Below are 144,179 nucleotides of genomic sequence, written 5' to 3' on the forward strand. Positions count from 1 at the left end.
TAGGTAGATTCACTTTTAGAGGCAACAGCTATCCCCCCACCCCCGTGTAGTTCCTCACCAGCAGGGATGCCCAGTAACGATCACAGCATACAGCAGCAGCTGCTGGGGGGGTGTAGTTTATGTAGAGTTTCTTGTCTGTATTGTGGTGCGGTGCTGGACCCCGGCGCCAATTCCAGTGGCTGCTGCTGCTGCATTCTTTGATCATTAATGGGCATCCCTGCTGTTGAGGAACTACACGGAGATGGGGGGATAGCTGTTGCCTCTAAAAGTGAATCTACCTAAAAGTGCTGCCTTTAATAGTAAAATCAATATGGGGGCATATGTGTGTCTGGCACTGTGGGGGCATATGTGTTTCTGGCACTGTGGGGGCATACGTGTATCTGACACTGTGGGGGCATACGTGTATCTGGCACTGTGGGGGCATTTGAGTGTCCGGCACTGTGGGGGCATACGAGTGTCCGGCACTGTGGGGGCATACGAGTGTCCGGCACTGTGGGGGCATACAAGTGTCCGGCACTGTGGGGGCATACGAGTGTATGGCACTGTGGGGGCATATTTGTATCTGGCACTGTGGGGGCATATTTGTATCTGGCACTTTGGAGGCATATGTGTATCTGGCACTATACTCGGAGGCATTATGTGTATCTGGCACTGCACTACTGGGGTCATTATGTGTAACTGGCACTATACTGGGGGACATTATGAGCATCTGACACTATACTGGGGACATTATGTGTAAGGAGAACTACTGTGGGTATTGTGTGTAAGGCTGCTAATTGTGTGTGTGTGCATGTGTAGGGGGTGTGATTATATATTTATAGTTTGATATCATAATATAAAATTGTGAGGCCACATTATTTTTCCCAGGAGCGTGCACGCCTTCCCATATATATATATATATATATATATATATATATATACAGTATATATGGGCACTACTGTGTGGCATAATATGTATAAGGGGTACTACTGTACATTACTGTGCTGTGTAATGTGAGTGAGGCACACTACTGTTGTGTAATTTGAATTGGGGTACTATTGAGTGGCCACGCCCCTTTTTTGTCACATGTGCCTTCCCTATTTCAAATATGGGGGAGGGGGGGGCACCAGTCCTTTACTTTGCCAGGGGCGCTCGGACACCTAAATACACCCCTGATTCTACGATTGACTTCACTAAAGTGAAATGATCCTTATTGTTCAATTTATGAGAGAGGGAAGTTAAGGCTTCCTTTATTGGAGTATCAATTAGACATCTATACATTGTCTGGACACCCTGAGTAACTGGGCACTGTGACGTCTGAAATTGCTGGGCCACCATTGTACAGAACAACTGTTTGTTAATGACCTTTCCTGGGTGCAGCCTTTATCTGATCTGATGTTTGTTACTGATTGCATTTTGTAACTGATACTCTACCTCTGTGAACTTGAAGGGTTCTCTAACACAGATTGACATATTATAGTCTCCTGTTTTCTATGCTACTGTTTGGCATCCAGGTATGGCCACTAGGGGGCACCTGGGGCTTAAGACTTGTGGACATCAGAGTAATGAAGGGCATTGTCCTTTAGGGAAAGGGGCTGCTAAATGAGAAGAAGGTAAAAGGTTATGCTCCAAGCTATTACATTCTTAACAGTACTTTTATTATTATTTTTATTGTAAAATAGTTTCTTTAATTACATCTCCAGTTAAAATATATATTTATTTTTCATAGAAACCATTTCCCTCATACAGACTAGCAACAGGGCCATCTTAATGTATGGGCTCACTGGGCAGCTGTCCAGTGCCCCAAGATTCTAGGGGCCTTCAAGCAGGGGAGGGTTGGTGCATCCGGAGCTTCAGGTAGATAATGCTGCCTGGACGCTCTGATTGTGAATTACACCCAATCAGAGCAGCCAGGGAGCATTTTCTACCTCCGAGCCTGCAGTCATTGTGAATAGCTGTCAGAATGCTGACTGGTGGATTGCTGGAGCTATCCACCAATCAGAGTGCTGACAGCCATTCACTGTGTGGAAGCCTGTGGAGAGAATACGCGGGACCACAGGAGGGGAAAGTTATGATTTTCGTTTTGTTTAGTCCTGTGAATTGGTGGGTAGGGGCCCCGCTGCATTGCTTTGCCCAGGGACTACAATGCTGTCAGGATGGCCCTGGCTAGCAACACTAGAAGGGCCCCACCCATTGGGAAGATACTTATCCTTATTTATTTCTGTACAGCCCTATGATCATTTCTATAGATATAAAAACCACTAAGTAATAATAATAATTAAAAAAAAAAAGCAATTAGCTCACTATCATCACCTGCTGGTCAGAGGTGTAATGGCAGCAGCTGTGTTTTTATGTTGGCATGGTGTGTTTGGCAGGAATCTGAGAACTTTATTGCAATTTCATCTCCATCTCATGCATATGTATAACGCTTATTAAATGTCATATTATCAGAATGATCGCAGCAGCAAGAGAGGAGTGTGAGTATGTAATACAGTATATACATGATAGATGTAAGAAAATCAGCACTGGCTGAATCTGTACCCCAGCTGATGGGCGCAGCAGGTAGGTGCATAGTTACTGATAGCAAAAGGGGAAGGAGATTGTGGCGAATGTAAAGGAAGAAAGAGTATAGGAGGTGTTGTACAAGAGATCTTACAAGCTATACGTAAATTAAATAAGTATTTATACATACGGTAAGTGTCAGAAAAATAAGTTGCAAATCCATTGTATTCCATTTTGTATCTTCACATTCCAAAGATACAAACGGCATTGACAGTGCCGTAACTAGACATTTTAGCGCTGTGTGCCAGAAACAGCATCGGCGCCTCCCCCCCACCATAAAATAGGGGCGAGGTTTCATGGGAAAGGGGCATGGCCACAAAATAATACCAATTCATACAGTATTATGCAGCACAGTAGTCTCCATTATTCAAATTACGCCGCACAATAGCGCCACTTATACACATTACACCAGGTAGAGCCCCTGTCACACATTACGCCAGGTAGAGCCCCATTTTACACATTACGCCAGGTTGGGCCCCATTTTACACATTACGCCAGGTAGAGTCCCTTTCACACATTTCTCCAGGGAGAGTCCCCTGTTACAACACACCACAGCAGGTAGAGTCGCCTTTTACACATAACGGCAGGTAGAGTTCTCTTTTACACACTACATACACCAGATACACCAATACACATACAGATACACCAATACACGTATACATCAATACACATACAGATACATCAATACACATATAAATACACCAATTCATATATACACATACAAATACACCTATACACATTCAAATACACCAATACACATACAAAAGCTTCTACAATAGTCAGGGAGCAGGACAGGAAGGAAGAGAACTGCAGGATGCTGTATAGGATGGACCACCTGCTACTGCTAATACAGGCTGGAACCTCGGTTGCAGCAAGCACAACCAGACCTCCCCCACCTACCCTCCCCGGCTGCAAATCACCATCTTAAGTCCACTGGCCGACCGCTGCACGCCTTCATCACCCGGACAGGAGACAGAGTGCTGGAGAGGAGACAGAGCAGACACCCGGTGAGGAGACCGTGCGGGCACCCGGAGAGGAGACAAAGCGCCGGAGAGGAGACAGAGCGGTACCCGGTGAGGAGACAGAGCGGACACCCAGCGAGGAGACTGTGCGGGCACCTGGAGAGGAGACAGAGCGGCACCCGGAGAGGAGACAGAGCACTGGAGAGGAGACAGAGCGGACACTAAGGCAAGGCAGCACCTCACAGCGACCCACCGTCCGCTTTGGCCACATAGCGATAAATCCGCTACAGCCAAGACGGCCGCCTCTGTCACACCACCAATATTCCGGCCCTGCCTGCGGGTGTTGCCGGCGGTTCTGCGCCCTCAGTGCACTTGTGCTGTGTGCCAGGCACCGCTGGCACACACCTAGTTAAGGCCCTGGGCATTGATGTACCTATTATATACGAGTGCTAATTGTCTTTATTTCTATGTTTTAATTCGGTGACTTAAGTTTAAATATTTAATGCGAAAAAATGTGGTTGTACACTTAGAGGCCCATTTATGAACATTACTTTTACTAAAATAATGTGAAAAAGGTTGTTTTTACACCCTTTTCACATTATTGTAGTATCACCTGAATGTATTAAGGGGCATTTGGAGCAGTTTTCATGAAAAACTGCTCCAAACCCTTTAATTCACCTTTAATTAGTAACCCACATCCGCATTCCCCATACTGCGCATGTCGGCAGGGGCGGCACATGCGCAGCAGAACATTGGGGTATTTTTTACGAAAAATACCCCGACGATGCTGCGGCGTGTCATCGCAGGGACAAGCTCTGTCCCCTGCATGCAATAATTGATACATCCCTGCGATGTAATCAATTATCTCAGTGCGAGTTGGGGCGATTTTATCACCTGTCATCCGCATCCTGGATGTGGATGGTGATAAATAGGCCCCTTAAAATGTTAATTTGTGCTTATGTCAATCATCTCTGTATTGTACGTATTGTGTTTATTTTCACAATCTCACACATTCGCACGCAGGTAGGTGCTACATAAACACAATGAATTCCAGGGTGCTAAAAAGTAGGTTTCCTGGTATAAAAGAATAATTCTCAGAATTCATTCTGCCGCTTACAAATTACATAACTGACAATTTTGCATATTCAGACGCACACATGCCAAGAAATGCACCTTTCATGTTTCAAACATAAGATAAGAAATAGAAACAAGTTGTCAGACACACTATTTGATGTAACACCTTTTTTATTTTTGAATAACCTGGCCACTTACTGTAGTAGCTGTGTGGTGAGCTGACCCCAGGGGAACTTGTAACATGTTTTCAGATTCCTTTTAAAAAGAAATTTAATTTGTCTTTCTCTTTACTCTAATTTAGTCATCACAAAGCTGAAATAGGGATTGTGGACCCATAATCAAATGTAAGGAGACTATGCTTTGTGGTTCAATTTTTATTGTAATTTATTATTAAGATTATGGTAATGTGTGTGCATATCTCCAAAACCTTTAATGTTTATAATAATGGGAATAACACACTAACAAGTGTATTCATACTTTGACATAATTTTACTTTTTTTCTTCTTATTGTAATATTTTTCTCCAAGAATTTTGTTTACATTTTAAAATTTAGAAGCAGGTGCAAGAAATGTTTGAATTATGTCTCTGTCACTGAAGCGGGGATGTGCTGCTGTCAGTGAGGCAGGGATGTGCTGCTGTCAGTGAGGCAGGGATGTGCTGCTGTCAGTGAGGCAGGGATGTGCTGCTGTCAGTGAGGCGGGGATGTGCTGCTGTCAGTGAGGCAGGGATGTATTGCTGTAAGTGAGGCAGGGATGTGCTGCTGTCAGTGAGGCGGGGATGTGCTGCTGTCAGTGAGGCAGGGATGGGCTGCTGTCAGTGAGGAAGAGATGTGCTGCTGTCAGTGAGGAAGGGATGTGCTGCTGTCAGTGAGGAGATAATGTGCTGTTGTCAGTGGGGCAGGAATGTGCTGCTGTCAGTGAGGAAGGGATGTGCTGCTGTCAGTGAGGCGGGGATGTGCTGCTGTCAGTGAGTCAGGGATGTGCTGCTGTCAGTGAGGCAGGGATGTGCTGCTGTCAGTGAGGCAGGGATGGGCTGCTGTCAGTGAGGCAGGGATGTGCTGCTGTCAGTGAGTCAGGGATGTGCTGCTGTCAGTGAGTCAGGGATATGCTGCTGTCAGTGAGGAAGGGATGTGCTGCTGTCAGTGAGGCGGGGATGTGCTGCTGTTCGTGAGTCGGGGATGTGCTGCTGTCAGTGAGTCGGGGATGTGCTGCTGTCAGTGAGGCGGGGATGTGCTGCTGTCAGTGAGGCCGGGATGTGCTGCTGTCAGTGAGGCCGGGATGGGTTGCTGTCAGTGAGGAAGCGATGTGCTGCTGTCAGTGAGGAAGGGATGTGCCACTGTCAGTGAGTCAGGGATGTGCCGCTGTCAGTGAGGCAGGGATGTGCTGCTGCCAGAGAGGCAGGGATGTGCTGCTGTCAGTGAGACAGGGATGCGCTGCTGTCAGTGAGACAGGGATGCGCTGCTGTCAGTGAAGCAGGGATGTGCTGCTGTCAGTGAGGCAGGGATGGGCTGCTGTCAGTGAGGAGGGATTGTGCTGCTGTCAGTGAGGCCAGGATGTGCTGCTGTCAGTGAGGTGGGGATGTGCTGCTGTCAGAGAGGCAGGGATGTGCTGCTGTCAGTGAGGCAGGGATGCGCTGCTGTCAGTGAGGCAGGGATGTGCTTCTGTCAGCGAGGCGGGGATGTGCTGCCGTCAGTGAGGCGGGGAGTGATGTGCTGCTGTCAGTGAGGCAGGGAGTGATGTGCTGCTGTCAGTGAGGCTGGGAAGTGTTGCTGTCAGTGAGGCAGGGATGTGCTCCTGTCAGTAAGATGTTGATGTTCTGCTGTCAGTGAGGCAGATATGTGCTGCTGTCAGTGAGGCGGGGATATGCTGATGTCAGTGAGGCAGTGATGTACTGACATTGGGAAATAACGCACGTTCATGTGATCTAATGGGTCTAATGATGTTACTGAGATTTCTGTCATTATAAAACATACATTTTATAAATATCAATAAATATATATATATATATATATATATATATACACACACACACAAATAAATATATATATATATATATATATATATATATTATTTAGGGTTATTTCAGTCAGTTATTTTAGGTAATTGAATTGTGGTTATTTCTGTTAGTTATTACAGTTCATTAAAGTTTTCATCCAAGTCCAGTGGAAGGCTCAGAACAGGCTCCCTGGGTCAAACTTCTGCCCAGCGTATACCAACGGGAGGTCTGACTGGGACCCTAACCCCTTAGCATGTCTTCTGGGATCCCCTGTTACCAATCTGAAGTTTTCTTCTGAATCCATCCAGTGAACAGTACAGAACAGGCTCCCTGGGTCAAAGTTCTGCCCAGCGTACACCAACCTGTCGAAGTAAAAAAAAAAAAAAAAATTACATAGAAAGAACATACAGACTCTACACATATAAGTCACTATACTTGCAAATACGCGCAGCGAGCACAGCAATATATGGTAACACACGCATTTACATGGACATGCCACAGAGATGGATTCGACACTTATTTCATACAGCACATAATTATAATAATATCAAGCGCCAGACATCATAATGATTTAACATTATATAATGGAGTAATGTCATGTATGTGTATTATTGGAACGAAGCAAGATAGGCCTGTCATATTTGGTATTAAAGCAAGCAGATTAATGTGTAGATTCATTTGATACTTGTTATTAAGTTGTAGGACATTGCAACAAATAGTTATGATTAAATGTATGAAAGCTAAAATCACTCTTATTAGGACAATGGACAGGAAACTCAGGCCAGCCCCTTTTGATGTCTTCAAGGCTGAACCTGTTTAGCATACGAACAGACCAGTGACTCATCATGAATGAGAAAGTTCCCTCCCCAAAACTAGATAACACATTGCTGATCACATAGTTGCTAGTTGCTGTTTTTGTGCCAGACGATGATGGAGGTGCTTCTAGATCAGTTCCTGTATTTATTTGCTGAGAGAGAGATATATTAAGAGGAAGATGCATTGAGGGAATGGTATGGTATGCTGGCCTGTAACTATGTATTAACTGCTTACTGTATGAATTGTAACATGTAACTATATGTATACTGTACATTGTAATATATTGAATCTATATCCTTTTAATAACAAATATATACATCAATGAGCTTTGGAACTCAGATAATGTGTGGGTGTATTGTTTTCTCTTATGGGATGCAGTGTTTTGCGATGTATAGCGCACATTCATGGCACATGGTAATAAGATGTGCAGGCGTCTACAATATATATTAGAGCGGGCATTTTAAATATTTGTTAGAAAGCAATTTGGAATTTACAAACCGGTGGTCTGACCGGGAACCCCAACCCTCTAGTGTGTCTTGTAGAATCCAGTGTTACCACTTTGTGAAGTTTTCATCCAAATCCATCCAGTAGCAGGCCTAGAACAGGCTCTCGGGTAAAAGTTCTGTCCAGCGTACACCAACAAGAGGCCTGACAGGGACTCCAACCACCTAGAATGTCTTCTGGAATTCAGTGTTACCACTCTGTGAAGTTTTCTTCAAAATCCTTCCAATGGAAGGGCCAGAACAGGCTCCTTGGGGCAAAGTTCTGACTGGCGCATTCTGCTGTGAGGTTCGACCAACCCCATCTCCCTAGTACAGGCATTCCCAACCCCGGTCCTCAAGGCACACCAACAGTGCAGGTTTTAGGGATATCCAGGCTGCAGTACAGATGGTTAAATTAAAATAACTGAGCTACTAATTAAGTCACCTGTGCTGAAGCCTGGATATCACTAAAACCTGCACTGTTGGTGTGCCTTGAGGACCGTGGTTGGGAATGCCTGCCCTAGTATGTCTTCTGGGATCCAGTGTTACTACTCTGAAGTTTTCTTCCAAATCCATCCAGTGGAAGGCCCAGAATAGGCTCCCTGGGTCAAAGTTCTTCCCGACGCGTTTCACCGTGAGGTCCAACTGGGATCCTAACCCTCCTAAAACCTGGCCAGGCTACAACTAGACCACCTCGCATTAATTTCATCCTTATCGGTGCAGGGGTGTCTGAATGCATAATCAACAAACAAACAAACAGATCAATGAAGTTTATATATTTCAGATATATGGCCCTGGCCCCGAAATAGATATATATTTTTTAGTTTAAACCCTGGCAGTATTTTAAGTTGGATAATGAAGGGTATGTTTACCAAGTTTGGTCCAGATCCATCAAGCCATGTAGGAGCCTATGCAGAACAAACATACATGCATACATAAATTTCACTTTCATAAAAAAAAATGAAAATAAAAATTGTCCCAGGTTTCTGGCCTATGTATTTTATACCTCCAGGAAATGTCTTGATTTGATGAGAGTTTGGGCTTTTAGTAAAAGCCGAATATGGGTCCTGGGGGTGTGGATATGAGATGGAAGGGAGGGCTCCATCCACAAAGCACATTTCGGGTCTTTAGGCCTTCAGCCTGAGAGTAGGCTAATTAGTAGGCCCCCTGCCCCTGTAGTAGGCTCTATCAAGGCTTGGCTCAGAGCTCACTACTTGGGGAAAAAGGCACAAAGTTTATTGTGAGACACTAATTTACTGACTGTAAGTACTGTGCACATGTCTATGTTTGTAGTCGGGGCATCAGGTCCTACCACTCTGTGAGAGAGAATCTAGTATATTCAGTTAGTGCCCAGACGGGCTAGGATTTATTTGTATGTTTGTGTTATATTGCACAATAAAACTTGCCACGGCTAGATTGCATAAAAATACTGGACTGGTCTGCTATTTTCCATGTGTGTGTGTATATATATATATATATATATATATATATATATATGTTGAAAGATAAGCCCGGCACTCTGTTCGTAGTCCAAATTTTGCCCCGGTGCCTCCAGTATCGAAATCAATAGTAAATAAAGGAGTCTGCGGCACTCAAGGTCTTATCAAAAAGCTGATTATTATTGAAACATCAAAACAGGGACATCGACGTTTCGGGGATTTCAACCCCTTTTTCAAGATGTGTGGAAGCGTCCACACATCTTGAAAAAGGGGTTGAAAGCCCCGAAACGTCGATGTCCCTGTTTTGATGTTTCAATAATAATCAGCTTTTTGATAAGACCTTGAGTGCCGCAGACTCCTTTATTTACTATATATATATATATATATTAAACAATACACCAAATAGTAAAAGGGCACTGGGGAGAGGAAACACTTATAAAGAATCATTTATTCATTTTCTTTGGGGTGGTGGGTCACCTAATTGTCACCACTCGTCAAGGTCAAGTCAATTTCTCAGCCTATGAAAACACCCAGGGATTAGGGGATGTTCCTATATTTGCAGCTAATCCAAATGATACATTCACATCTTAAAATAATCAAAAGAGCAAGCTGACATTGGACTCTATTTACTAAGCCTTGGAGAGGGATAAAGTGGACAGAGCTAAAGTACCAGCCAATCAGCGCCTGTAATTTTTTGAATACAGCCTGTAACATGGCAGTTAGGAGCTGATTGGCTGGTACTTTATCTCCTTCCACTTTATCTCTCTCCAAGGCTTAGTAAATATACCCTGTTGTTACTGTTCTTATACTGTCTGCATAGATAACAAATAAAAAAAAAATTCACTCTAGATTTTCTTTATTTTGCATTGTTTATTTTTGTGTTGGGAATCCAAGAACTGACCTACTGATGTCACACATGGCTTCCCAAAATGCAGGTACAGGTTGAATATCCCTTATCCAAAATTGAGATAATGACACATACTGTATATGTGTATGTATATTATATTATATATGTGTCATTATCTCAGTAGGGGACCCAAAAATGTCGGATTTTGAATTCTGGATAAGGGATACTCAACCTGTAATGTAAAAAGTGCATATGTAGATTTGCTAATACCCCTTTCACACTGCCAATGCCGGATCCCACCAGGGAATTAGAAACGGGTCCTCCCCGGGTGGGATCCGGCATTGGACGCTGCTGCTGGCTTCCCCGACCCGGAACTATGCCATAGCGGCGGGCGCAGAGCCGGCAGTGGGGGCGGCGCTGGGAGATGAGATCATCTCAGCGCCGCCTCTCCCTGCTGTAGTAAACGGGTCCCGAGTCGCATCGACCCGGTAGCCCGTTTACGCTGCCACTGACCCGGTATTCAACCCGGGAATAACACTGCTTTATTCCCGGGTTGAATTGCCGGGTCAGGCGTCCCGGGATTTCAGCTATGGCGCTTTCACACCGCACGCTGACTCGGTGTAGTAGTTTGTATTGCATTCCCATGTAGGATGCAGATACTAAAGTCTTATTAAGACGTGTAAAAGCATCAAGAAGCGTCACAATGGGAACATCAGCTAGATCAACGACCCATTTTGCCATTCCCGTCGATAGATATTTTTTTATTTATTTCAATAAATAAAACTAAGAGGATAAATTATATTCACTGTCTTACACTACATCAGTTATTACAAAATGTCTGTTTTTCCTCGTGAATGCCTGCCTTCAACTTATGGAAACGTATGCAATGGAAAATAACTCATGCAACTAGGGTTATTTACTAAGCTACAAATCTGCACCTAAGTATAGCAGCTAATTAGATATTTTCTTCCATATACTGACCTGCAAAAGACCCTTGCTGATTGGTTGCATTGTTTTTAGGACAAATTTGCTACAATCTAATATCTAGTATATAGCCTGTGATTCAGGACATAGAAGTTTATTACTGAGTGTAATATTGTGATGTTGACGCAGTATAATGGTTAAACTAAATAAAAACTCTCATAAATGTGATGTGAATTTTGTACGTGAAGCAGTGATTCAGATTTTGGCTTCATATAAAGACACTTAATCCTACTATATAATTACATTTACTTATTATTACTGTGATAATATGTTATATAGCTTTGCATTTAACGTGAACGTAGAGTGGTAACATGATAAACTCCATATTTCAATGCTTTACTTTGAGCGATCACTGGCTACAAACAACAGACCATCCATCTGAAAACAGACATATTTACGCATATGTACAACTTGGCCCGTAATTCCTTCTGCACACCCTCAGTGATGCCCCACTACGGCCCAGTTACACCTCCTGAACCATAAGTATAGACATGATTGCAATGCATATGACTCTACATCACTCATACACACATACATACATACATACATACATACATACGCTCGGGTCTCGATCATGTGAAGTGAGAAAACATGCAAATTAGAGATGAGCGGGTTCGGTTCCTCGGAATCCGAACCCCCCCGAACTTCAGCCTTTTTACACGGGTCCGAGGCAGACTCGGATCTTCCCGCCTTGCTCGGCTAACCCGAGCGCGCCCCGAGCGTCATCATCCCGCTGTCGGATTCTCGCGAGGCTCGTATTCTATCGCGAGACTCGGATTCTATATAAGGAGCCGCGCGTCGCCGCCATTTTCTCACACGTGCATTGAGATTGATAGGGGTCCTCTCCGTTAGAATAGAGACACTTGAGTTGATTACTTAGTAATTTTGGGGAGCATTAGGAGTACTCAGAGTGCAGAGTTTTGCTGATAGTTACTAGTGACTGACCACCACCAGTTTTATTTATTATTTAATATAATCCGTTCTCTGCCTGAAAAAAAACGATACACAGTCACATACCATATCTGTGCTCAGCCTCAGTGTGCTGCATGATAATATCATCTATGTATATCTGACTGTGCTGAGTGCTCACTGCTCACACAGCTGAATTGTGGGGGAGACTGGGGTGCAGTTATAGCAGGAGTACAGTGCACACTTTTGCTGCCAGTGTGACTGACCAGTGACCACCAGTATATTGTCTGCCTGAAAAAGTTAAACACTCCTGTGGTGTTTTTTTTTTTTATTCTATAAACGCATTCTGCTGACAGTGTCCAGCAGGTCCGTCATTCATTATATTATATAAATATTTACCTGCAGTAGTGTTATATTTTTTTTGTTCATCTCTATCATCTTTATCATCTCTATATTAGCAGACGCAGTACGGTAGTCCACGGCTGTGGCTACCTCTGTGTCGTCAGTGCTCGTCCATAATTGTATACCTACCTGTGGTGGTTTTTTTTTTCTATCTTCTTCATACTAGTAGTTTAGGAGTCTGCTGACAGTGTCCAGCAGGTCCGTCATTATATTATATATACCTGCAGTAGTGATATATATATATTTTTTATATCATTATCATCTCTATACTAGCAGACGCAGTACGGTAGTCCACGGCTGTAGCTACCTCTGTGTCGTCAGTGCTCGTCCATAATTGTATACCTACCTGTGGTGGGGGTTTTTTTTCTATCTTCTTCATACTAGTAGTTTAGGAGTCTGCTGACAGTGTCCAGCAGGTCCGTCATTATATTATATATACCTGCAGTAGTGATATATATATATTTTTTATATCATTATCATCTCTATACTAGCAGACGCAGTACGGTAGTCCACGGCTGTAGCTACCTCTGTGTCGTCAGTGCTCGTCCATAATTGTATACCTACCTGTGGTGGGGTTTTTTTTTCTATCTTCTTCATACTACGTAGTTTAGGAGTCTGCTGACAGTGTCCAGCAGGTCCGTCATTATATTATATATACCTGCAGTAGTGATATATATATATATTTTATATCATTATCATCTCTATACTAGCAGACGCAGTACGGTAGTCCACGGCTGTAGCTACCTCTGTGTCGTCAGTGCTCGTCCATAATTGTATACCTACCTGTGGTGGGGTTTTTTTTTCTATCTTCTTCATACTAGTAGTTTAGGAGTCTGCTGACAGTGTCCAGCAGGTCCGTCATTATATTATATATACCTGCAGTAGTGATATATATATATTTTTTATATCATTATCATCTCTATACTAGCAGACGCAGTACGGTAGTCCACGGCTGTAGCTACCTCTGTGTCATCAGTGCTCGTCCATAATTGTATACCTACCTGTGGTGGTTTTTTTTTTTCTATCTTCTTCATACTAGTAGTTTAGGAGTCTGCTGACAGTGTCCAGCAGGTCCGTCATTATATTATATATACCTGCAGTAGTGATATATATATATTTTTTATATCATTATCATCTCTATACTAGCAGACGCAGTACGGTAGTCCACGGCTGTAGCTACCTCTGTGTCGTCAGTGCTCGTCCATAATTGTATACCTACCTGTGGTGGGGGTTTTTTTTTCTATCTTCTTCATACTAGTAGTTTAGGAGTCTGCTGACAGTGTCCAGCAGGTCCGTCATTATATTATATATACCTGCAGTAGTGATATATATATATTTTTTATATCATTATCATCTCTATACTAGCAGACGCAGTACGGTAGTCCACGGCTGTAGCTACCTCTGTGTCGTCAGTGCTCGTCCATAATTGTATACCTACCTGTGGTGGTTTTTTTTTTTCTATCTTCTTCATACTAGTAGTTTAGGAGTCTGCTGACAGTGTCCAGCAGGTCCGTCATTATATTATATATACCTGCAGTAGTGATATATATATATATTTTTTATATCATTATCATCTCTATACTAGCAGATGCAGTACGGTAGTCCATGGCTGTAGCTACCTCTGTGTCATCAGTGCTCGTCCATAATTGTATACCTACCTGTGGTGGGTTTTTTTTTCTATCTTCTTCATACTAGTAGTTTAGGAGTCTGCTGACAGTGTCCAGCAGGTCCGTCATTATATTATATATACCTGCAGTAGTGATATATATATATTTTTTATATCATTATCATCTCTATACTAGCAGACGCAGTACGGTAGTCCACGGCTGTAGCTACCTCTGTGTCGTCAGTGCTCGTCCATAATTGTATACCTACCTGTGGTGGGGTTTTTTTTTCTATCTTCTTCATACTAGTAGTTTAGGAGTCTGCTGACAGTGTCCAGCAGGTCCGTCATTATATTATATATACCTGCAGTAGTGATATATATATATTTCTTATATCATTATCATCTCTATACTAGCAGACGCAGTACGGTAGTCCACGGCTGTAGCTACCTCTGTGTCGTCAGTGCTCGTCCATAATTGTATACCTACCTGTGGTGGGGTTTTTTTTTCTATCTTCTTCATACTAGTAGTTTAGGAGTCTGCTGACAGTGTCCAGCAGGTCCGTCATTATATTATATATACCTGCAGTAGTGATATATATATATTTTTTATATCATTATCATCTCTATACTAGCAGACGCAGTACGGTAGTCCACGGCTGTAGCTACCTCTGTGTCGTCAGTCACTCGTCATCCATAAGTATACTAGTATCCATCCATCTCCATTGTTTACCTGAGGTGCCTTTCAGTTGTGCCTATTAAAATATGGAGAACAAAAATGTTGAGGTTCCAAAAATAGGGAAAGATCAAGATCCACTTCCACCTCGTGCTGAAACTGCTGCCACTAGTCATGGCCGAGACGATGAAATTCCATCAACGTCGTCTGTCAAGGCCGATGCCCAATGTCATAGTACAGAGCATGTAAAATCCAAAACACAAAATATCAGTAAAAAAAGGACTCAAAAATCTAAAATAAAATCGTCGGAGAAGCGTAAACTTGCCAATATGCCATTTACCACACGGAGTGGCAAGGAACGGCTGAGGCCCTGGCCTATGTTCATGGCTAGTGGTTCAGCTTCACATGAGGATGGAAGCACTCAGCCTCTCGCTAGAAAAATGAAAAGACTTAAGCTGGCAAAAGCACAGCAAAGAACTGTGCGTTCTTCGAAATCACAAATCCACAAGGAGAGTCCAATTGTGTCGGTTGCGATGCCTGACCTTCCCAACACTGGACGTGAAGAGCATGCGCCTTCCACCATTTGCACGCCCCCTGCAAGTGCTGGAAGGAGCACCTGCAGTCCAGTTCCTGATAGTCAGATTGAAGATGTCAGTGTTGAAGTACACCAGGATGAGGAGGATATGGGTGTTGCTGGCGCTGGGGAGGAAATTGAAAAGGAGGATTCTGATGGTGAGGTGGTTTGTTTAAGTCAGGCACCCGGGGAGACACCTGTTGTCCGTGGGAGGAATATGGCCATTGACATGCCTGGTGAAAATACCAAAAAAATCAGCTCTTCGGTGTGGAAGTATTTCAACAGAAATGCGGACAACAGGTGTCAAGCCGTGTGTTGCCTTTGTCAAGCTGTAATAAGTAGGGGTAAGGACGTTAACCACCTCGGAACATCCTCCCTTATACGTCACCTGCAGAGCATTCATCATAAGTCAGTGACAAGTTCAAAAACTTTGGGCGACAGCGGAAGCAGTCCACTGACCAGTAAATCCCTTCCTCTTGTAACCAATCTCACGCAAACCACCCCACCAACTCCCTCAGTGTCAATTTCCTCCTTCCCCAGGAATGCCAATAGTCCTGCAGGCCATGTCACTGGCAATTCTGACGAGTCCTCTCCTGCCTGGGATTCCTCCGATGCATCCTTGCGTGTAACGCCTACTGCTGCTGGCGCTGCTGTTGTTGCTGCTGGGAGTCGATGGTCATCCCAGAGGGGAAGTCGTAAGACCACTTTTACTACTTCCACCAAGCAATTGACTGTCCAACAGTCCTTTGCGAGGAAGATGAAATATCACAGCAGTCATCCTGCTGCAAAGCGGATAACTGAGGCCTTGGCATCCTGGGCGGTGAGAAACGTGGTTCCGGTATCCATCATTACTGCAGAGCCAACTATAGACTTGACTGAGGTACTGTGTCCCCGGTACCAAATACCATCTAGGTTCCATTTCTCTAGGCAGGCGACACCGAAAATGTACACAGACCTCAGAAAAAGACTCACCAGTGTCCTAAAAAATGCAGTTGTACCCAATGTCCACTTAACCACGGACATGTGGACAAGTGGAGCAGGGCAGACTCAGGACTATATGACTGTGACAGCCCACTGGGTAGATGTATTGACTCCCGCCGCAAGAACAGCAGCGGCGGCACCAGTAGCAGCATCTCGCAAACGCCAACTCTTTCCTAGGCAGGCTACGCTTTGTATCACCGCTTTCCAGAATACGCACACAGCTGAAAACCTCTTACGGCAACTGAGGAAGATCATCGCAGAATGGCTTACCCCAATTGGACTCTCCTGTGGATTTGTGGCATCGGACAACGCCAGCAATATTGTGTGTGCATTAAATATGGGCAAATTCCAGCACGTCCCATGTTTTGCACATACCTTGAATTTGGTGGTGCAGAATTATTTAAAAAACGAGAGGGGCGTGCAAGAGATGCTGTCGGTGGCCAGAAGAATTGCGGGACACTTTCGGCGTACAGGCACCACGTACAGAAGACTGGAGCAACACCAAAAACGCCTGAACCTGCCCTGCCATCATCTGAAGCAAGAAGTGGTAACGAGGTGGAATTCAACCCTCTATATGCTTCAGAGGTTGGAGGAGCAGCAAAAGGCCATTCAAGCCTATACAACTGACCATGATATAGGAGGTGGAATGCACCTGTCTCAAGCGCAGTGGAGAATGATTTCAACGTTGTGCAAGGTTCTGCAACCTTTTGAACTTGCCACACGTGAAGTCAGTTCAGACACTGCCAGCCTGAGTCAGGTCATTCCCCTCATCAGGCTTTTGCAGAAGAAGCTGGAGACATTGAAGGAGGAGCTAACACTGAGCGATTCCGCTAGGCATGTGGGACTTGTGGATGGAGCCCTTAATTCGCTTAACAAGGATTCACGGGTGGTCAATCTGTTGAAATCAGAGCACTACATTTTGGCCACCGTGCTCGATCCTAGATTTAAAACCTACGTTGTATCTCTCTTTCCGGCAGACACAAGTCTGCAGGGGTTCAAAGAACTGCTGGTGAGAAAATTGTCAAGTCAAGCGGAACGCAACCTGTCAACATCTCCTCCTTCACATTCTCCCGCAACTGGGGGTGCGAGGAAAAGGCTCAGAATTCCGAGCCCACCCGCTGGCGGTGATGCAGGGCAGTCTGGAGCGACTGCTGATGCTGACATCTGGTCCGGACTGAAGGACCTGACAACGATTACGGACATTTATTTATTTATTTATTACCAGTTATTTATATAGCGCACACATATATTCCGCAGCGCTTTCCAGAGAATATTTGGCCATTCACATCAGTCCCTGCCCCAGTGAGCTTACAATCTATATTCCCTACCACATGTACACGCACACACATTCATGCTAGGGTTAATTTTGTTGGGATCCAATTAACCTACCAGTATATTTTTGGATTGTGGGAGGAAACCGGAGTACCCGGAGGAAACCCACGCAAGTACGGGGAGAATATACAAACTCCACACAGTTGGGCCATTGTGGGACATGTCGTCTACTGTCACTGCATATGATTCTCTCCCCATTGAAAGAATGGTGGAGGATTATATGAGTGACCGCATCCAAGTAGGCACGTCAGACAGTCCGTACGTATACTGGCAGGAAAAAGAGGCAATTTGGAGGCCCTTGCACAAACTGGCTTTATTCTACCTAAGTTGCCCTCCCACAAGTGTGTACTCCGAAAGAGTGTTTAGTGCCGTCGCTCACCTTGTCAGCAATCGGCGTACGAGGTTACTTCCAGAAAATGTGGAGAAGATGATGTTCATTAAAATGAATTATAATCAATTCCTCCATGGAGACATTCACCAGCAGCAATTGCCTCCACAAAGTACACAGGGAGCTGTGATGGTGGATTCCAGTGGGGACGAATTGATAATCTGTGAGGAGGGGGATGTACACGGTGATGAATCGGAGGATGATGATGAGGTGGACATCTTGCCTCTGTAGAGCCAGTTTGTGCAAGGAGAGATTAATTGCTTCTTTTTTGGTGGGGGTCCAAACCAACCCGTCATTTCAGTCAAAGTCGTGTGGCAGACCCTGTCACTGAAATGATGGGTTGGTTAAAGTGTGCATGTCCTGTTTATACAACATAAGGGTGGGTGGGAGGGCCCAAGGACAATTCCATCTTGCACCTCTTTTTTCTTTCATTTTTCTTTGCGTCATGTGCTGTTTGGGGAGTGTTTTTTGGAAGGGCCATCCTGCGTGACACTGCAGTGCCACTCCTAGATGGGCCAGGTGTTTGTGTCGGCCACTAGGGTCACTTATCTTAGTCACACAGCTACCTCATTGCGCCTCTTTTTTTTCTTCTTTGCGTCATGTGCTGTTTGGGGAGTATTTTTTGGAAGGGCCATCCGGCCTGACACTGCAGTGCCACTCCTAGATGGGCCAGGTGTTTGTGTCGGCCACTAGGGTCGCTTAGCTTACTCACACAGCTACCTCATTGCGCCTCTTTTTTTCTTTGCGTCATGTGCTGTTTGGGGAGTGTTTTTTGGAAGGGCCATCCTGCGTGACACTGCAGTGCCACTCCTAGATGGGCCAGGTTTTTGTGTCGGCCACTAGGGTCACTTATCTTAGTCACACAGCTACCTCATTGCGCCTCTTTTTTTTCTTCTTTGCGTCATGTGCTGTTTGGGGAGTATTTTTTGGAAGGGCCATCCGGCCTGACACTGCAGTGCCACTCCTAGATGGGCCAGGTGTTTGTGTCGGCCACTAGGGTCGCTTAGCTTACTCACACAGCTACCTCATTGCGCCTCTTTTTTTCTTTGCGTCATGTGCTGTTTGGGGCGTGTTTTTTGGAAGGGCCATCCTGCGTGACACTGCAGTGCCACTCCTAGATGGGCCAGGTGTTTGTGTCGGCCACTTGGGTCGCTGAGCTTAGTCACACAGCTACCTCATTGCGTCTCTTTTTTTCTTTGCGTCATGTGCTGTTTGGGGAGTGTTTTTTGGAAGGGCCATCCTGCGTGACACTGCAGTGACACTCCTAGATGGGCCAGGTGTTTGTGTCGGCCACTTGGGTCGCTGAGCTTAGTCATCCAGCGACCTCGGTGCAAATTTTAGGACTAAAAATAATATTGTGAGGTGTTCAGAATAGACTGAAAATGAGTGGAAATTATGGTTATTGAGGTTAATAATACTTTGGGATCAAAATGACCCCCAAATTCTATGATTTAAGCTGTTTTTTAGGGTTTTTTGAAAAAAACACCCGAATCCAAAACACACCCGAATCCGCCAAAAAAAATTTGGTGAGGTTTTGCCAAAACGCGTTCGAACCCAAAACACGGCCACGGAACCGAACCCAAAACCAAAACACAAAACCCGAAAAATTTCCGGTGCACATCTCTACGCTCTGCAAACGGACGTACATTCCCACTCAGCATCAGGCTCAATGCATAGTTGCCTACTATCCCGGATCATGCGGGAGAGTCCCACATGAAGCTCTTATTTCCCACTGCCCTTCATTATAAATCAAATCTCCTGATTCTTTGGATTCTCCACTGCAGTCAGGGTTACACCAAGGAATTTCTGGGCAAGGACAGTGATTTGCTGCAGTCACTAGAATGACTTCGGTCCAGGCTCATCAGCCCCTTGTAGGACCCTGGCAGCAGAGAAAACAGTTTTCCTGACACCTGTGATCTGTGTCTTCTTATCTCAGTAACTTCTGCTACTGCTGCTGCGTGTGTGTGTGTGTGTGTGTGTGTGTGTGTGTGTGTGTGTGTGTGTGTGTGTGTGTGAGCTGTGGAATGTTTTATAATTAGTAATCAGTAGGTAAACACACAAAAAGGACAACACAAAAACAAAATTACAATTCTTTTTTTACCAAGAGATGATCATTAAAGAATTCACACAAGGTTAAATTGCATTTAGAATTTATTGCAGGCATCACACTCTTTATGAATATTGTGCTTTTGGTTAGGTACTTGTACTTACATATTGTGGCAAATAGTCAACGTTAAGGGGGATATTTATCAAAGCTTGGAGAGAGACCGAGTGGAGAGAGGTAAAGTACCAACCAATTAGGTTTTCACATTTTGTATGCTGTATTTGAAAAATTACAATTACAGTAAGAGCTGATTGGTCAGTACTTTATCTCTCTCCACTTTATCTCTCTCCAAGCTTTGAAAATTGTCCCCCTAAATTCCACCCATATATCCCATCAGACCGCCTGAGGCGGGTCGCATCCGGGAGCCTGACACGGGGACCTTCAGGGGTGCGACCCGCCTCAGGCACCTCGCCGCCGCTGTAAGCAACCCGGCAAAACCCTTGTGTGGCCCAATTGGGGGGCTATTTGTGAATTAACTTACTGTTATAGGAAAATAGCAATAAGCTAAACTCTGCCGGTATTGTTATACCACAGATTAACATTGTCTCACCTCTATGTAATTAAGATTATTTCATTTTATAGCACTGTGGCGGTGATATAGTGACCACAGACACATCTCAGCAGCGCAATTCTCTGTGAAGAAAAATATGGGCCACTCGTGATCCTAGGTGAATAGGAAGAGGTGATAGCCCTTAGATACGGGCTATCTAATGGGAAAAGGTTAAAATATAACACAATTTTAGAGGGTTATGAGTGTATCCCCAATATATCAGAAAAAGTGGAGGATTCCAAGCAGTGTAATTTGGGTATTATCCTAGGGTTTATCAGCGATTTGTGTGCTAAGATTAACCCACGTGAACAGGATCCCCATGAGTGGCTGTGCCAGGTGACAACTTTAGACCCGGGTGTATTAAGCCGCCAATCACTTGCCCCATAAGATGTAAAGACATATGCTAAGCATGTATTGTCAGCATCAGGAATCACATTGCTCTTATTTAAAAAAAAAAAGGGAAAAAAAGAAAAAAAGTAAAATAATTGTTGACATAAAGGGAGACAGCGACATTCACTGAATATAAGTGACAATCACTTCAGTGTTTTGTTGTACATACTTTGATCGTTCTCCTTTCTGTTTTATGTATAGTAGACAGGTAAGAAATAAAAGTTAAGTTTTAATATTATTCATCACTTCTTTTTATAATATACCTTCACTTATTTCAAAAGAGTGCTCCAAAAAGGAATTTTCTTTGGGGCTAGTCCCCATAACATTTATGTATGTGAGTTTCTCAGAATTCCAGGAGCACCTCCAGCCTTGTTTATGACCGCATAGGATTGTCCCTTGGATAATAATAGCTGGTTTTCACTAAATGATTTATATTGGATATCAAATATCAAGTATCTGGTGCAGGATAACAATTTCAGCTTCGTAAATTGGCAGGTTGGTAACGTCAGCGGTGACAAAGCGGGACGGCGCTTGGAGATCACATGATCTCCAAGTGCCGCCTGTCCACACACATCGTCCCGGCTCCTGTTCACACCGCACAGCGAGCCGGGTTGAAAACGTGTTCAACGCTGCTCGCTATCTGAGTTGGAAAACCGGTATTTCAACCCTGGCACCTTTCAGACCGCACATGAACATGGGTTATGCATGTCCATGTGCCAATAACCCGTGTTCAAGCTGGCGGTCTGAAAGGAGTATCAGCCAAGTGAAACAGAAAGGAGCAGTGAGGCTTTTTGCCCCATGAGAGGCTTATATTTTAAAAACTGACAATGCTATACAGACTCCGCCCATATTTGTAAAGCGGCAATCATTTAAATGGAAAAACCAGGTTAGTTTCGTGTTTTAAATGATTGCGGCTTTAATAATACAGGTAGACTCGCCAGCATCTCGACAGAGCCCGCATCTCACAACCTATTACATAAGCCCCTCAGTCTTATCAGAGATTATCCATCTTTAGTTATCTACTACATTAAACTAAAATTGATGGGTTTGTCATTTTTTTGTCCCCTATCAATAAAGTTGTGGTATTTGATTTTGTAAGGTGTTTATATGGGTGGTCTTCAGTATGCCGGCTGTCGGGATCCCGGCGCACAGTATACCGGCGCGGGGATCCCGACAGCCGGCATACCGACACTTATTCTCCCACGACCCCCCTGGAGGGAGAATAAAATCGTGTGGGGCGCGTAGCGCGCCACCGTGCCTGTAGCGTGGCGAGCGCAGCGAGCCCGCAAGGGGCTCATTTGCGCTCGCCACACTGTCGTTAAGCCGGCGGTCGGGCTCCCGGCGCCGGTATGCTGGGCGCCGGGAGTCCGACCGCCGGCATATCGTAGTGAACCCGTTTATATTCCCAGTTTTGCCCTGGTATACACCACATTTTTGTATACACTAAACTCACGAAAACCACTTGGATAAAACAAAAAGGGATACAGTTACTAAAGCTTCTAAAACAGAGCATTGCTGATGGTGCCCATAGCAACCAATCATTTCTCTATTGCAGAGGTTCCCAAACTGTGTGCCGTGGCTCCCTGGGGTGCCTCGGGACACTTGCAGGGGTGCCCTGGGTTGGTGGTCCAGGACCATTTCAAATTATTCATGGTCAATATAATAGGCAAAACCAGTGCTGGTGGCTGCCAGTCATAAAATATGTGGCCAAACAGAAGCAAATCTTGTCCCTCACCACACAACTGACCCTAAGCATGACATATAAACGCGATCTACTTAATGTAATATTTCTTTCTAAATTTCTCAATAAGAAATTTTTGGCCTAGGGGTGCTGTGAAAAAAATTCTAATATTCTAGGGCGCCGTGATTCAAAAAAGTTTGGAAACCACTGCTCTATTGCATTTTAGAAAATGATAGACAGCATCTGATTGGTTGCTATGGGCATCTGATTGGTTGCTATGGGCAACATCAACAATTTTAGAAGCTTTAGTAAATTTACCCCAAAGTTTGAATACACAACAATGCTTTGATTTGTTTTTAGTTTACAATTATTATTTTTTTTTTATGGCATTGTATAAAACCACTCTAGAAAGATTTACTATTGATATTAATATTCTTTAATGTGTTGCCCCAGTATATTTCGCGACGCTGAAAACTTTAGTCAGGCACTGCGCCAGCCACAGGGAAGCCAGCAATCTAATATATCTACCTGTACCACAGGAATACCCTATAAAAACACCAAGGCCGATTTAGTGACGTCAGTGAACCCTATGGAGTTGCTGCAGAGCTGTCTGTTGACGGAACCTATCTTTCATGTTTTTGCTCTGCACAATTCTCTGGAACCAAGCGCATGCGACTAACAGGTCACCTCTCTACTTGTGACTGAGGGGACGTAACTGGGTGGTAATGTGGCGTTGTAGGCTAAGATCCAAGGGGGTTCATCGATGGAATTGCAAGCTATGCAGACTTGTACACATATAATGTAATTGCGCCATTTTCATACAGATAAAAGGGGATGGGGCTAGTTCAAGTGGCGCATTGATAATGATTACTGCTATGAAGCCTACCATACCGACAGAGGGGGTCTGCTTGCAGAGATACAAATACAGTCTGTGTGATTGCAAACTCCGGAACTTTTATTATAATGTATGCCAGGTAACACCACGGAATCGCTGGCTAATGTTTACACTTTGATGCATAGATGAAAACACAAGATGAAAGAGAGTAAGATGTTTGTGATAGATCTAAAGTTCTTGTGGTACAAAGACCCCAAAATGCATTAGAACACGTGTCATACGTGATATTACCTTTAACTATCTCAGCCACCTTGTACATGTTTGAAGTGGTATCATGTAGCTCGTGAAGGTAAATAGAGTTTCTGGTGCAGTTACAGATGCAGCCATGGCAATAATCACCGGGAAAATAGCCACCGTGCTTGCACAATAGTAATTGGTTACCAGAACATGGCCATCCCAGGCACATGCAGATACTGTGGGGCAGCGATGGTACTGCCCCCAGGGCCCTGCACCCTGTGCGATGGCAACTCTTGTGCACCCTTTGATCCTAAGTTCCGAGGACACTATATGAAAAATGTGTGTGTGGCTACGATGCAAAAAAGTCCATCATTTCAGGAATCGCTACCTGTGCGAGGAGCATCGAAGTTGACCACACATCTTGCGCCATGTGGCGCAAAAAGGACACACACAGCTGCATTGTTATTTTCCACTGGTCAAAGCCGTGCTGTAGCTCATTATCTGCCAGCTGTCTCAACAGCTCCATCATTATCTTCTTTACCTCAGTAAGTGATGCAAAATGGGTTCCCCTGAGTAAAGATTTGTACTTTAGGGAAAAGAAAGAAGTCATGCGGTGCTAGGTCTGGCCAGTATGGAGGGTGTTCTAGCACTGCTATCTGTTTCTCGGCCAAAAACTACTTCACAGGGAGAGTTGTGTGGGCTGGTGCGTTGTCCGAATGGGGGATGAAACAGTTTTTCCACAACTCCAGCCTATTTCTTCCTATTCTTTCCCGTGAAATTTCTAGAACATTTCTGTAGTAAAGTTGGTTCACTGTTGCGCCTTCTGGTATCCAGTCTTCCAAAATAACATCCTTTGTAGCAAAGAAAACAATTAACATGACTTTAAATCTAGATTTGCTTTGATGTGCTTTCTTCATTCTTGGTGATGATGTTGTTTTCCAGTCCACGGGACAGGCGTTTTGTCTCAGGATCGTACTGAAGACAGTATCGGACTTGGACATGAAGGGCCCACCGGGAAATGTCGTGGTAGGAGCCCAAGCTTAGGTGTTTGGTCAGCTCCTTAGATGCTTGGCCAATCATCAGTGCATCAGTGCATGGTCTGAGCCCCTGAAGATCCATGTTTCATTACAGGTAATAACTTTATCTAAAATATGTGAATCCGCTTGAATTTGTTCCAAAATGTCTGTACAAATTTGCTTTTGATTTTCTTTCTGCTCGGCTTTAAGAAGCTTGGGAACCAAATTAGCACAAACTTTTGTCATGTTAAGATCTTGATGCAAAACTTGCCTAGCACTTTCGTTTTCAATGCTTAACATTTCTGCTATCATTCGGAGTTGATGGTAAATTTTAACAATTATCTCCAGTTTTTCCACATTTTAATTTATTTTGGTGTGCAAGGCCTTCCAGGAATTTCATTGTGACATCCTCACATCCATCACTAAATCTTTTGTGCCACTCAAACACATGTGCACAATCTGCCCCATAAGCTTCGGTTAGCATATGGAAAGATATTCGGTGGGCATTTTGTTTAAGTTAACTAAAACTTAAATTGACATTAACACGTTGCTCTACTGTTGAAATCTGCTGTGCGTTTTCGCTGCTGTGCGTTTTCGCACAGCGGGCGATCAGCCATTAACCGCGCATGCATATGCACTGCAATGCGCACGCTCGTCGGCAAACAACAGCAGGCATCGTCGGTCAGCGACAGGCTGGTGCGAAAATTCTAATCGCACATCCATTTGCATGATGATTGACAGGAGGAAGCCGTTTGACCATTTTCTGGGAGTATCAGGGAAAACACAGGTGTGCCCAAGCGTTTTCAGGGAAGGTGTGTGACATCAGCTCCGGCACCGATCAGCCCGTTCTCATCGCACTGTAGGAGTAAGTCCTGGGCTGCGCACACACTGCACACACTGGCAAAAACCATCCACTGGTGAGTGAGGTGCGAACGGATTTGCAGCTGTCCGGTGACTGAGGGATTTTTTAGCAGCTTGGTGTACACATGTGATCGCACACTTGCACAGCGAGTATACACTCAACTTGGGCGGCGACTATCTGATCGCAGGACTACAATTTTAGCAGCCCAGTGATCAAGTCTGATTCACCCCCTAAGCATTTTTAGGACGCACAGGAAAAACACGACTTGTTTGAATGCTGTGCAACTGCAAACTATCTTTGCGAGAAGGCTGAAACTTGCAGAACCATTTTGGGATAGTCCAAGGTTAGTGTTCCGCCCCCCCCCCTTTCTTTTACCTCACGCAGTATGGTTTATTTTTTACAAGTACGGTCTCATTATTTAATAGCCACACCTTGTACTGTAGGTTTTAAAAATGTAGCTCTATAGATTTATGATTTCTCTACATTTATGGGAATTTCTACAGCAAAAGAAATCAGGTCAGACGCTTAGCAACCACAGCTGCCGTGACGGCTTCTCTATAGGTTATAGCGTCCCAATATATTATATGGCAGCTGCTTTCAAGCTGTAGAAGCATCGAACAGTGAAAAGTTGACATTAAAGGGGAAAGGAGAGAGAAAAAAACCCTCTTGTTTCCTGTATGAACTCTGACGGTACTGGAAGATGTGACTAACCGTAACAACAAATCTTGGTATGCCCAAAAGGTAGCGTGTGGTTTGTTATGCTCAGCGTTTTGCACAAGCCTCATGTAAGATCCTTATCAGAGTGCAGTTGTGAGAGGTATACAGATGAAAATAGGATGAAGAACATAAAGAAGAATAAACATTTTGATGTGGCTTTTACACATGCTGTAAATGCATTAGGTGTTCAACTACCTGCATAAAACACATGAAAGGAGGAAGAGTTCCTCAGAACAAAGAAAAAGTACTGTATAATGTAGCAAACAGATTCTATTGTACTCAGGGCCTGATAATGAGTTGGATACAGAGGCGGCTGATTCTTATGCAAATGCAGCGGACGATTTTCACACAACTGAGGCTTGCAGCGTCTTGAGAAAGTGCATCTCTGTCTCTGTGTGTCTTTAGACATGCCATCGGTGTACCATCGATCACACCATCGAAATTCGTACCAGTCCTATGGTTGCTGCAGTTCATACTTGCCAACACTCCCTGAATGGCCGGGAGGCTCCTGAAAATTGGGTGGTGCTCCCGGCCTCCTGGAGAAGTGGAAAAGTCACCCGGACACTGGAGCCACCCGGCTGCCTGCTGCTTTTGGTAAACTCAGTGTGACTGTTACATTGCTGGCAGCTTCATGACTCCTAGATGCCCAGGCCTCCAGCATCATTCTGATTAGTGGCCTATCTCCGTCACTTACTTTATGAAACCACTCATTGGCTGCTTGAAGCTCCCGCCTCCTGTCTACCATTTCACTTGCAGGAAACCTGCTGAGGAGGCTGATTCCATGCGCAGCATTGTTCTTACTAAATGCTCATAGCGGAACACAGCGTGTAAGCTGCTCAGTCCCCAATGCCACAATATGTTGCAATCATGACATTGCATAGTGGGGCGGGGCTACGGCATACTTACCTACTTTGCTGCCTCCTCCTCCGGGAGGAGGCAGCGTTGTAGGTGTATGGGGGCTTGGCCGGCAGCAGGACGGGCGGTACGGAGGCGTGGCCGGCAGCAGGATGGGCGGTCCGGGGGTGTTTCATCATGGTCGCGTCATCGTGACTCCACCCCCCGCTGTGCTGTGCCGAGAAACGAGGCGCTGCATAGCGGGGGCGGAGCTACGATGACGAGATTCAGCGCGAAATGCGTCATCGGACCCCCTCGGGCCGCCCACTTGTTCTCTGCTGTGGGCGGCCGAGGGGGGAAAGCGGGAGACTTGCCCACCTTTCCGGGGGGCCAGGAGGGTCACCCGATTTTCGGGAGCCTCCCGGCCATTCCGGGAGGGTAGGCAAGTATGGCTACGGTGATGGCATTATGTTGTCACACCACAGACCCTTCCACCCCCCATTATGCCATGCCCATCATAGTGCCAACCTCCCAGAAGGGGCAGCCAAAAAGTCAGCAAGCACGGTGCAGTTTCTTCGTCTAAGTATGGCCTCCTGTGTGAGCCACTGTGCGTCTTTGGATGCAGCCTCTTTCAGTGACACACCTGCGACACTCCCATGCCAGCTAAGCCACCCCGTTACCTCCCAGGGAAGCCCACTGACCCTACGTCACAGACCCTACGTCCGATTGTGCTCTGCGTTTCTGAGCGTTGACAATCAAGACGCATACACTGTGCAACTCAGGTCCATATGCAGACTTAAACCATCGCCTGACCGCGTGCGGCAATGACACTGCGTCGGACTGGCCCTGAATTTATGTCATCTGTCCCACATATGGGGGTCTATTTACTAAGCCGTGGATGGAGGTAAAGTGGAGAGTTTCAGTGGCAAACGCAGGATTTCTAGAGGGGGGTTTCCAAATGCAATCCACAATCTCCCACTCTGCAGAACATTGGAGCAAGTGCGGGAATCTGGTAGAAGAACCTTGTAACGACCCTGACATTAATGTACACATTGGTCTTTTTATATACTGGACACTGTGTTAAATACAGTATTAATACTTAAAACTATAGATTGTCTATAGTATAGGCTGTATCGAACATTTTGAAATCATATAAATAAGATAAGTGGTCAGGAAAAGGTTAAGCATACCAATACACAAACATAATACAACCAGTACTGCACTAGTAATCGTATTATATACCATTGATATGTTGTCATAATCTTAGCCACTTGCCAAGAGAATGGGGGTTTCCGTGCAACCAGAACCCCCCCTGCGTTTGGCTATGAGTTTTGGATGAGCCCTCTGTGACGTTCACTGTACAGTACATGTCGTACTGTACAGTACATGTCGTTAACTTGAAAATGGCACGGATCATTATCAGCTGTGGCACATGCATGCTGTTTAATTGATAGAAACAGCCTTTTGTATTTCGTATTAAAAAGAAAATGTAATGACTGGAATGAACCTTTATCTGCAGCACAGAGTACTTTAGCAGGGCCAATCCAGCCTATTTAAGTGGAGACAAGTTTTAAGTTGGAGGAGATAATTCAGTATGTTGCCATGTTAAAGGGTTCTTCCAATGGGGATGGGATCGCGTGACCGGTGGCCGGGATCCTGGCAGTCAGCATCCCGACGCCGTGATCCCGGCTCGCTTTGCTCACCACAGGTTCTTTTCCCACTCTATGGGTGTCATGGACACCCACAAGTGGGAATAGCCTCTGTGTGTCGGCATCCTGACAGTCTGCATTTGAAGCGGTCGGGATCCCGGCGTCGGTATACTGACTGCCGGGATCCCGACTGCTGGTAACGTGACTGCATCCCTTCCAATGTATAGATAGACATTGTCAAGATAGACAGTCAATAGGTAGAGCCCATATGGTCAACATGCAATAGATCGGCATGGTCAAAAGGTCGATAGGTAAAAGGTCAACAGGTACAAAAGTAGACAGGTTCAATATGTCGCCATGACAATAGTCGACACACAAATAGTCAACACACTTTTTGTTTTCACTTCATCAACCTTTGCTTCATTTACCATCCACGTGGACCACGAATGGGGCCTGCATTTGCACTAATTGTGATCATAGATTATGAAATGGACAAATTTTGGCCAAACAACATGAAAAAACTTGTGTTGACCTGATTCGTGTCGACCATTTCCAAGTCGACCTTTTAACCCTGTCAACCTTTTGTACCTGTCAACCTTAGACACAGTCAACCTTTTCACTGGCAAACTTTTGACCCTGTCGACCATCTGCGGTTGACCTATTGACTGTCTATCTAATTTGTGTAGATCCATGTAGATACCACCATGTTAAAGGCCACTGAAGAGCAGAGTAGGTGACAAACTAGTGTCAACGTTGTGGAGTGAAAAGTTCTCAAGTACCCCATGAGTTAACAAATTCCCTACATTTCGCTGCCCGAAATGCTGCACCCCGAGATGTCTGGCTCAGTGTGTCTTCCAATGGGCACACCAGTTTGTAGCAGTGCTAGGAAAGTGAATTAAATGTGCTCAATGACGTATCTAGCAGCGGGCGGTTCTAGCGGCAGGCGTCATTCCATGGAGTTTCGCAGAATGACGCGGTTGCGGTTTTTTATGTCTAGGTGGGGGGGGGGGGGGGGCATTTGTTAATGCTCGCACTGGGAGCCAAATTGTCTAGAAACAGCCCTGAATGAGCTTTACATGCAACTGTGCCTAGAATTCTGTTTGGGACATTTGTTACACAAAGACAGATGTTTGCCATTATACATTATTGTTCTGTGCCTATTGTTATGTTCTTGTATTTTCATCACCATTTGCAAATGTTAAAATGACTACTCCTAGTAATTGTTTTAGAGCTGACGAATTTGTGCAGATTGTGACATCAAAGAGTTTGTCTGATATGGGAATTGAGGGAGAGTTACCAAACCTTCTAGGGAAGACAAGTGAGGGTGTTTCCCATAGCAACCAATCACATTCTTGCCACCAGTTTTTAGAATACACTAGAGGCACAGTTATTATCAGTATTTTTACTAAATTTTTTTAGAAAAAGAGTGTTTTCACACCCTTGTCACATTTTTGTTAGTATCACCTGAATGTATTAAAGGGCATTTGGAGCAGTTTTCATCAAAACTGCTCCAAACCCTTTAATTGTCATTTTTTTAGTAACCCAGATCACATGTCCCATACTTATAATGGAGAATGTGATGTGGCTGAATTTACTAAAAAAAATTAAAAATTAAAAACATACCGCAGTGTGCCCTGTGATAATTTCGCCAGCTCAGGCTGGCAGGTTCACAGGGCAGCACTGCGATCTTCAGCTTTTGCCCAGCTTTCTCTGCCCCTTGAAGAAAGTTGTGTGGAGACCGGTCTCCAGTGATCAGCTCTTTGTGTCCGATGAGCACACAAGCTGATCACTGTTTAAAACAAAAAAAACAAAGTACAAAAAAAAAAAACATACTTACCCATCCAGGCCCAGGGAGCCGGTGATCAGTGCTCTGCTGCGGGCTGCCGGGCGCCAGGTCCCCCATGTGCTACGCTGTGAACCCCGGTGCAGTAAAGTGATGCTGCAAAGTGGCAGCGCACTTTACAGCACCGGGAGTCACAGAAGCGCACAGGATCCGGCACACGGCAGTCCTGCAGAAGCAGTGATGACTGGCTCCCTGGACTGGTGAGTATATTGACCTACGGGAGGGGTTCGCGGCACGCGAGGGGGGGTAGTTGCTATGGGGAGGGTTTGACTCGGTGGCGGTAGTAGCGCCAATGTCTGCGATGGCGGCGCATGCGCAGCAGGACATCGGGGTATTTTTCCCAAAAAATACCCCAATGATGCTGCAGAGTGTCATCGCAAGCAAGCTCTGTCCCTGCGTGCAACCATTGATACATCCCTGCAATGTAATCAATTATGGCAGTGCGAGTTTGGGCGATTTTATCACCTCACATCCGCATCCTTGGATGTGGATGGTAATAAATAAGCCCCTTAATCAGTGATGGACAATCTGATATACTTCAGGGCCCTCTAGCTTTCTAAAGGGCCGTACATTACTCTGAATCTCAGTAGTAAATTAAATGAATACATTTACGGTAGTCAATAAAAACAACGTATCAAAGGGCCTTTTAAACAAGTGCTACAATCATGGGCGTAGCCAGAACTTTGTGGGCCCCACAGCAACATTTTGTGGGGCCCCTGCTTCTAGGGAGACACCTCTCCGCAGCAGTTGTTAATTTTATGTTCTATATTAGTGCACTAGTTCATTTTATGCCCCATAGTAGTGCTTTATTTTATTTTATGAATCATGGTAGTGCCCTAGTTCACATTATGCCCCACACTGTAGGGCCACAAGTACACATTACACAATACAGAACCTAATACACATTAGGACATGATAATGCCACACTATAGTGCCTCCACTGCATACTGTGCCACATTACAGTGCCCCAGCTCATATTATGTAACATTATAATACCCTCCTGTTAATTTTATACCACATTACATTGAGCAGGTCCAGGGGCATAACTAGATATACTGTAGGCATCATGGCAAAAGTTTGTAAGGGCCCTTATGTACCACCCAATGGTGAAAAATGTATAGAACATATGTAACTTTGACAAGGAAGATGGGCCCCTCTCAGCTCTGGGCCCCATAGCAGCTGCACTGCCTGCACCTATGGTAGCTACGCCCTTGGCTACAATATACTGTACGAGTAACAAACAAATATGACAGCAAAGCAGTTAAGAGCTGGTGGCTGCAAGAGAAGGTTTGGAGGGCCGCAGGGGACCCAGGGCTGTTTTCTGCAAACCACTGTACTAGATAAATGACAGCTAGAATCTGATTCTCCACTTATATCCATTTTGGGAGGAAAAATTGGGACATCGATGTGATCTGAAGTTTGCTCATCTTTTAGGTCTCAAATAAGTTGCAGAAATCTGGACCTAATTCATGTTTAAATGCAAATGCACAGTTCTAGGCTATGGAGCTGCTAATGTTAGCAAGTGAGGATGCCACCATGAAATGAAAAGAGACTCACACCGGAGCCATCACAAACTCATACCCCTTTTCCACTAGCTCTTTTTTCCCTAGTGGAAACGGGTCCCCCGGCAAATTCCCGGATCAAGTGATCTGGGAATCCTACCCCGGTAGCTAGCCGGGTTGAACACGTGTTCAACCCGGCTAGCTGTCTAGTGTGAACGGGAGCCGTGTCGAGGCGACACGGCTCCCATTCACAGTGCATAGGGTGGGCGGCGCTGGGAGATCACTAGCGCGTCACCAACCCGGCAATTGCCGGGTTGGTGAGCGATGTCTGCAGGGGGCTGTAGCACGGGTCGCAGCCGTGTCAGCACCCGTGCTACGCTAGTGGAAAAGGGGTATCATTCACAAATGCGCACATATTCACAGACTATACTCAAAACCGAGGAACATTGAGGTTAAGGGTTGGCCTATGGCTATGCAGACTGAACACAGCAGTAGGGACACAGGTCCCATGTTTTTGCATGCACAACCTCGCAGCTGATGTCAGAGACACACCCTGACAATGACCATGATACACCTGCATTTTACTAACCACTCCCTGTTAACACCTCCAAATGGTCACTTCCTGTTAATCACTTCTCTGTGAAATCCTCATAGCGAGCGGGATCGCATCGGCACCAGGGTGCATGTGCAGGGCGATCTCAGCAAATGCGCAATCTGCCGATAATCACCACATTGTGTGAACATAGGTCCTTGCATACAATCAGGCCCTGTGTTCCCTTGTGGGTGCCCCATGACTTGAATATTGGGAAAAATAAGATTTTACTCACCGGTAAATCTATTTCTCGTAGTCCGTAGTGGATGCTGGGGACTCCGTAAGGACCATGGGGAATAGAGGGGCTCCACAGGAGACTGGGCACTCTAAGAAAGATTTAGTACTACTGGTGTGCACTGGCTCCTCCCTCTATGCCCCTCCTCCAGACCTCAGTTAAGGAAACTGTGCCCGGAAGAGCTGACATTACAAGGAAAGGATTTTGGAATCCAGGGTAAGACTCATACCAGCCACACCAATCACACCGTATAACTTGTGATAACTTACCCAGTCAACAGTATGAACAACAACAGAGCATCAACAATGGATGCCAACTTAACATAACCCTTTATTAAGCAATAAGTATATACACGTATTGCAGAAAGTCCGCACTTGGGACGGGCGCCCAGCATCCACTACGGACTATGAGAAATAGATTTACCCGTGAGTAAAATCTTATTTTCTCTAACGTCCTAGTGGATGCTGGGGACTCCGTAAGGACCATGGGGATTATACCAAAGCTCCCAAACGGGCGGGAGAGTGCGGATGACTCTGCAGCACCGAATGGGCAAACACAAGGTCCTCCTCAGCCAGGGTATCAAACTTGCAGAACTTAGCAAATGTGTTTGAACCCGACCAAGTAGCTGCTCGGCAAAGCTGTAATGCCGAGACCCCTCGGGCAGCCGCCCAAGAAGAGCCCACTTTCCTTGTGGAATGGGCTTTCACTGATTTTGGATGCGGCAATCCAGCCGCAGAATGAGCCTGCTGAATCGTGCTACAGATCCAGCGAGCAATAGTTTGCTTTGAAGCAGGAGCACCCAGCTTGTTGGATGCATACAGGATAAACAGCGAGTCAGTCTTCCTGACTCCAGCCGTCCTGGCTACATAGATCTTCAAAGCCCTGACTACATCAAGCAACTTGGAATCCTCCAAGTCACGAGTAGCCGCAGGCACCACAATAGGTTGGTTCAAATGAAAAGATGACACCACCTTCGGCAGAAATCGCGGACGAGTCCGTAATTCTGCCCTGTCCATATGGAACACCAGATAGGGGCTTTTACATGACAAAGCCGCCAATTCTGACACACGCCTAGCCGAAGCTAAGGCCAATAGCATGACCACCTTCCACGTGAGATACTTTAGCTCCACGGTCTTAAGTGGCTGAAACCAGTGGGATTTCAGGAAACCCAACACCACGTTGAGATCCCAAGGTGCCACTGGTGGCACTAAAGGGGGCTGAATATGCAGCACTCCCTTAACAAACGTCTGAACTTCAGGAAGAGAAGCCAGTTCCTTTTGAAAGAAAATGGGTAGGGCCGAAATCTGGACCTTTATGGACCCCAACTTCAGGCCCATAGTCACTCCAGACTGTAGGAAGTGCAGGAACCGGCCCAGCTGGAATTCCTCTGTAGGGGCCTTCCTGGCCTCACACCAGGCAACATATTTTCGCCATATACGGTGATAGTGTTTTGCTGTCACGTCACGTTGCAACAGGTCCTGTCTGAGAGGCAGAGGCCATGGGTCCTCTGTGAGCATTTCTTGCAGTTCCGGGTACCAAGTCCTTCTTGGCCAATCCAGAACAATGAGTATTGTTCTCACTCCTCTTTTTCTTACGATTCTCAGCACCTTGGGTATGAGAGGAAGAGGAGGAAACACATAGACCGACTGGAACACCCACGGTGTTACCAGGGCGTCCACAGCTATCGCCTGAGGGTCTCTTGACCTGGCGCAATACCTTTGTAGCTTTTTGTTGAGACGGGACGTTATCATGTCCACCTGTGGCAGTTCCCATCGATTTGTAATCTGAGTAAAGACTTCGTGATGAAGTCCCCACTGTCCCGGGTGGAGGTCGTGCCTGCTGAGGAAGTCTGCTTCCCAGTTGTCCACTCCCGGAATGAACCCTGCTGACAGTGCTTGCACGTGATTCTCCGCCCAACGAAGAATCCTGGTGGCTTCTGCCATCGCCACTCTGCTTCTTGTGCCGCCCTGGCGGTTTACATGAGCCACTGCGGTGATGTTGTCTGACTGAATCAGCACCGGTTGGTTGCGAAGCAGAGGCTCCGCTTGACTCAGGGCGTTGTATATGGCCCTTAGTTCCAGGATATTTATGTGCAGACAAGCCTCTTGACTTGTCCACAACCCTTGGAAGTTTCTTCCCTGAGTGACTGCCCCCCATCCTCGGAGGCTCGCATCCGTGGTCACCAGGACCCAGTCCTGTATGCCGAACCTGCGGCCCTCGAGAAGGTGAGCACTCTGCAGCCACCACAGAAGAGACACCCTGGCCCTCGGGGACAGGGTGATCAGCCGATGCATCTGAAGATGCGATCCGGACCACTTGTCCAACAGATCCCACTGAAAGATCCTCGCATGGAACCTGCCAAAGGTAAAGGCTTCGTATGATGCCACCATCTTTCCCAGGACTCGCGTGCAGCGATGCACCGACACCTGTTTCGGTTTTAAGAGGTCTCTGACTAGAGTCACGAGCTCTTGAGCCTTCTCCGCCGGGAGAAACACCTTCTTCTGGTCCGTGTCCAGAATCATGCCCAGAAAAGGCAGACACGTAGTAGGAATCAGCTGCGACTTTGGAATATTCAGAATCCAGCCGTGCTGTTGCAACACTTCCTGAGAGTGTGCTACGCTGATTAGCAACTGCTCTCTGAACCTCGCCTTTATGAGGAGATCGTCCAAGTATGGGATAATTGTGACTCCTTGCTTTCGAAGGAGCACCATCATTTCTGCCATCACCTTGGTAAATATTCTCGGTGCCGTGGAGAGCCCAAACGGCAACGTCTGGAATTGGTAATGACAGTCCTGTACCACAAATCTGAGGTACTCCTGATGAGGTGGATAAATGGGGACATGCAAGTAAGCATCCTTGATGTCCAGAGACACCATAAAATCCCCCTCTTCCAGGCTTGCAATGACCGCTCTGAGCGATTCCATTTTGAACTTGAATCTTTTCAGATAAATGTTCAGGGATTTTAAATTCAATATGGGTCTGACCGAACCATCCGGTTTCGGTACCACAAACATTGTGGAATAGTATCCTCTTCCTTGTTGAAGGAGGGGAACCTTTACCACCACCTGCTGGAGATATAACTTGTGAATTGCCGCTAACACTACTTCCCTTTCTATTGGGGAAGCTGGCAGGGCCGATTTGAGGTAACGGTGAGGGGGCATCACTTCGAATTCCAGCTTGTATCCCTGAGACACAATCTGTATAGCCCAGGGATCCACCTGTGAGCGAACCCACTGGTGGCTGAAATTTCGGAGACGCGCCCCCACCGCTCCTGGCTCCTGCGGAGCCCCAGCGTCATGCGGTGGATTTAGTGGAAGCCGGGGAGGACTTCTGTTCCTGGGAACTAGCTGTATGGTGCAGCTTCTTTCCTCTACCCCTGCCTCTGGCAAGAAAGGACGCACCTCTGACCTTCTTGCTTCTCTGTGATCGAAAGGACTGCATTTGGTAATACGGTGCTTTCTTAGGCTCTGAGGGAATATATGGCAAAAAGTTTGACTTCCCAGCCATAGCTGTGGAAACTAGGTCCGAGAGACCGTCCCCAAACAATTCCTCACCCTTGTAAGGTAACACCTCCATGTGCTTTTTGGAGTCGGCATCACCTGTCCATTGCCGAGTCTACAGGACCCTTCTGGTAGAAATTGACATTGCATTTATTCTAGAGCCCAGTAGGCAAATGTCCCTCTGGGCATCCCTCATATATAGGACAGCGTCTTTTATATGCCCCAGGGTCAGTAAAATGGTATCCTTGTCTAAGGTATCCATTTCCTCAGACAGATTATCTGTCCATGCTGCTACAGCACTACACATCCAGGCCGACGCAATTGCCAGCCTCAGTATAGTACCTGAGTGTGTATAAACAGACTTCAGGATACTTTCCTGCTTCCTATCTGCAGGATCCTTTAGGGCGGCCGTATCCTGTGACGGCAGGGCCACCTTTTTAGATAAGCGTATCAGAGCTTTATCTACCCTAGGGGAGGATTCCCAGCGCATTCTGTCCGTTGGCGGGAAAGGGTACGCCATAAGTAACCTTTTGGAAATCAGCACTTTCTTATCGGGGAATCCCACGCTTTTTCACATAATTCATTTAACTCATGTGAAGGGGGAAAAGTCACCTCTTGCTTTTTCTCCCCATACATATACACGCTTTTGTCAGGGACAGGGTTTACCTCTGATATGTGCAATACATCCTTCATTGCTATAATCATGTAGCGGATGGCTTTAGCCATTTTAGGCTGCAATTTTGCATCATCGTCATCGACACTGGAGTCAGAATCCGTGTCGATATCTGTGTCAACCATTTTGGATAGTGGGCGCTTCTGAGACCCTGACGGCCTCTGCACTGTAGGATCAGGCATGGGCTGAGACCCCGACTGTCCCAAGGCATCAGCTTTATCCAACCTTTTATGTAAGGAGTTTACATTATCATTTAACACCTTCCACATATCCATCCAATCAGGTGTCGGCGCCGTCGGCGGAGACACGTCATTCATCTGTACTTGCTCTGCCTCCACATAGCCCTCTTCGTCAAACATGTCGACACACGCGTACCGACACACCACACACACAGGGGATGCTCTATATGAGGACAGGACCCCCACAAGGCCTTTTGGAGAGACAGAAAGAGAGTATGCCAGCACACACCCCAGCGCTATATGACCCAGGAATCACACAGTAACTTAGTGTTTACCCAGTAGCTGCTGTATATATATTAAATGCGCTAAATTTATGTGCCCCCCCTCTCTTTTTACCCTTTCTACCGTGAGTCTGCAGGGGAGAGCCTGGGGAGCTTCCTCTCAGCGGAGCTGTGGAGAGAAAATGGCGCTGGTGAGTGCTGAGGAAGAAGGCCCCGCCCCCTCAGCGGCGGGCTTCTGTCCCGCGATTTTGTGTAAAATTAATGGCGGGGGCTCATGCATATAACAGTGTCCAACTGTATATATGCTGCTTATGCCAGGAGGTATCTAATTGCTGCCCAGGGCGTCCCCCCCTGCGCCCTGCACCCTACAGTGACCGGAGTGTGTGGGTTAGTGTCGGCGCAATGGCGCACAGCTGCAGTGCTGTGCGCTACCTCATATGAAGACAGGAGTCTTCTGCCGCCGATTTTGACGTCTTCTTTCTTCAACCCGCCGGCTTCTGACTTCTGGCTCTGCGAGGGGGACGGCGGCGCGGCTCCGGGAATGGACGACAAGGTCAGGTCCTGTGTTCAATCCCTCTGGAGCTAATGGTGTCCAGTAGCCTAAGAAGCGCAACCTAGCCGCAGTTAGCAGGTTTGCTTCTCTCCCCTCAGTCCCACGTAGCAGAGAGTCTGTTGCCAGCAGAAGCTCTCTGAAAATAAAAAACCTCACTAAAATAATTTCTTATTAGCAAGCTCAGGAGAGCTCACTAAAATGCACCCAGCTCTGTCCGGGCACATATTCTAACTGAGGTCTGGAGGAGGGGCATAGAGGGAGGAGCCAGTGCACACCAGTAGTACTAAATCTTTCTTAGAGTGCCCAGTCTCCTGCGGAGCCCGTCTATTCCCCATGGTCCTTACGGAGTCCCCAGCATCCACTAGGACGTTAGAGAAATATAAACTGCAAGTTGAAGATTTAAGGTGGAAAAAAGTGCAGTTCCAGCAGGAAATTAATATGAGACACAAATAAGTTTTTTTAAATGATACCATTATACAGATTTTGTTTTTGTTTATTGTTTTTTTTTTATAGACTGCGCCTGATTCTGAGTCGGACAAAGGGTAGCAGCATTAACTTTTTTTTTGTGCACAGTGCAAAAGTTTTTGGTGAAGTTGTCATTTTTGGAAAAAAAAAATCTTTATCTTTAACTTATGTGTGCTGTAGGTGCAGTACCCCACTGCATTTCTAACAATAAGCAGTGTGACTCTGCAGTGTGAGCTGTCATTTGTGGGGGGAAAAGTTGATTTTTTTTTTAATGTTCAACTTGTGTGTTGAATATAGGCCCTCATTCCGAGTTGTTCGCTCGGTAAATTTCATCGCATCGCAGCGATTTTCCGCTTAGTGCGCATGCGCAATGTTCGCACTGCGACTGCGCCAAGTAAATTTGCTATGCACTTAGTAATTTTACTCACGGCTTTTTCATCGTTCTGGCGATCGTAATGTGATTGACAGGAAATGGGTGTTACTGGGCGGAAACAGGCCGTTTTATGGGCGTGTGGGAAAAAACGCTACCGTTTCCGGAAAAAACGCAGGAGTGGCCGGAGAAACGGAGGAGTGTCTGGGCGAACGCTGGGTGTGTTTGTGACGTCAAACCAGGAACCACAAGCACTGAACTGATCGCAGATGCCGAGTAAGTCTGGAGCTACTCAGAAACTGCTACGAGGTGTGTATTCGCAATATTGCGATTACTTCGGTCGCAATTTTAAGATGCAAAGATTCACTCCCAGTAGGCGGCGGCTTAGCGTGAGCAACTCTGCTAAAATCGCCTTGCGAGCGATCAACTCGGAATGAGGGCCATAGCTTGGTAACTGCTGTGCCACTGGGTTAACAAATATAGGCCCTCATTCCGAGTTGTTCGCTCGCAAGCTGCTTTTAGCAGCTTTGCACACGCTAAGCCGCCGCCTACTGGGAGTGAATCTTAGCATAGTAGATTTGCAAACGAAAGATTAGCAGATTTGCGAATAGAAATTTCTTTGCAGTTTCTGAGTAGCTTGAGACTTACTCTGCCACTGCGATCAGTTCAGTCAGTTTCGTTCCTGGTTTGACGACACAAACACACCCAGCGTTCACCCAGACACTCCCCCGTTTCTTCAGACATTCCCGCGTTTTTCCCAGAAACGGCAGCGTTTTTTCGCACACTCCCATAAAACGGCCAGTTTCCGCCCAGAAACACCCACTTCCTGTCAATCACACTACGATCACCAGAACGAAGAAAAAACCTTGTAATGCCGTGAGTAAAATACCTAACTTAATAGCAAATTTACTTGGCGCAGTCGCACTGCGGACATTGCGCATGCGCATTAGCGACTAATCGCTCCGTTGCGAAAAAAAAATAATGAGCGAACAACTCGGAATGACCACCATAAGCACTGAGTTTATATGGAGTTTGTTAAACTGTGCATGTCCTTTTTAATTTCCACAATAATGGTGGCTGGGAGGGCCCAAGGACAAGTCCATCTTGCACCACTTTCCTGCCACTGCTGTGTGGCAATGTTTCATAGATGTGCTATAAACTGCCACGTGTTTGTGCCGCTGCTCTGTCGCTTAGTAACCATCCAGCTTGCTGCAGGCTTTTGCCTAAACTGGATGAAAACAATAGCATACCTCCCAACTTTGCATTTTCATAAAGAGGGACACACGCGTGGCGTAGCCACGCGCGCTCCCGAAAAAGGGGTGTGACCTAAGAGAAGGAGCGTGACTTTGCGGAGGACCCGCGATCGCGATCCACGCCCCGTTTTCGTCACTGAGGGGGCATGCCCAGCGCTCTGTGAGCCGCTGGCATGCCCCCTCTCCCTCTGACTCCAGTGAATAGATGCTGTGCGCATGCGCACAGCGTCTATTCACTGCTGTTCTGCTAAGCAGGGCAGCACGTGCAGGAGCCTCCCAAATGTCCCCCCCCCCCCCCACCGCGGGACACTGTGGCCCGCGGGTGGGACAGCGGGACAGTCCCCAAAATACGTGACTGTCCCGCAAAAATCGGGACAGTTGGGAGGTATGCAATAGTGCGAGCTGTGAAGTGGTCTTTATTGAGTGGAAATTAATGTTATCGAGGTTAATAATACTATAGGAACAAAAATTATGTGATTTTAGCTGGCTTTATACATTTAAAAATAAAATACAGATTCAAAACCAAAACACAAAGTTAATACATATCTAAAACCAGAACACGAAGTCGGCACACATCAGTAGTCTAAAGATGCAACAAGTGATATTTGAGAGTTTATAAATGCTAACAGTAGGTTCTCAGTCCTTGCACATGCAGACGCACGGATGTACACCAGGGAAGGCCTTGTAGCGGCACTTCCATAAAGTTGCAGAAGTAATACCAGCATAAGGGGCACACACACAGAATCAGGCACACTGTGGGACATATGAATCAACGCTTGGAGAGAGATATGGTGGAGAGAGATAAAGTACAAACCATTTGGCTCATAACCAGGGACTGCCCATCTGGCACTTCTGGAAAATGCCACAGCAACCTAGGCAGAGCTGGCTGAGCAGTGCAGCCTACCGATGTTCTGCTTGGACATTTACATAGAGAGACATAGCATACCCTCCAACATTGGGGGTCATTCCGAGTTGTTCGCTTGGTAAATTTTTTCGCATCGCAGCGATTTTCCGCTTAGTGCGCATGCGCAATGTCCGCAGTGCGACTGCGCAAAGTAAATTTGCTATGCAGTTAGGTTTTTCACTCACGGTTTTTTCTTCGTTCTGGTGATCGTAATGTGATTGACAGGAAGTGGGTGTTTCTGGGCGGAAACTGGCCGTTTTATGGGTGTGTGCGAAAAAACGCTACCGTTTCTGGGAAAAACGCGGGAGTGGCTGGAGAAACGGAGGAGTGTCTGGGCGAACGCTGGGTGTGTTTATGACGTCAAACCAGGAACGACAAGCACTGAACTGATCGCAGATGCCGAGTAAGTCTCGAGCTACTCAGAAACTGCACAGAGATGTCTTTTCGCTATATTGCGAATCTTTCGTTTGCAATTTTGAGAAGCTAAGATTCACTCCCAGTAGGCGGCGGCTTAGCGTGTGTAAAGCTGCTAAAAGCAGCTTGCGAGCGAACAACTCGGAATGACCCCCATTGAGCACTCGAAAACCGGTACAAATTAGGAAAAGGGGCGTGGCCACTGGTAAAAAGGGGCGTGGTCACGTCCCCTTTCCTATACTTTCTATGGAGACTTAGTGATCAAAAAATCGGTACAAAGCCCTTTTTGGCCGGTACAGACCATAAAAAACGGTACTGTACCGGCCAAAAAGGTACAGTGGGAGGGTATGACACAGGGGTGTGCCACGAGGCCAGGCCCCCTTTACTTGTGGCATGCCCCCGTAAGCCATGATCACGCCCATTTTTCAGCACGTGTGCACAGTACACTGCCCGGGCTGCTTAAAAGCCTCAGTCAGTCCCTGCTCCTAACTGTCAGTATTCAAACTGTGTGGCAGATGTACTAAGCCTTGGAGAGAGATAAAGTGGAGAGAGATAAAGAGTACCGGCCAATCAGCTTTTATCTGGACTGACACCTTATATTGCTGGAACTTTAGTAGTTCATATATGTGGGTACAACCCAGACCTGAATGTACTGTCTTGCCCTAGTATATTGTTTAGCATATGTGAATGTGTGCTGATTTGCTCTTTTTACATTGACGTTTTTTTTCTGGAACATCCCATTGTGTTTTTTTGTTTTTCCTTTTTTAATAACTGTTGAATCATTATTTTCTATCAGCCAAACTATTATATTTATTGAATATACATTTCCATTGGGTAATATCCATTACCACTATATGATCACTCTCATAGGAGGCTGACACCTTCCATTGCAGCTGCTCTGGGTACACTAGGCAGCGCCAGCGCGGATCACATCTCTTACTACCATTTTACAAACACAACCTGTAACATAGTAAGGAGCGATCACATCTCTTACTACCATTCTACAAACACAACCTGTAACATAGTAAGGAGCTGATTGGCTGGTACTTTATCTCTCTCCACTTTATCACTCTCCAAGGCTTAGTACTTAGTGTCTTTTTACAGCCGTAAAGTGACAGTTAGGAGCTGATTGGCTGGTACTTTATCTCTCTCCACTTTATCTCTCTATCCAAGCATTGATGCATTTGCCTCCTAGTGTGTCTTAATATTTTCTTAGTATATACGAATGCATATAATAGTACACTAAAATAACGGGATCAGTATGAGATCCCGGCGTATGGTATCCTGGTGTGCGAAATATCCCGAAGTTTAAAATACAAACAGGGGTGAGTTAAGGGTGTTCTACTTTCTCCCCAACCCCCTAACCCACCCTACCTGCAGCCTAACCCTAACCTCCCCCCTTTGTGCCTAACCCTAACAACCCACCGGAGGGGCCTAATCCTAACCCCCATCCTCGCTGCCTAAACCAGTGTTTTTCAACCGCTGTGCCGCGGCACACTAGTGTGCCGCGTGCGGTTGTCAGATGTGCCGCTGCCTGTCGCCCGTCAGAGATGTCTGCCGCTCTGCTGCCCCTATTATTGCTACTGGGCTCGGGCAGCACACTGCTCTCTTCCGTGGCCCGGCCCATGACCTATGGTGACGTGGGGTGACTCATAGGTCACGCACGTCACGCCTACCCGTCTGCTCTCCTGCCCGCCAGCTCTCCTTCCCGCCTACCCCGGCCGCCAGCTCTCCTGCACGCCTGCCTCGACCGTCAGCTCTCCTGCTCGCCGCACTTACCCATTCCCCTGCTCCGTGCTGAGCGAGAAACCTGAGGTTGGGGCCAATGTATTTTATTTATTTAATTGATTGCTGGGGAATTACTGGGGGGGGGGGGGGGACACGACACAATGTGTGACATTACTTGGGGGGGGGGGGGCAGTGTGGTGGAACTACTGGGGGAAAACACACACAATGTGTGACATTGCTGGGGGAACAGTGTGTGGTGGAATTACTGGGGGGGACACAGTGTGTGACATTACTGGGGGAACAGTGTGTGGTGGAATTACTGGGGGGGCTACACAATGTGTGACATTACTGGGGGAACAGTGTGTGGTGGAATTACTGGGGGGGCTACACAATGTGTGACATTACTGTGGGTGGCAGTGTGTGGTGGAATTACTATTACTATATTTTATTACTGTGGAGGTGAATTAATTTTTTATTACAGTGGGGGCCAATGTATCTGTTTTATTACTGCGGGAAATATCAGTATATTAGTTGAAAAAACTGACTGTGTGCCTTGGCAATTTTAAAATCTCATTTAGTGTGCCACGAGTTTAAAAAGGTTGAAAATCACTGGCATAAACCTAACCCTCCCCCCGTAGCCTAACCCTTACCCTCCGAGGGCGGTGCCTAGCCCTAACCCCTCCTCCCCGCAGCCTAACCCCCCCGGGACGCAGCCTAACCCTAAGCCCCCCAGGATGCAGCCTAAACCTGCCCCCCCCCCCACCCCGCAGCTTACCTTTGCAGCGGAACGGTGCCTCCTCATTCGGGACCCTGGTTGTCGGGATTCCGGCGCTGGAATGTTGGCCACTTTCTGAATGCCGGTGTCTGCATTCAGAGTAGTGTCGGGATCCCGGCACTGGTATTCTTACTGCCGGGTTCCCGACAGCCGGGATCCTGACTGCTTCCCAACATAACGATGTTCAGAAAATGTAATTAACATAATGTAAATGTACAGTGCATCCGGAAAGTATTCACAGCGCTTCACTTTTTCCACATTTTGTTATGTTACAGCCTTATTACAAAATGGAATAAATTCATTTTTGTCCTCAAAATTCTACACACAAATACCCCATAATGACAACGTGAAAAAAGTTTTTTTTTAGATTTTTGCAAATTTATTAAAAGTTAAAAAAATAAGAAATAATATGTACATAAGTATTCACAGCCTTTGCCATGAAGCTCAAAATTGAGCTCAGGTGCATCCTGTTTCCACTGATCATCCTTGAGATGTTCCTACAGCTTAATTGGAGTCCACCTGTGAAAAATTCAGTTGATTGGACATGATTTTGAAAGGCACACCCGTGTCTATATAAGGTCCCGCACTTGACAGTGCATGTCTGAGCACAAACCAAGGATGAAGTCAAAGGAATTGTCTGCAGACTTCCGAGACAGGATTGTCTCAAGGCACATATCTGAGGAAGGGTACAGAAAAATATCTGCTGCTTTGAAGGTCCCAATGAGCACAGTGGCCTCCATCATACGTAAATGGAAGAAGTTCGGAACCACCAGGACTCTTCCTAGAGCTGACCGGCCGTCTAAACTGAGCGATTGGGGGAGAAGGATCCTAGTCAGGGAGGTGACCAAGTACCCAATTGTCACTCCGTCAAAGCTACAGCATTACTCTGTAGAGAGAGGAGAACCTTCCAGAAGGACAACAATCTCTGCAGCAATCCACCAATCAGGTGTGTATGGTAGAGTGGTCAGACGGAAGCCACTACCTAGTAAAAAGCACATGGCAGCCCACCTGGAGTTTACCAAAATGCACCTGAAGGACTCTCAGACCATGAGAAACAATATTCCCTGGTCTGATGAGACAAAGATTGAACTCTTTGGCGTGAATGCCAGGCATCATATTTGGAGGAAACTAGGCACCGATCATCACCAGGCCAATACCATACCTGCAATGAAGCATGGTGGTGGCAGCATCATGCTGTGGGGATGTTTTTCAGCGGCAGGAACTGGGAGAACTAGTCAGGATAGAAGGAAAGATGAATGCAGCAATGAACAGAGACATCCGGGATGAAAACCTGCTCCAGAGCGCTCTTGACCTCAGACTTGGGTGACGGTTCACCTTTCAGCAGGACAACGACCCTAAGCACAAAGCCAAGATATGAAAGGAGTGGCTTCAGGACAACTCTGTGAATGTCCTTGATTGGCCCAGCCAGAGCCAAGACTTGAATCCGGTTGAACATCTCTGGAAAGATCTGAAAATGGCTGTGCACCGACGCATCCCATCCAACCTGATGGAGCTTGAGAGGTGCAGGAGAGAGGAATGGGCAAACTGCCCAAAGATAGGTGTGCCAAGCTTGTGGCATCATATTCAAAAAGACATGAGGCTGTAATTGCTGCCAAAGGTGCATCAACAAAGTATTGAGCAAAGGCTGTGAATACTTATGTACATGTGATTTCTTAGTCTTTTATTTTTAATAAATTTACTAAAATTCTAAAAAAAAAACTTTTTTCACGTTGGCATTATGGGGTATTGTGTGTAGAATTTTGAGTGGAAAAATGAATTATTCCATTGTGTAATAAGGCTGTAACATAACAAAATGTGGAAAAAGTGAAGCGCTGTGAATACTTTCTGGATGCACTGTATATATATATATATATATATACACAGTATGGGCCTAATTCATCATGGGTTGTAAATGTGGGAAAAATTGCACATCTGCAACCCTTTTTCTCTGACATGCGGGGGGACGCCCAGCCCAGGACAAGTCTGCCCCGCATGCCGGGTCCTGCCGCCCCCCACAAACATGCGAGTGCATCACAAGACAGCGATGCACTAGCATCTTTAGGGTTTCCACCTGCCTACGCAGCCTAGCTGTGAAGGCAGTCGGCTACCCACCATCTTTTGGGTTGCAGTGGCTGCGTGTGACGTCATGCAGCCGCCGCGGCCCGCCCCACAAATGGTCCGGACACACCTCTGCTCCGACCGTGTTCCCCAAACGGTGCATCGACAGCCACAAAACAGGGCATCGACACCCAGTCACCGCCCCCCGCCGGGACTTAGCCTGCGATCGCGGGTGATTGCAAGCTAAGACCTTGCACGAATCAGCCCGCATGCATGCACAGAAGTGTGAAAACGCCAAACAGCGATTTTTACACTTCTCCGATCAATACTGAATCAGGCCCTATAAGTCAAATGCATACCTCCCAACATTCTAGATTCTCATAGCGGGACCCCCATACACAGCGAAGCCGCGTGCCTGAAAAGGGGCGTGGTATTTGCAAAAGGGGGCCATGGCTTTGCGGCAATGACGCGATCACGAGCCACGTCTTTCGTTTTCATCAGTGAGGGGGCATGCCCAGCGCTCTGTGAGCTGCTGGCATGCCTCCAGTCCCTCTGTCTCCCGTGAATAGACACTGTGTGCATGCGTAAGCAGTACAGCCAGTGTGACAGGAGACTCCCAACTGCCGACCCCCACCCCACCACCGCAGGACACTGTGGCCCACGGGAGGGACAGTCCCAAAAATATGGGACAGTTGGGAGGTATACCCAGGGGTTAAAGTGGGGGGGGAACAAGGTGGAACGGAGTTCCACCACCCTTAATGGTAGGGGGAACTAGTTCCACCACCTCCATTGCCCTGCACAGTAAAAATAAGATTTTACTTACCGGTAAATCTATTTCTCGTAGTCCGTAGTGGATGCTGGGGACTCCGTAAGGACCATGGGGAATAGACGGGCTCCGCAGGAGACAGGGCACTTTAAGAAAGAATTTGGATACTGGTGTGCTCTGGCTCCTCCCTCTATGTCCCTCCTCCAGACCTCAGTTAGAGAAATTGTGCCCGGAAGAGCTGACAGTACAAGGAAAGGATTTTGGAATCCAGGGCAAGACTCATACCAGTCTGTTACGCACACCAGTGCTAACAGGAGTATACCGGTGTATGAACAGAGAGGGAAGTGAAGCAAACGAACTCACAGACAGTATAACATAACATACACAGGAGGTGATGGAATAACTAATAAACACAAAGTGAACGGAGAAGCCCAAAGGCTCAGGAATTGGGTGTCTCCCTAGTGTCAGGAATGCTCAGATGGAATAGAGCGGACAATGAAGCGAGGTGTAGTGATTTAACATGTGGAGCACCTGAAATGATGTTGCTAAGAGCAACAGAAAAACCCCCAAAGGGTTACCAACGGGTGTGGGAATAAACTCCTTGGTCAGAGATAGAAATATAGACACAAGGAGAGTATCCACAATCCTAACCCCCACTTGCAGGGCACAGGTTCAGCTTACTGCCACTAAACTGACACCTGGACGCCCTGCACAGTGAGGGAGGATTAAGCAAGCAGGTCTGAGAGTACAGCCGCAAACCTGCTGGGTTCACAGAATAGCAAAAGAACCCCAGCAGGTCAAACAACTGACTCCAGTCTTACTGCTAGGTCCGGATTGGCAGAATGAAGTACCGAATCCCAAGGCCTATTCGCAGTAAGCAACAAGTAAATACAAAGTCACACAGTACTAGCTAACTCTCTGGAACTGACTAACAAACAAAGATTCAGCAGCATTTGCCTAGCCTGAGAGGATGGTTTATATAGCAGGTGCTGTCCACGCCCCACTCAGACCTCACAGACTGTGAGCACAAAACCAGCGCCGGATTCCCTGCCGTGCACAGAGCCTGTAACCACTACACAGTAAAAACCCGGACCGGAGTATCAGCTGCGCTCAGGTTACTTCGCTAACACTTGCCTCCCGGTTGCCATGGCGACGTGGCAGCACAGAGCAGGAGATCCTAACAGTACCCCCCCTCTGACGAGGGGTCAAAGAACCCCTACCACCGGGTTTATCGGGGAACTGCGAGAAGAAAGAGCGTATCAGTCTGGGGGCATGAAGATCACAACTGCGCACCCACGACCGCTCCTCCGGGCCATACCCCTTCCAGTGCACCAAAAATGACAGCCGACCCCGAACCATCTTGGAGTCAAGAACCCTTTCAACCACAAACTCCCTCTGACCCCGTATCAGAAGAGGAGAAGGTCTTCCACTGGAAGAAGGATTACTAACCGCCAGTTTTAAAAGGGAACAATGAAATGTTTTATTGATACCCAATGAACGGGGCAGATCTAACTGAAATGCCACCGGATTGATAACCCTGGTGATCTTATAAGGGCCGATGAACCGGGGGCCTAACTTATGAGATGGCTGTCTCAACTTCAAATTCTTGGTGGACAACCAGACGAAGTCTCCTAATTTGAAGCTGCAGGGTCTTCTCCGCTTATCAAAAACCCTTTTGGTCACTAATGACACAGACACAAGGGCTTTCTTCATTTTCCTCCAAATACCCCTAAGGACCGAAACAACAGAGGAACCACCAGGCGTGGAATCCAGGGGGTCAAAAGAATTGGCCTTAGGATGATGCCCATACACACAAAGGAAGGGAGAGATCCCTGTAGCAGAGTGAGCCGCGTTGTTATAGGCAAACTCCGCCATGGACAGATGAGCAACCCAGTCAGTATGACACTTGGAGACATAACACCTGAGGAACTGCTCCAAGGACTGGTTCACCCTCTCAGTCTGCCCATTAGACTGTGGATGGTAGCCTGACGACAAGCTCACAGAAATCTGGAGATCAGAACAAAATGCCCTCCAGAATTTGGCCACAAACTGGGATCCACGGTCAGAGACCACATCAAGTGGCAACCCGTGGAGGCGCACAACATGCTGCATAAATAACTCAGACAGGCGTCTGGCCGATGGCAACCCAACCAGTGGAACGAAATGCGCCGTCTTCGAAAACCTGTCAACGACAACCCAAATGGCTGTCATCCGAGGATTTGGGCAAGTCCACCACAAAATCCATGGAAATGTGGGTCCATGGCTTAGACGGAATAGAGAGTGGATGTAATGGGCCGACAGGAACCCCTCTAGGAGTTTTATTTCGGGCACAAACGTCACATGCCCGAACCCACTGATCCACATCCCTAGCCACCGAGGGCCACCACACCGCCCTAGACAGCAACTCCCGAGTTTTGGCAATACCAGGATGCCCTGCCGACCTCTTGGCATGGAATTCCAGGAACACTCGCTGTCTTAACCTAGGAGGCACAAACAAGAGACCTACCGGAAGGTCTGGAGGAGCCTGCTCCTGTGCTCTAAGGACTAATGACAAGAGGTCCTGGGTAATGCCCACTTTAATACATGATGGGGACACAATGGGCAATGGCTCCTCGGTGGTCTCTTGAACTGGAGCAAAACTCTGCGAGAGCGCATCAGCCTTGTTTTTTGACCAAGGGCGATATGTTATCAAAAAATTAAAGCGAACAAAAAACAAAGCCCATCGTGCCTGCCTGGCATTGAGCCGCTTCGCTGACTCTAAATATGCCAGATTCTTATGGTCGGTGAGAATTGAGACCACAAACTTAGCCCCCTCAAGCCAGTGTCTCCACTCCCCGAGTGCATCCTTTATAGCCAACAATTCCCGGTTACCCAAATCATAATTCATCTCGGCAGACGAAAATTTACGGGAAAAGTAAGCACAGGGATGAAGGCGATTATCAGACACCCCCATCTGAGAGAGCACTGCCCCAATACCTATCTCAGAGGCATCCACTTCTACCACAAAAGGACGCTCTGGATCTGGGTGTCGCAGCACCTTGGCCGAGACAAATGCCCTTTTGAGACGGGCAAAGGCCGCTTTGGCCTCACAAGACCAGTGAGCAACATCCGCCCCTTTCTTAGTGAGTGCCACCAAGGGGGCCACTACAGACGAAAATCCAGCGATAAACCGTCTATAAAAATTCACAAAGCCCAGAAAACGCTGAAGCGCCTTCAAACTAGTGGGCTGCACCCAATCCAGGACTGCCTGTACCTTAGAACCCTCCATTTGGAAACCTTCTGAGGAGATAATATACCCTAGAAATGCGATTTGCTGGACTTCAAACTCGCACTTCTCCAGCTTCGCCCCAAGCTGGTGGTCTCTGAGTTTCTGGAGGACTAAGCGTACATGCTTCCGATGTTCCTCCAGGGAATGAGAGAAGATTAGGATGTCATCTAGATAAACAACTAAGAATCTATCCAAATATTCCCTGAGCACATCGTTCATGAATTCCTGGAAGACTGCCGGGGCATTAGAGAGCCCAAAAGGCATCACCAAATATTCATAATGCCCTGAGTGGGTATTAAAGGCAGTCTTCCATTCATCCCCCTCTCTTATTCGGATTAGATTGTAAGCACCGCGTAGGTCAATCTTAGAAAAAATGGTGGCAGTACGAAGCTGGTCAAACAAAACCGAAATGAGAGGCAGTGGGTACGAGTTTTTAATCGTGATACTGTTCAATTCCCTGAAGTCGATGCAGGGTCGCAACGAACCGTCCTTTTTACCCACGAAGAAGAACCCCGACCCAACTGGGGACTGTGAGGGTCTGATAAATCCCTTAGCCAAGTTCTCCTGAATGTACTCTGCCATAGCCTGAGTCTCAGGACGTGACAGGGAGTACAACCTGCTCTTGGGAAGCTTAGCATCCGGCAACAAATCAATGGCACAGTCATAGGGGCGATGGGGAGGTAGTACCTCCGCAACTTTTTTGGAGAACACATCCGCAAAATCTACATAACATCCTGGCAATCCTGGCAAACTTAGCTGCGAAAGCCTGACTGGAAGGCTCAAGCAACTCCTGAAACAATCACTACCCCAACTAAGAATCTCCCCAGAGACCCAGTCAAATTGAGGGTTATGGGCCCTTAACCAGGGTGACCCCAAAACCAATGGGGCAAAAGAACAGACAGTCACATAAAAAGACAATTTTTCAGAGTGTGTGGCTCCAATAAACAAAGGAATTTGGCTGATGCAAGAGGTAATTTTACCCTGGGACAATGGTTCCCCGTTTAACCCACAGATCTCAATCTCTGATGCCAAAGGTACTGAGGGAACAGAGTGTTCCAGGGCGAATTGACGGTCCATGAAAACCCCATCGGCCTCACTGTCAACAAAGGCCTCAGTCTTGACAGTTTGACCGAGGATCTCCAAAGTCACCGGAATGAGAAAAGTCTTTTTGGGAAATTCTGACTTCTGGCCTGACAGGATATTTCCCATCACCCTCAGGCCCTGAAGTTTTCCGGTTTTTCTGGGCATGATACTACAACATGACCTTTATTCCCACAGTACAAACACAAACCCTGCTGTCTCCTCCGCGTCTTCTCACGCGAGGAGAGGCGGGTAGCCCCAATCTGCATAGGCTCCTCGGAATATTCCTCAGAGTCTGAGGTTCCCTTGGGAAAAAAGGAAACTGCGGTCTCCCTTTCAAGCCTACGCTCTCTCAGCCGTCTATCCACCCGGATGGATAACTGCATGAGCTGATCTAAGCTATCAGGCGAGGGATATTGTACCAGTTGGTCCTTTATCTGGTCAGAAAGGCCCCTTCGGTACTGGTTCCTTAGGGCTGGGTCATTCCACTGGGTATCATGAGCCAACCTCCGAAACTCCGTACTATAAACCTCAGCTGGCCGTCGCCCTTGCTTAAGAACCGTAATCTGAGCCTCGGCTGAAGCCATCTTGTCAGGGTCATCATACAAAATGCCCAGTGCCGTAAAAAAAGCATCAACACTTTTAAGCGACGGACAGTCAGGCTGTAACCCATATGCCCAGACCTGTGGGTCTCCTTGTAGCAAGGAAATCACCATGCCCACCCGCTGAATCTCCGACCCAGAAGACTGGGGCCTAAGCCTGAAATATAGCTTACAGCTCTCCTTGAAACAAAAGAACTGCGAGCGATCTCCAGAAAAACGATCCGGGAGATTTACTTTCGGCTCCTTAACCCCTGAACTTGCCGCTGCTGCTGCGGGAGCTCCGCTAGCGGCCTGCGGGGTGTTCATTTTAATGGACATCTCATTAAATTGTCGAGTCAGGACCTGCACCTGATCGACCACCTGTTGCAAAGTATTTTGAGGGGTATGCTCCATATTCCCACAAAATTTCACCAGGAGTAGGGCTGCTGAATATGTTACACACACCAGTGCTAACAGGAGTATACCGGTGTATGAACAGAGAGGGAAGCGAAGCAAACGAACTCACAGACAGTATAACATAACATACACAGGAGGTGATGGAATAACTAATAAACACAAAGTGAACGGAGAAGCCGAAAGGCTCAGGAATTGGGTGTCTCCCTAGTGTCAGGAATGCTCAGATGGAATAGAGCGGACAATGAAGCGAGGTGTAGTGATTTAACATGTGGAGCACCTGAAATGATGTTGCTAAGAGCAACAGAAAAAACCCCAAAGGGTTACCAACGGGTGTGGGAATAAACTCCTTGGTCAGAGATAGAAATATAGACACAAGGAGAGTATCCACAATCCTAACCCCCACTTGCAGGGCACAGGTTCAGCTTACTGCCACTAAACTGACACCTGGACGCCCTGCACAGTGAGGGAGGATTAAGCAAGCAGGTCTGAGAGTACAGCCGCAAACCTGCTGGGTTCACAGAATAGCAAAAGAACCCCAGCAGGTCAAACAACTGACTCCAGTCTTACTGCTAGGTCCGGATTGGCAGAATGAAGTACCGAATCCCAAGGCCTATTCGCAGTAAGCAACAAGTAAATACAAAGTCACACAGTACTAGCTAACTCTCTGGAACTGACTAACAAACAAAGATTCAGCAGCATTTGCCTAGCCTGAGAGGATGGTTTATATAGCAGGTGCTGTCCACGCCCCACTCAGACCTCACAGACTGTGAGCACAGAACCAGCGCCGGATTCCCTGCCGTGCACAGAGCCTGTAACCACTACACAGTAAAAACCCGGACCGGAGTATCAGCTGCGCCCAGGTTACTTCGCTAACACTTGCCTCCCGGTTGCCATGGCGACGTGGCAGCACAGAGCAGGAGATCCTAACACAGTCACACCAATCACACCGTATAACTTGTGATAAACTTACCCAGTTAACAGTATGAACAACAACGGAGCATCAGATCCACCCTGATGCAACCACAACATAACCCTTATTTAAGCAATAACTATATACAAGTATTGCAGAAGAAGTCCGCACTTGGGACGGGCGCCTAGCATCCACTACGGACTACGAGAAATAGATTTACCGGTAAGTAAAATCTTATTTTCTCTAACGTCCTAGTGGATGCTGGGGACTCCGTAAGGACCATGGGGATTATATAAAAGCTCCCAAACGGGCGGGAGAGTGCGGATGACTCTGCAGCACCGAATGAGCAAACACAAGGTCCTCCTCAGCCAGGGTATCAAACTTGTAAAACTTTGCAAAAGTGTTTGAACCTGACCAAGTAGCTGCTCGGCAAAGCTGTAATGCCGAGACCCCTCGGGCAGCCGCCCAAGAAGAGCCCACCTTCCTTGTGGAGTGGGCTTTTACTGATTTTGGAAGCGGCAATCCAGCCGCAGAATGAGCCTGCTGAATCGTGTTACAGATCCAGCGAGCAATAGTTTGCTTTGAAGCAGGAGCACCCAGCTTGTTGGATGCATACAGGATAAACAGCGACTCAGTTTTCCTGACTCTAGCCGTTCTGGCTACATAAACCTTCAAAGCCCTGACCACATCCAGCAACTCGGAATCCTCCAAGTCACGAGTAGCCACAGGCACCACAATAGGTTGGTTCATATGAAAAGATGACACCACTTTTGGCAGAAATTGTGGACGGGTCCGCAATTCTGCCCTGTCCATATGGAAAACCAGATAGGGGCTTTTATGTGACAAAGCCGCTAATTCTGACACACGCCTAGCTGAAGCCAAGGCTAATAGCATGACCACCTTCCACGTGAGAAATTTTAACTCCACGGTTTTGAGTGGCTCAAACCAGTGTGACTTCAGGAAACTCAACACCACGTTAAGATCCCAAGGTGCCACTGGAGGCACAAAAGGGGGCTGAATATGCAGCACTCCCTTTACAACGTCTGAACTTCAGGAAGAGAAGCCAGTTCTTTTTTAAAGAAAATGGATAGGACCGAAATCTGGACCTTAATGGAACCCAATTTCAGGCCCAAAGTCACTCCCGACTGTAGGAAGTGAAGGAAACGGCCCAGCTGCAGTTCCTCCGTAGGGTCATTCTTGGCCTCACACCAAGCAACATATTTTCGCCATATACGGTGATAATGTTGAGCCGTCACATCCTTCCTAGCCTCTATCAGCGTAGGAATGACCTCATCCGGAATGCCTTTTTCTGCTAGGATCCGGCGTTCAACCGCCATGCCGTCAAACGCAGCCGCAGTAAGTCTTGGAACAGACAGGGCCCCTGTTGCACAAGTCCTGTCTTAGAGGCAGAGGCCACGGGTCCTCTGTGAGCATTTCTTGCAGATCTGGATACCAAGTGCTTCTTGGCCAATCCGGAACAAAGAGTATTGTTCTCACTCCTCTTTTCCTTATGATTCTCAGCACCTTGGGTATGAGAGGAAGAGGAGGAAATACATAGACCGACGGGAACACCCACGGTGTCACCAGTGCGTCCACAGCTATCGCCTGAGGGTCTCTTGACCTGGCGCAATATCTCTGCAGCTTTTTGTTGAGGCGGGATGCCATCATGTCCACCTGTGGCAGTTCCCACCGACTTGCAATCTGCATGAAGACTTCTTGATGAAGTCCCCACTCTCCCGGGTGGAGGTCGTGCCTGCTGAGGAAGTCTGCTTCCCAGTTGTCCACTCCTGGAATGAACACTGCTGACAGTGCGCTTACGTGATTCTCCGCCCAGCGAAGAATTCTGGTGGCTTCTACCCTCGCCACCCTGCTCCTTGTGCCGCCTTGGCGGTTTACATGAGCCACTGCGGTGATATTGTCTGACTGAATCAGAACCGGTTGGTCGCGAAGCAGGGTCTCCGCTTGATTTAGGGCGTTGTATATGGCCCTTAGTTCCAGGATGTTGATGTGAAGGCAAGTCTCCTGCCTTGACCACAGCCCTTGGAAATTTCTTCCCTGTGTGACTGCCCCCCACCCTCGGAGGCTTGCATCCGTGGTCACCAGGACCCAGTCCTGAATGCCGAATCTGCGACCTTCGAGAAGGTGAGCACTCTGCAGCCACCACAGGAGAGATACCCTGGCCCTGGGGGAAAGGGTGATTAACCGATGCATCTGAAGATGTGATCCGGACCACTTGTCCAGTAAGTCCCATTGGAAGGTCCTCGCATGGAACCTGCCGAAGGGAATGGCCTCGTATGATGCCACGCTCCTTCCCAGGACTCGAGTGCAGTGATGCACTGACACCTGTTTTGGTTTTAATAGATTCCTGACCAGCGTCACGAGCTCCTGAGCTCTCTCTATCGGGAGATAAACGCTTTTCTGGTCTGTGTCTAGGATCATGCCTAGGAGAGGCAGATGAGCTGTAGGAACCAGCTGCGACTTTGGAATATATAGAATCCAGCCGTGTTGCCGTTACACTCCCAGAGAAAGTGATACGCTGTTCAGCAACTGCTCTCTTGATCTCGCTTTTATGAGGAGATCGTCCAAGTACGTGATAATAGTGACACCTTGCTTCCGCAGGAGCACCATAATTTTCGCCATTACCTTGGTGAATATTCTCAAGGCCGTGGAGAGACCAAACGGCAACGTCTGAAATTGGTAATGACAATCCCGTACCGCAATTCTGAGGTACGCCTGATGAGGTGGATAAATGGGGACATGAAGGTATTGTTAGGCGCCGGGGTCCGCGATGTCCTCGCGGCCCGGCGCCTAGCAACTAGGGACGCCAAGCGTGCTAGCCGCCGGGTCCCTAGCAATGCTGGGACGCCATGCGTGCGTAGCCGCCGGCTCCCTAGCAACGCAGGGACGCCGGGCGCGATGAGCCGCCTGGACCCTAGCAACGGGGACGCCACGGGTGGACCGCGTTCCCCGTTGCAGGGTCAATTTAGTACACACACACACTTATCTTCTGGGCGTGCAGCAGGGCAGCTGCACAGCATTTAGAGCAATCGGACTCTGAACATCTGATTGGAGGACTCTTTGTTAAATACTTTCTCAGTGCTTCACACAGACGCCGGTAATAGCTTCCTGCATGCTGCTTAGGTTTGCTGAACGTCTGTTCCAGTCCTGCTGTGTCCGGTCATTCCTGTCCTCAGAGTTCCTGAATCTTGGAGTTGTCATCTCATCCCAAGAAGTCTTCTGGTCCTCTATTGTCCGCCACGGTCGCCAGAGATTCTCGTGCGGTGTTCGTGAGTTGCGGCTCTGCCGTGTGCTGCGGCTCAGCCCGCTTTATTTTGTATTCTGTTTCGGAGCATTTGCGGAGGGTTCCGCTTCCACAAGTCCTCTCCGGAACTCGGCGGTGCCGGGTAGGAGAGTGGACAAGTGGATATTTTGGTTGTCCTTTTCCCTGGCGGTTTCTCCGCACATATTCTAGTTTTAAGTTAGCTTGTAGCCCCTGGCTTTGTTGCTGAGTTAGAGGGCCCCTTGTTATCACCCTGTCTCGGATTTCCCTTTGTCCCCATTAAGACCTGAGGGGGCATCGGAGTTGGGCAGACGTAATCCGCCCTTCAAACGCGGCTGCCATGGGCTCAAGCAACCATAGTCTCGCAAGGGATTTCTGACAGCACGGGCGAGACAACGGAGTTAGGGCTCCAGGGGCTATTTTCCATTCCTGCTCCCTTTCCCAGCATTACGTTCCAGTGCTCAGGTCCTTGTTATAAGATCTCCTCAGACCAGAGTGCTGGAATCATAACAGGTATGCATCCTTTAATTCCCGAGTCACCATAAAATCTCCCCCTTTCAGGCTTGCAATGACCGCTCTTAGCGATTTCATCTTGAACTTTAACCTTTTCAGGTATATGTTCAGGGATTTTAAATTCAATATGGGTCTGACCGAACTGTCTGGTTTCGGGACTACAACATGTTCGAATAATAACCCCCTCCTTTTTAAAGGAGGAGAACCTTGACCACCACCTGTTGAAGATACAATTTGTGAATTGCAGTTAACACTGTTTCCCTCTCGTGGGGGGAAGCCGGCAGGGCCGTCGGTGAGGGGGCATCTTCTCAAAGTCCACCTTGTATCCCTGAGACACAATATCTATTGCCCAGGGATCTAACAGGGAGTGAACCCACTTGTGGCTGAACTTACGAAGGCGTTCCCTCAACCGGGCCTAGCTCCGCCTGTGGAGCCCCAGCGACATGCGGTGGATTTTTGTGGAGGCCGGGGAGGACTTCTGTTCCTGGGAACTAGCTGTGTTGTGCAGCTTCTTTTCTCTGCCCCCGCCTCTGGCAAGAAAGGACGCACCTCGGACTTTCTTGTTTCTTTATTCGAAAGGCTGCATTTGATAATGTCGTGCTTTCCTAGGCTGTGCAGGAATATAAGGCAAAATATCAGAATTACCAGCTATAGCTGTGGAGACCAGGTCTGATAACCCTTCTCCACACAATCCTCAGCCTTCCATATGCCTCTTAAGTCGGCATCATCTGTCCATTGCATATTCTACAGGACACGTCAAGCAGAAATCGACATAGCTTTGACTCTAGGACCCAGTATACTCATGTCTCTTTGGGCATGTTTTATATATACATATCTCTTAAGACAGCATCTTTAATATATATATATATATATATATATATATATATACATATATATCTATATACATACTAGGGTCTCAATCTCTGCTGATAAGGTACCTGTCCACGCTGCCACAGCACTATAAACCCATGCTGACACAATCGCCGGTCTGAGTAGTGTACCAGAATGTGCACGCTATCTGCAGGATCCCTGAGAATAGCTGTTACGTCAGGGCTACCTTTTGGGCAAACGTGACACCCTAGGGGAAGATTCCCATCATATCCTGGCCCTAGTGAGGAAAGGATACTCCCTGAGAATTCTTTGTGGGAAACTGCAGTCTCTTGTCTGGAGATTCCCGCTCTTTTTCATCATGAGAGGAGGGAAATTTACCTCAGCTTTCTTCCCCTTAAACATGTGTACCCTTGTGTCAGGGACGGATGAGTCATCAGTGATATGCAAATCATCTTTTATTACAATAATCATATATTGAATACTTTTCTGCCATTTTGGCTGTAACTTTGCATTATCGTAGTCGACACTGGAGTAAAACTCCGTGTCGATATCAGTGTCTATTATTTTGGATAGTGAGCATTGAGAGACTCTAAAAGTCTCTGCGACATAGGGACAGACCTGGGTAGATTCCCTGTCTGTTCTCTAATCTTTTGTGCAATAAATTCACCTTAGCACTTAATTACACATATCCAAACAGGTGTCGGCGTTGTCGACGGAGACACCCTCTCACACACATATTTGCTCCATCTCCTCCTTAGGGGAGCCTTTTACCTCAGACATGTCGACACACACGTACCGACACACCACACACTTAGGGAATGCTCATCTGAAGACAATTCCCCCATAAGGCCCTTTGGAGAGACAGAGAGAGAGTATGCCAGCACACACCCCAGCGCTATTAACCCAGGAATAACACAGTAACTTAATGTTAACCCAGTAGCTGCTGTTTATATTGATTTTTGCGCCTAATTATGTGCCACCCCCCCTCTCTTTTTACCCTCTTCTACCGTGTAACTGCAGGGGAGAGACTGGGGAGCTTCCTCTCAGCGGTGCTGTGGAGAAAAAACATGGCGCTGGTGAGTGCTGAGGAAGAAGCCCCGCCCCCTCGACGGCGGGCTTCTGTCCCGCTTTCATGTACAATTTTGGCGGGGGCTCATACATATATACAGTGCCCAATTGTATATTATGCAAACTTTTGCCAAAGAGGTCTCTAATTGCTGCCCAGGGCGCTGCCCAGGGCGCCCCCCCCCCCCCCCCCCTGCGCCCTGCACCCTACAGTGACCGGAGTGTGTGGGTTAGTGTGGGAGCAATGGCGCACAGCTGCAGTGCTGTACGCTACCTCATATGAAGACTGGAGTCTTCTGTCGCCGATTTCGAAGTCTTCTTGCTTCTGTCACCGGCTTCTGTCTTCCGGCTCTGCGAGGGGGACGGCGGCGCGGCTCCGGGATCGGACGACCAAGGGTGCGATCCTGTGTACGATCCCTCTGGAGCTAATGGTGTCCAGTAGCCTAAGAAGCAGGACCTATCTTCAGAGAGTAGGGCTGCTTCTCTCCCCTCAGTCCCACGTAGCAGAGAGTCTGTTGCCAGCAGATCTCTCTGAAAATAAAAAAACCTAACAAAATACTTTCTTATAGCAAGCTCAGGAGAGCTCACTAAGTAGCACCCAGCTCGTCCGGGCACAGATTCAAACTGAGGTCTGGAGGAGGGACATAGAGGGAGGAGCCAGAGCACACCAGTATCCAAATTCTTTCTTAAAGTGCCCTATCTCCTGCGGAGCCCGTCTATTCCCCATGGTCCTTACGGAGTCCCCAGCATCTACTAGGACGTTAGAGAAACCTGCCCTATCACCTACATCAATAGATGATGCAGGCGGCGCTAGTGTTACTGATGAGCTGCAGCCACCTCCTTCTTCCTCAGGTCCGGGTGGCTTCATGGTCCTCCTCCATTTACAGCCCACCTTTCCTGGTACTGACACATGCTGTGTCTGTTGGATAGCATTCATCTCCTCCTCAGGTACAAATGGCTTCATTTTCCAGCACGACGTATGTTATATCATGCTGTCACCGCTGTTGAAGTGAAGAAGAAACATGAAGAGGAGCAGACTCTGTGCATCTTGAAGACAAGACAAGAGCGGACTGGAGGAACAAGATAGGTGGGAGGACACAGGCGGTGAGCTGCTGGAGTGACAGAGGTGAAATGTGTATAAGGGGCACTACTGTGGGCAATATATGTATAAGCAGCACTACTGTGGTCATTATGTTTAAGGGGCACTACTATTTTGGGCATTATGTGTAAGGAGCACTACAACTGTGGTCATTATGTGTAAGGGGCACTACTACTGTACTGTGAGAATTGTGTATAAGGGGTGCATATAAGGGGCACTACTGTGTGGCATAACATGTATAGAGGGTACCATTGTGTAGTGCAATGTGAATAAAGGGCACTACTAAGTGACGTAACCTGAATAAGGGGCATTGCTATGTGGTGTAATATGAATAAGGAGCACTACATGTGGTGTAATGTGAATAATATTGTGCTACTAGTGTGGTGTGATTGTGTGTGTGTGTGTGTGTGTGTGTGTGTGTGTGTGTGTGTGTGTGTGTGTATGTGTGTGTGTGTGTGTGTGTGTGTGTGTAGGGGAAGGGGGGCGGGTGGTAAGTGGTGGCGTAAATGAGTTCCTCCACCTCTCCAGGACCACTTTAAGCACTGGGTATACCAAATGTTCCAAAGCCTGGAAAAAAAAAGTATATGTGATGGGACGATCATAGCCGGCCATAGGCATAGGCAAACTAGGCAATTGCCTAGGGCATTTGATATGGCTAGGGGCATCAGCAGCTTCTGCTGATTAAAACGATATGCGGCATGCCTATATTCTGTGTATAGCATTTCATATGCAGATACAGCCACAGTCTCACACAGTATATAGGCATGCTGCATATCATTTTAATCAGCAGAAGCTGCTTGTGTATCTTAGCCACATAGCAATGCAAATAAGATGCATTTTCATAAAACAAAGGTACCCAACGTTAGCATTGAGGCAAGATTTATGAGTACACATCTGTATCCAAGCAGAGGCAGAGGTCACAGTATTAGTGGCAGTGTGAGTGCTGTGTGCGAGTCGGTTGGTTGTGCAGTAGTGTTCGGAATATGTGTAAGGAGCATTATGTGTGTCATGTAAAAATGCATTAATAATGTGCAACATATGTGTAAGGGGCACTATGTGTGTCATTATGTGTATAAGGGCATTAATAATGTGCAGCATATGTGTAAGGGACATTATGTGTAAAAGGGCATTAATAAAGGTCATAATGTGTAAGGCGCATTATGTTTATAAGGACATTAATAATGTGTCTCATATGTGTAAGGGGCATTACTCTGTGGCATTAAGTGTATAAGGTGCTCTACTGTGTGGCGTTACGTATAGAAAGGGCACTACTGTGTCCTCTAATGTGAATAAAGAGCAATAGGGTATGGTGTAATGTGAATAAGGAGCAATTCAGTGTAATGTAATGTGAATAAGGGGTTCTACTGTGAGGAGTAACGTTTATAAAGTAAAGTGATACTACTGTGGGATGTAATATGAATTATGGACACTATCGCATGATCAAATGTAAATAAAGTTGCAGTACTGTGTGGCGTAATTGGAATTGGGGTTACTATTGTGTGGCCATGCCCCTTGCCAGCAAAAACACACCCCTTTTTGGGCTGAGCGCCAAATGTGCGAACTGTTCCTATTTAAAATATAGGGGGTACAAACACCAAAGTAAGGACTGCTATGAGTGAGGGGTGATGGTGCTGAGAAAGAGGTGCAAGGTCAGAGGCGGAACCAGTGGTGGTGCTAGGGGGCACCAACCAAAATCTTGCCTAGGGCATCAAATTGGTTAGGGCCGGCTCTGGGGACGATGTATGGGCACAAATCCTTTTCCTGTTAACCTGACTATGATATGTTAACTCTTCTTACACATATCCTATTTATAAATGTTGCAACACAATCATGGAAAGAAACAAGTGTTACATTATTCATCACAAAACAGCACAATGAAGAAATAATGAAAGTTTGGTTCCCTTTGATAGCACAATTACTGATACTAGACCAATCCATTCATTGCGGAGCCTTTTAGTCAAAGCTACACTTCTATAACAATAATGATCTGCCTGGAAAGTGTCACGATATAATGAAACCAGGTGTTCTATGGCTCTTTGAAGATTGGGAATATTAATACAGACTGAAAAGATCAGATTTAACTGCATAGGATGTGAGAGCCTCATTAACGTGAAAGATCACTTAGTTTAAATGGTTATCATAAGTATAATTACCGAGTCTTGTCTGTGCAGCAGCCTTTTCATGCATTATGCAACATTCGTGTTGTCAAAAAATCAAAGCGATCTGCAGAAATCTGAATGAAGCAGCTATCCAAATATTTTTGATGTGAAAGTCACCTAGGTTAAATTAGAACAATAAATTATATTACAAAGCGCCGCTGTGACATTTTCAGATATAAGCCACGCTTGTAAAATAAATTGCTCAGTGTTAAACTGCTGCAGCTCTGTAAATCCCTCCTTCTCCTCCCCAAAAAGGTACAGTATTAGCTCCAATGTACTAAGCCTGGGGGCGGGACGTACTGAAGTCCGAGTTCAGAGGTCGTGCAGCAGGATGCCAACCGAACTTGGATTTTGAACAAGGCATGGTTTATGGGGTTCTGCACCCCAGGCCCAGATCTAGAGTTAGGGACTACCAGCATCAGAAGAGCCTAGTCTGGGCCTGGTGGCTTTATCATTCATTTTTAAATGTATGTAACTAAGGGGGTAATTCCGAGGTGATCGCACAGAAAAACTTTTTGCTGCCCGTGCGATCAACTAGACGCCGCCTATGGGGGGGTGTATTTCTGCATAGCGGGGCTGCGACCGCTTGTGCAGCCCTGCTATGCAAAAAAAGTTTCCTGTAAAAGAAGACCAGGGTAAGAGTTACTTACCCTGTGCGATGGATCCAGCGATGCAGGTCCCGGAACTGATGTCAGACATCCGCCCTCCGAGCGCCTGGACACGCCTGCGTTGGACTCACCACTCCCCGAAAACGGTGAGTTGTCGGCCGGATCCGCCTTCCTCCTGTCAATCTTCTTGTGGTCGCCTGGTGATGGCCGTCGCCGGGCAACGACATGCCTGCGCAATGCGGCCGCTACGCATGTACAGTTCAAATCCGATCGCACAGCTGCGAAGAAGCGCAGCGTGCGGTCGGGTCACAATGACCCCCTAAGACCTCTAGATTTCTATTACTTTTTTATATATATATATATATATATATATATATATATATCACTCACAGTGATACGTCCAAATGTTCAGCGGGTATTTAACATTACTTACCTGTCCGGCTAGGTCCAGTGGTGTCGTCTTCATCGGTGGTTTTCTCTACCCACTTCCTGGCAGCCTATCACCGGTGGTGACAGGTTGTTCACTAATACGCATGTGAGATGGCTGTCTGTGACTGCGCAGCGCACATCCACCTGGGGGGTACTCAGCAATGCCTGGGAGGCTTCAGCGGTGCTGAGAAGGCTGTTGCTGAGTCCCCATTGCCGGCTATATAACCGCTGATGGCCAGAGGCGGATTGGCCATAGGGTTTACAGGGAAGATTCCCGGTGGGCCGACGCACCCGCGGGGCCTGTTTTGTTTGAGGACATGTGGTCATTTTTATAGACATAATGAATAAGATGCCAAATAATTTGCCTATATGAAAATGACTTTGCCACTTAGCCTGTGATTGCAGATGATCTAGTGTATGCTCTGTCTGCCTGCTTGGCTGACATATAAGATTGAGTGAATAGTGATTGGGATACGCGGTTGGTGTAATAAGCAAGAAAATACTGTATATCTTTCTAAAGAATGATATAGTTTCCTAAATTCTGAAGGTGTATCATATAATGTGCTCATAATATTTAATTTTATTTCTTTTTAACTTCCCCCTTGATGCTGGACATGCCCACTATCTGGAAAGTCTTGGGGGGAGGGTGCTGCTGCCATGGCCCATGGCTAGACCTTACACCTCTGGTGCTGCCCATGTGGGGCCACTAGTACAAATTTTTCCAGGGCCGCTTTTTGTTCCCAATCCGCCCCTGCTGATGGCTATAGACAGAGCCGGCCACAGGCATAGGCAAACTAGGCAATTGCCTAGGGCATCATATTGGTTAGGGCCGGCTCTGGCTATAGATAAAACTGAATGTTTGGGAAATATGTATGTCTTAAGCCGGTACAGTACATAAAACCATGAACAGATATAAACTTGAATAATAGTAGCCTGATACTCAATGAAATCTACTTTGCTACAGTAAAATGTTAATTGTTACTAAAACTCCTGTTGGCTCTATTTACTATGGGCAAGTGATAACTGAGCTGTTCTGTCACCACTTATCACATTAACTGATAGTCTTGGTTAACCCTAATTTGCCAAGAAAATGTAACCAGGGTGTGTGAAACTCAGTTCTCTGGCAATGTTCGCAGACATCGGTACGAGTACACTTACCCATGGCTCCCCCTACATTGTTAACGATTGAAAATTCCTGTCACTATATTCATATTAGAAACAAGATAAATATGCAAAGCAGTTTGTAAAAAAAAACGTTTTGCCTCATTCTTCATTTGTCCCTGACAGTTCACCTCTCTTAAGTGTACTCACGGTTATCCCAAATACAAATTAATTAATACTTCATAGTTGATAAATTTAGCTTAATGCTACATTATAGATACAGAGTGGAATGGCCGTCCGCAGTATCTTGATGCAGAAGCAAAAGTCGTAGATTGTTTAATGGGAACTCCAAACTACTACTTTTGATTCGGATGGAAACCTCTGTGAAATGACATGTTCTGCTGGGATCAGTACGAAATCCCACCGGACGGGATCCCGGCGGTCGGAATACCGACACCGGGATCCTGACTGGCACAATCCCAACAGGGATGCGAGCGCAACGCAGCCCCTTGTGGGCTCGGTGCCTCGCTACGCTTGGCACACTAATTTATTCTACCTCTATGGGTGTCATGGACACCCACAGAGGGAGAATATGTCGGGATTGTGCCGGTCGGGATCCCGGTGTCGGTTTTTCGACCGCTGGGATTCCGTCCGGCGGGATCTTGAACGCATCCCGTTCTGCTGTGATATTTAGTCAATCATTACTATATAGAGGTGGCTGGCTAATTTTCCACATACTGTACATTATTGTATTTCCATTGTTCCACTTGCCCTTGAATTGGGATACGGTCATTAGGTCGACACCACTTAGGTCCACCACTATTGGTCGACATGCATTAGGTCGACATGGTCATTGGGTCGACGTGTACTAAGTCGACAGGTCAAAAGGTCGACATGAGTTTTGTTTTTTTTAAATTACATTTTTGAACTTTTTCATACTTTACGATCCACGTGGACTACAATTGGGAACGGTAACCTGTGCCGAGCGCAGCGAGGTACGTTACCCGAAGCATGGCGAGCAAAGCGAGCCATGCGAGGGGACACGGTGCACTAATTGAGGTTCCCCGTCACTTTACGAAGAAAACGACACCAAAAAAAGTAAAAAAAACACACCTCATGTCGACCTTTTGACCTGTCGACCTAGTACACTGCGACCTAATCACCAGGTTGACCTAGTGCCAAAGGCGCAGCGTGGAGACATGACACCCGGAGCAGGGTCATGTCACGGCGCCCCCAGCCACCACCACACACACATACATACATACATACATACATACATACATACATAGATTCACACACATTTAGGCACAGACATACATAAACACACAATTACAGTATACACAGATATATACACACCCAAATATACACAGACATACACATATGGTTGTGTCTATGTTGCCTTCGTGCTAAGGACCTGGACGTGACAAAACGAGAGGGCAGGAAAGCACTTCCGCCCTTACAGCATCTAAATGTCTCCTTCATTTTCCGATCGTTTGGGGCAAATTTATTTCTCTATGCAGCATTGGACGCTCGCCACGCATCGGGCTCGGTGTCTCGCTCCGCTCCGCTTCGCTCGCCACACTTTACTATTCCAAATAGATTGTGACATGGACCCAGGGGGTTATGGGAAAGGTCCTTAGCGCGAAGAGAATCTAGACGCTACCATACACATATACACACAGACATACATAAACACACATACTCACACATACTGTATACAAAGATATATAAACACAAACACACACATACATGTATGCACATAGACATATTCACACACATTTACACACAAACACATACACATTAACACACAGTATACACAGACATAAACACACAGTATACACACAGTAATTCTCACCAAGAGGACAGCAGCAGAGCAGCTCCTCGTTCCAGCCTGGAGGGGCGGAGCTTCTATGTGATTGACAGGTTGGACCTCCGTGGGTCGAAGGAAAGGACTGAGAAAAGGGAAGGGGTGGCCATCACACTGCCTGTATGTTCCAGATCACTGAATGCAGATCCCTGACAGCCAGGAAAGTTCTTCTGACAAGCATTCAAACTTCCCCTCTTCCCTAACAACACACCACACTGCACTGCACTGCACTGCACTGCACTGGACTCTCTGCACTGTGCAATCAGTGATCTGCAACATGCAGGCAGTGTGGTGGCCACCCCTTCCCTCTCTTCTAGTCATCTCCTCCTACCCCTGTCCGAGATCCCGGCTTTCATCTGTGCAGTGAGCCAGGTGCCTGCTGTCCCCAGCGGTGCCTGGAGCTCAAGCTCCACTTGGTCCACCCTCCGTACGCCCCTGCCTAGTGCCCCTGTCAACCTAATGCATGTCAACCAATAGTGGTCGACCTACTGACTGTCGACCTAAGTTGTTTCGACCCATACCCCTTGAATTCACCACTATCCTACTCTAGCTTTACAACTGCTATTGGTCTTTTTAAATGTGCTGGGAATTAATTTTCAGTAGACACCTGGATTATAAACTTTATGACGATAAATCAAACAATTTTCAAAAGTATCTATCATACAAACTCATATGGAGGCACTGAAAGGCTCCGTATATAACGCATGGCAATGATGCCATTATTCTCCGCAAGCCATGAAAATGGGACATTATACTGTAGTTACTGCTGTTCTGAGTCTTGTATCTGTGCCTACACTTTTGTAAAAATATTTTTTTGCATGATAAAATGTAAACTGTAAATTTTTTAATATGCAAAACCTTTAAAACAACCACTTTTAACAAAAGGGCATATGATGGGAGTTGTCCGCTGTGACCTTTCAAAAAGTATGACGGTTAAGATGGGTACCACAAGAGATGTAACAAATACCGCACTGCAGAGGCACTGCATGGGGGTGGTTGTGGTGTTATCAGCTGAAGAAAACATGGCAAAAAAATAACATTCAATGATTTTCCACTGGTCACATGCTCATTTTTTTTACAGAAATTGTGGTGTGTATTTAGTACTGTTGATATTATCTACAGAATAGCGCTCAGTGTTGGGTGAGTATCTGCGTAGGTAGCAAGGAATAGGCTACGGCCCAACAACAAATGCTCCACTCTCCCTTATTAACTCACATAATACAATGTAACCTTTAGAAACTTGTGGTTAACGCTATTGGTTACTGTCTTACTCTCCCATATAGACAACGGATAAAAAAGACATGGAGCCATCGGAAAACATAAGCCATATTAGCAGGGTGTGGCGAACTGCATCGCCCCCGATCCCTTCGCATACATGTTTAAACCCAAATGAAACATATTTGTAACTTGACGTTTCCAGTCCTTTGCAATTTGCTAACTGTAGGCCTAATTCAGACCTGATCGCATCAGCAAAATCTTTCTCTAATGGGCAAAACCATGTGCACTGCAGGGGGGGCAGATGTAACATGTGCAGAGAGAGAGAGTTAGATTTGTGTGGGGTGTGTTCAAACTGAAATCTAAATTGCAGTGTAGAAATAAAGCAGCCAGTATTTACCCTGCACAGAAACAATATAAACCACCCAAATCTAACTCTCTGTTACATCTGCCACACCTGCAGTGCACATGGTTTTGCCCATTAGAGAAAGATTTTGATGCTGCGATCAGGTGTGAATTAGGCCCTGTGACTGACAATAACCAAAGCTGGTCAGACATATGTTTTCCAGCAGATTGTCTACCTGTTATCTATCTTACAGATAGCAAAACTGTGCAACGTGGGCTGATCACAAGGATGTAACATACCACTGGTAGAGAAATATTGAAGGGATTAAATTTGGTTGTTTAGTAAGTCTACAGTAACTCTTTTTCAATAACATTATTTATATAAAACATTTTGGACCTGTCATTCGTCGGTCCACTAGTGTCAGAATTGGGGATGGGAGCCTGATGTGGGAGCTGGGGGTGTGGTATAACACATAGAAATTAAAAGATAGTCATTAGGTAGACACCATATGGTCGACAGTCAAAATATAGATAGGATCAAAAGTCAGACAGGGTCATAAGTCAGACACACAAAAATATTTTTAAATTTTTTTTGTGTTTTTAAACATTTTTAACTCAAATTTGGTGAAATTCGTCCCCTCGCAGCCTCGCTACGCTCACCATGCTTCGGGCTCCACTCCGCTTCACTCGCCACAACTTTACTAAAAGGTAATAGTCTGTGACATGGATAGTAAATGAGGCAAAAGTTATAAAAACCACAGAAAAACAAAAAAACTTTTTTTTTTGTCTGACTTAAGACCCTGTCGGACTTTTGACTGTCTGACTTTTGACCCTGTCTGACTTTTGGCCCTGTCTGACTTTTGACCCTGCCTGACTTTTGACTGTCGACCATATGGTGTCTACCTAATGACTGTCTATCTTTTAACTGTCTATCTATAGACTGGAACCCGGGAGCTGGACTGGAAGGTCGATGTACGAAGCTGGGAGGCATTATTAGGCTTCTCCGCATACAGGGCCTGATTCACGTTTGTAAGTAAAGCAAATAAAAAGTAAACAACTGGGCAAAACCATGCTGTACTGCAGGTGGGGCAGATGGAACATGTGCAGAGAGATTTAGATTTGGGTGGGGAGTGTTCAAACCGGAACCCTGACGCACACTGTAGGCATGCGGTCCAGAAAGAGTGTGTTGCATCAGGTGAAAAGGGTGTGGCCTCATGTGGGGGGTGTGGCCTCACAGCACAGACTGTGTTTGTAATTTTGAGGGCGTGCCCAATACTCCCTGAGGCTCACCTCCCTACACTGCATAGAGAGTCACTGTTCTACTTAACAGAGCAGCGGGTGATCAAAGGCTATCCCAACCTATCCCCCCAACCCCCCCTTTCCCACCCACGGGACACTGAGACCCACAATTGGGACAATGGGACAGTGTCCGAATAGCAGAATCGGGACAGTTGAGAGGTATGAAATTGCAGTGTAAAAAAAAAAACAACAGTTGTGGGCTGCATGCAAAAGTAACCTGTATTTTTCCTGCACAGAAAAAAATATAAATGTATAAATGACAACATGGTTTCTTCCACACACAAAGTTACTTGCTTTTTTTGCTTTACTCAGGCCCAGAGACAGACAAGGCTTGGAACTGTAGAGTGGACTCTGAAAATTAGAGACATTGGGCTGGAACTAGTGTTAGAACAGTGTTAACTTACAACAGACTTGGACAGGCTATGCCTCATAATATATGAGAACTAGGACCGGGCTGGAACTGGTAATATGTGCAACAAATGCATCGGGTTGGGACCAGTAGAAAAGTGTACCAAGTGAGCCAGTCTGGGACCAGTAATATGTGTACCAAGTGAGCCAGTCTGGGACCAGTAATATGTGTACCAAGTGAGCCAGTCTGGGACCAGTAATATGTATACCAAGTGAGCCAGTCTGGGACCAGTAATATGTGTACCAAGTGAGCCAGTCTGGGAACAGTAATATGTGTACCAAGTGAGCCAGTCTGGGACCAGTAATATGTGTACCAAGTGAGCCAGTCTGGGACCAGTAATATGTGTACCAAGTGAGCCAGTCTGGGACCAGTAATATGTATACCAAGTGAGCCAGTCTGGGTCCGGTAATATGTATACCAAGTGAGCCAGTCTGGGTCCAGTAATATGTGTACCAAATGAGCCAGTCTGGGACCAGTAATATGTGTACCAAATGAGCCAGTCTGGGACCAGTAATATGTGTACCAAGTGAGCCAGTCTGGGACCAGTAATATGTGTACCAAGTGAGCCAGTCTGGGACCAGTAATATGTATACCAAGTGAGCCAGTCTGGGTCCGGTAATATGTATACCAAGTGAGCCAGTCTGGGTCCAGTAATATGTGTACCAAATGAGCCAGTCTGGGACCAGTAATATGTGTACCAAATGAGCCAGTCTGGGACCAGTAATATGTATACCAAGTGAGCCAGTCTGGGACCAGTAATATGTGTACCAAGTGAGACAGTCTGGGACCAGTAATATGTATACCAAGTGAGCCAGTCTGGGTCCAGTAATATGTGTACCAAATGAGCCAGTCTAGGACCAGTAATATGTGTACCAAGTGAACCAGTCTGGGACCAGTAATATGTGTACCAAGTGAGCCAGTCTGGGACCAGTAATATGTGTACCAAGTGAGCCAGTCTGGGACCAGTAATATGTGTACCAAGTGAGCCAGTCTGGGACCAGTAATATGTGTACCAAGTGAGCCAGTCTAGGACCAGTATTATGTGTACCAAGTGAGATAGTCTGGGACTGGTAATACATATCCTCCAACTGTACCTTTTTAATCGGTACAGTACCTTTTTTTTATGGTCTGTACCGATTTTTGGCTCTCCAAACTTCCATTGAAAGTATAGGAAAAGGGGCCCCTTTACCCGTGACCACGCCCCTTTTTCTAATTTGTACCGATTTTTATGTCTAAAATGTTGGAGGGTATGGTAATATGTATACCAAGTGAGCCAGTCTGGGACCAGTAATATGTGTACCAAGTGAGCCAGTCTGGGTCCGGTAATATGTATACCAAGTGAGCCAGTCTGGGTCCGGTAATATGTATAGCAAGTGAGCCAGTCTGGGTCCAGTAATATGTGTACCAAGTGAGCCAGTCTGGGTCCGGTAATATGTGTACCAAGTGAGCCAGTCTGGGTCCGGTAATATGTGTACCAAGTGAGCCAGTCTGGGTCCGGTAATATGTGTACCAAGTGAGCTAGTCTGGGTCCGATAATATGTGTACCAAGTGAGCCAGTTTGGGTCCGGTAATATGTATACCAAGTGAGCCAGTCTGGGTCCAGTAATAGGTATACCAAGTGAGCCAGTCTGGGTCCGGTAATATGTGTACCAAGTGAGCCAGTCTGGGTCCGGTAATATGTGTACCAAGTGAGCCAGTCTGGGTCCGGTAATATGTGTACCAAGTGAGCCAGTCTGGGTCCGATAATATGTGTACCAAGTGAGCCAGTCTGGGACCAGTAATATGTATACCAAGTGAGCCAGTCTGGGTCCGGTATTATGTGTACCAAGTGAGCCAGTCTGGGTCCGGTAATATGTGTACCAAGTGAGCCAGTCTGGGTCCGGTAATATGTGTACCAAGTGAGCTAGTCTGGGTCCGATAATATGTGTACCAAGTGAGCCAGTTTGGGTCCGGTAATATGTATACCAAGTGAGCCAGTCTGGGTCCAGTAATAGGTATACCAAGTGAGCCAGTCTGGGTCCGGTAATATGTGTACCAAGTGAGCCAGTCTGGGTCCGGTAATATGTGTACCAAGTGAGCCAGTCTGGGTCCGGTAATATGTGTACCAAGTGAGCCAGTCTGGGTCCGATAATATGTGTACCAAGTGAGCCAGTCTGGGACCAGTAATATGTATACCAAGTGAGCCAGTCTGGGTCCGGTATTATGTGTACCAAGTGAGCCAGTCTGGGTCCGGTAATATGTGTACCAAGTGAGCCAGTCTGGGACCAGTAATATGTGCAGGGCAGCCATCTGGGGGGACTTCAGGGACTGGAGTCCCAGGCCCTCATAGAGAGCAGCCAATACTTGGAGAGCTGCAAAGCAGCGCAACAACAGTAGGCTGTAACATCACATAGGGGTGGAGGAGTATGGCAGAATCTTTTTTTTTTTTTTGGGGGGGGGGGGGGGGGGTAGGCCCTGTCTATTTTGTCAGTCCCGGGCCCCACAATTTCTGATGGCAGCCCTGAATATGTGTACCATGTGAACAAGTCTGGGACCGTTAATTTGTATACCAAGTGAACCCCGCTGGGACGGGTAATACAATGAAGGGATTGGCCTGGGGCTGGTAATATGCGTAGCAACTAGCAAGTGAACAGGGCTGGGACCAGTAATATGCATTACACGTGAACCAGACTGGGACCAGTATTATGCAACTGATGAACCAGCCTGGAACCAGTAATGCGAAAACTGGATCTAAAAGGAGGGACACCACACTTGAAAGGCACAGAGTACAGCTGAACCAGGAGGGCGTCTGTAGGAACAACATTGAACTGGCAACTGGCAGCAGCCCAGGAAGCACTTAAATGGGGTCTACACATTGTTCCAATTTGTTGGTAGGATCAGCTGAGCAAAAGCAGTGATTCCATTGGTGGATGTGCTGTAAGATGATTTTTCCAAAATGACGGCACCCATGTGATGGAACCGGCAGCATCTAACATAGGGGGTCATTCCGAGTTGTTCGCTCGCTAGCAGATTTTAGCAGCATTGCACACGCTAGGCTGCTGCCCTCTGGGAGTGTATCTTAGCTTAGCAGAATTGCTAACGAAAGATTAGCAGAATTGCGAATAGAAAATTCTTAGCAGTTTCTGAGTAGCTCGAGACTTACTCCTACACTGCGATCAGCTCAGCCCGTTTCGTTCCTGGTTTGACGTCACAAACACGCCCTGCGTTCGGCCAGCCACTCCCCCGTTTCTCCAGACACTCCCACGTTTTATCCAGGCACGCCTGCGTTTTTCCGCAAATCCTCCCAGAAAATGGCCAGTTTCCGCCCAGAAACACCCACTTCCTGTCAATCACACTCTGATCACTTCAACGCTGGAAATTCTTCGGTCGGACTTGAGTAAATCTACTAAGTTTTGAGCTAAAATACTTAGCGCATGCGTACTGCGTACCATGCGCATGTGCATTTTCGCCTTAATCGCTCCGTTGCGAAAATCGGCAACGAGCAAACAACTCGGAATGACCCCCTTAATGCTGGGAGCTATTATGCAGAAGGAGACACAAAAAACCAGCGGGCTTCAGAAAACCTCACAGAGAGGCGGGAGTAACAGCGCTGTGGTAAGTATCATGGTTTGGACCCCCGGATCGGGACAACTAGCTAATATTCCCCGCGTTGCAGGGTTTTTTCCTATTCCTCTACCCCATCTTACTTCCTTCCTCTCTCTCTCTCTCGCCCTCTTAAACTATATCTCTCTCTTTCACCCCCTCTTCTTCACTTCTCTCTTTCCTTCTTCCTACCATTTGTCTCTTCACCTCTTCCTCCCATCTTTTTCCCTGTTCACTTAATTTCTCTCTCTCCCCTCTTTGCTCTCTCATCCTTCCTGCCATCTCGCCCTCTTCCTCCCTGTCTCTCTATATCTTCCTCCTATCTCTCTCTCTCTCTCTCTCCCTCTTCCTGCCATCTCTTATCTCCCTCTTTCTCCTACATCACTCTCTCATTCTCTTCTTCCCATCGCTTTCCCTGCCACTTCTCCCCTTTTACCCCATCTCTCTTTTCATCTCTTCCTCCCTGTCTCTCTATATCTTCCTCCTCTCTCTCTCTCACGCTCTCTCTCCCTCTTCCTGCAATCTCTTTTCTCCCCCTTTTCCCCATATCTCGCCCTCTTCCTGCTATCCCTCCCCTTAGACCCCATCTCTCTATTCCTCCCCTCTCTCTCTCTCTCTTCCTCCCAGTCTCTCTTTCTCTTCCTATTTCTCTCCCTCTTCCTGCCATGTATTTTTCCCCTTTCCTCAACTCTCTCCCTCTTTCTGCCATGCCTCCCCTTACACTCCAATCTCTCTGTTCCGCTCCTCTCTCTCTCTCTCTCTCTCTCTCTCTCACTCTCTCTCTCTTTTTCTCCATCTTCCTGCCATCTCTTTTCTCCCACCCTGCTCCTCCCATCTCTCTCTTCCCATATTCTCACTAAAAGCAGTAGCTAGGGGTGGGGATTTGATATCTTCTCCGCCCAGAAGGGTGGGGGGGGAAGGGGAACTGGCTCAGGACCTTCTCCTCTATTGAGTGGCTGGGGAAGATTAGATTTGGGTGGGAACTTCTATTCTGGCGTCGGCCAGAATAGAAGTTCACTGAATGGAGAAGATAGGAAGTACGTAGCGCCCAGTGAGAGCTGTGAGGAGCTGGGAACAGGGTGCTCACTGCTGTTCTGTTAGACATTTAGGCAGTGCCGTAACTAGGCATTTTAGCGCTGTGTGCAAGAAACGACAGTGGCGCCCCCCCCATGTAAGACAGGGGCAGTGTGCGCCGTAGGCGCGTGAAAAATTTAGAGGGGCGTGGCTTCACGGGGAAGGGGCGTGGCCACAAAATAATAGCAATTCATACTACGGTGCACAGTAGTCTACATTATTCAAATTACGCTGCACAGTAGCGCCACTACACCAGGTAGAGCCCCTTTTATACATTACAGCAGACAGCGTCTCCCTTTTTACACATTACGGCAGCCAGTCCCCCTCTTTACACATTGCGGCAGCCAGTCCCCCTTTTTACACATTACGGCAGCCAGTCCCCCTTTTTACACATTGCGGCAGCCAGGACCCCATTTTACACATTGCGGCAGCCAGGCCCCCTTTTTACACATTGCGGCAGCCAGAGCCCCTTTTTACACATTGCGGCAGCCAGGCCCCCTTTTTACACATTGCGGCAGCCAGGACCCCATTTTACACATTGCGGCAGCCAGGACCCCCCCCCCTTTTTACACATTGCGGCAGCCAGACCCCCTTTTTATACATTGCGGCAGCCAGGACCCCTTTTTACACATTGCGGCAGACGGTGTCCCCCTGAGAGAGAGAGAGAGAAAGAGAGAGAGAAAGAAAGAGAGAGAGAGAGAGGGATATACTTACCTTCTCCCCGCTGACAGGCTCCTCGTGCTGGCAGCTCCCTCGGTGCAGGCAGTGAGATGAGAAGGAGGAGGAGGGAGGGGGAGCAGGGATCCGCAGCAGCGCTATGTCATTGGTAGTAAGCGCCGCTGCAGCATCCCCCTCTCCTTCCGTATTGGCTGCCCGGCGCTGCTGTGGATGCTGGGATGGAGGAACCGCATCCCAGCATCCATAGCAGCGCCGGGCAGCCAATACAGAAGGAGAGGGGGATGCTGCAGCGGCGCTTACTACCAATCATATAGCGCTGCTGCGGCTCCCTGCTCCCCCTCCCTCCTCCTCCTTGAACCCGGCGCTGGTCTCCTCTCCCTCCAGCCGCGCACGGCGCACACAGAGGCGGCATGTAATGAGTCAATTTGACTCATTACATGCCGCTGGCCGTTGCGCCCTCAGGGCAACTGCGCTGTGTGCCAAGCCCCCTTGGCACACACGTAGTTACGGCGCTGCATTTAGGGGTATACTTACTAAAGTGTGGATTTATAGAAGTGGTTATGTTGCCCATAGCAGCTAATGAGATTCTACGTATCATGTATCTAGCATCCTCTAGCTGATAATAGAATCTGATTGGTTGCTATGGGTAACATCTCCACTTCTATAAACCCACACTTCAGTAAATAAACCAATTAGATCATTGTTATACACTGTTATAGATAATTAGTATCTCTATACCATCGTGTTATGCACACCAGTGCCAGCAGGCAGTGCCAGATTAAGGTCCACATGGGCCTGGAGCTGACATTTGTGAAGGGCCTATTGTGTGCCGCAGCAGATGATGTGACTATTGCCATGGGGGTGTGACTAGTTATGTGGAGGGGGGGAGGGGGGTGGCCATGGAGTGTGACTAGCGCCTACCTTGAAAACCTCAGTCTCATTTCTCTGGCTACAAGACACAGACTGCCTATCACTGAATAGCAGCAACCAGCAGGTCGTCCCTGATTATTATTATTATCCTTTATTTATATGGCGCCACAAGGGTTCCGCAGCGCCCAATTACAGAGTACATAAACAAATAGGCAAAACGAGAAAACAGTGACTTACAGTTGAAGACAATATACTGTAGGACAAGTACAGGGTATATAAACATAGCTTCATCAGCAGACGACACTGAAATAAATATCAGGGTGGCAGAGAACTGGGGGATTTAGTGCCGTCGAAGGGAGTATGAAGTAGAAGGTGGTTTAAGTTAGAGAGGAAAAAGCACATGAGGGAAGAGGGCCCTGCTCGTGAGAGCTTACATTCTAAGGGTTGTAACACACTAGCCGGCTGGCGCCGCCCAGCAAAAACCCGGCCGGCTTTTAACCGCTGCCGTGATGCAAAGACACACTGTGTCCTTAAACACGGCACGGTCCCGGCACGGCTGCCGGGTTTGCAGCCGAAACTATTCACTGGAAGGTCCGGCTGCCGGGCGGGCGCTGGGCCGTATTTGCAGCCAGTAAACCGTGTGTGTGAAGAGGAGCTTTCACACACAACGGTTTTTTCCCAAGCCGTGTCTGATGCTGCGCATGCGCACAGCATCACACACGGCTCAAAGCCGTCCTGTGTGACAGACTCTGCCGGTTTCTCCCGGATGGCAAAAAGCCGGCCAAAGTTTGTCCGGCTTTTTGCCATCCGGGGAAAACCGGTTAGTGTGTTACAGCCCTAAGGGGAGGGGAAGACAGACAGGGGTGTCACAGATGGAGTAAACAGTGAGCGTTAAACAGAGGGTTAGGAGGAGATTTGGCTGGGTTTGGTGAAGAAGTGGGTCTTGAGAGCCCGTTTGCAGTTTTGTAGAAAGGTGGAGAGTCTGAGGGGGAGAGGTAGAGAATTCCAGAGAAAGGGAGCAGCATGTGAGAAATCTTGGAGGTAGGAGTGGGAGGAAGTAACCAAGAAGTAGGAGAGGCGGCATGCATTATACTAAGCTTTCATTCCCACATATTATACACAGATACCTCTCCACCTACAGAGCTCACTACCTAACACATGTATCACACAGATACCGGGCGCTTGTCCGCAGATCTCACAATCTTACACACATATCTCACAGATACTGAGCCTTCAACATCCCCAGAGCTTACAATCAAATACTGTACATACTGTACAAATACATCACACATACCTAGTAATATTACCCAGGATTTACAATCTAACACATGTGCCATAAACCTTCTAAACATTTGTCCATCGGTTTACAATCTTATCTAACAGCAGCAAAATCCAAGGTCTCACTGATATTTGTATCTTGTTTTAAGAGCTGATAATCATATGTTGCTCTCTCCCCAACTAGAGCTTGTTATTCCACTACACAGGTACCATCAGAGAGACCTCACCTACAACTTGCCACCTAGTACGTATCACACATCCCCAAAATCAAATAATATGATTCAAAATTCAGATTTAAGTATGCAGGTTCCTTGCCCACAGAGCTTGCAATCGCAGAGATTGCCTTCTCACCTGGGAGGGGCAGGTAGTTGAGACAGGGGCCAAAGCAGTGGCTCTGTGCTCTCCCAAAACTCTTTGGGGCCTGAGACGTCAGCGCTCCTTCCCACTGCACCAGGGCTGAGACTTTTAGTTTGACTGCATAGCTCAGGCTCTCGCCTGATAACAAGCAGCCCTGTCACAATCACGCGGGCCGCCTTTACAGAGCTGAGGGTAAGCACAGCTTAACTGCCCCTGGTGCACTGGTGGTTTGGCAGCGCTTGGTGTGGAATCACACTTCATGAGGAGGAGCCAGGTGACTGTGAGGCGCATGGAGGGCGTATGAAGCCTTCTACTGCAACCACCAATTTTAACAGTGTTGCCGGCATTTGAAGAACCCCGTGCGAGGTTAATTTTTGCTGGATGGCAGGGGGAGAGATTAGTTGCAGTGCGAGTGAGCGGGACCTCAAGTGCCCGCTGGCAGCTGGATTTTTTTTTCTCCTGTCTCCAGCAGGGCTACATCTGCCCCATTATTAATCCAACCCTGGCTGGCACCCTGTATATATATATACACACACTATACATACCGGCGTTCAGGATATCGGCATTTGGAATGCTGATGCCGGAATACCAAAATTGGTCAGAATGCTGGTGCGGGATCCCCACATAGATAAAAATGCCGGCACTGGAATCCCGACTGCTGGCTCCCGAACGTAAGTGTGCTGTGGTAGGAGATGGAGGGGAAAGGTTTAGGCTGTGGGAGGGTTAGTATTAGGCTGCGGGAAGAGGGTTAGTTCTGGGGAGGGGGGATTAGGCACCACCGGGAAGGGTTAGGCTGCGGGGGTGGAAAGGATAGCTTTAGGCTACAGGTGTGTGTGTGTGGGGGGGGGGGTTAGGTTTAGGCATCACTGAGTAAAGTTAGGGTCAGGCTGCGGGAAGGGAGGGTTAGGTGGGGGAGTAGATGAGGGTTAGTATACTTACCTTCCAGGTGTCAGGATTTGGCATGTAAGGGTGATGTCTGTATTCTGACCGCTGCCATCACAAAGATCCTGATACCATCCCTGCATGCATATATATAGCGTATAGTATATATATGTATGTATGTATATATATATATATATATATATATATATAAAGCACACACATACAATACACATGCATATATAGCGTATAGTGTGTATATATATATATATATATATATAAAGCACACACATACAATACACATGCATAAAGCACACACATACAATACACGTACATAATATACATATATATGCAGAGTACATATTGTATACATAGTATAGATAACTATACATACTGCAAAAGAGCAGGGAGGGTGTTACAGGAGGTGCTGGATAGAGATGGAACTTGTAGGTTTTGGTGAGGGGAAATCAAGCTTATAAAAGTAATTATCCTGTACAGTACTATACACATGTATGTGTGTGTGACACACTGACAGGTGACTAACCATCTCTCCTGTGTTGAGTTCCTGGCTGCAATATCATTCTTCAGCCTGCTGCCCGGGTAGTTGCTGGTCTGTGTGTGGGTGGAGGGTGTCTGTGCTCTGATTGGCTGAGTGACTGTGTGTGATGTGTCACTCAGCCAATCGGAGCACAGCAGATGCTGCTGAGGAGTTCCTGCACTGATCAGGATTCTCCTCAGCGTTACAGCAGGGCGCACCACAGCTTCAGCAGCTGATAGTGAGTACCTACTGTATACAGCTCGTCACCAGCCCGACCCTGCCTTGGCCACGCCCCCGATGATAGTGGGAGGAGTTACAGAGCAGGGGGCACACCTGGGATTAACCAACAGCCCAGGCCGACTCTGATTGTGAGGACAGGCCAGTGGGCGGGGCTATGGACGGATTCGGGGGCAGAGCCTCAGAGGTATTCAGGACTGACTCGGGCCGGCAGAGTTTCAGACCTCTGTGGTCGGAACTTTGGCCAGCTGGTTTGGGGTGTTGTGGGCCTATTTTCAATGGGAGGCCTGGAGCTGCAGCTCCATCCGCCCCATTGTTAATCCGGCCCTGCCAGCAGGAATGTACTGGTGTCTGAACGGAGAGGGATGCAAAACAAATGAACTCACAGACAGACTGGGGAATATGACATTACATACATAGAAGGTGAAAGGGTAACAAAATAAACACAAAGTGAACAGAGAAGCCCAAAGGCTAAGAAACTGGGTGTCTCCCTAGTATTAGGAATGCTCAGATGGAAAGAAGCGAGATGTGATTTAATACGTAGAGAACCCGAAATGCTGTTGCTAAGGGCAACAGCAAAACCCTAAAGGGTTACCAACGGGTGTGGCAGTAAACTCCTTGGTCAGAGATGGAATAATAGACACAAGGAGAGTCTCCACAATCCTAGTCCTCACTTGCAGTGCACTGGTTCAGCTTACTGCCACTAAACTGACACCTGAACACCTTGCACAGTGAGAAAGGATTTTGGCAGGCAAGTCTGAGAATACAGCCGCAAACTTGCTAGGTTCACAGAGTAGCAAAAGAATCCCAGCAGGTTAAACGACTGACTCCAGTCTTACTGCTAGGTCTGGATTGGCAGAGTGTAATACCAAATCCCAAGGCCTATTTGCAGTAAGCAACAAACAAATACAAAGTTTACACAGTGCTAGCTAGCTTTCAGGAACTGACTAACCAACAAAGATTCAGCAGCATCTGCCTAACCTGAGAAGAGGGTTTATATAGCAGGTGCTGTCCACGCCCCACTCAGACCTCACAGACTGTGAGCACAAAAACCAGCACCGGATCCCCTGCCGTGCACAGAGCCTGTAACCACTGCACAGCAAAAGACCCGAACCGGAGTATCAGCTACGCTCAGGTTACTCCGCTAGCACTTGTCTCCCGGTTGCCATGACGACGTGGCAGCACAGAGCAGGAGACCCTAACAGTACCCCCCCTCTGACGAGGGGTCAAAGAACCCCTACCACCGGGTTTATCGGGGAACTGCGAGAAGAAAGAGCGTAACAGTCTGGGGGCATGAAGATCACAACTGCGCACCCACGACCGCTCCTCCGGGCCATACCCCTTCCAGTGCACCAAAAATGACAGCCGACCCCGAACCATCTTGGAGTCAAGAATCCTTTCAACAACAAACTCCCTCTGGCCACGTATCAGAAGAGGGGAAGGTCTTCCACTGGAAGAAGGATTACTAATCGCCCGTTTTAAAAGGGAACAATGAAATGTTTTATTGATACCCAAAGAACGGGGTAGATCTAACTGAAATGCCACCGGATTGATAACCCTAGTGATCTTATAAGGACCGATGAACCGGGGGCCTAACTTATGAGATGGCTGTCTCAACTTCAAATTCTTGGTAGACAACCAGACGAAGTCTCCTAATTTGAAGCTGCAGGGTCTTTTCCGTTTATCAAAAACCCTTTTGGTCACTAATGACACAGACACAAGGGCTTTCTTCACTTTCCTCCAAATACCTCTAAGGACCGAAACCACAGAGGAACCACCAGGCGTGGAGTCCTGGGGGTCAAAAGAATTGGCCTTAGGATGATGCCCATACACACAAAGGAAGGGAGAGATCCCTGTAGCAGAGTGAGCCGCGTTGTTATAGGCAAACTCCGCCATGGACAGATGAGCAACCCAGTCAGTCTGACACTTGGAGACATAACACCTGAGGAACTGCTCCAAGGACTGGTTCACCCTTTCAGTCTGCCCATTAGACTGCGGATGGTAGCCTGACGACAAGCTGACAGAAATCTGGAGATCGGAACAAAATGCCCTCCAGAATTTGGCCACAAACTGGGATCCGCGGTCAGAGACCACATCAAGTGGCAACCCGTGGAGGCGCACAACATGCAGCATAAATAATTCAGACAGGCGTCTGGCCGATGGCAGCCCAACCAATGGAACGAAGTGCGCCATCTTCGAAAACCTGTCAACGACAACCCAGATGACTGTCATCCCCGAGGATTTGGGCAAGTCCACCACAAAATCCATTGAAATGTGGGTCCATGGCTTAGATGGAATAGAGAGTGGATGTAATGGGCCAACAGGAACCCCTCTAGGAGTCTTATTTCGGGCACAGATGTCACATGCCCGAACCCACTGATCCACATCCCTAGCCACCGAGGGCCACCACACCGCCCTAGATAGCAACTCCCGAGTTCTGGCAATACCCAGGTGACCTGCCGACTTCTTGGCATGGAATTCCAGGAACACTCGCTGTCTTAACCTAGGAGGCACAAACAAAAGACCTACCGGAAGGTCTGGAGGAGCCTGCTCCTGTGCTCTAAGGACTAATGACAAGAGGTCCTGGGTAATGCCCACTTTAATACATGATGGGGACACAATGGGCAATGGCTCCTCGGTGGTCTCCTGGATTGGAGCAAAACTCCGCGAGAGCGCATCAGCCTTGATGTTTTTTGACCCAGGGCGATATGTTATCAAAAAATTAAAGCGAGCAAAAAACAAAGCCCATCGTGCCTGCCTGGCATTGAGGCGCTTCGCTGACTCTAAATATGCCAAATTCTTATGGTCGGTGAGAATTGAGACCACAAACTTAGCCCCCTCAAGCCAGTTTCTCCACTCCTCGAGTGCATCCTTAATAGCCAACAATTCCCGGTTACCTACGTCATAATTCATCTCGGCAGGCGAAAATTTACGGGAAAAGTAAGCACAGGGATGAAGGCGATTATCAGACACCCCCATCTGAGAGAGCACTGCCCCAATACCCATCTCAGAGGCATCTACCTCCACCACAAAAGGACGCTCTGGATCTGGGTGTCGCAGCACCTTGGCCGAGACAAATGCCCTTTTGAGACGGGCAAAAGCCGCTTTGGCCTCACAAGACCAGTGAGCAACATCCGCCCCTTTCTTAGTGAGTGCCACCAAGGGCGCCACTATAGACGAAAATCCAGCGATAAATCGTCTATAAAAATTCGCAAAGCCCAGAAAACGCTGAAGTGCCTTCAAACGAGTGGGCTGCACCCAATCCAGGACTGCCTGTACCTTGGAACCCTCCATTTGGAAACCTTCTGGGGAGATAATATATCCTAGAAATGCGATTTGCTGAACTTCAAATACGCACTTCTCCAGCTTCGCCCCAAGCCGGTGGTCTCTGAGTTTCTGGAGGACTAAGCGTACATGCTTCCGATGTTCCTCCAGGGAATGGGAGAAGATTAAGATGTCATCTAAGTATACAACTAAGAAACTATCCAAATATTCCCTGAGCACATCGTTCATGAAGTCCTGGAAGACTGCCGGGGCATTACAGAGCCCAAAAGGCATCACCAAATATTCATAATGCCCTGAGTGGGTATTAAAGGCAGTCTTCCATTCATCCCCCTCTCTTATTCGGATTAGATTGTATACACCGCGTAGGTCAATCTTAGAAAAAATGGTGGCAGTACGAAGCTGGTCAAACAAGACCGAAATGAGAGGCAGTGGGTATGAGTTTTTAATCGTGATACGGTTCAATTCCCTGAAGTCGATGCAGGGTCGCAACGAACCGTCCTTTTTACCCACGAAGAAGAACCCCGACCCAACTGGAGACTGTGAAGGTCTGATAAATCCCTTAGCCAAGTTCTCCTGAATGTACTCTGCCATAGCCTGAGTCTCAGGACGTGACAGGGAGTACAACCTGCTCTTGGGAAGCTTAGCATTCGGCAACAAATCAATGGCACAGTCATAGGGGCGATGGGGAGGTAGTACCTCTGCAACTCTTTTGGAGAACACGTCCGCAAAATCTGCATAACATCCTGTCAATCCTGGCAAACTTAGCTGCGAAAGCCTGACTGGAAGGCTCAAGCAACTCCTGAAACAATCAGTACCCCAACTAAGAATCTCCCCAGAGACCCAGTCAAATTGAGGATTGTGGGCCCTTAACCAGGGTAACCCCAACACCAATGGGGCAAAAGTACAGACAGTCACATAAAAGGACAATTTTTCAGAGTGTGTGGCTCCAATAAACAAAGAAATCTGGCTAGTGCAAGAGGTAATTTTACCCTGGGATAATGGTTCCCCGTTTAACCCACAAATCTCAATTTCCGATGCCAAGGGTACTAAGGGAACAGAGTGTTTCAGGGCGAATTGGCGGTCCATAAAAACCCCGTCGGCCCCACTGTCCACAAAGGCCTCAGTCTTGACAGTTTGACCGAGGATCTTCAAGGTCACCGGAATGATAAAAGTCTTCTTGGGAAATTCTGACTTCTGGCCTGACAGGATATTTCCCATCACCCTCAGGCCCTGAAGTTTTCCGGCTTTTCTGGGCATGATACTACCACATGACCTTTATTCCCACAGTACAAACATAACCCCTGCTGTCTCCTCCGCGTCTTCTCACGCGAGGAGAGGCGGGTAGCCCCAATCTGCATAGGCTTCTCGGAAAATTCCTCAGAGTCTGAGGTTCCCTTGGGAAAGAAGGAAACCTCGGTCTCCCTTTCAAGCCTGCGCTCTCTCAGCCGTCTATCCACCCGAATGGATAACTGCATGAGCTGATCCAAGCTATCAGGCAAGGGATATTGTACCAGTTGGTCTTTTAACTGGTTAGAAAGACCTCTTCGGTACTGGTGTCTCAGGGCTGGGTCATTCCACTGGGTATCATGGGCCAACCTCCGAAACTCCGTACAATAAACCTCAACTGGCCTTCGCCCTTGCTTAAGGATCGAAATCTGAGCCTCGGCTGAGGCCGTCTTGTCAGGGTCATCATACCACATGCCCAGTGCCGTAAAAAAAACATCAACACTTTTAAGCGACGGACAGTCAGGCTGCAACCCATATGCCCAGACCTGTGGGTCTCCTTGTAGCAAGGAAATCACTATGCCCACCCGCTGAATCTCCGACCCAGAAGACTGAGGCCTAAGCTGGAAATATAGCTTGCAGCTCTCCTTGAAACAAAAGAACTGCGAGTGATCTTCAGAAAAACGATCCGGGAGATTTACTTTCGGCTCCTTAACCCCTGAAGGCACTGCTGCTGCGGGAGCTCTGCCAGCGGCCTGCGAGGTGTGCATTTTAATGGACAAATCATTAAATTGTCGTGTCAGGACCTGCACCTGATCGACCACCTGTTGCAAAGTATTTTGAGGGGTATGCTCCATATTCTCACAAAATTTCAACAGGAGTATTAGGCTGCTGAATATGTTATGCACACCAGTGCCAGCAGGAATGTACTGGTGTCTGAACGGAGAGGGATGCAAAACAAATGAACTCACAGACAGACTGGGGAATATGACATTACATACATAGAAGGTGAAAGGGTAACAAAATAAACACAAAGTGAACAGAGAAGCCCAAAGGCTAAGAAACTGGGTGTCTCCCTAGTATTAGGAATGCTCAGATGGAAAGAAGCGAGATGTTGTGATTTAATACGTAGAGAACCCGAAATGCTGTTGCTAAGGGCAACAGCAAAACCCTAAAGGGTTACCAATGGGTGTGGCAGTAAACTCCTTGGTCAGAGATGGAATAATAGACACAAGGAGAGTCTCCACAATCCTAGTCCTCACTTGCAGTGCACTGGTTCACCTTACTGCCACTAAACTGACACCTGAACACCTTGCACAGTGAGAAAGGATTTTGGCAGGCAAGTCTGAGAATACAGCCGTAAACTTGCTAGGTTCACAGAGTAGCAAAAGAACCCCAGCAGGTTAAACGACTGACTCCAGTCTTACTGCTAGGTCTGGATTGGCAGAGTGTAATACCAAATCCCAAGGCCTATTTGCAGTAAGCAACAAACAAATACAAAGTTTACACATTACTAGCTAGCTTTCAGGAACTGACTAACCAACAAAGATTCAGCAGCATCTGCCTAACCTGAGAAGAGGGTTTATATAGCAGGTGCTGTCCACGTCCCACTCAGACCTCACAGACTGTGAGCACAAAAACCAGCACCGTATCCCCTGCCGTGCACAGAGCCTGTAACCACTGCACAGCAAAAGACCCGAACCGGAGTATCAGCTACGCTCAGGTTACTCAGCTAGCACTTGTCTCCCGGTTGCCATGACGACGTGGCAGCACAGAGCAGGAGACCCTAACACATCGTTAGCATAAACTTGTCAAAAGAAAATTGCAAGCATTTTATACCTGTCTCATAGTAAAGTTTTCCATTAATAGGAAAAAAATATAGGTGTGAGAATACAGTATTGTGTGTCGCAGAGTGTGATTCATCAATGTGTGAACCTATCTAGTTGTTCTTATGTAAGCAAGGTGTGAGAATAATATGTGTGAATGTAGGTGTTACTGTGCTGTGATAAAGATATGTGTACTGTGCTTTATAAGACGTATGTGCTCCCTAACTCTGCCACATCACAGCTGATATAGAAACATAACATAGACACTTGGACTTTGACAGCAGATAAGAACCAAGTGGCCTATCCAGTCTGCCCTTCAGGGTTACAGCATTAAGGGTGGGTATTAGAGTTGGTTTATGGTTTGGATTAAAGTTAGTTTTAGGGGATGGGGTTACGGTTTTAGGGATAGGGTATTAGGGTTGGTTTAGGGGTTAGGTTTTTAGGGTTAGTTGGGGGTTTGGTGAGTTTTCAGGGAACGCTTGAAGGTTTGGAGACTAGAGGAGAGTCTTATTGTGCGTGGTAGCGCATGCCACAGAGTGGGTGCAGCCCGAAGAAAGTCCTGCCATTGTGAATGGGAGCGAATAATGAGTGTGGATGAGAGACGCAGATCTTGTGACGAGCAAAGATGTTGGGCTGGGAGATATTTTGAGATAAGCAAGGAGATGTACGTTGGTGTAGTTTGGTTAATGGCCTTGTGTGTGAGTAAAAGTATTTTATATTGAATACGGTGGATTACAGGTAACCAATGGAGGGACTGACATAGTGGATCCGCAAGGAGGATTAGCCTCACGGCTGCATTCAGAATGGATTGTAGTGGTGAGAGTCTATTTTTGGTATGACCAGTAAGAAGACTATTGCAATAATCAATGCGGGAGATACTTTAGAGTGTTTGCAGTGTCTTGTGTAAGATATGGTCGTTATTTGGATATGTTTTTTAGATGCATGTAACATGATTTTGAGACAGATTGAATGTGGGGAACAAAGGGCAGTTCAGAGTCAAGGATGGTACCTAGGTAGTGAGTTTGTGGGGGAGGATTGATTATTGAGTACTCAACAGTAATAGAGTTATCAGGTTTGTAACAACTATTGGTCAGTGGAAATATAATTTATTCTGTTTTGAAATATAAAGTTTGAGGTGACAAGATGACATCCAAGATGAAACGGCATCTGCATCACTACTGGGTCTTTTGGGAAAGCTGCATTTTTTCCTGGCACCAGCAGTTATATATGAACAAATGCATTGGGGTATAGTGCACAGAACAGTACAAACAATATAACAAAATACATATTTTTTATTTTTTCAATTCGCAGCTCAGCTCACACTGCAGGGATTCAAAGGGATTTTATATGTGAACAATTGCACTGGAGTACAGCATAGAACATTAGAAACAACAGAAATAAATATATATATATATATATATATATATATATATATATATCTCCTATATATTAGCCCAACTCTGTGATTCTGTGCCTGGCCGTAACGCTGGGCGGAGTCACAGGCACAGATCTGGGCAGGAACAGTCCCCTCCCCATCTCCGCCCAGTCCCCTCCCCATCTCCGCCCAGTCCCCTGTCTCCCTTCTCCCCCGTACACTCTCTGCCCCTGGTGACATCGCAGCCGCTGACTGTGAGCGGAACTCACACTACCCGCCTCACAGTCTTGCGGCTGCCGCTGAGTCAGGGGGACATGCTGAGCACTCGCAGCCGCACTCGCCCCCCCCCCTCCTCCCACCCGCGGCAACCACCCGCATCTGCCCCACACCCGCGGCACTCCCGCCCTCTCCCCCTCCCGCAGCACCAACATCCGCGGCATCCACCCGTCACTTTACTTTTATAAGACCCGGTGCGGTCGCGGGTGGAAAGGGGGCGAGGCTTCGCGGAAGGGGCGTGGCTTTGCGTCCCGACCCCCCGTTTTCGGCACATTGTGGGTCGGAGGATACGGCCTTCACCCGGACACTGCTGAATCTGCAGTGCGGGCTTCTGCACTGTGACAGGAGTCGGCACTTTGGTGTCACCCCTCAGAGGGTAACACCCGGGTGCGGACCGCACCCCCCGCACCCACGTTGTGGCGCCACTGCTACCTCCCCCACCCGTAGCACAAACACCCGCCGCATCCACCCACCACCCGCGGCACTCCCGTCCCCTCCCCCACCCAGAGCACAAACACCCGCGCCACCCACCCGCGGAACTCCCGCCCCCTCCCTCACCCGTAACACCAACACCCGCGGAAACCAACCGCATTCGCCCCCCACCCACGGCACTCCCACCCTCTCCCCCACCCGCACCACCAACACCCGCGCCACCTACCCGCGGTACCCACCGCATCCACCCGCCACCACCCGTGGCACTTCACCCCCTCCCCCACCCGCAGCACCAACACCCGCACCACCTGTGGCACTCTGCCCCCTCCCCCACCCACAGCACCAACACCCGCTGCCCCCCCCCCCCCCTGCGGCACCCAACGCATCCCCCACATCCGCTCCCACCCGCGGCACTCACGCCCCCACCCGTAGCTCCCACACCTGCAGCACCCCCCGCCCCTCCCCCACCCACTGCAACCCTGCCCCTCCCCCATACCTACCTCTCCCCCCCCCGCTGCACTCTTCACCCAACCCGCACCACCACCGCATCTGCCCCTCCTGCACCCACCCCTCCCCCACCCGCACCACCGCCCCAACCCTCGGAACCCCAGCAGCTGCCTCCCACCACCCAACTGCACCACCACTGCTCCAGCCCCTGCCTCCCCTCCGCACCTGTCCCCCCACCCATGGCACCACGCCCCCACCCCCAGCACCCCCCCTCCCCCATCCACGGCACTCCCACACCAGCTTCTCCCACAGCCCTCCCACACCCACATCACCCCTGCTCCCAACCCCCCACCGATGGCACCCCCGCCCCTCTCCTACGCACAGCACCCCTGCTCCCGCACCCCCACCCCTCCCCTACCTGTAGCACCTGCCCCTGCAACCGTGGCACCCTCAAACCCACCACCCCCCCAAATGCACCACACCGGCAAACCGCCCCCTCCCCCACCCGTGGCACCCCCCACTCCACCACCATACCCACCTCTCCCCACGCTACACCCCTGCATCCTCCACTCCACCCGCACCACCACCGCATCTGCCCCTCCTGCACCCACCCCTCCCCCATCCGCAACACCCCTGCTCCTGCACCCCCTCCCCCACCCACGCCACACCCCCAACCCTCGGAACCCCCGCAGCCGCCTTCCACCCCCCATCCGCACCACCACTGCACCCGCCACTGCCCCCCCACACCTGTCCCCCACCCATGGCACAACGCCCCCACGCCCAGAACCCACCCCCTCCCCTACCCACGGCACTCCCACACCAGCTTCTCCCACAGCCCCCCCAACCCTCCCAAACCCACATCACCCCTGCTCCCAACTCCCCACCCATGGCGCCCCGACCCTCCACTACGCACAGCACCCCTGCTCCCGCGCCCCCACCCCTCCCCTACCTGCAGCACCACCCACCCGCCCCTGCAACCATAGCACCCTCACACCCACCCACCCCCAACCGCACCACCCCGGCAAACTGCCCCCTCCCCCACCCGCGGCACCCCCGCCCCTCCCCCACTCCACCCCCATACCCAGCTCTCCCCCGCTACACCCCTCCACCCCACCCGCACCACCACCGCATCTGCCCCTCCTGCACCCGCCCCTCCCCCATCCGCAACACCCCTGCTCCCGCACCCCCTCCCCCACCCGCGCCAACCCTCGGAAACCCCCGCAGCCGCTTCCCACACCCCAACCGCAGCACTACTGCACCCGTCCCTGCCCCCCGCACCTGTCCCCACACCCATGGCACCACACACCCACCCGCAGCCCCCCTCCCCCACCCTCGGCACTCCCACACCAGCTTCTCCCACAACCCCTCCCACACCCATATCACCCCTGCTCCCAACCCTCCACCCATGGCACCCCGCCCCTCCCCTACGCACAGGACCCCTGCTCCCGCACCCCACACCCCTCCCCTTCCTGCAGCACCACCCGCCCCCGCAACCGTGGCACCCTCACACCCACCTCCCACCCAACCGCACCACCCCGCCAAATGGCCCCCTCCACCACCACAGCCGGCCCTCCCCAACTGCGTTAACCCCGCACCAGCCCCTCACCCACCCACAGCGCCCTCTGATCCCCTCCCCCATCCGCCCCGCACCCGCCGCTCCCCTGCCCGCGGCACATCCGGACCACCACCACACCCCCACAGCCACCACTCCCCCACCCACAGCACCTCCGGCCCCTCCCCCACCCCCATCATCTACAGACACCTCCCCCACCCCCAGCACTTCTACAAACCATCACCCAACCGCACCCTCTGCAACCCCACCTCCCCCTACATCGCCCCTCCCCACACACAGCACCTCCAGACCCCCTCCTTCATCCACAGCCTCCTGCACCTCCACCACCAGCAGCATCTACAGACCCCATCCACACCCCCTCACGCCCCCCCCCACCCCAGGCACCCCACCCGCAGCATCCTCACACCCGCCCCTTCCCCACCGCCGCACCCCCTCCCCTGCCCCTCCCCTACCCGCCGCAGCTGCACCAACCGCCCTACCCCAACTGCGGTATCCCTGCACCAGCACCCTCCCCCAACCACCGCAGCAGCACACCTGGCCCACCACAACCGCCGTAACCCCGCACCCACCCCTCACTCATCCACAGCGCCCACGGACCCCCTCCCCCATCTGTGCCATCCCCGCACCCGCCCCTCCCCTGGCTACCGCACATCCACATCACCTACCCACCCCATCCAGATTACGTACCCCACCCGCAACACCCCCGCCACTCCCACAACCTTAGCACCTACCCGCCCGCATTATCTACAGACACCCTCCACATCTGTGGACCTCCCACACCTGCCCCTCCCCCACCCGCAACACCTCTGGACCACCACCCGAACCACCTCCGGACTCCCTCCCCCATCCACAGCTCCCCCGCATCCACCCCTCCCCCATCCACAACATCTACATCCCCTATCCGTGCCATCCCACACCTCCCCCACCCACAGCACTTCTGAAACCCATCACCTAAGCTCACCCCCCCTGCACCTCCAAACGCACACCCCTACATCGCCCCTCCCACACACACATCACCTCCATACCCCCTCCTTCATCCATAGTCCCCCTGCACCCACCCCTCCCCCACCAACAGCAACTACACTCCCCATCCGTGCCCCCTCTACACCTACCCCTCCCCCACCCACAGCACCTCTGCACCCTTTACGCCATCTGTGCCCCTGCACCCACCCCTCCGCCACCCACAACACCTCTGGACCCCCTCCCACCCCACCCCTCCACCACACGTAGCACCTCGGACACCATCCACAGCCGCTACAAGTGATTCCCTGAATCGGGCTGATCAGCCGCACGGATAGGAACCTCACTGAACCCACCCCCTTTCCAAACCCCCCAAACTTTTGTGAGTATAGTTGCTACCAATGGACATTGGATTAATTAGAAACACTAATACTGTGGCCATTATGTATATAAGCAACACTGCTACCTGTGCCCATTGTGTATAAGTGGCGCTGCTTCCTGTGCACACTGTGTGTATAAGCGGCTCTGCTACCTGTGGGCACTGTGTGTATAAGCGGCTTTGCTACCTGTGGGTATTGTGTGTATACGCCGCTCTGCTACCTGTGGGTATTGTGTGTACACGTGGCTCTGCTACCTGTGCCCATTGTGTGTATAAGCACCTCTGCTACCTGTGGGCACTGTGTATAAGCGCCTCTGCTACCTGGGGGTATTGTGTGTATAAGCGGCTTTGCTAGCTGTGGGCACTGTGTGTATAAGCGTCTCTGCCCCCTGTGGGTATTGTGTGTATAAGCGGTTCTGCTACCTGTGGGTAATGTGTGTACATGTGGCTCTGCTACCTGTGCCCATTGTGTGTATAAGCCCCTCTGCTACATGTGGGCACTGTGTGTATAAGCGCCTCTGCCCCCTGTGGGTATTGTGTGTATAAGCGGCTCTGCTACCTGTGGGTATTGTGTGTATAAGCGGTTCTGCTACCTGTGGGTATTGTGTGTATAAGCGGCTCTGCTACCTGTGGGCATTGTGTGTATAAGCGGCTCTGCTACCTGTGGCCACTGTGTGTATAAGCGCCTCAGCTACCTGTGGGTATTGTGTGTATAAGCGGCTCTGCTACCTGTGGCCATTGTGTGTATAAGCGGCTCTGCTACCTGTGGGTATTGTGTGTATAAGCGTCTCTGCTACCTGTGGGCACTGTGTGTATAAGCCCCTCTGCTACCTGTGGGCACTGTGTGTATAAGCGCCTCTGCCCCCTGTGGGTATTGTGTGTATAAGTGGCTCTGCTACCTGTGGGCACTGTGTGTATAAGCGCCTCTGCCCCCTGTGGGTATTGTGTGTATAAGCGGTTCTGCTACCTGTGGGTGTGTGTGTATAAGCGGCTCTGCTATCTGTGGGCACTGTGTGTATAAGCACCTCTGCACCCTGTGGGCACTGTGTGTATAAGCGGCTCTGCTACCTGTGGCCATTGTGTGTATAAGCGGTTCTGCTACCTGTGGGCGCTGTGTGTATAAGCGGCTCTGCTACCATTGGGTATTGTGTGTATAAGCTGCCCTGCTACCTCTGGCCACTGTGTGGATACGTGGCTCTGATACCTGTGGCCACTGTGTGTATAAGCTGCGCTGCTACCTGTGGGCGCTGTGTGTATAAGCTGCGCTGCTACCTGTGGGCACTGTGTGTATAAGCTGCCCTGCTACCTGTGGGCGCTGTGTGTATAAGCTGCGCTGCTACCTGTGGGTATTGTGTGTATAAGCGGTTCTGCTACCTGTGGGTATTAAGTGTATAAGCGGCTCTGCTACCTGTGGCCATTGTGTGTATAAGCGGCTCTGCTACCTGTGGCCACAGCACCTTGGTATCTTATCTACAGTGCATTGCTGTTACTCATCTGGTACTTCATAATGCAGACACTAGCAATATATACTACACTCTACACTATGTTATCCATTGTGCCCTGCGGCCACTCTGCACGCCCTCACAAAGGCCTACGCCCCCTTACAATATTTACCCACTGCCATAAAAAAAAAATCAGGTAATACTCCATCTAAAAACAATTATAGCACAGCTGAAGCCCGTGCAGGGGATAATGGATCGTAGCCTCTTGCAACGGTATTTTCTGTCTAACCCCTTGCCTCTCCTTACCACCCTGCCTCTCCCTATCCTTTACCCATCGCACAGCGTTTCTGCACATTCCCTTTCTCCCCCCCTACACTCTATTGTCACTTATAACTAACTCCAGCTTACTATAGTGAGGTGTTTCTCAAACTCATGGAACCCTATGTCACGCTCGGCGTAAGTTGGGGTTCCGACAACCGAGTTTTGGCTGAAGGGACAGCTACCTGTGAGGAGAGTAAACGAGGTGGCAGAATGTAATTCCTCCTCATGGGGTGGAGGCCAAACTAATTGTTAATGTAGGCCGGAGGGCGTAAAGAAAAAGGAGGACTCTGTAGGAAGATAACTGTAGTTTTAATGAATAACAGGCTGTACACGAATATTGGAGAAATTGATGAAACTGGAAGAATTAGTCTATGGTTAAATGACTTGAAGAGTGAAGGTGAAGAACTCCGGTACAGAAGAACTGAAGACTGTGATTAAAAGACGAGGCTGAAGAACTTGGACTTTGAAGAAATGAAGACTTGTGATTGAAGGACGAGGCTGAAGAACTTGGACTTTGAAGAAATGAAGACTTGTGATTTGTGATTGAAAGATGAGGCTGAAGAACTTGGACTTTGAAGAAATTAAGACTTGTGATTTGTGATTGAAAGACGAGGCTGAAGAACTTGGACTTTGAAGAAATGAAGACTTGTGAATTGTGATTGAAAGACGAAGCTGAAGGACTTTGAAGAAATGAAGACGTCTGCGAGAACCGCCGTTAGTACCTGGAGCTCCTCTACGACCTGGGACCCCGTGAGCGCTTCCACAAGTGGTGACGGACTTAGACAGCAGGACTGCAGCAGCGTTTAGGTAACCGATAGATGAGAGCAACCAGGACCAGGGCAACAAAAGTAACCTGGGAGCACAGAGCTGGAGAACCTTTCACAAGGAAGTAACTTGAAGCACTGGCACTCTCCCTCTGAGCCAGCCCCCTTTTGTAAGGGGATAACACGCAGGATTGGCTGAACACAGAATGGGAGCTTAATTGTTAATGCTCTGGTCTCCAACATGGCTGCCCCCAGCACAGGAGACATACTCAGCTGTTAGCACACAGCTTTAGCCAGCTTCTGTCTCTGACACACTATACTGTGTCACCACTAGAGGACCTTACCGCAGCGATCCCCGCCGCAGCACCCGGCTCTCCAGGCCCCGGCCCTCGGCAGCCGCACATCCGTCCAGGGGGACCCGCAGCCAGCAGCTCCCTGCCGCCGCAGCCGCACCAACCAGCGGGACAGCAACCCCCGGGAGCACCCGCCGGAGGTAAGGCTACGGAGCCTGACACCCTAATGCTGGGTACACACTACAAATATATCATTCGTACTCGTACAATGTCTAAATTGCTATCTGTGAGTGTGCACAATCAATACATCTTCAAACAACGTCTTTTACCGATATATTGTATCAGACATGCTGCAAGGCCGATGCGATATATTGTTCATGTGATTCACGCATGACTGTGTGTACGGATGACCAAAGGGCCGCATGTTACACTGGAGACCTTTGAGAACATCATCAAAACTGGGGAATGGGGGGCATTTTTATATGTAGTCTTCTAAACAGACATATTGTGTGTCCGATTGGTCAGATTGTATACAAGCTATTGTTGGTGTGCGTCGTTTCCTAAAGCGTTAAATTGATTGGTCGCTCCTCACATCTTTCAAGTGTGTACCCCACATTACAGTGCGAGTTTACAAAGTACCCTCAGGAATAATTAGTACCACCTGTAGATCTACTGTGTCAGTCAATAGACACACCTGTGCTCCAGCTAGGTGATCTGGAAAATACGCACTGTTAGGGGTCCATGAGAATCACTGCTATAGTGTTATAGCACATTATTATTATTATTATTATTATTATGCCAACCAGCATACCAGTCTTTGCAGTGTGGAAAGAAACTAGAGTGCTCAAAAAACCATGACCCCAGGGCTGTAGTAAGGGAGTATTGACCTAAGCACTATGGAAAGGCAGCAATGCTAACTACTGTGCCACCATGCACCATTGGATGTTCCCATGGTAGTAAAGAACCAGCAGTGAGACTTCCTCATTAAGTTCCACTTAATAATGGTCTGATTCAGAGCCACACACGATGCTGATGTTCATGGAGTTGCTTCTGCTTGTGCAGTCCACCCAGTAAAATCTGCCGCCTGCAGGGACTGCCTAGCAGTGCAGAGCCGGCCCTACGTATACTCAGACTACGCGGCCGAGTAAGGCGCCACACATAGAGGGCGCTCCGGCCGCGTACCGATTTTTACTGATGTCACTGAGTCTGTCATTGACAGACAGTGACAGTCAGTGCTGCGCTGCTGCGGACGCGCCTGTCCTTCCCCTCCCGTGTAGTGCCGCATGATTGTGCATATGTAATGAGCGGCGGAGCGTCATGACATCATGCCACTCATTACATATGCACATACTGGGCTGGGGCAGGATGCCGCTGCTGCATGGTACTGGCCCAGGAGCAGACATGTGAATGATTGAGCGGGTGACCAGGCCCGCTGCCCGCCTTACCGCTCACCCTCTGGCGCTCATGGGAACAGTCTGAGTTTTCTCATGTTCATGATTAAGCAGCAGTCAGTAGGTTAGGTATTATTAATCTCTGTTGCCTGGCTCTGCTGACACACAGCCAGTAATCACGCTGTATAGTGTATACCAGGGGTGGCCAAACAGTCGATCCACCCGAGGCGAGGAGAGCGCAGCGCACGCCTCTCCTGCCTGCCGCCCTGTCCCTCAGTCTAGTCTCCGGCAGTGACAGCGGAGTGTATAGCTCAAATCAGGTGCCGGTTCATTAGCCAATGAGAGCTCACGGCCCGGCGCCTGATTTGAGATATACACGCTGCCGTCCTCGCCGGAGACCAGACTGAGAGGCAGGGCGGCAGACAAAGCGGTGAACAGTACTATGGGGGCATATCTGGCACTGTGGGGGCATATGTGGCACTGTGGGGGCATATCTGTATCTGGCACTGTGGGGGCATATGTGGCACTGTGGGCACACGGCACTGTGGGGTCATATCTGTATCTGGCACTGTGGGGGCATATGTGGCACTGTGGGGGCATATCTGACACTGTGGGGTCATATCTGTATCTGGCACTGTGGGCACATGGCACTGTGGGGTCATATCTGTATCTGGCACTGTGGGCACATGGCACTGTGGGGTCATATCTGTATCTGGCACTGTGGGGGCATATGTGGCACTGTGGGGGCATATCTGACACTGTGGGGTCATATCTGTATCTGGCACTGTGGGGGCATATCTGGCACTGTGGGCACATGGCACTGTGGGGTCATATGTGGCAATTTGGGGGCATATCTGTATCTGGCACTGTGGGGGCATATCTGGCACTGTGGGGGCATATCTGTATCTGGCACTGTGGTGGCATATCTGTATCTGGCACTGTGGGGGCATATCTGTATCTGGAACTGTGGGGGCATATCTGGCACTGTGGGCACATGGCACTGTGGGGTCATACCTGTATCTGGCACTGTGGGGTCATATCTGTATCTGGCACTATGGGGTCATATCTGTATCTGGCACTGTGGGGTCATATCTGTATCTGGCACTGTGGGGTCATATCTGTATCTGGCACTGTGGGGTCATATCTGGCACTGTGGGGGCATATCTAGCACTGTGGGGGCATATCTGGCACTGTGGGCACATGGCACTGTGGGGGCATATGTGTATCTGGCACTGTGGGGGCATATGTGTATCTGTCACTGTGGGGGCATATCTAGCACTGTGGGGGCATATCTGGCACTGTGGGCACATGGCACTGTGGGGGCATATGTGTATCTGGCACTGTGGGGGAATATGTGTTTGAGGTTTTTACCAATGTGTTATTTCATGCGAGACAGTCATTACACTCGGGGGGTCATTCCGAGTTGTTCGCTCTGTATTTTTTTTTCGCAACGGAGCGATTAGTCGCTAATGCGCATGCGCAATGTCCGCAGTGCGACTGCGCCAAGTAAATTTGCTATGCAGTTAGGAATTTTATTTACGGCATTACGAGGTTTTTTCTTCGTTCTGGTGATCGGAGTGTGATTGACAGGAAGTGGGTGTTTCTGGGCGGAAACAGGCCGTTTTATGGGAGTGTGCGAAAAAACGCTACCGTTTCCGGGAAAATCGCGGGAGTGGCTGGAGAAACGGGGGAGTGTCTGGGCGAACACTGGGTGTGTTTGTGACGTCAAACCAGGAACGACAAGCACTGAACTGATCGCAGATGCCGAGTAAGTTTGAAGCTACTCAGAAACTGCTAAGAAGTGTCTATTCGCAATTCTGCTAATCTTTCGTTCGCAATTTTAAGAAGCTAAGATTCACTCCCAGTAGGCGGCGGCTTAGCGTGTGTAAAGCTGCTAAAAGCAGCTTGCGTGCGAACAACTCGGAATGACCCCCTCTGTGCAGCAAGGCTACGTCCGCCAAATTCTATATTCGCTTACCAAAAAATGTAGGCTTGGGCCGGCCCTGTAGCAGTGGCAATGACTTCCCATAAGCAGCGCCCCCTGCTACTCACAGCCAGATAGGCAGTCCCAGGGGGAGGTGTTTTCTCCACCTGGGACTGCCAGTCCGCCTGCGATAGCAGAGACAGCGCTACATATGGGGAGCCACTCTCCTGCTATAAGGTCAGCTCCATCTGGCTTCTGCAGTCTCTAGGATGTTTAGCAGCAGCAGAGCTAAGCCCGCCCCCGGACCTAAGCCTTGCCCCCACTGCTGGTAGGCCTAAGCCCCGCCTCCCAGTGACATCAGCCATCAATCACTATGAGAGCTGGGAGAAGAGGTCTACAGACCCTCCAGCCAGACAGGTAATGAGCCTCCACCACTGGTGGCATCTAAAAATACAACCAGCTGGTATTACAGAATCTACAGATTGTGGGGCAGATTCATTAAGCCTGGTGAAGTGATAAAGTGGAAGGTGATAACGCACCAGCCAATCAGCTCCTAACTTCCATGTTACAGACTGGGTTTGAAAAATGAAAGTTAGGAGCTGATTGGCTGGTCCTTTATCACCTTCCACTTTATCACTTCACCAGGCTTAATAAATCTGCCCCTCAGTCCTTGCACATTTATATCGTACGCACAAATGTACACCATGCAAGGTCAATGTACCGACATTTGCATAAAGTCGGGGGGCGGACAACCACCAAAAGACTCATCCGTGCTCAGTGTAGTTGCTGTGACACTGGAGGTGTGGAGCACAGAATGACTCTGGTACAAGTATGGAGTACCTCCCTACGAGGTGTATAATATATGCATATACAGTACATTATTCTGCAGCTAGTATACCCCTCTGCTTTCCCACACCATCACCTAAATAAACTCGCAGCTGTTTCTTGCTTTCAACAGAACATCAAACTGAACATTTGTGGGGTAACTGAAACGTGGTGAGCGTAATGCTTGCCTCCTCTCCACAACAAAGACGTCTTCCCTAGCTGTAGTTAAGATGATCACTGCTCTTTACCCAAGCCTCTAATTACATCCCATTTCAATCTTAATTGTCTGAGCCATATTGCGATGATTGCTGAGCCCATCTTCTCAAGCTCTCGTGATTAATGTCAGACATATATTAGGTGGGAGAGTGCAGTATTTTAGGAGAAAAATAAGAAAATATCTAATTTCATATAATGATGGTCCTAAAGTGATAGCAGCCAGGACTTGGAGTTTTACTGCTGCCGCCATGTGTATCATCCAGACCACAGGGATTCATCTCCCCACAATCTGCTAATTTAGGAGTGATTTTATGGGGCTGTTACCAAAAGAGATTAGTGAATATGGGCCCTCATTCCGAGTTGTTCGCTCGGTAATTTTCTTCGCATCGCAGCGATTTTCCGCTAATTGCGCATGCGCAATGTTCGCACTGCGCCAAGTAAATTTGCTAAGAAGTTTGGTATTTTACTCACGGCATTACGAGGTTTTTTCTTCGTTCTGGTGATCGTAGTGTGATTGACAGGAAGTGGGTGTTTCTGGGCGGAAACTGCCCGTTTTATGGGAGTGTGTGAAAAAACGCTACAGTTTCTGGGAAAAACGCGGGAGTGGCTGGAGAAACGGGGGAGTGTCTGGGCGAACGCTGGGTGTGTTTGTGACGTCAAACCAGGAACGAAACTGACTTAACTGATCGCACTGGCAGAGTAAGTCTGGAGCTACTCAGAAACTGCTAAGAAATTTCTATTCGCAAATCTGCTAATCTTTCGTTCGCAAATCTACTATGCTAAGATTCACTCCCAGTAGGCGGCGGCTTAGCGTGTGCAAAGCTGCTAAAAGCAGCTAGCGAGCGAACAACTCGGAATGACCACCATGGACCTGAGTATGAGTGTTTCTGTGTCTGAATCTACCAAATGCCAGATTTCTCTGTTGGAAGGCTAAAGGCCAGTACTCACGGGCCGATGCAGGAGAGATGTGTGCTGAGCGAACCGCTCAGCACACATCTCTCCCGGCGCTCAGCACAGCGCGATGTGTGCTGAGCGTGCGGGGGGAGACGGGGTGGCCGCTCATTTCACCCAGCGGGTGAAGTGAGCGACCCGCTAGATTGGCCTGCATACAGGCCAATCTAGCACCAGCGATAGCGATGCGCGGGGCTGCGCATCGCTATCGCTGTAGGGGGTACACACGGAGCGATCTTGCTGAAAATCTAAGCAATCTAGTCAGATTGCTTAGATTATCGCTCAGTGTGTACCCCCCTTTAGGGGAGAGATTTATCAAACCTTGGAGATAAAGTGGACAGAGATAAAGGGGGTTATTCGGGATTATTAGCAAACCAAAAAAGTTAGCAATTGGGCAAAACCATGTTGCACTGCAAGGGGGGGAGGGGGGTCAGATGTAACATGTGCAGAGATAGTTAGAGTTGGGTGGGTTATATTGTTTCTGTGCAAGGTAACTAGAGAAGAGCGGGTTCGATTTTACTCGGATTTACGCAGATCTCAAAACGGCATCTTATTGGCTCACGGATGTCACGTGTTTTGGCTAGCCTATATGAAAAATCTGGAAAACCAAACTTGAACCGAGTAAATCTGACCCCGCTCATCTCTAGAAAATACTGGCTGCTTTATTTTTACACTGCAATTTAGATTTCAGTTTGAACACACCCCACCCAAATCTAACTCTCTCTGCACATGTTATATCTGCCCCCCCTGCAGTGCACATGGTTTTGCCTAATTGGTAACTTTTTTGGTTTGCTATCATACCTGAAAAAGGCCCAAAGTACCAACCAATCAGCTCCTAACTGTCATTATTCAAACACAGTCTGTAACTTGGCAGTTAGGAGCTGATTGGTTGGTACTTTATCACTCTCCACTTTATCAAGTCTGCATGTGTAATGGGCCCACTAAGGATGATGAGCAGGCCTCAGAGAGGATATGAGTGCACAAATGCTTAGTTACAGAGTAGTCACTTACAATGCCCAGGGCAATTGCAAATATTCAAATACAGCACTACCTGCGGCTATGACATTTAGGGGTCTGTTTTAAGACCCTTCGGATTAGAAGATTTTTTTCATTTGCTAATTGCAGAAACAGAAAACCTTCTAAGCAGGAATTTATCAGGAAAATGTCACTGCTTACCAAGCCGCTTAGGTGTCAGGGAGCCGGTTTATTGGTTCTCCCGTGTGCATTGGAATTGTTTAAAAGTTAATGAATAAAAAATAGAGCAAACTTAAAAAAAATTATAAAAAATAATTTCCTATGGCACTCCTGGAATAATGATGTGATTGCTGCACCGCATCGTCTGCACATACCACATGATTTAGAGAAGTTGGTAAATATGCCATAAATCTTGTGAAAAGAAAACGTCCATTCTCCTGCGGGATGGAGTTGTCACAGCTGGCAGCATCCCCATGAGCATTGGGACCCAATCCGACACTGAGCATAGAACAGTATGCGTTTGTAACCTGCGCTTCCTGGGTATCCGGTCTTTAGGTCGACACATGAAAAGGTAGACATGAGTTTTTCACATTTTTTTTCGTTCATTTTCTGAACTTTTTCATACTTTATGATCCACCTGGACTATGATTGGGAATAGTAACCTGTGCTGAGCACAGCGGTAGCGGAGCGAGGCACCTTGCCCGAAGCTCGCTCGCCATGCAAGGGGATGCGGTGCACTAATTGAGGTTCCAGGTCACTTTACGAAGTCACCCTAAAAAACAACAACAACCCATGTCGACTTTTTTCCACGTCAACCTTTTTCATGTCGACCTAATGACCGTGTCGATCTATTTCAGGTGTTGACCTAGTCACTGTCAACCAGTAGTGGTCGACCTAATGACTGTCGATCTAGTTACTGTCGACCCAATGAACCACACCCGCTTTCTGTTATCTATAGTATAGCAGAGGCGCTGGAACTGCACCACCACTGGTTAGGGCGAGGCTTTCTATTCTCACAAGCAGAGCTGTGCGGTTCGGTTATTATTATTATTATTATTATCCTTTATTTATATGGCGCCACAAAGGATCCGCAGCGCCCAATTACAGAGTACATAATCAAATGAGCAAACAAGAAAACAGCACTTACAGTACAAGACAATAATAATATAGGACATGATTTTAGCTGTTTTTATCGATTTGTATCGATTTTCATCAATGATTACCGATATGTTTTTTTCTAATAATTTTTTTTAACCAAACCAAAAACCGAATCTAAACCAAACCACTTGAGGATGGTTTACCAAAACACAATGATGAATTAGAACCAAAACAAGGGGTTCCGCGCATATCTTTACTCACAAGCAATATTGCTAATAGGTATGGGTACTAGTCCCCATGGATGGTGAGGTGAAATGGATCTAAAATCAGCTGCACAGAGGGTCCACACGTAGCCTACGTTGTGGACCCACTCCCTCTGGCAGCGAGTAAACTCTGGCATAATCTATTGCACATGTGCAGGTCTCCAGGAACATGGCGCCTGCGCTTTGTTCTCGGGGGACATCTCCAGTGCACATACACAAATCACTCAGAAAATGCCCGCGGAGGCCATTTTCTAAGTGATTTGTGTCTGCAGTGCAGGGCCGATACCACAGGACTCTGGAGTGGTTAGTATAATATGTGGGTGCAGGGTGTGCATTGTGGGGCCCCCTGGACCCAGGGGCCCTTGTGCCCGCACACCTTGCATCCAGTACAGAAACGTATGTGCCTCCACTTCATATTTTGCCACGCTATAGTGTCTCCATTTCATACTGTGCCTGCTTACAGTACCACCAGTGCATATTATGTAACACTATAATGCCATCCAGTTAATTTTATACCACATTACAATGAGCAGGCCCAGGGGCAGGGCCAGACTGCCCATCTGGCAATTCTGGCATATGCCAGAAGGGCCGATGGGCAGGTGGGCCGGTCCGGTCCCACAGAAAGCCAGGCCGGCTCTCTGATCCGTGCGTTTCCATGGAAATGGGGGCCTGCTGCGAGTCCACGCCCCCTGACTTGTGGCACACCCCCATGTAACGCGACGTGCACCCCCACCCCGCCCGATCTGTGCATTTCCATGGAAATGGGAGTGTGCCGTGAGTCCATGCCCCCTGACTCATGGCACGCCCCCGTGCATCATGTTTGCGCACCCCCCAGGACATGTGATACCCCTTGTGACGTGTACGCGTAACTTCGGTGTGCGCATGACACAAATGCCAGGGCCGAATCTTAGCCCCAGCCCGTCCCTGCCCATGGGCATAACCAGATCTATTTTAGGCCCCAAGACAAAAGTTTGTAAGGACCTCTAAGTATCTACCAATGGTGAAGTATTTATATAACACATGTGACAGGGAAGGTGGCTCCTCTCAGCTCTGGGCTCCATAGCAGCTGCACTGTCTGCACCTAATCCTCTGATTGGCACCCATCACAGCTGACTTCAGTTTTAGCTGACAAAACCGTTAGATATTAAATCACACACCAACTACTGAAAGGTAGTGGTCCAATGTATTGTCCTGTAGTTACCCATGTGTACATAGGGCCTAATTCGCAGTCTGAATCCCTATGTGGCGGGGCGCGGTCTGGACAATGGAGGCGTGTCCGGACCATTGCGGGGGCGGGCCGTGGTGGCTGCGTGATGTCACGTGAAGCCGCTGTTACCCCTGGACGCGGCGAGCACGTAGGAGGGAGCTGCCCTGGCAGGGAGCTACTCAGCAGGTGCAAAAGCAACGCCGCTGTGCGATGCTTTTGAACCTTGCAGGGGCGTAGGGCCAGACATGCGGGGCGGACTAGCCCTGTGCTGGGCATCCCCCCGCATGTCTGAGAAACTGATCGTAGCTGCACTCCCCCTGTCAGTTTTGCATGTGCACTTGTGCCAGCTTCCTGGCAGGAAAACACTGGCTTGTGGGAGTGCAGAGCTGACCAAGCGCTATGGAGAGCGTAGGACTCAGTGGCCGCGGCGGTGATGAGGTGGACACCAGCAAGAGGAGAAAAAAGACAGGGAATGTTGGGGAGCAACGGGAAGCGCCGGTCAGCAGGGAGGAGACCAGTGTGACCGCAGAGATACTGTAACACAAGGAGCACTGAGAAAAGCCAAATAACGCGGCAGGGGAGGTTAGTACATTGAGTCACAGATCTGCCCAAATATATAGGAGAATGGCCGGTGACAGGTGCACTGAGTGGTATAAGGAGAGTCCTCGCCAGCACAGAGAGCAGTGTCTTAGTGGGATCGGCCTCTCCCTGCCCCGTGCTGGGTCACTGCCCTTATCAGACCAGAGACGGCCCCTCCTGCAGGACGTCCCCAGCAACGGGGCTCAGGAGTGTGGGCTGCCCGGGGCGGCGGTGCAGGAAGCGGGCCAGGTATGTGCCAGACTCCGGCCGCCTTCCCGCTGGCCCAGGGACTTCTCAAGCACCCAGCACCGGTCTCTCCTTCCATGTGTCAGCGGCAAGAGAGCGGCCTCTCAGTAGACTGGGATCCAGCCAGCAGCTCCAGGCATGGAGGGGGGGCGGCCCAGCAGCACCAGCGATCACTGGGATCCAGAGGCCCAGGCTCCCCGTACTCCCCGCTCACATTGCTCTCTTCATTGCCACACTTCAGCGGCTACTGCCTTACGGCACCACATTAACCCGCACACGCCTTCCCTGCCCTGTCTGTCATCTGTCATCACCAGGTGCATGTATATAATTAATGTACACGTGTGTGTGTGTGTGTGTGTGTGTGTGTGTGTGTGTGTGTGAATGTATATATGTCTATAACAAACAAAAACCAAATGCGCTTGGTATATGGCCTAAAACATGCTTGTATTCAATTTCTTAATTCCATGTATGTTCCAAGGGAATTTTCTCCACGGTGCGGGGTTTAATTTGCTAACACCTGTAAGTATACCCTCACACCAAGAAATCACCCGAAAAAAAGATGGCCAATGGCCTAATTAGATAATGCTGCCAAGACTTTTTATTAAAAGAGTTACATATGCAGTTAAAATTACATCACAGTACAGCTCAGAAAATCCATCAGTTTCAACAGTTGGAACAATCACCTTCACCTTTGCAGGTGTGAGCTCAAAAAGGTGTAGTGGTAAACTAGACAGAAGACCGTTACTGATTTGACCCAACGCATTTCGTCAAGATGACTTCTTCAGGGGTTTGTATAAGTTATCACTACAACATAAAACGGGTGATCAGATGATTCTCCGGAGAGAATATATTGGAAAAAAAATATTTTTATATTTATATAGAGGACCAAAATACATACCAAAGGAAAGAAAACCTTCACGAATGAAGGCATCCATATTCAATATATGAGTTAAAATTGATTGAGTAAATTGGTCCACCCAAAATTGATTATAAGGCAATGGAACCTATAAATATTATTTTTATATTAATATTAAGGCACACTTTACTGGGAGCTATCAGATACGGTGTCCTTTACGGCAATTGATACATACCAAGCAACATAGAGCTTTTTCTTATGATTATTCGACTCTTTATGCTGAGCCTAATTATGGTTTCTGTATAAATATCTTTTCTGGACAGGGTCCTTATAGTGAGCCCTAAAAAGCATTCAACAATATTCTTACTTACAAATATCAGACAATCTTATACAAATAATCACAACATCTGACCGTATATAATTCGTATACAATCGATAATAATGTATATAATGATATAATGTAGTTTGCCTAATGCAGGTATCGTGGGGCAGCAACTGTGCCGTCCTCAGGGCCCTGGGCGGCGGCACCAATTGCACAGTCTGCTAGTGTTGGCTCTGCTGACATACATTATATAGACATACATTATATAAATATTTTATAATTATCACACATTAGACTATGAATAGGATTTAAAAATAATCCATATAATTTGTGATATTAACGTCTGTGCCAAAATAATTCACCTAATGTGGGTTCACCTAATTAATCAAATATATGATTATGATGCACATAAATTCTGTATCCTGAGCAAATAATGAATGTAGTACCAAAATGATTTACACATTGTACCATTTAGGCTCAATAGATGCAATGTGCATTATTTAAATTCCCAGAAGGGCTGCTGCTGCCAGAGATGTTAAGTCACATGATCAGTCACGTCAAGTGGAGGTTTTATAGCTTTGCAGTGCCAAAGTGTAATAATCACTGGCAGATTTATACTATGTGGCTTCTATTGATGTAAGCTGTGTGGTGTACCCAATAAACCATGTCTTCTTTACAGTTTATTTATTGCAGCATTCCTAAACAAGTGGCACTGCTGGTGTAAAACATGTTACGTGTGAAAGTAGTTAGGGCTACCCGTGCACATTTGCACCAGCCTATGCTGGTCTGTCTGAAAGCAGACGATCTCTGCATACCCTCACCTCTAAATAGCCCGCAACATACCTCCCAACATGACCCTCTCCAGGAGGGACAGAATGCTCTGCTCCCGGACTTCCCTCTTAATTTATGATTGCTGGCACCTGTGGTGAAACACCTTTCTTATGCAGTAACCTGTTCAACATAGTTGCCTGCAATCATAAATTAAGAAGGAAGTGCAGGAGCAGAGCATTGTGTCCCTCCTGGAGAGGGTCATGTTGGGAGGTATGCGATTGCGCAATCCCATTAATATACCCACGACACACCTGTGGAACACTTACCTTACATCAGTGATTTTCAACCTTTTTTTACTCGTGGCACACCGAACAATATTTTAAAATTGCCAAGGCACACCATCAGTTCCCCACAGGAAAAATAAAAAAACACACATTGGCCCTCATAGGAAAAATAAATCCACACATCCATTAGCCTACACAGAAAAAAAACAATCACATTGCTCCCCACATAAATCATATTGCTCCCTACATAAATCCTATTGCTCCCCACATGAATTATTCACATTGTCCCCCCCATAAATCCATAAATCCTTATTCTCCCAACATAAATCCTATTGCTCCCTACATGAATTATTCACATTGTTCCCCCCATACATCCATAAATCCTTATTCTCCCAACATAAATCCTATTGCTCCCCACATGAATTTTTCACATTGTCCCCCCCATAAATCCATAAATCCTTATTCTCCCAACATAAATCCTATTGCTCCCCACATGAATTATTCACATTATCCCCCCCATAAATCCATAAATCCTTATTCTCCCAACATAAATCCTATTGTTCCCCACAGGAGAAATAAAATAACAAATATTAGCCCCTACCGGTCAGCTGTCCTCCTCCCTGTCCCTCAGTGGCGGGGTTTGTTCATAGTGGAGTGCTGCGAATACTGAGCAGCAGGCGGTCGGGCAGGTGTGGATGTGTGTTGGCAAGGAAAGCTGTGTATGCAGGCAGGAACTGGAAGATGTGTATTTAGGCGGGTGGGCTGGCTGGGTGGTGAGACGCGGCGGCTGTGGCCTATGATATGACACCGCCGCGTCTTCAAGGCATACGTCACGGCCAGAGCATGACTGATGCTCTAAGAAGAGCCCGGGCCAACAGTTCTCTCTGAAGGTGCAGGAAGCTGCTCTGGCTCCGCGGCACACCTTGCAACTGTTCACGGCACCCTGGTTGAAAAAGCCTGGCTTACATGTTGGTGCCCCATTGCTGCCCATTTAGACTCATTTTGCACAAGTGCCAGTTATACGTATGACCCTGGATAATGTTATGTATGCAGGCTCCGACGCCTGCACTATGGTTAAAAATCACAAGGGGCCTAATTCAGATCTGATGGCTGGGCTGCGTTTTTTGCTGTCCTGCGATCAAATAGTCGCCACCTACAGGAGGATTGTATTTTCGCTGTGCAAGTGTGCGTTCCTATGTGTTAGCAGAGCTGCAGTCTCTGCGCAGCCCAGGACTTACTCTTCCAGTGCAATTGATCCTGCTGATTTGGGCCGGAGATGACGGCACACACCTTCCCTGAAAATGCATGGGCAAGCTTGCGTATTTCCGGACACTCCTTATAAACGCTCAGTTGCCACCCACAAACAGCCTTTTCCTGTCAATCACCTTGCGAACGTCAGTGCGAATGGATCCTTCGCACCATCCCGTCGCTGACCGGCGATGCCCATTGAAGCTGTACAACGCACCTGCACGTTGCAGTGTATACGCATGCACAGTTTGGACATGATTGCCCGCTGTGCAAAAATGCACAGCAGCGATCAGATCTGAATGACCCCACGAGAGCCATCTGCAAAGTACACCTGCATGCAACTTTGTATCATCCCTACAATGTCCAAATAGGATGCTAATTGGTCTATCCTTTTCCCCCATCCTTGATCCCTCTCAGCATTAAGAATGGGACATGAGATACGGCCTCCAGGCTGGAGGAGAACACTAGGTCAGGCCCGGCGCTACCCTCTCTGCCTGCTTTTGCATCCCTGTGCTGTGCCTGGGACCCTGCTGCTGCCGGCTGCTGTGCCTGTCACATAGTTTGCCAGGCAGCGGCTCCGGCAGCTTGAGCCTCTCGCCTCCCCCCCCCCCTGCAGTGCCCGAAAAGGGGGCGGAGCTACACTGCACCGAGGGCGGAGCTACACGGGAACAGGCTTTAGTGCAGAGGAGGACAAAAGCTGCTTGTGCTACTACAAATCCGGCCAGCCAGATGGTATGTTGAGGGAGACAGTGAGTGAGTGAGTGAGAAGGTGTGTGTGTGTATCTATGTGTGTGTCTGTGTGTGTATCTACAGTGTGTGTGTGTGTGTGTGTGTGTACCAGCACCGTAACTACATGTGTGCCAGGTGTGCCTGGTACACAGCGCAGTTGCCCTGCCGCGGCCGGAGGAGAAGAGGAGAGCAGCAGCGCCAGACGCAGGGGAGGAGGAGGAGGGAGGGGGACTGGAGCCGCAGCAGCGCTATGTAATTGGTAGTGGTGCTGCTGCAGCAGTCCCCTCCTTCCGCATTGGCTGCCCGGCGCTGCTGTGAATGCTGGGACACGCTTCCCTCATCCCAGCATTCACAGCGATAGCCAGCCAATGCGGAAGGAGAGGGGACTGCTGCAGCGGCACCTCTACCAAGGACGTAGTGCTGCTGTGGCTCCAGTCCAGGGGGACGCTGTCTGCCGTAATGTGTAAAAAGGGGGACGCTGTCTGCCGTAATGTGTAAAAAGGGGGACGCTGTCTGCCGTAATGTGTAAAAAGGGGGACGCTGTCTGCCGTAATGTGTAAAAAGGGGACGCTGTCTGCCATAATGTGTAAAATGGGACGCTGCGTGCTGTAATGTGTAAAAAGGGGGACTGTCTACCGTAATGTGTAAAAAGGCACGCTGTCTGCCGTAATGTGTAAAAAGAGGATGCTGTCTGCCGTAATGTGTAAAAAGAGGACGCTGTCTGCCGTAATGTGTAAAATGGGACGCTGCGTGCTGTAATGTGTAAAAAGGGGGACTGTCTGCCGTAATGTGTAAAAAGGCACGCTGTCTGCCGTAATGTGTAAAAAGGCACACTGTCTGCCGTAATGTGTAAAAAGGCACACTGTCTGCCGTAATGTGTAAAAAGGGGGACTGTCTACCGTAATGTGCAAAAAGGCGTAATGTGTAAAAAGAGGATGTTGTCTGCCGTAATGTGTAAAAAGAGGACGCTGTCTGCCGTAATGTGTAAAAAGAGGACGCTGTCTGCCGTAATGTGTAAAAAGGGGGATGCTGTCTGCCGTAATTTGTAAAAAGGGGACGCTGTCTGCCGTAATGTGTAAAAAGGGGGATGCTGTCTGCCGTAATTTGTAAAAAGGGGACGCTGTCTGCCGGAATGTGTAAAAAGGGGGATGCTATCTGCCAGAATGTGTAAAAAGGGGATGCTGTCTGCCGTAATGTGTAAAAAGGGGGATACTGTCTGCCGTAATGTGTAAAAAGGGGGACGCTGTCTGCCGTAATGTCTAAAAAGGGGGATGCTGTCTGCCGTAATGTCTAAAAAGGGGACACTGTCTGCTGTAATGTGTAAAAAGGGGACACTGTCTGCCATAATGTGTAAAATTGGGGACTGGCTGCTGTAATGTGTAAAAGGGGCTCTACCTGGTGTAGTGGCGCTACTGTGCAGCGTAATTTGAATAATGGAGACTACTGTGCACCGTAGTATGAATTGCTATTATTTTGTGGCCATGCCACTTCCCCATGAAGCCACGCCCCTATATATTTTTTGCACGCCTACAACGCGCACTGCCCCAGTCTTGCATGGGAGGGGGGGGGCTGTTATGTGTATAAGTGCCACTAGTACTGGGGCTATTGTGTGCATCAGTGGCGCTACTACAGGGGCTGTTATGTGTATAAGCGGTGCTACCACAGAGGCTATTATACATATAAGCGGTACTACTACTACAGGGGCTATTTGTATAATCGGTGATACTACAGGGGCTATTATGTGTATAAACAGCACTTCTATGCGCAGGGTAATGTGAATAAGATTGTGCTACTGTGTGGCGTAATTTGAAATGGGAGTACTATTGTGTAGTACCACCCCTTCCTTGTGAGACCACCCCCCTTTTTTGCAGCACGCTGTCCATTTGTAAACTATAGGAGGGAGCAAATTTATAGTTTGCAGGTGGGCGCCGAACACCCTAGCACCGGCCCTGCACTAGGTGAAACTTGATAGCATTGTAGTGCCTACATATCTAACATTAACACATAAATACGTCCCCATGAAGACGTCTGAGAGACGAAACGCGTTGGAACTTTCCCTAAATCAGTTAAGATTCTTTTAGCTTTACTTTATACACTTGGAGCTATTTGTTTATCTTGCTATTGCATTTTTAATAGAATTCCCATATATCGTATTGAACATTTTTTATTATTGCTATTTATTATATATACATTTTTATCTTTATTTATATATATTTTTTATAAAAACTTTTCTTGCTATATATATATATTTTTTTTTTTTTATAGTGTTGTAAAATAAAATATTTTTATTCAAGTATTTATACACTCCAGTGTGTTGATAGACCTGGTAGAAATTTGTAAAATATCACACCATTGGTCGCTAGAAACCCTATCCGGTATTCCTACATAAATACGAGTATCTGTTATTTTTCAGTTTCCTTGAAGTTCAAAATGATGAACTGAATGATTGGATGAGACTGAAGAGGGTTAAACCTCATGGCTGGGGGATTAATTGCTGGTCGTTTGATTGGGTTTGTCACGATCCGGGTATCTGGACGCCATTACCTGCCGTTTAGGTGTCTTCTGAGACTGGCCCAGCGTTCCAAATCCGGATCTCATCTGTGTCAACACTCTGCACATCCCTCCTGTCATTCTGAGACACTACCACAGCGGCGCTATGTTTGAATCCAACATGGCGTCTCCCGTCCTCCGCGGCCTCCGCCGCCGTTACTGTGTTATTGCTGCAGGTTCTCAGAATCATGTATCATGCCTGCCGCGGCCTCTGCTGCCCTCCAAGTGTCTCAGCATATAACAGTCATCTGGCGTCCCCTGTCCTCCGTGGCCGGTGCCGCCATTATCATTATGTTTGCACATTTCATTTCAAACCAGTTTTCCCTCCAGGTTCCAGCATGGGCGCAGCCATGTTGGATTTGATCACATGCTCCAATTCCTCCAATCCACCGTCTCTGGAATCTGCATAATTGCCCAGCCAATGCCTGCATAGCAGCAGGTATAAGTATCCTGTGTCTGGGCCAGATAGATGTCAGTGCTTTGAATGTCATACCTTGTTCCAGTCTCTCTCTCCTGTGGCTTGTTTTTCCAGGTTCCAGTTCCTGTCTCCAGCATCCACAAAGAGACCCGCACCTGCTTTCCATCTTGCAGTGCAGCCTGACTCTACAGCCTTCCGTGGCTGTCCAGTTTCCAGCTATCTACTATCTGCTTCCAAGCAGCCAGCTTTCAACTGATTCCAGCTTCTACCAAACACTGGTGCTGATCCAGCGGATCCTATCTTACCAGCAGTATCCACTACCACCGGTAATCATCTTTCAGCTATTCTGTTTCTACGCTCCCTAGCATCTCACATCATCCACTCTGTGTTTTATCACCTGGCTGGTTCCATCCAGCATCCACTCCGTGACTTTAGTACCTGGCTGATTCCATTCAGCATCCACTCTGCATTTCATCACCTGGCTGATTCCACTCAGCATCCACTCCGTGTCTTACCACCTGGCTGGTTCCATCCAGCTGATACAGCAGCATACTCAAGTTACAGATTCACCTGCTACAACTACTGGCATGTTCCTCGGCTATTTCTACAACTACAACCAGGCCTGGTAAGGTGATTCCATCAAAGGACTTTTACATCTGTTCTAAACCTACCAGTGCTCTGAGATACCTCCTATGGTTATGTATTCCAGGAACTGTGTTATTTGCCACTGTCTTTGCTAAACTTGAATACTGCTTGTTATCACACGGAGTTTGTTAATAAACTTTTATTTTGAATTTTAAACTGGTTGTCATGGTCACACCTTCGGGTAATCATTCTGCACTTACATGTCCAGGGGTCTGATTAAACCTCCCAGGTTTAATTTCAACTCAGCCCCTACAACTGAGGCTTCCTCCCGTCAGCCTAAACCCTCAGTTGTGACAGGGTTTAGTCTATGGCTATAAAGGGTGTGTTTGGTAGTTTATTAAGGCAAGGACTGGAAGGTCTAAGCCTCTATGTTTAGAGATTTCCCACCCTCCCCTTTTGTTTTGTGGTTGTTGTTTTTTTGTTTGTTATATCTCATGTTGACTCTTTTGGGTGGGAAAGAATTGTAGACCAATAGCAAATGTGGGTGCACTCACCATCATTGACTGGTGGCGTCACCACTGTCACGGTTGGTAGTCATTGCAGACGATTGCGTTGAATACCTTTGTTGTGTGGCTTGTTAATCTTAGGCACCATGGCCATTATCCGTCCGCAATGCATTATATGGTTAGGTGTTGGTGCACTGATGGGCTTCTCTGGTTCTGGCCATCTTGTTTGTTGCCACCATACAAGTTATCATTTATTGACATTTCAATAAATTGCAAAGCTTCTTATTGGCCAAAATTACCTCTCTGAGGTGTCTATTTACATCAGTACCTAGGATCACATTGCAATATGCAATTGTATTAACCGGCAGCTGCAGGGGCAGGGGCTCCAAAAGGTGCCCGTCCCTGTGATGTGTTCTGGGTGATGCCGGGCTCCTGCACAAGCACATTAACTCTTTGGGAGGTTGCGAGAAAACCATCTGCTGACCAAGATTGCTGTCTGTAGCCCATAGGCTACAATGGGCTAACGCCATCTTTAGGTGGCAGTAGTAGCGGGGACCAATCTGGTAAATCTGGCAGAATTAATAATAATAATAATAATAATAATAATAATTTTATTTAATTTTATTTAATTTTAACAGATACATAGCATAATATAGAACAGAAAATAATGAAGTACAGAACAGCTTTTCATAAAATATAGAAGCATGAAGATACTAAAGGGACATTATGGAAATGCTTGAGTAACCAGGAAAGTCTTGAGTCTACTTTTGAAGGATTCTATAGTTGGGGCCTCTCGCACTGTGCGGGGAAGTGAGTTCCATAGAGTCGGAGCCGCATGACTAAAAGCTCGTCCCCCAGATGAGTTACGGGAGATTCTAGGTACTGCTAAAAGTCTTTCATCTACAGATCGCAGTAATCGAGTGGGGCAGTATGGGGTCAGAAGCTGCTTCAGGTACCTTGGGCCCTGGTCATGTAGTGCTTTGAAACTCAGTAAGCCAATCTTGAAGATGATTCACCATTGTCACAACTGAGGGCCTGAGCTGACGGAAGGCAGCCTCAGTTGTAGGGGCTGAGATGTACCGGAACCTGGGAGGTTGTATCAGACCCCTGGACATGTAAGTAACATGAAGAGAAACCGCCCGAAGGCGTGACCACGACAACTTGAGTAAAAGTCAAAGATATTTATTTATGACAAACTCCATGCATCACAGTAGCAGTAAAAAGAAACATAAAAATCAGCAGAGAAATAATAATACAGTTCCTGGGTACTACAGGGTGGCAGGGGCCACAGAGCTCTGGCGGTATGAGACAGTTCTTATTATCTGCAAGTTGGAAAGTCCTTACCAGGCTCAACTGTAGCAATGAGGAAAGCCCAGGGTCGTACCAGCTGGTGTTCCAGGGAAAGCTGGACTGCTGTAGATAAAATGCTGCTGTGGGTACTGGTTAGAACCAGACAGGTGTTGGCACGGAGTGGATACTGGCTGGAACCAGCTAAATAATAAATAAAGCTTGAGAGCGATGCAATATAGATGAAATGTAGAATTTGAGAGCGGAGAAATAATAATACCGGTGGAGAGTGGTAAACTGCAGAAAGGACACCGGCCCTTTAAGAGTAGCTGTACACTGCTGGAAGCTGAGCTGGAAGCAGGTGATGTTGTAGCTGGAAACAGGTGAGTCCAGAATGGATCGGAGAGTCAGGCTACACCGCAGATGGAATGCTGGTGCGGGTCTCTATAGCAGAAGTCTGGAGACAGGAGCTGGAACCTGGAAGACAATCACAGGAGAGAGACAAACTGGAACTAGGTTTGACAACCAAAGCACTGACGCCTTCCTTGCTCAGGCACAACCTATTTATACCTGCAGCAAGGAAGGCATTGGCTAGGCAATTATGCAAATTAATAATACTGACAACGGATTGGTAGGAAAGATCAGCTGACAGAATCCAAGATGGCTGCGCCCATACAGACACTTGGAGGGAAGTTTGGATTGTAATCCATGTGGTCTGGAAAACAGTAATGGCGGCGCCGGCCACCGGAGACAGGAGACGCCAGGCTGACAGATGCATATCCGACCACGCGGACACAGCGGAGGCCGCGGCTGACGTAATCGCCACTCTGAATGCAGAAGCTCAGGGACGGCGGCGGAGGCCGCGGGAGACGCCATGCCAGATGTATAAGGCGTTACTGTGACTGCGTCCAGAGAGACAGGAGAGGATGCGGGAATGTGCACATCAGGATAACAGATGGGATCCGGTCCTGGAGCGCTGAGCCAGCCTTAGGAGGCATCTGATAGGTAAGAAATGGCGTCCAGATACCCGGATCGTGACAACCATCTTACAGGCAGCCAGTGAAGGGAATAGAGGATGGATGTTATGTGGCTAGAACTGGGCTGGTCGGTCAACAGCCTGGCAGCTGTGTTCTGCACCAGCTGTAAGCGGTGCAATTATTTTGCTGGGAGACCAAGGTAGAGGGCATTACAGTAGTCTAATCGAGATGATACAAATGCATGTATGACTTTTGGCAGATCATCTGATGGAATTAAGTGCTTGATTCTGGCTATGTTCCTCAGATGAAAGAATGAGGATTTGATTGTGGCTGATATCTGATGTTTAAATGTCAAGCCACCATCCAGGACAACGCCAAGATTCCGCACACGATCAGTGGTTTGTAATTCTGAATCCCCGAGTGTAAATCCAGTTGGTTGGCTATGCTGCAGTCTTGCATTCCCCATAGAAACCTATGGGGGTTACGACTGCTGGCGGAAATGGAGGGATCTCAGCAGGTACCAGAAATACAGTATCTGCTGCGGTCCCTCTCTGATACATTCATGGGACGCTAAATATTTGCGGATTACCCCTCGAAAATGTTTTTTTGGGGGGGATTAAGCCACAACTATTCAATGAGTCTTTATTATATCATTATATTCTTTAGTCTTTATTATATCATTATTTAGTATATTGTTTAAAGGTATGACGTGGACACATTACCACCCTTAGCCGATAGAAGGTTTCAAATAATTTTATTATACAATAGACAAAGAATGCAGTGATACAAAACACTTGTGTTATCTGCGTGTAAAAAGAATGTGCTTGCAGTGATAATTTCATTTACATTGGTGAAGTCAGCCCTGTTTATTTGCTTGATAAACACCTTGTATTGACTTTGCTTACTTTCTACTACTCCTTGTAGACTACATCTAAGAGGCCACAGAACCTCTGCTGAGGCTATAATCCTTTGATCGGGACAAGTTACAAAAGTCTCAGATCTCCTCTAATTGTTATCACTAGACAAAAAGTAAGGTAGATGTGTTTTGTCTGTGTAAAACACGAACATTGTATCGCATTTACTATTGTTTTTTTAAACAGCTAATTATATCTGAAAGCTTTATGAAGATATGCATTTCAGCAAAACATTAAAGAAAAATTATACTTGAGATAAATTCGTTATTTAACGCCTTTACAAAGTAATTCATTTATTTGATGTGCAAATTTGCAGGGTTTACAGGAGAAAAAGGGAATATAAACAAAATTGGGCATAGCTGCTATTTTAGATCATGTAAAGTCATAGGGGTATATTTACTAAGGTGCACGTTTATAGAAGTGGAGATGTTGGCCATAGCAACCAAGAAGATCCAGCTATTATCTCCTAGATTCGATGCTAGATAAACGATAAGTAGAATCTGATTGGTTGCAATGGGCAATATCAGTGCCGTAACTAGACATTTTAGCGCTGTGTGCAAGTATCGGCATCGGCGCCCCCCCTCCCTCACGTAAAATAGGGGCAGTGCCAAAAATACAGCGACATGGCTTCATGGGGAAGGGGTGTGGCCACAAAATAATACCAATTCATATTACGGTGCACAGTAGTTTCTATTATTCAAATTATGCCGCACAGTAGCGCCACTACACCAGGTAGAGCCCCTTTTACACATTACGGCAGACAGCGTCCCCTTTTTACAAATTACGGCAGACAGCGTCCCCTTTTTTTACACATTACGGCAGACAGCGTCCCCTTTTTTTACACATTACGGCAGACAGCGTCCCCTTTTTTTTACACATTACGGCAGACAGCGTCCCCTTTTTTTACACATTACAGCAGACAGCGTCCCCTTTTTTTACACATTACGGCAGACAGCGTCCCCTTTTTTTTACACATTACAGCAGACAGCGTCCCCTTTTTTACACATTACGGTAGACAGCGTCCCCTTTTTACACATTACGACAGATAGAATAGAAAGACAGACAGACAGAAAGAATGGATGATACTTACTCTCTCCCCGCTGGCTCAGGCAGTCAGGCTCCTCGGTGCAGCTGCTGGCAGATTCCGGGTAGGGGAGAAGGAGGAGGAGCGAGGGGGACTCTGGAGCAGCAGCAGCGCACTGTAATTGGTGGCGGCACCACTGCAGCTGTCCCTTTCCTTCCACTGCCCCCCCAACACACAGACACACTCAGCCTGTCCCCTACACACACACAGTCTGTCTCTCCTCCCTCTTTCCCCCTCAGCCTGTCAAATACACGCACTGTCTGTTTCTCAAATCCACACACGCACTCACTCTCCCCACCCTCCCCTGTTCCCACTGTGTTACCTCCGACAGAAGAACAGAGGCCAGGACAGAAGAGCAGAGGCCAAGGACGCAGTCACGCAGTCACTACAGACCACAGGCAAAGTCGGGTGTGTGGCCTAATCACGGACCCGTGGCCACGCCTCCTTTGAGGGAAAAACTGATACAGCCATCGAGGATAGGCGGCCTGGCAGGGGAGATGCTGTACAGGAGCGAAAAAACTGCAAACTCACCCGGCGTCCGCTGACGGGCGCTGCAGTTGCTGAAACTTCCGCGGACACACCAAGCGGCGTGGACCTCCTGCAGGTGTTGCCGGCGGTCCTGCGCCCTCAGTGCACATGCGCTGTGTGCCAGGCACTGTCGGCACACACCTAGTTAAGGCCCTGGGCAATATCTCCACGTCTGTAAACCAGCACCTTAGTAAATTTACCCCATAGACTTGCGGCACTGAGTCCTAAGCTTCACATAACAACTACTTTGTTAGGTTCCTTCTTAATGGGCGTTTTTGTGACTATACTCATACTGTATCATCTGCATTGGGTTTATTCACTAAGTAATACCCCTTTCACATCTCCAGTGCCGGATCCTACCCGAGAATTAGAAACGGGTCCTTCCCGGGTGGGATCCGGCATTGGAGACTCTCCTACCTCTTTCTACTGGCTTCCAGACCCGGCATATTGCCGGATCAATTGCCATAGCAGCGGGGGCAGAGCTGGCAGCGGGGGCAGAGGTGGAGGTGGCGCTGGGAGATGAGCTCATCTCAGCGCCGCCTTTCCCTATTTGTAAATGGGTCCCGGGTCGTCTCGACCCGGGAATCCGTTTACAGAGCCACTGATCCCGTATTCAACCCGGGAATAACACTGGAATAACACTGCTTATAACCCGGGAAATCCAACATGGCGCTTTCACCAGAGGTGTAACTAGGGTAGGGTGAGTGGGGCACGTGCCCTGGGCTCCTTGGCAGGCCCAGGAGAGTGGGCGCCGGCGGCGGCCAGGGCATCATGCCCCACTCGCCCCCGTCACGCCGAAATGTGATGGGAGGAGAGCGCAGCGCTGCGTGTGTCCAGTCTCCGGCGGCGTTAGCCAATCAGAGCTTGCGGACTGGCTCCTGATTGGCTGCCGGTCCGCGAGCTCTGATTGGCTAGCGAACCGGCGCCACATAGCCGCCGCCGGAAAACTGGAGCGGTGAGGGGAAGGAGAGGCACTGCGCTGTGCTCTCCTCCCCTCACATAGCAGAGGGAAGCGCCGCAGCGGGGGGGGGGGGGGGGGGAAGAGTCTTGTAACTGGCACTGTGGGGCATGTATCTGGTACTGTGGTGCATGTATCTGGCAACTGTGGGGCAATGTAACTGGCACTGTGGGGCAATGTAACTGGCACTGTGGGGCATTTTCAGTGGCCACACCCCTTCTGGTGCATGGCCACGCCCATTTTTCTTATTTTCGTGTTGTTGTTTTTTTGGGGGGGGAAGGGGGCGCCATTTTTCATCTTGCCCTGGGCTCCGAAAACCCTAGTTATGCCTCTGGCTTTCACACCGCACACTGACCTGTGTCGACCCGGCAATATGCGGGTTATTTGTGCGGTGTGAAAGGGGTATTAGTGTAGGTAGTGAGCATCAGTGGGAGGTTATGGGGGTATGGCAAGTCAAATCAGATGTGTCGCAGCCGATTTGAGGGCATGTGTGAGCCTGCGACAAGTGGCAAATCAGATACTTCGTCAGTGGGCATCTCTGTACAAATCCCTGCAGCAGTGTCATTCACATATTTTCCCAGATCCGTTGCGACCCAATACCTCTCTATCAGGCCCTATGCGATGTCCACATCTGTAATTCTTGAAGTACCGCATTGTGTCAATAGAGGGCGCACAAAGTATTCGGTCTTCCTTTACAAACCAAATGCAGTGTAACAGCTTCCTCAGAGTTCTTACTTTATATGGGGACTAGACGACCTATGTAATAAAACGACTGCAAGCCCTTAGAATGTATACGCAGTTAATATTTATGTGGATGAGCAATTCACATGCTTGACTCAACTATGATGGTTACCATTAGCAATGGTGTACAGACATTTGTGATAAATATGGTAACAGGACATGCTGATTTGTGTCCTTTCCTGCGCTCCGTTTCATTTGTGAGGTAACAGTACTCAACAGGGCGGCTGATTCTGGGGTAGGTGTAAAGCAAAAAGGAGCAAGTACTGTAACTTGCACTTGGGCCACTGGCGTATCTATAATTAGTGCAGTGTGTGCGGTGCACACCGTCCCCTGGGTCCAGAGGGGGCCCACACCACACACACTTCACCCATTTCTTCTATACTTACCTTTCCGGCATCCATCGGCAACTGTGTGCGGGCCCCCTCCTCTCCCGTAGCCGTCACCGCCGCTGCTAGTGCACGGAGCGGTAGAGACTCTGCCACAGTGCCAGAGTCTACAGTGCATGCGCAGGACTCCGAAAAAATGGTGTGGCGGCCATTTTTCGGAGTCCTGCTCATGCGCTGTAGACTCTGGCACTGTGGCAGAGTCTCAGCGATGAGAGTGCTAGCAGCGGCGGTGACGGCTACAGGAGAAGAGGGGTCCACACACGGAGTCTGCACACGGGTCCCCTCCTCTCTAGAAACGCCGCTGACTTGGGCAAAACCATGTTGCACTGCAGATGGGGCAGATGTAAGATGTGCAGAGAGATGTAGATGTGAGAGGTGTGACCAAACATAAATCTAAATGGTAATGTAAAAATAAAGCTGCCTAGCATTTGTTGGACACATGCAAAAGCAGCCAGTATTTACCCTGCATTCAAATAAAAATGAACTGTATTTGCTCTCCTTGCACTGCAGCATGGTTTGTCCAGGTGCAAAATTACTTGCTCTTTTTCCTTTCCTCCCACCTAAGAATCATGCCCCAGTGCAGGATGTAGTATGGTATGCCGGCAGCTGGGCTCCCGGCGACAGCATACCGGCGCCGGAAGCCCGACCGCCGGCATACCGACAGCGTGGCAAGCGCAAATGAGCCCCTTGCGGGCTCGCTGCGCTCACCACGCTGCGGGCATGGTGGTGCGCTACGCACGCCACGCTATTTATTCTCCCTCCAGGGGGGTCATGGACCCCCACGAGGGAGAAAAAGTGTCGGTATGCCGACTGTCGGGATTCCGGAGCTGGTATACTGTGCGCCGGGATCCAAACAGCCGGCAACCTGAAGACCACCCCTAGTGCACGGTATTATCTCACCCCGAAAATAAACACAAATAAATTGGTACTAAATGCTCAGTAATTTATGACCTTATAAAGGTTTAACACAATCCACAATATCATCTACTCTCTTCTAAACATAACATTGTATCCATTCCAAACGTTTGTATTTAACAAGATTAGTTTACATTTAAAATGATTATTATTACATTTTATTGCTAAAGCGCCACAAGTGGTCTGCAGCACTGTACATATATGGCAATGGTAGGACAGTACAGGGCACACAGAACATTGCATAACATTACACTAACCAAGACAAGAACAGAGCACAGGTAACAGCACCACAATTCTCAGTACACTACACAATACAGCTGGGAAACAAGGTGAGTGAGGGAGTAATCAGCGAATCGTGGAACCTGTCTCCACTTGTGACGGCACGACTAGCAGGAGAAGGCCACTGTAAGAGATGAACGGCTGTGAGCGAGAGGAATTCTGGGCTAAATGGCCACTGAGTGACGGCTGTCATAAAAATACTAGAAAGGAGGGCTGTAAGAACAGAAAGGAGGAGAACACTGCTCCTAGGAGCTTACAATTTAGGGGAAAGAGGAGACTGAAAGATGACATGAAGGGTGAGCATGTGGATGGGGACCTGAGAGCAGGAGGTAGGCGAGGCAGAGATGACTGAGGTAGGAAGGTGGGGTCAGAGCCGGCCTTAGGCATAGGCAAACTAGGCAAATGCATAGGGCATTTGTAATGCCTAGGGGCCTAAGCAGCTTTTGCTGATTAAAATGATATGCGGCATTCCTATATTTTGTGTGTGACTGCGGCTGTATCTGCATACGAAATGCTAGGTTACAGTGTATTCCTGGAAATCACCGTAACCTAGCATTTTGTATGCAGATACAGCCACAGTCGCATATAGAATATAAACCTGCCACATATCATTTTAATCAGCCGAAGATGCTTGTGCATCCTAGCCACACAGCAATGCAAATAAGATGCATTTTCGGCAAAAAAGGTGCCCGACGTTAGCAGAGCTGCCAGCTGATTTATGCCAGGTATCTCTTGCTGCATGGTGTATTGAGGCAACATGTATGAGACACATCGGTATCCAAGCAGAGGCAGAGGTCACACTGTTAGCAGCCGTGTGAGTGCTGTGTGTGGGAGGGTTGGTTGTGCAATAGTGTTCGGTCATGTGTATAAATGCATTTATAATATGCGGCATACGTGTAAGCTACATTATGTGTATAAGGGCAGTAATAAAGGATGGCATATTGTGCAAGGCGCATTATGTTTATATGGACATTAATAATGTGTGTCATATGTGTAAGGGGCATTACTGTGTGGTATTATGTGTATAAATGCATTACTAAAGAGTGGCATTATGTGTATAAGGTTCTCTATTGTGTTGCCTATAGATTGTAAGCTTGCGAGCAGGGCCTTCCTACCTCTATGACTGTTTGTTATCACCCATTTTGTTATTGTTATTTCAAATTGTAAAGCGCAACGGAATTTGCTGCGCTATATAAGAAACTGTTAATAAATAAATAAATAAATAAATAATAATGTATAAAAAGGGCACTACCGTGTGATCTAATGTGAATAAAGAGCAATATGGTGTGGTGTAATGTGGATAAGGAGCAATTCAGTGGGATGTAATGTGAATAAGGGGCACTATTGTGAGGAGTAACATACATAAGGTAAAGTGGTACTACTGTGTGATGTAATGTGAAAAGGGGACACTATCGTGTGATAAACTGTGAATAAAGTTACACTGTTGTGTGGCATAATTTGAATTTGGGTTACTATTGTGTGACCATACCCCTTCCCAGCAAGAACACGCCCCTTTATGGGCTGTGCACCGATATGCGCACTGTTCCTATTTAAAATATAGCACCAAAATGAGGACTGCGATGGGTGAGCGGTGATGGTGCTGGAAAAGGGGTGCATGGTCAGAGGCGGAACTAGCGGCGATGCTATGGGGCACCAGCCAAAATCTTGCATAGGGCATCATATTGGTTAGGGACGGCTCTGGGTGGGGTAAGCATCCTGGTAACAAGGTTATGTGGTGGAGGGATACGCTTTGATGAAAAGGTGGGTTTTGAAGCTATGCAAGGTGGAGGAGAGCCTGATGGAGCAAGGGAGCTATTTCCACTGAACTGCAGAGCCGGATTAAGGGGGTGGCCCTGGGGGTAAGTACCCCGGACCCCCCTATCTAAAAGGGCCCCCCAGTCACAGATTGGATCTTTCTTACCGATCCGATCTGTGGTGCTACGCTCCCGGCTCCCAAGTAAACTGGCGGCGGCGCTGCATAGCAGTACAGGGCAGCGGAGAGACAGCCAGGTGCATATTGGTCCCACCTGGAGCTAGCTGCCCTGAGCATTAGCCCCTCCCTCTGCCGGAGTTCACACCCGCTGCTAATAGTGAGTCTCCGCTCACCCAGCTCCCATTTTCCCATCCAGAGACTGCATGTATACCCCTTTTGCAACACCGCTGGAGCTTGCACCCCCCTGCTGGAGTTTACAGCCATGGCCTTACCTTTGATATGGCCACATCATGTGCAGGGAGACCGAGGCTGCAGCGGAGTCGGCAATGCTGGAGCCTGGCCCAGAGTGCCGCACATCATTCAGCCTATACTGACAGGGATCACTGACAGCTTGATCACTCGCCTGTTGTGTGAGTAAGGTTGGCTGTATTGAATTTGCTTTCCTGCTGCACATTATATATATATATATATATATATATATATATATTGCAATTGGTCGGGCCCTCCAGTATACTGGTGCCCTCACTGTCCGTGGGGTGTATAGGCTGAATGATGTGCGGCACTTCTCTTATGGTCTTCATATTCTTGTTAAGCCCAGAGTGCCGCACATCATTCAGCTATATATATATACCGGTTGAGTATCCCTTATTTATTATTATTTATTAGCAGTTTCTTATATAGCGCAGCATATTCCGTTGCGCTTTACAATTAGAACAACAATTATAGAACAAAACTGGGCAAAGACAGACAGACAGACAGAGGTAGGAAGGCCCTGCTCGCAAGCTTACAATCTATAGGGAAATAGGCATTGATACACAAGGATAGATGCTACCTGTCACATAATGGTTCCCCAGGTTGCTAGGTTCTTATATGATATGATCACCCAGCAATGTTGGAAGACAAAATGTGAGTTTATGTGGACTGTACAGAGGGGATGTAACTTGATAGGGAAGCTGTGAAGGTTATGTGTGTGGGTCTGAAATTTGGTAGGCTTGTCTGAAGAGATGAGTTTTCAGAAATGCTTGGGACCAGAGGTATTTTGGATAACGGATTTTTCCGTATTTTGGAATAATTAGATACCATAATGAGATATCATGGTGATGGGACCTAAATCTAAGCACAGAATGCATTTATGTTTCATATACACCTTATACACACAGCCTGAAGGTAATTTCTCTATCGTCCTAAGTGGATGCTGGGGTTCCTGAAAGGACCATGGGGAATAGCGGCTCCGCAGGAGACAGGGCACAAAAAGCAAAGCTTTTACAGGTCAGGTGGTGTGCACTGGCTCCTCCCCCTATGACCCTCCTCCAGACTCCAGTTAGATTTTTGTGCCCGGCCGAGAAGGGTGCAATTCTAGGTGGCTCTCATAAAGAGCTGCTTAGAGAAGTTTAGCTTAGGTTTTTTATTTTACAGTGATTCCTGCTGGCAACAGGATCACTGCAACGAGGGACAGAGGGGAGAAGAAGTGAACTCACCTGCGTGCAGGATGGATTGGCTTCTTGGCTACTGGACATGAAGCTCCAGAGGGACGATCACAGGTACAGCCTGGATGGTCACCGGAGCCTCGCCGCCGGCCCCCTCGCAGATGCTGAAGCAAGAAGAGGTCCAGAATCGGCGGCTGAAGACTCCTGCAGTCTTCTAAAGGTAGCGCACAGCACTGCAGCTGTGCGCCATTTTCCTCTCAGCACACTTCACACGGCAGTCACTGAGGGTGCAGGGCGCTGGGGGGGGGCGCCCTGGGAGGCAAATGTAAACCTATATAAGGCTAAAAATACCTCACATATAGCCCCCAGAGGCTATATGGAGATATTTAACCCCTGCCTAAATACAATAAATAGCGGGAGACGAGCCCGCCGAAAAAGGGGCGGGGCCTATCTCCTCAGCACACAGCGCCATTTTCTCTCACAGAAAGGCTGGAGAGAAGGCTCCCAGGCTCTCCCCTGCACTGCACTACAGAAACAGGGTTTAAACAGAGAGGGGGGGCACTAAATTGGCGACATAAATATATTAAAGATGCTATAAGGGAGAAACACTTATATAAGGTTGTCCCTATGTAATTATAGCGTTTTTTTGGTGTGTGCTGGCAAACTCTCCCTCTGTCTCTCCAAAGGGCTAGTGGGGTCCTGTCCTCTGTCAGAGCATTCCCGGTGTGTGTGCTGTGTGTCGGTACGTGTGTGTCGACATGTATGAGGACGATGTTGGAGGAGGCGGAGCAATTGCCTATGATGGTGATGTCACTCTCTAGGGAGTCGACACCGGTATGGATGGCTTATTTAGGGAATTACGTGAGAATGTCAACACGCTGCAAGGTCGGTTGACGACATGAGACGGCCGACAAACAATTAGTACCGGTCCAGGCGTCTCAGAAACACCGTCAGGGGTTTTTAATAACGCCCATTTACCTCAGTCGGTCGACACAGACACAGACACCGACACTGAATCCAGTGTCGACGGTGAATAAACAAACGTATTCCTTATTAGGGCCACACGTTAAGGGCAATGAAGGAGGTGTTACATATTTCTGATACTACAAGTACCACAAAAAAGGGTATTATGTGGGAGTGAAAAAACTACCTGTAGTTTTTCCTGAATCAGATAAAATAAAATAAAGTGTGTGATGATGCGTGGGTTTACCCCGATAGCAAATATTGGCGTTATACCCTTTCCCGCCAGAAGTTAGGGCGCGTTGGGAATGAATAAGGCGCTCACACGCTTATCAAGTGGCGTTACCGTCGCCAGATACGGCCGCCCTCAAGGAGCCAGCTGATAGGCAGCTGGAAAAATATCCTAAAAAGTATATACACACATAAGGTGGTTATACTGCGACCAGCGATCGCCATCAGCCTGGAGATGCAGTGCTGGGTTGGCTTGGTCGGTTTCCCTGACTGAAAATATTTGATTGATATAGAGCATTTAATAGGATGCATTATATATTTATGTATGCGAGATGCACAGAGGGATATGTGCACTCTGGCATCAAAATAAGTGCGTGATCCATATCTCCCAGAGATGTCATGGACACGACAGTGGTCAGGTGATACATATCCCATACGACACATGGAAGTATGGCCGTATAAAGGGAAAGAGTTATTTGGGGTCGGTCCAACGGACCTGGGGGTCTCGGCAACAGCTGGAAATCCAACCTTTTTACCCCAAGTTACATCTCAGCAGAAACAGACACCGTCTTTTCAGCCTCAATCCTTCCGTTCCCATGAGGGCAAGCGGGCAAAAGGCCAGTCATATCTGCCCAGACATAGAGGAAAGGGAAGTAGACTGCAGCAGACAGCTCCTTCCCAGGAAAGGAAGCCTTCCACCGCGTCTGCCAAGTCCCCAGCATGACGCTGGGGCCGTGTAAGCGGACTCAGGTTAGGTGGGGGTGTAGTCTCAAGAGTCTCAACGCGCAGTGGGATCACTCGCAAGTTGACCCCTGGATCGTACTAGTATTATCCCAGGGGTACAGATTGGAGAGTCGAGACATCTTTTCCTCGCAGGTTCCTGAAGTCTGCGTTACCAACGGCTCCCTCCAACAGGGAGGCAGTATTGGGAAAAATTCACAAGCTGTATTTCCAGCAGGTGATAATCAAAGTACCCCTCCTACAACAAGGAAAAGGGTATTAGTCTTCCACACTATATGGTGGTACTGAAGCCAGACGGCTTGGTGAGACATAGTCTAAATCTGAAATCTTTGAACACTTACATAAAGGTTCAAATCAAGATGGAGTCACTCAGAGCAGTGATAGCGAACCGGAAAGAAGGGGACTATATGGTGTCCCTGGACATCAAGGATTACCTCCATGTCCAAATTTGCCCTTCTCAACAAGGGTACATCGGGTTCGTGATACAGAACTGTCAATATCAGTTTCAAAAGTTGCCGTTGAATTATCCACGGCACCCCGGGCCTTTACCAAGGTAATGGCCGAAAAGATGACTCTCTTCAAAGAAAAGGGCATCTTAATTATCCCTTACTTGGACGATATCCTGAAAGGGGCAAGTTCCAGAGAACAGTTGGAGGTCGGAAAAGAACTATCTAAAGTAGTTCTACGATAGCACGAGTGGATTCTAAATATTCCAAAAATCGCAGCTGTGTTTTCCGATGATACGTCTGCTGTTCCCAGGAATGATTCTGGGCATAGTCCAGAAAAAGGTATTTCTCCTGGAGGGGAAAGCCAGGGAGTTATCCGACCTAGTCAGAAACCTCCTAAAACCAGGCCAAGTATCAGTGCATTAATGCACAGGAGGCCTGGGAAAAATGGTGGCTTCTTACGAAGCGATTCCATTCGGCAGATCTCACGCAAAACATTTTCAGGGAGATTTGCTGGACGAATGGTCCGGATCGCATCTTCAGATGCATCAGCGGATAACCCTGTCTCCAAGGACAAGGGTATCTCTTCTGTGGTGGTTGCAGGAGGCTCATCTACTGGAGGGCCGCAGATTCGGCATACAGGATTGGATCCTGGTGACCACGGACGCCAGCCTGAGAGGCTGGGGAGCAGTCACACAGGGAAGAAACTTCCAGGGAGTGTGGACGAGCCTGGAAAAGTCTCTTCACATAAACATTCTGGAACTAAGAGCAATCTACAATGCTCTAAACCAGGCGGAACCTCTGCTTCAAGGAAGACCGGTGTTGATCCAGTCGGACAACATCACGGCAGTTGCCCATGTAAACAGACAGGGCGGCACAAGAAGCAGGAGTGCAATGGCAGAAGCTGCCAGGATCCTTCGCTGGGCGGAGAATCACGTGATAGCATTGTCAGCAGTATTCATCCCGGACGTGGACAACTGGGAAGCAGACTTCCTCAGCAGACACGATCTTCACCCGGGAGAGTGGGGACTTCATTCAGAAGTTTTCCTCATGATAATAAACCGTTGGGAAAAACCAATGGTGGACATGATGGCGTCTCGCCTCAACAAAAAACTGGACAGGTATTGCGCCAGGTCAAGAGATCCGCAGGCAATAGCTGTGGATGCGCTGGTAACACCTTGGGTGTACCAGTCGGTATATGTGTTTCCTCCTCTGCCTCTCATACCAAAGGTATTGAGGATTATACGGCAAAGAGGAGTAAGAACGATACTAGTGGCTCCGGATTGGCCAAGAAGGACTTGGTACCCGGAACTTCAAGAGATGGTCACGGACGATCCGTGGCCTCTACCTCTGAGAAGGGACCTGCCTCAGCAGGGTCCTTGTCTTTTTCAAGACTTACCGCGGCTGCGTTTGACGGCATGGCGGTTGAACGCCAGATTCTAAAAGAAAAAGGCATTCCTGAAGAAGTCATTCCTACCTTGATTAAGGCAAGGAAAGAAGTCACCGCAAAGCATTATCACCGCATTTGGCGGAAATATGTGGCATGGTGCGAGGGTCGGAATGCTCCGACGAAGGAATTTCAACTGGGTCGTTTACTACATTTCCTGCAATCAGGATTGTCTATGGGTCTCAAATTGGGATCTATTAAGGTTCAAATTTCGGCCCTGTCTATATTCTTCCAAAAAGAATTGGCCTCAGTTCCTGAGGTCCAGACTTTTGTCAAAGGAGTACTGCATATACAGCCTCCTGTGGTGCCTCCGGTGGCACCGTGGGATCTAAATGTAGTTTTAGATTTCCTCAAATCCCATTGGTTTGAACCACTTAAGAAGGTGGATTTGAAATATCTCACATGGAAAGTGACTATGTTACTGGCCCTGGCTTCGGCCAGGAGAGTATCAGAACTGGCGGCTTTATCTTATAAAAGTCCTTATTTAAGTTTCCATTCAGATAGGGCAGAGCTGCGGACGCGTCCGCATTTTCTCCCGAAGGTGGTGTCAGCGTTTCACCTGAACCAGCCTATTGTAGTGCCTGCGGCTACAAACGACTTGGAAGACTCCAAGTTGTTGGACGTTGTCAGAGCTTTAAAGATATACATTTCAAGGACGGCTGGAGTCAGAAAATCTGACTCGCTGTTTATACTGTATGCACCCAACAAGTTGGGTGCACCTGCTTCTAAGCAGTCGATTGCTCGTTGGATTTGTAACACGATTCAACTTGCACATTCTGTGGCAGGCCTACCACAGCCTAATTCTGTTAAGGCCCATTCCACAAGGAAGGTGGGCTCATCCTGGGCGGCTGCCCGAGGGGTCTCGGCATTACAACTCTGCCGAGCAGCTACGTGGTCAGGGGAGAACACGTTTGTAAAATTTTACAAATTTGATACCCTGGCAAAAGAGGACCTGGAGTTCTCTCATTCGGTGCTGCAGAGTCATCCGCACTTTCCCGCCCGTTTGGGAGCTTTGGTATAATCCCCATGGTCCTTTCAGGAACCCCAGCATCCACTTAGGACGATAGAGAAAATAAGAATTTACTTACCGATAATTCTATTTCTCGGAGTCCGTAGTGGATGCTGGGCGCCCATCCCAAGTGCGGATTATCTGCAAGACTTGTACATAGTTATTGTTAACTATTTCGGGTTATTTTGTTTAGGGAGCCATCTTTCAGAGGCTCCTCTGTTATCATACTGTTAACTGGGTTTAGATCACAAGTTGTACGGTGTGATTGGTGTGGCTGGTATGAGTCTTACCCGGGATTCAAAATCCTCCCTTATTGTGTACGCTCGTCCGGGCACAGTACCTAACTGGAGTCTGGAGGAGGGTCATAGGGGGAGGAGCCAGTGCACACCACCTGACCTGTAAAAGCTTTGCTTTTTGTGCCCTGTCTCCTGCGGAGCCGCTATTCCCCATGGTCCTTTCAGGAACCCCAGCATCCACTACGGACTCCGAGAAATAGAATTATCGGTAAGTAAATTCTTATTTTTTGCCAATATTTTTTATAACTTTGTGCATTAAACAAAGTGTGTATACATACACACAATTCATTTATGTTTCATATACACCTTGTATACACAGCCTGAAGGTCATTTAATACAATATTATTAATAACTTTGTGTATTAAACAAAGTTTGTGTAAACTGAGCCATCAAAAAACAAAGATTTCACAATCTCACTCTCACTCAAAAAAGTCCGTATTTCGGAATATTCCGTATTTCGGAATATATGGATATGGGATACTCAACCTGTATATATAAAATAAAATTCATCCACCTGATTCTTTATTAGGAGCCCCACTGTCAGAAGTGCCCAGGGCCCCCCGTAGCCTTATTCCGGCTCTGCTGGGGGGAGGGGTGGCTGGCTAACGGCCCGGGCAAGAACTTGGATATGAGCGTGAGATGCAGTAACCACGGTAGAGGAGAGGCGACAGTCGTTGGCCGACCGGAGATGGCAGGAGGGAGTATGTAGGGAGATGAGGTTGGAGATGTAGGGAGCAGTGGTGTTAGAGAGGTCCATGCATGTGAGGGTGAGGAGTTTGAAGAGGATTCTGTAGGGGAATGGGAGCCAGTGCAGGTTTTGGCGGAGGGGAGTGGTGAATGTGAACGTCGGGAGAAATATATTCAAATATTGGTTTAGTACAAATTTTATGATTTATACAGTATATACATTTGAATTAAATTTAAAAATGTATTCCAGCCTTAAACAAAAATCTAGAATATAATATCCTCATACAGAAAATGCATTCATATAATCTTGTGTTTCCCAAAGGGTCTGTTATTGTATCACTGGAATTGTGCAGTTGAATAGCAAGGTAATCATGCCTCAGCTAATTTGTATTACAAGGTAAATCAGTGTCCTCCAAGTATAAAGGCCCTCATTCCGAGTTGTTCGCTCGCAAGCTGCTTTTAGCAGCTTTGCACACGCTAAGCCGCCGCCTACTGGGAGTGTATCTTAGCTTCTTAAAATTGCGAACGAAAGATTCGCAATATTGCGATAAGACATCTCTGTGCAGTTTCTGAGTAACTCGAGACTTACTCGGCGTCTGCGATCAGTTCAGTGCTTGTCGTTCCTGGTTTGACGTCACAAACACACCCAGCGTTCGCCCAGACACTCCTCCGTTTCTCCGGCCACTCCCGCGTTTTTCCCAGAAACGGTAGCGTTTTTTCACACACTCCCATAAAACAGTCAGTTTCCGTCCAGAAACACCCACTTCCTGTCAATCACATTACGATCACCAGAACGTTGAAAAAGCCGTGAGTAAAATTCCTAACTGCACAGCAAATTTACTTGGCGCAGTCGCAGTGCGGACATTGCGCATGCGCACTAAGCGGAAAATCGCTGCGATGCGAAGAAATTTACAGAGCGAACAACTCGGAATGACCCCCAAAGACTGTTGCATTTATCGGGGCAGTAAATAGGGGTGCTACTGCGCAGGTTGCAAAGCCTAGGAGGCCGTTCCAGTGGCTTCTGCTGTGTCTGGGTGGACATTCCACTGCTTGGAACCTTGCAGAGCTCTGTGCTTCTGGCCACTCACTGCTCCTGACAGCCTGACCCCTCTCAGTGATGTCACTGTCATGACGTAACATGTGTGTGTGGGGGGGGGGGGGGGGTAGACATTGTGTGACTGCTCGGGTATTTATTATGAATTTTATTTATTAGGTGCCACAAAGTGTACTCAGCACTGTACATGGTGGGGTGAAATAAAAACAGATACAGATAAGCAGCATAAATACGATATACACATTGCATAAATATAAGTACATAGCATGAATTCAAAACATTACAGTAAAACCCAACACAGGGAGGGACAAGTACAGGGAGAAGGGTACAGACACTGGAGCAGTCTGTGGTGAGCGCAGGGGCAAGGCACAACTGCTCGCCATGACCTTGTACCATCCTATAGGTGAGCGCAGAGAAGAGTCTGGCATTGTAGAGTCATGCGGATACTTTTTCCATCACGTCACCTGGTTTGTGGATGACCACACAGATGAGCAATGCAGGATGGCGTCACTTGCCAGGTTTCTGCAGAATGTGAGAAATCCACGATATCGCTAAACTTAGATTTCACTTGGTGTGCTGGAATTTCCTAATGAGCTGAAAGGCATGGTGACTGTACACATCTGGATGCATTCCCAGTGCCATGGGGATCTGCAGGGTCTCCCTACTCCCACACTTTTACCACTACCTCCGTACTGTCAGATAATATTACTCGGCTTCTGGTTTTTACACTTCTTTTCCAACCGCAGCACTTGTTATCTGCTCCCAAATATTTATTTGTCTTTGAACTTTTTCCTCCAACTGAAAGAATAGAAAAAGTGGTTCTCATTTTTACACCCCCACATGTAACCACCCAGGGCCGGATGAAGCCTGGGAAGGGGGGGCCTGGGGCACTTAGGACACGGGGGCCCTGATGGAGGGGGAGGGTGTATATTAGATTGCGCATACCGATTGGCATCACATGTGTTGAACCATTTCATTGATTAAAAAAAGGTATTTCAACAAAAATGATTACAATTATAAATTAAGAGGGAAGTCCAGGTAGAGAGCATTTTGTCCCTCCTGGAATGGGTCATGATGAGAGGTATGGATTGTGTATATTAAATATAAACCAATGTTGTACTTTATCTCCTCCCACTTTATCACTCTCCAAGGCTTCGTACATAGACCCCTTTATCTCTCTCCACTTTATCTCTCTCCAAGGGGTAAATTGACTAAGATGGGAGTTCTAGTTAACGTGGGATGTTGCCCATAGCAACCAATCAGATTCCAGTTATTTTCTTCTAGAAGGTGCTAGATAAATGAGATGGGAGTTCTATTTAACATGGGATGTTGCCCATAGCAACCAATCAGATTCCAGTTATTTTCTTCTAGAAGGTGCTAGATAAATGAGAAGTAGAATCTGAGTGGTTGCTATGGGCAACATCCCATGCTAAATAAAACTCCCATCTTAGTAAATTTACCCCCAAGGCTTAGTCAATCTACCCCTAAATAATTAATTGCTATATTGGATCCTAAGGCTCTAAATAATGACTTTATAAACCGTTTCAGCCTACATTTGTGATTGCCATATCTTGCTAGCATTGCTGGATTATTTATTCAATTTAAGTTTGAAAAAAAAAAAAAATTATTGAACTTTTTTTTTCTTTTTAAATATGCATTTTATTAATGGAACATTTCCAGTCAGACCATGAAAGTGCAGGAAGCGGAGACACGAGCGCTGCGTTCCCAGATTTCTTGCCACGCTTATATCACCCTTATTGTCTGCTTTGAAACCGTAATTAAAATGTCCCCTTTAACCGGTGAAAAGGTTTCAGTCTGGTTACTATGGAAGTACGGAGATATTCTCTCTCGAACAACCAGGAGGAAGGTGAACAGATATTGGTGTTTGATCACTGTCCAGTGAACTGATGAGTAAACTGGGAAATGCAGTAGACTGATGTGCAGTGATTCATTGCAGGCTGGTGCGGAGACAATGAACCAGAAGCAGGGGATTACTCAGAGATCCCTACTTAAAATATCATATAAATATTTACTGGACTCTAGATTGAACAAATGTGACTGATAGTTGGATTTGAGCAGTTAAGTAGCTTTGATCTTATTCCAGACAAATCCTAGGTGAAATTCTTACTAATATGTATTTTGACATCCAACTTTCATCAAGTCTAATTTCCTGTTTGTGTATCAGGAGCTGGAAAACAAACACTGACTAAGCAGTTTTGTTATTTGATGCTATGGCGTTCTACAAATACTTGGTTTCTCCCGTCACAACTTGTTCAGATGGTTTTCTTATTAATGTTGGATATTCATCTTTACTCTAGTCAAATATGTAAGATGGGTGTTCTTAAAGCAGATGCAATCCCGATCAACAAGACGGTGTCGGCGGCTGCTGACATTGAATTGGCCATGCCACTTCGCATCTCAGATGGGGATGTGATCCGATAAAATCGCCCCAATCCGCAATGGGATAATTTAAAATATCGTAGGGATGTATCAATTATCACATGCAGGGACAGAGCTTGCGAGAAACCTCTGTCCCCGCGAATCCACTCCGCAGACTTCTCGGGGTATTTTACACTAAAAATATTACAAGTGCAGGAAGCTGGCAATCAGATGACTGGAGGCACAGAGGAGCACACCGGGACCCCATCAGGGTCCCGATCACCACACCAGGGGTACCAGTGGCGGATCCAGGGGGGGGGCACTCGGGCCCGTGCCCCCCCTGTCATTTGTGGCCTTCTGTCCCCCGTCCCCCCCGTCGCCGCACAGGGAGATGACTGGCGCCAGCTGAGATTGTGTTACCAGCGGGCGCCCGTCTCCCTGCACAGCGGCAGCCGGAGGCAGGAGCTCAGTACTGAGCTCCGGCTTCCGGCGCTGTCACTGTGCGCCGTGCGCTATGGGAGAGACGTCAGTCATGACGTCTCTCTCATAGTGCTGACTGAGGAGCGGACGCCCAGGGAGGAGGAGGACTGCAGCGGCCTGGAAGCGGGAACGGGGCTCGGTAAGTATGTTTTTTTTTCCCTTAATGCAGCGGTGGCATCTACTGGGGGCAAACTACGGGGGAAATTACTACTGGGAGGGCATCAACAAGGGGCATTACTACTGAGGGGGGGCATTATAACTGGGGGGCATCACTACTGAGGGGTCATCTATTGGGGGCAGCTACTGGGGGACATTTTTACTGGGGGCATTACTACTGGGGGGTCATCTATTGGGGGCAGCTACTGGGGGACATTTTTACTGGGGGCCATCTACTGGGGGCATTATTACTGGGGGGCATCTACTGGGGGCATTACTACTGGGGGGTCATCTATTGGGGACAAACTCCTAGGGGGCATTACTACTGGGGGCAAACTACTGGAGGACATTATTACTGGGGGGCACCTACAGGGGGAAAACTGCTGGGGGACATTATTATTGGGGGGCATCTACTGGGGGCAAACTGCTGGGGGACATTATTACTGGGGGGCATCTACTGGGGGCAAACTACTGGGGGACATTATTACTGGGGGGCATCTACTGGGGGCAAACTGCTGGGGGACATTATTACTGGGTGGCATCTACTGGGGGCAAACTACTGGTGGCCTATTACTGGGGGCCAACTACAAAGGTGCTAACTACTGGCGGCGTAACTACAGGGGCATTAATACTGGCGGCTTAACTACAGGGGCATTACTACTTGGGGGCTAAACTACAGGGGGGCCAAACTACTGGGGGCTTAACTACTGGGGGATAACTACAGGGGCCAAACTACTGGGGGCATTACTACTGAAGGCTAAGCTACAAGGGGGCATAACTACAGGGGCTAAACTACAATGGGGCAAACTACAGGGGGGCATTACTACTGGTGGCTAAACTACTGGGGGCATTACCACTGGGAGGCTAAACTAAAGGGGGGGGTAAACTACTGGGGTCATAACTGCAGGGGAATTACCACTGGGGGCATAATGACTGGGGGCATTACTACAGGCAACATTACTACTGGGGGCAATACGGGCATTGCAAAAGGGGCACCACTACTATGGAGTCTATATAAGGGGCACTACCAGTACAGTGGACATTGCATAAAGAGCGCTACAACTGTGGGCATTGTATAAGAAGCGCCACCTCACATGCACCGAAGCCGCACGCAAATGTACTTGCCCCTTCCATGGTGCCCCCCCTATCATTTCTTCTGGATCCGCCCCTGAGGGGTACTGTAAGTACATTTTAATAAAAAAAAAAACCTTGGGTGGCGACTATCTGATTGCAAGACAACAATTTTAGCACCCCAGCGATCAGGTCTGAATTAGGCCCTATGCTCTGACTGTCAGGGTTGAGAATGGAGCCGGCAGCCAGAGTGATTGTGGAAAACGCTGTCTCAGGATAATGTTATTATCACAAGGCTCCCTGCGGTATTTTTTAACTTTTTTTTTGTAAATTTAACCACATCGCAATTCCCATTACATGTATAAGAAATGCAATCTGATTTCTGAAAAAATATGAATGAAAGGGCTTTTTTTTTTTTTTTTTTTACAAAAACTGATCCAAAAGCCCTTTAATACATTTCAGTGAAACTAAAATAATGTGGGGAAAAAGGGTGTGAAAATACCCTTTTCACTTTATTTTTGTAAAAAAAAATATGAATAAATATGGTTGTCATCTTCTAAATGTACTTTATCCAACACAGTCTTTGAAATGGCAACTTATTCTCTCTCCATACATCCGCCTCATAATGGCTCAGTGGCAGCTTGTGGTATACAGTAGTCAGAACACTATGGTGGTCATTCCGAGTTGATCGCAGCCAGCGACTTTTAGCTGCTGCTGCGATCAATAGTCCACGCCTATGGGGGAGTGTATTTTAGCTTAGCAGGGCTGCGATCGCTTGTGCAGCCCTGCTATGCAAAAAAAAATTCAAGCAGAAGTAGACTAGGGCTGGACATACTTAGCCTGTGCGATGGATCCAGCGATGATGGGGCCGGCTTTGACGTCACTCCTCCGCCCTCCGTTGTCCTGGACACGCCTGTGTTTTACTCACCACTCCCCGAAAACGGTCTCCAATGGTCCGGATCCGCCCATCCACGCCTCCTTCCTTGCAATCTTCTTATCGGTCGCCGCTGCGACCGCTTCCATCGGTAGCCGCGACGTAACCCGGCGATCCCTGTCGCCGGGCAACGTTGCGCACGTGCACAGCGGCCGCCGCACATGCGCATTCTGCACTGCAGCGAAAAACTGCTGCGCGCGAACGGGTCGGAATGACCCCCTATATGTGCAGGGTTGTTTGATTTTCTTGACCCAGGCCCATATTAAAGGACAGTTTTACTAAAACATCTATATCATGATTAGTGGAGGTTTTGTCCATAGCAACTAATCAGGTTTTAGTTCTTATTTATCTAATACCCCTTTTCCACCACTGTAGCATGGGTCGTAGCCGTGTCGCCTGACACGGCTGCGACCCGTGCTACAGCCCCCTTCAGACAGCGCTCACCAACCCAGCAATTGCCGGGTTGGTGACGCGGCTAGTGACGCGGCAGGGGCGGCGCTGGGAGATCACAGGATCTTCCAGCGCCGCCCTCCCATACACTGTGAATGGGAGCCGTGTCGCCTCGTCACGGCTCCCGTTCACACTAGACAGCTTACCGGGTTGAACACGTGTTCAACCCGGCAAGCTACCTGGGTAGGATTCCCGGATCACTTGATCCAGGAATTTGCCGGGGGACCCTTTTCCACTAGGAAAAAACACGGGTAAATGCGCGCCCCCGCGCATTTACCCGTGTTTTAAAAAGCTAGTGGAAAAGGGGAATCACAGAGTCTAGAAAACCATAGCTAGAACCCGGTTACTACAGGCAACGTCTCCATTTTATCTCTCAAAAACATCTCCACTTAAGTCTGTGAATCAACTGGGAAACAATCTGTAAAAGTGTTACTATGTGGCCTATTTATCACCATCCGCATCCTTGGATGCGGATGTCATGTGATAAAATTGCCCAAACTCGCACTGCAACGACTGATTACATCGCAAGGATGTATCAATTATCGCATGCAGGGACAGAGCTTACCAGCAAGCTCTGTCCCTGCGATGCCTCTCCACAGCATCATCGGGGTATTTTTCGTAAAAAATACTCTGATGTCCTGCTGCGCATGCTGTGCCCCCGCCGACATCGCCGCTACCGCCGCCAGGTTGATCCCCCTGTCACGACTATCCCCACGCGCCGCAGACCCCCACCCAGCAGGATAATATACTCACCAGTCCAGGGAGCCATTGATCGCTGCTCTTGCTGGGCTGCTGGGCGCCGGATCCTGTGTGCTGCGGTGACCCCCGGTGCTGTAAAGTGTGCTGCCGCTTTGCAGCGTAACTTTACTGCACCGGGGTCACAGCATATGGGGGACCCAGCGCCCGGCAGCGCTCACTGGAGCAGCGGACACCGGCTCCCTGGACAGGTGAGTATGATTTTTTGGGTTTTTACTTTTTTTTTTAACACTTTGATCAGCTTGTGTGTCCATCGGACACACATAGCTGATCACTGGAGCCGGGTCCCACACAGCTTTTTCTGCCAAGGGAAGAGAAAGCTGGGCAAATGCCTTCCTATCGCAGTGCTGCCCTGTGATCTTGCCAGCCTAAGCTGGCAAGATTATCACAGAGCACACTGCAGTGTTTTTTTCACATTTTTCTTACGTCCTAGAGGATGCTGGGGTCCACATTAGTACCATGGGGTATAGACGGGTCCACCAGGAGCCATTGGCACTTTAAGAGTTTGAGAGTGTGGGCTGGCTCCTCCCTCTATGCCCCTCCTACCAGACTCAGTTTGGAAAATTTGCCCGGAGGAGCCGGTCACAGCTAGGGGAGCTCTCCAGAGCTTTTCTAGAAAAATTTTATTTTAGAGTTTTTTATTTTACAGGGAGGCTGCTGGCAACAGCCTCCCTGCAATGTGGGACTAAGGGGGGGGGGGGGGGGGGGGGAGTAGTGTCCGCCCTGCGGGGTCTGAGCCACTTACTCTCCTGACAGGACACTGAGCTCCAGAGGGGTCAGATCGTTCCCAGTCGCAGGGGATCGCTCGGCCCAGCAGCATGCCGCCACCCCCTTAGAGAGCTGAAGAATCGGTGGCGAGTGAGGCACCGACCCCCCTAGCAAGCGGGGGGTCAGTGTGAAGGTGGCGGCAGCAGGGTAGGAGCGCAGTATTAACTACGCTCCGGAAGGGTCAGCGGTACATGGTGCGGTGCTGTGAGGGGCGCCCTGAGCCAGCGCTACACCCTACACTGGTCCAAAAGCCTGTCTGGGTCCCCGGATCTCAACCAGCACTCAATCCTCAGGCCAGTATAATCCTATGAAGAGCGGGAAGACAGCGCCATTTTGGGGGTGGAGCTTCTCCTCAGAGCGGACCCAGCAGCATTCAGCGCCATTTTCCTGCCTGCACAGCGCTGATCAGGAGAAACAGGTCCCTCCACAGCAACTCCAACTATCTGTAAACGGTACCAGGGGGTTGTAGAAGGAAGGGGGGGGACGAGGATGCAATACGACTGTGTATCCTATTAAGGTGCACAGTCAGCGCTGAAAAGGGGTCTCCCTTTGGTTAGAAGCGCTGTGTGTGGGTTGGCTAAAATCTCTGTGTCTCTCTTGTCATTCTTGGGGGGGGAAACTTTGTCTGCCCTTCCCTGTGTGTGTGTGGAGTGTTTGGTGGTCTCCTTTAGCTATGTCCAGGGACACTGTGTCATATGCTGTGGAGGATATGTCCTCCCAGGATGATCCCATTCCATGCAATCAGGATAGCACTGGTTTAGCACAGATTCCAGCAAGGGAAACTGAGTGGTTTTCCTCTATTAAATCTTGGATTTCTCAGAATTCAGACAGGGTTGCAAGTAATGAATCTGCAACCTAGGTATTACAGAGCTCTATGGCAGTATGGCCCGATTCTGGTACCTCAGGATACTCCGCTGTATACCCCCACAAACGTGCACTTGTTCATGTCACGCAAGATGACACAGATACCGATTCTGACACCACAGACGGTAATGGGGGTCTGCCTCTCTTGCAAAAGGGGTGCAATTGATGATAGAGGCTATCAGGGATGTGTTGAATATTAATGATACCACACCTGAGCAGGTTGAGGAGGCTTTTCTCTAACTTCCTAGAGGATGCTGGGGACTCCGTAAGGACCATGGGGAATAGACGGGCTCCGCAGGAGATAGGGCACTTTAAGAAAGCTTTGGATTCTGGGTGTGCACTGGCTCCTCCCTCTATGTCCCTCCTCCAGACCTCAGTTTTTACACTGTGCCCAGAGCAAGATGGGTGCACTGCAGAGAGCTCTCCAGAGTTCTCTGCCTAGGAAGCAGTTTTGTTTGGATTTTTTCTACATTTTTACAGGGAGCACTGCTGGCAACAGGCTCCCTGCATCGAGGGACTGAGGAGAGAGGGGCAGACCTTCTTAATTGATAGGCTCTGCTTCCTCGGCTACTGGACACCATTAGCTCCAGAGGGGGTGAACGCAGGTTCTTACTGGGCGTCCACCCCCAGAGCCGCGCCGCCGTTCTCCTCACAGAGCCAGAAGAAACGAAGTCAGAAGACGTCTCAGGCGGCAGAAGCCTTCAGAGCTTCACTGAGGTAACGCACAGCACCGCAGCTGTGCGTCATTGCTCCCATACACCTCACACACTCCGGTCACTGTAAGGGTGCAGGGCGCAGGGGGGCGCCCTGGGCAGCAATATAACACCTCTCTTATGGCAAAAGACAATATACATGTACAGGTGGGCACTGTACATGTATATAAAAGAGCCCCCGCCATTTTTTTATAACTTTGAACGGGACTGAAGCCCGCCGCCGAGGGGGCGGGGCTTCTCCCTTAGCACTCACCAGCGCCATTTTCTCTCCACAGCACCGCTGAGAGGAAGCTCCCCGGACTCTCCCCTGCTTACACACGGTTAAGGGGTGTTTAAAAGAGAAGGGGGGCACATAATTGGCAGATAACATATTATGCAGTGCGGCTGGGGAAAAAACATTTTGTGTTGGTCTCCAGGGTCATTGCGCTGGGGTGTGTGCTGGCATACTCTCTCTCTGTCTCTCCAAAGGGCCTTAAAGGGGATACTGTCTTCAGAAAAGAGTTTCCCTGTGTGTGTGTGTGTGAAGTGTGTCGGTACGCGTGTGTCGACATGTTTGACGAGGAAGGCTCGCTTAATGTGGAGGGGGAGTGCTTGAATGTCATATCGCCGTCGGCAGCGCCGACACAGGAATGGATGGATATGCTGAATGTCTTAAATGCAAATGTCAATCTATTGCATAAAAGGTTAGACAAGGCTGAAGCTAGGGATCAGTCAGGTAGCCAGACCATGCCTGTCCCTGTGGCGCCAGGACCTTCGGGGCCTCAGAAGCGCGCCATATCCCAGATCGATGACACAGATACCGACACGGATACTGACTCTAGTGTCGACTATGAAGATGCAAAATTACAGCCGAAGGTGGCAAAAGGTATTCGGTACATGATTACTGCCATTAAAGAGGTTTTGCATATTACTGACACGAGGGTTCACATGTATAAAGGTAAAAGGCCTGAGGTCACGTTTCCGTCCTCATTTGAGCTGAGCGAATTGTGCGAAAGGGCTTGGGAATCTCCAGATAGGAGACCACAAGTTCCCAAAAGGATTCTTATGGCGTATCCTTTTCCACAAACGGATAGGATACGATGGGAATCTTCGCCTAAAGTCGACAAGGCGCTGACACGGTTATCCAAAAAGGTGGCACTGCCTTCGCAGGATACGGCTTCCCTCAAGGATCCTGCTGATCGCAGACAGGAAATTACCATGAAGCACATTTACACTCATTCCGGTACTATTGTTAGACCGGCTATGGCGTCGGCCTGGGTTTGTAGTGCTGTCGTGGCATGGGCAGATTCCTTATCTACGGAGATTGACACCTTAGATAGGGATGCCATTTTAATGACCATAGAGCATATCAGAGATGCTGCGTTATATATGAGAGATGCTCAAACAGACATTTGTTTACTAAGCTCCAGAATAAACGCTATGTCTATTTCTGCTAGGCGGCTCCTGTGGACCCGACAGTGGACAGGAGACGCCGATTCAAAGCGGCATATGGAGTCCTTGCCTTACAAGGGGGAGGAGTTGTTTGGAGACGGCCTCTCGGACCTTGTCTCTGCTGCTACGGCTGGTAAGTCAAATTTCTTACCTTATGTCCCCCCGCAGCATACAAAAAAGGCACCTCATTATCAAATGCAGTCCTTTCGTTCCAATAAGAGCAAGAAGGTACGGGGATCGTCCTTTGTTGCCAGAGGAAAAGGCAAGGGAAAAAGGCTGCACACAGCTAGTTCCCAGGAGCAGAAGTACTCCCCTGCATCTGCAAAGTCCACCGCATGACGCTGGGGCTTCCCGGGGGGAGGCAGATCTAGTGGGGGCTTGTCTTTGGTTTTTCAGCCAAGTCTGGGTTCGCTCGCAGGTGGATCCCTGGGCATTAGAGATTGTTTCTCAGGGATACAGGCTGGAATTCGAAGACTTGCCTCCTCGACGGTTTTTCAAATCGGCTCTGCCGACTTCCCCGTCTGAGAGGGAGCTAGTGTTGGCAGCAATCCAAAAATTGTATATTCATTATTCAACAGGTGATTATCACAGTTCCTCATCTCCAGCAAGGAGAGGGATATTACTCAACCCTGTTTGTGGTCCCGAAACCAGACGGTACGGTCAGACCCATTTTAAATCTAAAATCCCTGAACCTGTACTTGAAGAGGTTCAAGTTCAAAATGGAATCACTCAGGGCGGTCATCGCCAGCCTGGAGGGGGGGGATTGGATGGTGTCCCTGGACATAAAGGATGCTTACCTTCATGTTCCGATATTCCCCCCTCACCAGGCGTTCCTGAGATTTGCAGTGCAGGACTGTCACTACCAATTTCAGACGTTGCCATTTGGGCTTTCCACGGCCCCGAGAATTTTCACCAAGGTAATGGCAGAAATGATGGTGCGCCTGCGCAGGTAGGGTATCACAATTATCCCATACTTGGACGATCTCCTCATAAAGGCGAGATCTCGGGAGAAGTTGCTGGACAGCGTGTCTCTGTCCATGAAGACGTTGCAGTTACATGGCTGGATTCTCAATATACCGAAGTCCCAGCTAGTCCCTACAACACGTCTGACCTTTTTGGGCCTGATTCTGGACACAGACCAGAAAAAGGTTTTTCTTCCAATCGAAAAGGTTCAGGAGCTCATAGCCCTGGTCAGGAACCTATTAAAGCCAAAAAAGGTTTCAGTGCATCATTGCACACGGGTTCTGGGGAAGATGGTAGCTTCATACGAGGCCATCCCCTTCGGCAGGTTCCATGCAAGGACTTTTCAATGGGACCTCTTGGACAAGTGGTCAGGGTCCCATTTACAAATGCATCAAAGGATCACCCTGTCTCCCAGGACCAGGGTATCTCTCCTGTGGTGGCTGCACAGTGCTCACCACCTACTAGAGGGTCGCAGATTTGGCATTCAGGACTGGGTCCTGGTGACCACGGATGCAAGCCTCCGAGGCTGGGGAGCAGTCACACTGGGAAGAAATTTCCAAGGTCTCTGGTCAAATCTAGAGACTTGTCTCCACATCAACGTCCTGGAGTTGAGGGCCATATACAACGCCCTGCGTCAAGCGGAGGAATTGCTTCGGGAAAAACCGGTTCTGATTCAGTCAGACAATGTCACGGCAGTGGCTCATGTAAACCGCCAAGGCGGAACGCAAAGCAGAGTGGCCATGGCAGAAGCGACCAGGATTCTACGCTGGGCGGAAGGCCATGTAAGCGCACTATCAGCAGTGTTCATCCCGGGGGTGGACAACTGGAAGGTGGATTTCCTCAGCAGGCACAACCTGCATCCGGGAGAGTGGGGACTTCATCAAGAAGTCTTCGCACAGATCACGGATCAGTGGGGGCTGCCTCAGATAGACATGATGGCGTCCCGCCTCAACAAAAAGCTAAAGTGACATTGCGCCAGGTCAAGGGACCCTCAGGCGGTAGCGGTAGACGCTCTGGTGACACCTTGGGTGTTCAGATCGGTCTATGTGTTTCCTCCTCTTCCTCTCATACCCAAGGTGTTGAGAATAATAAGAATAAGCAGGGTCAGAACAATCCTCATTGTTCCAGATTGGCCACGGAGGACTTGGTATCCGGAGCTGCAAGAGTTGCTCACAGAAGATCCGTGGCCTCTTCCTCTAAGGCAGGACCTGCTGCAGCAGGGGCCCTGTCTGTTCCAAGACTTACCGCGGCTGCGTTTGACGGCATGGCGGTTGAACGCCGGATCCTAGCGGAAAAAGGGATTCCGGAGGAGGTCATTCCTACCCTGATCAAGGCTAGGAAAGACGTGACATCGAAACATTATCACCGTATATGGCGAAAATATGTTTCTTGGTGTGAGGCCAGAGCTGCTCCTACGGAGGAGTTCCAGTTGGGCCGTCTGCTTCACTTCCTTCAAAACGGGAGTGAATTTGGGCCTAAAATTAGGGTCCATAAAGGTTCAAATTTCGGCCTTATCCATTTTCTTTCAAAGAGAATTGGCTTCTCTTCCTGAAGTAAAGACTTTTGTGAAGGGCGTGCTGCATATTCAGCCTCCCTTTGTACCTCCGGTGGCGCCTTGGGACCTAAACGTGCTATTAAGTTTCCTCAAGTCACCCTGGTTTGAACCACTCAAAACAGTGGAGTTGAAATACCTCACTTGGAAAGTGGTCATGTTGTTGGCCTTAGCTTCTGCAAGGCGGGTTTCGGAATTGGCGGCTTTATCATATAAAAGCCCATACCTGATTTTTCACGTGGATAGGGCAGAGTTGAGGACTCGTCCTCAATTTCTGCCCAAGGTGGTCTCATCTTTTCATATGAACCAACCTATTGTCGTGCCTGTGGCTACACGGGACTTGGAGGATTCCGAGTCCCTGGATGTGGTCCGGGCTTTGAAGATTTATGTGACCAGAACAGCTAGGATCAGGAAGACCGAAGCTCTGTTTGTTCTGTATGCGGCCAACAAGGTTGGCGCTCCTGCTTCAAAGCAGACTATTGCTCGCTGGATCTGTAACACGATTCAGCAGGCGCATTCTTCGGCAGGATTGCCATTGCCTAAATCGGTGCCCATTCCACTAGGAAGGTGGGCTCCTCTTGGGCGCCTGCCCGGGGGGTCTCGGCACTACAACTTGCCGAGCTGCTACTTGGTCGGGGTCAAACACCTTTGCAAAGTTCTATAAGTTTGATACCCTGGCTGAGGAGGACCTCCTGTTTGCTCAATCGGTGCTGCAGAGTCATCCGCACTCTCCCGCCTGTTTGGGAGTCCCCAGCATCCTCTAGGACGTTAGAGAAAATAAGATTTTACTTACCGGTAAATCTATTTCTCGTAGTCCGTAGAGGATGCTGGGCGCCCGTCCCAAGTGCGGACTACTTCTGCAAGACTTGTATATAGTTATTGCTTACATAAGGGTTATGTTATAGTTGATCGGGTTTGAACCGAGGCTATGTTATTGTTCATACTGTTAACTGGGTAGTTTATCACAAGTTATACGGTGTGATTGGTGTGGCTGGTATGATTCTTGCCCTTAGATTTACAAAAATCCTTTCCTCGTACTGTTCATCTCCTTTGGGCACAGTTTCTCTAACTGAGGTCTGGAGGAGGGACATAGAGGGAGGAGCCAGTGCACACCCAAAATCCAAAGCTTTCTTAAAGTGCCCTATCTCCTGCGGAGCCCGTCTATTCCCCATGGTCCTTACGGAGTCCCCAGCATCCTCTACGGACTACGAGAAATAGATTTACCGGTAAGTAAAATCTTATTTTTTCACTTTTCGCTAACCTTCCCTGCATCAAAGGAATTAAATGCTATATTTGAGAAAGCATGGAAAAACCCAGAGAAAAAATTCCAGATCCCTAAAAGGGTCCTCGTGGCGTTCCCTTTCCCTGTGGAGGATAGAAAAAAATGGAAAAAAAACACCAATTGTTGACGCATCTGTGTCCAGACTCTCAAAAAAGGTGGTTTTGCCTGTTCCGGGATCTACCGCCTTAAAGGAGCTGGCTGATCGCAAAATTGATAATACACTTAAATCAATGTACACCGCTTCGGGGGCTATATTACGTCTTACTATTGCTAGTGCATGGATTGCAAAAGCTATAGTGAAGTGGTCAGGCACCTTACTTGAGGATTTGGATACGATGGATAAGGGTGATGAGGAATTGTTTTTGCGCAACATTCACAATTCAGCAGGTTTTATGGTAGAATCCATGAAAGACCTGGGTTCCATGGCTGCGGGAATCTCTTCCATGTCTGTTTCAGCTCGTCGGGGACTGTGGCTGCGCCAGTAGTCGCACAACGCGGAATCCAGGAAAAGCGTGGAGTCCCTACCCTACACAGGTCAGGCTCTCTTTGGGGAAGCTTTGGATGCGTGGATATCCACGGCTACAGCGGGTAAGTCTCC

The 144,179-nt window shown here is 48.2% G+C and overlaps 1 long non-coding RNA gene across 1 annotated transcript; it reads right to left on the reverse strand.

The window, feature by feature from the left end:
- Positions 1 to 4,747: 4,747 nt before the first annotated feature.
- Positions 4,748 to 66,210, reverse strand: LOC134935705 (uncharacterized). The gene is made up of 3 exons (XR_010180353.1): positions 66,169 to 66,210; positions 62,170 to 62,292; positions 4,748 to 6,935 (listed from the first exon to the last, which is right to left on the reverse strand). It is a non-coding gene; the product is annotated as an uncharacterized LOC134935705 (long non-coding RNA).
- Positions 66,211 to 144,179: the final 77,969 nt, after the last annotated feature.

This window comes from Pseudophryne corroboree, chromosome 6, assembly GCF_028390025.1.
Source record: "Pseudophryne corroboree isolate aPseCor3 chromosome 6, aPseCor3.hap2, whole genome shotgun sequence".
Taxonomy (NCBI): domain Eukaryota; kingdom Metazoa; phylum Chordata; class Amphibia; order Anura; family Myobatrachidae; genus Pseudophryne; species Pseudophryne corroboree.